Source organism: Oryctolagus cuniculus, chromosome 13 (assembly GCF_964237555.1).
Source record: "Oryctolagus cuniculus chromosome 13, mOryCun1.1, whole genome shotgun sequence".
NCBI classification, from domain to species: domain Eukaryota; kingdom Metazoa; phylum Chordata; class Mammalia; order Lagomorpha; family Leporidae; genus Oryctolagus; species Oryctolagus cuniculus.
The window spans coordinates 10,910-132,902 of record NC_091444.1 but is presented as its reverse complement, the minus strand read 5'-3'; the positions used below and the strand labels follow the sequence as shown (position 1 = coordinate 132,902).

Sequence of the window (121,993 nt, the reverse complement as noted above, 5' to 3'; positions counted from 1 at the left end):
CATCGCCGCAAAGCCTTATGTTCACTGGTGAGTGTTGGTCCGGCAGTGGAGACGCGGCCTGTGAGCCTGCGCCAGATCCGAGCACCAGGGTGTGATCCCAGCTCCACTTCCGAAGCCACCTCCGGCTAAGGCGCACCCTGGGAGGCGGAAGCGCGCAGCTTCCTGCCACCTGTGTGGGGGACTTGGCATGGACTCCACCCTCCTGGTTTTGGCTTAGCCCAGCCCCGACTGTTGTACACGGCTGAGAAGCCCTCTCTCCCTCTCTCAAATAGATACAGTTACTGTCAGAGCTGTAGCCAGTCACACCAAACTAGCAACTCATTCCCTGCAGTGAGCTGACCCCCGTCCTTGGCTCCACTGCTGGGGGCAGTGTCACAGCACCCATCGTTGGGATTTGTGTGCCCTAGGCAGGCGCTGGCTCTCAGCTTCAGGAAGCAGGCACTCTGAGTGACTCAGCAAATAATGCAGCCGTGGGAGTTTAGCTTAATATCAACATCTGTGGCAGGCCACTGACATGAATCGACAGTAGACAAACGGGGTGGCTTTAGTGAAAACACAGCGTGCATAATGCCACACGGAGAACTCAGTCATCCATTGTGACAGGGGAGTCTCTGAACCGTCCATCACAGGACCGTAAATGCTTCCTTTGTAGACTGACCTCAGGTGTTAGGCCTGCACTGGATCAGAACCACCGTTCCTCGTCAGGGACCCAGGGACCAGCAACTAATTCAGCTTTTTGAAAGCAGGGCCAGCATGGGAGACCAGGAGAAGCACCTGGCTCCTGGCTTCGGATCAGCACGGTGCACCGGCCATAGCACGCCGGCTGCAGCGGCCATTGGGGGGTGAACCAATGGAAGAGGAAGACCTTTCTCTTTGTCTCTCTCTCTCTCTGTCCACTCTGCCTGTCAAAAAAAAAAAAAAAAGAAAGAAAGCAGGGTGGGTGGTGGTGTATGGTGCTGTGGCACAGCAGTTTAAAGCCACAGCCTGCAGGGCTGGCATTCCCTATGGGCACCGGTTCAAGTCCCGGCTGCTCCACTTCCAACCCAGCTCTCCACTAATGCACCTGGGAAAGCAGCAGAAGATGGCCTAAGTCCTTGGTGCCCTGCACCCACGTGGGAGACCCAGAAGAAGCTCCCAGTTCCTGGCTTCAGGTCAGCTCAGCTTTGGCCATTGTGGCCATTTGGGGAGTGAACCAGTGGATGGAAGGTCTCTCTCTATATAACTCTTCAAATAAATAAAATAAATAATAAAAAAAAAAAGAAAGGAAGGTGGAAGGCTGCCAACGTGTCCTTTCCTCAGCCCTGTGGGGTCACCCTGACCAGGACACTTCCTGTCCTCAGCCCTGGGGGTCACCCTGACCTGGACACTCCCTGCCTTCAGCCCTAGTTGGGGGGGGTCACCATGGCCTGGACACTCCCTGCCTTCAGCCCTAGTTGGGGGGGGGGTCACCATGGCCTGGACACTCCCTGCCTTCAGCCCTAGTTGGAGGGGGTCACCCTGGCCTGGACACTCCCTGTCTTCAGCCCTGGGGGTCAACCTGACCTGGACACTCCCTGTCTTCAGCCCTAGTTGGGGGGGGGTCACCCTGGCCTGAGACTTCCTGTTCTTTGCCCTGGGGGGGTCACCCTGGCCTGAGAATTCCTGTCCTCAGCCCTGGGGTCACCCTGGCCTGAGACTTCCTGTCCTCAGCCCTGGGGTCACCCTGGCCTGAGACTTCCTGTCCTCAGCCCTGGGGGGGTCACCGTGGCCTGAGACTTCCTGTCCTCAGCCCTGGGGTCACCCTGGCCTGAGACTTCCTGTCCTCAGCCCTGGGGTCACCCTGGCCTGAGACTTCCTGTCCTCAGCCCTGGGGGGGTCACCGTGGCCTGAGACTTCCTGTCCTCTGCCCTGGGGTCACCCTGGCCTGAGACTTCCTGTCCTCAGCCCTGGGGGGGGGGTCACCCTGGCCTGAGACTTCCTGTCCTCAGCCCTGGGGGTCACCCTGGCCTGAGACTTCCTGTCCTCTGCCCTGGGGTCACCCTGGCCTGGACACTTCCTGTCCTCAGCCCTGGGGTCACCCTGGCCTGGACACTTCCTGTCCTCAGCCCTGGGGTCACCCTGGCCTGGACACTTCCTGTCCTCTGCCCTGGGGTCACCCTGGCCTGGACACTTCCTGTCCTCAGCCCTGGGGGGGGTCCGCTGGCCTGGACACTTCCTTTCCTCAGCCCTGGGGGTCACCCTGGGCTGGACACTTCCTGTCCTCTGCCCTGGGGTCACCCTGGCCTGGAGACTTCCTGTCCTCAGCCCTGGGGTCACCCTGGCCTGGACACTTCCTTTCCTCAGCCCTGGGGGTCACCCTGGCCTGGAGACTTCCTGTCCTCAGCCCTGGGGTCACCCTGGCCTGGAAGCGTCCCAGGGTGACCCCAGGGTGGATGCCAGCAGAGGCAGAAAGAGAGAGAGAGAGAGGTGTTCCATCCACTGGTTCACTCCCCAGTAGCCACAACAGCCAGGGCTGGGCCAGAAGGAAGCCAGGAGCCAGGAGCTTCTTCCAGGTCTCCCACGTGGGTGCAGGGGCCCAAGCACTTGGGCCATCTTCCATTGTTTTCCCAGGCCATAGCAGAAAGCTGGATTGGAAGTGGAGCAGCTGGGACTCAAATTGGAGCCCATATGGGATGCCGACACTGCAGGCGGTGGCTTTACCCGCTGCACCACAGCACCGGCCCCAGGGAGACAGCAGTGGCCCCAGCTGCAACATGTATTGACACAGTCTCCTCACAATGCGACTTTGATCATTTTCCCACCCATATTGAGGCCTATGTGTGTCCCTTCTCCTTGACCTGGGCGTGGTGTGTGGCTTCCTGGATCAACAGTGTGGCCAGGCGACACCACGTGAGTTTCAAGGCCTGGTCATGGAAAATGCAATGCTCTCCGCCTTGACCTCAGCCATGGCTGCTCTGAGGGCATCTGGACCACCCACCCAGAAGGGCCCGTGGACAGGGATGCCTGGCCACCCTACCCGCTTCCGCCTGCACCTTCTGACCTGCAGCTCTATGAGTGGCCACCACAGAATCACCTGCTCGCCAAGCCCGACCCAAGTTCCCGACCCATGGAGACTGCTGCTGTGTAAACCAGCAGGCATTGGGACGTGCTGCATGGCCTAAAGGGAGGAACAGCAGAGCGAAGGGGATGCTGGGAAAGGGAGCCCAGGGTTCGAGAGAGGCGGAGGTATCTAAGAACAGGAGGAAGATGTCCAGGGTCCTTCGCAGACGGGCAGTGGAGACTTGCCCTGTAAGCACTGCAGTGTGGCCCGGGGGCACCTGGGCCGGCAGCCCGCTGTGAGTGGCTCTGGGAAACCCCTTCTCCTTCTCAGGGAACACTGTGAGCTGAAACTCGGTGTGAAGAAGAGAGCGGCTGACACGCACCAGTTCTGACCGAGGCTCCTCCGGGGCCCAGGCCCTGACCTGCTGAGCCCAGCCCCCACCCTGGCAGTTGTCTATGGGACAGAAGTGAGGGACAGACCAGAGCTTAGAAACATGGAGCAAGGAAGAGGCAAAGCAACCAGGCCCCACGGGCAGAGGCTGAGGTGGACGGGTCCTGGGGTGGACAGGTCCTGGGGTGGATGAGGTCTGGGGTGGACAGGTCCTTGGGTGGATGAGGCCTGGGGTAGACAGGTCCTCGGGTGGATAAAGCCTGGAGTATATGAGGCCTGAGGTGGACGAGGCCTGGGGTGGACGGGTCCTGGGGTAGATGGGTCCTAGGGTGGACGAGGCCTGAAGTGGACGAGGCCTGGGGTGGATGGGTCCTGGGGTGGACAGGTCCTGGGGTGGACGGGTCCCAGAGTGGATGAGGCCTGAGGTGGACAGGTCCTGGGGTGGACAGGTCCTGGGGTGGACTGGTCCTGGGTAGATGAGGCCTTGGGTGTATGAGGCCTGGAGTGTGCGAGGCCTGGGGTGGACAGGTCCTGGGGTGGATGAGGCCTGGGGTGGATGAGGCGTGGGTGGATGAGGCCTGGGGTAGATGGGTCCTGGGGTGGATGTGTCCTGGGGTGGATGGGTCCTGGAGTGGATGAGGCCTGGAGTAGATGAGGCCTGGAGTAGACGAGGCCTGGAGTAGACGAGGCCTGGGGTGGATGGGTCCTGGGGTGGATGAGGCCTGGGGTGGATGGGTCCTGGGGTGGATGTGTCCTGGGGTGGATGGGTCCTGGGTGGATGGGTCCTAGAGTGGATGAGGCCTGGGGTGGACGGGTCCTGGGGTAGATGGGTCCTGGGGTAGATGGGTCCTGGGTGGATGGGTCCTGGGGTGGATGTGTCCTGGGGTGGATGGGTCCTGGGGTGGATGTGTCCTGGGGTGGACGGGTCCTGGGGTGGACTGGTCCTGGGTAGATGAGGCCTGAAGTGGACGAGGCCTGGAGTAGACGAGGCCTGGGGTGGATGGGTCCTGGGGTGGATGGGTCCTAGAGTGGATGAGGCCTGGGGTGGACGGGTCCTGGGGTGGATGGGTCCAGGGTAGATGGGTCCTGGGGTCGACGGGTCCTGGGGTGGATGGGTCCTGGGGTGGATGAGGCCTGGGGTGGATGTGTCCTGGGGTGGACAGGTCCTGGGGTGGACTGGTCCTGGGTAGATGAGGCCTGAAGTGGACGAGGCCTGGGGTGGACGGGTCCTGGGGTGCATGGGTCCTGGGGTGGACTTGTCCTGGGGTGGATGGGTCCTCGGGTGGACGATGCCTGTGGTGGACGGATCCTGGGGTGGATGGGTCCTGTGGTGGATGGGTCCTGGGGTGGATGAGGCCTGGGGTAGATGAGGCCTTGGGTAGGTGAATCCTGGGTGCACGAGTCCGGCCCAGAGAACAGTGGCCCCCCCACCTCCCTTGTACCCCTGCCACTTCAGCGCACCAATGCCTGTTCTCTATGTGCTAAAAAGACAACAGGTAACAAAGGTGGCAGAGCTGAAAAGAGCGAGAGAACTGATCAGGTTCCTCATCCACTGATCTTTATCCAAAACGTCCAATGGAGACAACTGGAAGCCAGAAGAGTTGTGGTGATGCACAGGGCTGCCTTCCCACCTCACAGGATGGTATCAGATTCTTATGAGGTTTCAGTTATTGGGCATCTGTAGCCAACAAACACGAAGGAATGAAGTCTTAGCAAGACCAAATTATGAAGAAATAGCACAATTGTGACCCACCTACAGTAAAGTGAAGATTGCAAAGTTTTGCATATTTTTAAAAGTCACTTATTTGTCTTCACAGCTCCTGTGTATCGTGAAATCCCCCTGGGGGAAACATCGGTACTCAGACGCCCACAGTACTCGTCCTGGAACACGGGTGCCTGCCCCTCCTCTTCCTTCTTCACCGGGAGCTTCGAGCAAGGCCCTGGGAGCAGACGAGGTGTGCAACCGTTCAAGAGGCATGCAACCATCCAAGAGGCGTGCAATCATCCAAGAGGCGTGCAACCATCCAAGAGGCGTGCAACTGTCCAAGAGGCGTGCAACCATCCAAGAGGCGTGCAACTGTCCAAGAGGTGTGCAACCATCCAAGAGGCGTGCAACCGTCCAAGAGGCGTGCAACCATCCAAGAGGCAGGCAACCGTCCAAGAGGTGTGCAACCATCCAAGAGGCGGGCAACCGTTCAAGAGGCATGCAACCATCCAAGAGGCGTGCAACCATCCAAGAGGCGGGCAACCGTTCAAGAGGCATGCAACCATCCAAGAGGCGTGCAACCACCCAAGAGGCGTGCAACTGTCCAAGAGGCATGCAACCATCCAAGAGGCGTGCAACTGTCCAAGAGGCATGCAATCATCCAAGAGGCGTGCAACCATCCAAGAGGCGTGCAACTGTCCAAGAGGTGTGCAACCATCCAAGAGGCGTGCAACCATCCAAGAGGCGTGCAACTGTCCAAGAGGTGTGCAACCATCCAAGAAGCGTGCAACCATCCAAGAGGCGTGCAACCATCCAAGAGGCGTGCAACCATCCAAGAGGCGTGCAACCATCCAAGAGGCGGGCAACCGTCCAAGAGGCATGCAACCACCCAAGAGGCGTGCAACCATCCAAGAGGCGTGCAACTGTCCAAGAGGTGTGCAACCGTCCAAGAGGCGTGCAACTGTCCAAGAGGTGTGCAACCATCCAAGAAGCGTGCAACCATCCAAGAGGTGTGCAACCATCCAAGAAGCGTGCAACCATCCAAGAGGTGTGCAACCATCCAAGAGGCGTGCAACCATCCAAGAGGCGTGCAACCATCCAAGAGGTGTGCAACCATCCAAGAGGCGTGCAATCATCCAAGAGGCGTGCAACCATCCAAGAGGCGTGCAACTGTCCAAGAGGCGTGCAACCATCCAAGAGGCATGCAACCGTCCAAGAGGTGTGCAACCATCCAAGAGGCGTGCAACCATCCAAGAGGTGTGCAACCATCCAAGAGGCATGCAACCATCCAAGAGGCGGGCAACCGTCCAAGAGGTGTGCAACCGTCCAAGAGGCATGCAACCATCCAAGAGGCAGGCAACCATCCAAGAGGCGTGCAACCATCCAAGAGGCATGCAATCATCCAAGAGGCGTGCAACCATCCAAGAGGCATGCAACCATCCAAGAGGCGTGCAATCATCCTGTCTGACAAGAACGCTGTGCAGGTGAAAGGCCAAGACATCACTAGTGCCACATCCTGACTCTCAGTGTAAGGAGAAACCATTCCAGAAATAGTCACATATTTCCACAGGGCTACACTGCTTAGATGACAATATGGACATTGCCTGTGGCCACGCTGAAAACAAACTAAACACAAGTGTGCAAGTCAGCAGGCACCAGGACAGAGAGGCCAAGGTGGGAGCTCCGTTCACAGGATCAGGTGGACCACAGCACAGGGAGCAGACGTGGCAGGCAGGTTCTCAGAGCTGTGGCACCTGGAGGATCTTCCTCTGTGGCTGTGAGGGTTAAGGTCAGAGTGCAAAGGGCACCACAAAGGCAAAGGAGGGCAGAAGCTGCAACTGAGACACACGTGTAGCTGGGACCCTGAGGTGTCACACGCCTGGGACAGGTGTTCAGGGCCAGTCCCGAGGCTGGGACCCTGAGCTGTCAGGGCTGCGATGTGCAGGCAGGGTCTTAGAGGGGGATGAGGGGAGGTGGCACTGATCACACTGGGCCCAGTGGCAGCGCAGCCCATGCAGGAGGCCAATGTGGTGAGGCCCATTTGGGACTGGGGACAGGAGGAAGCATCCAGAAGGTGTTAGTTCTCACACTGGGGCTTCTGCGTACTCTGGTGTGTACAAAGACAAGCATCTGTGTGACGTGAGTCAGGTACAGCTACACTAGGCCAGTGTGGGAAGACAGGAGTGACACACACACGCTACGCAGCTGTGTGCAGGCGTCTGCAGTTCCCCCAGAGGTGAACTTAAGTCTGATCATTGTTCTTCTTAACTTTCCATGAAAGAAGGCGAGATCTCATCCAATGATCAGACCACGTGTGCTCCCAAGATTCCAAGCTGCCAGGGATGGCTGCCCCAGGAAAAAGGCCCAGAAATGTCCTCAGGCCAGGAAGTGAGTAGGCCGGCCAGGTCTGCTCGGGCTCTCACAGGGGAGGGGCAAAGCCCTGTCTGTAGGATCACAGCACCCAGGATATTGAAGCTCTCGCACAACAAACGTTCTTCTCGAGAGAGAAGATGAATAGAAAGGCCGTGCAGCGAGGTGCCCTTGTGCGGTGGCCACGTGCAGGCTCGATGTTCAAGTCAAAGCATTGGAGAAGCCGCCTGCCTGGGTGACAAGGTTCTCTGACCTGTTAGTGAGTCCTTGTTGAGAAATGGGAGGTAGGGATGTGCCCTGTCCCCAGACAGCTGCCTTGGAGCCCACAGGAGGCAGAGTGGCGACCAAAACCTACAGAAGCTGATGGCTTTACCTCGCTTTGTCAAGATCCTCTTAGTACTTGACAGATTTTAACCCAAATTCACAAACTGTAAGATAAAAGCAGGAACTCACAGTCTGTGTCATTCCTGAAAGAAGTGAATATTATGAAATAATTAGTTTTTTACTTCAGCAGCTGTCATTCATTGTTGTACTTTCTAAAGAAAACATTAATGATGCTCTGGCTGCCTGAGTTTCTTCTCTTTTTTAAAGATGTATGTTTTGAAAGGCAGAGTGTGTCTAGAGAAGGAGAGACAGAGAGAGACATCTTCCATCCACTGATTCACTCTCCAAATGGCCACAACAGCCAAGGCTGAGCCAGGCCAAAGCCAGGAGCCAGGAGCTTCTTCCAGGTCTTCCACATGGGTGCAGGGGCCCAAGCACTTGGGTCATCTTCCATTGCTTTCCCAGTTGCATTAGCAGGGAGCTGGATCAGAAATGGAGCAGCAGGGACTCAAACCAGAGCCCATTAGGGATGCTGGCCATGGCTTAGACTGTGCTGGCCCCGCTGAATTATTTTCTGGTAGAGGTATTGATTTTACTTTGATCTGTGCACACACACACACACACACACACACACACAGAGTATTACCCATGCTGGACTGAAGTCTGTGGCTACAGAGCCAAGTCAAGCCTTCAGATCCCAGTAGGTCCCAGGACAAGGCCCAGGCTCATCATGTGCTGCCACGATCCCAGTGAATACCAGTGGAACGCGGGGCAGGAAGCCAGCACAAGGCTTCCATCAGCCACTGACCACAGAAGACGTGTCTCAGCGAACAGCTCAGAGCCTGGATCATGGTACATATTTAATTTAATATTTCCTGAATACGTTTGTTTTTCTCCTACAGTATCAAAAGCCTATAAATGTCTCATCTTTCCTTCCCCTTTCCTTGCCCTAGGTCCACCTATGGACATACATACATAGGTCCACTGACATACCTGAGAGTGTTAATTGCTGAGCTAACAAGAGTCACTGTGCACTAACTCCCCATGCAGGACCTCTGTCCTCCATGAGTTGTATTGAGAGTTAACTGTAAAACCAGTTCTCAAACAGTTGTGAGTGTGTGTGTGTGTGTGTGTGCAAACTGTTGAAATCTTCACTTAGTCTGGAGTTGATCTTCTGGGTAAAAGTTAATTGGAAATGAATCTTGATGGAGAATGGGACTGGCAAGGGGAGAGGGAGGAGGAGGAGGGTGGGAGTGTGGGAGGGAGGGCGGGTATGGGGGAAGAATCACCATATTCCTAAAGTGGTACTTATGAAATTTGCATTCCTTAAATAATAAATTTAAAGAAAAGAAGCAGTATCAAAAAAAGAGAAAAATTGTTGTCAAAATGAGAAAGCAGGTGGGCATTGTCATGCAACAGATTAAGCTGCCACTTGGGATGCTAGCATCGGACATCGGAGTGTCTGGGCTCAGTACCAGCTCCACTCCCAGTCAAGCTTCCCGCTCGCGAGTATCCAAGCAGGCAGAGGTAATGGCCCAAGTGCTTGGGTCCCTGAGTTGAATTCCTGGCTTCCAGCTTTGGCCTGGCCCAGCCCTGCTGCTCCTGGCATTTGAGGAGAGATCTCTGTCTCTTTCTCTCTTTGCTTCTCTGCCTTTCAAATGAATTAAGTAAATGGAAATTTTTTAAACGCAAAAATTTCCTCAGAATTCACTAGAAATTAATGATGAGGATGTGATTTGCAAAAAGACAAATCAAGGGCCGGCGCCGCGGCTCACTAGGCTAATCCTCCGCCTAGTGGCGCCGGCACACCGGGTTCTAGTCCCGGTTGGGGCGCCGGATTCTGTCCCGGTTGCCCCTCTTCCAGGCCAGCCCTTTGCTGTGGCCAGGGAGTGCAGTGGAGGATGGCCCAGGTGCTTGGGCCCTGCACCCCATGGGAGACCAGGAAAAGCACCTGGCTCCTGGCTCCTGCCATCGGATCAGCGCGGTGCGCCGGCCGCAGCGCGCCGGCCGCGGCGGCCATTGGAGGGTGAACCAACGGCAAAGGAAGACCTTTCTCTCTGTCTCTCTCTCTCACTGTCCACTCTGCCTGTCAAAAAAAAAAAAAAAAAAAAGACAAATCAAGATCACTGTAACTTCTGGGGGGCAGTTCCCTGCTCAAAAGCCGCGCTACCCGGGACAGCCCCTTCCCCACAGTATCCACGGTGCCCATTTGCTGTTTGTCAGGGAAGTTAGCTTATGGCTGAGCCCCGCCCTCTCAGTCTGAGCCCCGCCCTCTCAGTCTGAGCCCCGCCCCCCCAGTCTGAGCCCCACCCCCTCAGTCTGAGCCCCGCCCCTTTGAGCTCCGCCTCCTCAGTCTTAGCCCCACCCCCTCAGTCTGAGCCCCCCCCCCCCCAGTCTGAGCCCTTTGGGGGTGGGGAGTGAGTGAAGCTGATTCCTTTGGAAGGTGCAGCTGTGAGGACACAGCCGCTCAGTCTCAGCTGAGTCCTCACTGCCCTGCTTTCCTGCCCCCGAGGACTGCACAGAGATCAAGGCAGCCCAAGTCCCTGAGGGGCGAGCGGAACTCAAAGCCTGGCAGAGCGTCTGCTTCCGAGGCCTGTGCTTCGGCCCAGACACCTCAGCTGCCTCCCGCCGGAGCAGGCACATCGCATCTCGCAAGCTCTGCAGCGTGAGACGGTTGTGATGCATTTTTACTACAAGACCACATGCTAAACTGCAAGTAGACCAGTCGAATGCTATCTCCTGGGTATGCGGGAATATTTACGAGAGGATATGAAAACTTTGGTGAAGCAGTTTTCACACCCACTGGTGTCATGAGAGTCCTTGGTCGTAAACAGTGTGTAAGAATTTCCCCTCCTCCCAAGTGTTTCCCAACTCACCAAGGCAGGAAATGGAAGGAGTCCCAGACAGGAGCCAAAAGCCCCAGGCAGGGCAAGTCAGCAGCTGCTGCAGGCTGCCGCCATTAGCCCCCCCACCCCTGCCATCTCTGCGGGGTGTAGGTGATGGGGGAGGTGTTCACCTCCACAGCACTCACACCGCGTGACTGTGGTGTCTCTGCGCGTGCCTCAGTTCCACCTTGACAGCTGCTGCTCCTGTGCCAGGTGACACTCATGTGGTGACAGGGAGTGAGTCCAGAGACCCACCTGAAATAAACAGGGACACCATGGCCAGCACTCACAGGCCTGGGCGACCACGTCTCAGATCCCTGGAGGGGAGGCACAGGGAAGGGAGTCAGCCACAGACGGCCCCACCTGCGCACTGCCGGCCATTCCAGCCTCCTGTCAGTGCTCTGGTGCGCCTGCACCCCCTGCCCCCGGCCCTGCCACGATTTCCTCTCACGGAATCAGGGCTAAGAGGACCTTAGAGCTCGGGAGCCTTTCCCACTCTGGTCTGCACCGCGATCTCAAGCTGTAAGCAAATGTGTTCTTTGGGAAGGGCCCAAGACCACGTATTGGGCCCCGCAGGGGAGCTGTCCTTGAGGAAGTGAGGGTCTTAAAACCCTGACCACCAGCCGGCGCCGCGGCTCACTAGGCTAATCCTCCGCCTAGCGGCGCCGGCACACCGGGTTCTAGTCCCGGTTGGGGCGCCGGATTCTGTCCCGGTTGCCCCTCTTCCAGGCCAGCCCTCTGCTGTGGCCAGGGAGTGCAGTGGAGGATGGCCCAGGTGCTTGGGCCCTGCACCCCATGGGAGACCAGGAAAAGCACCTGGCTCCTGGCTCCTGCCATCGGATCAGCGCGGTGCGCCGGCCACAGCGCACTGGCCGCGGCGGCCATTGGAGGGTGAACCAACGGCAAAGGAAGACCTTTCTCTCTGTCTCTCTCTCTCACTGTCCACTCTGCCTGTCAAAAAAAAAAAAAAAAAAAAAAAACCCTGACCACCAAACTTGGGTCACCAACAAAGGCTGTGGGCAGATAAATGTGGACCCCACTGCAACTCTGTGTGTACGTGTGGGTAACACACATACAGGCCACACATAGACACACATAGAGACACATCACACACATGCCACACACAGAGATTCATACACAGACCTACATAAACCACACACAACACATACAGACTCAGACAGACACATCACACACACACAGACTACACACAGATATACATACAGACTTACCTAAACCACCTACAGACACATCACACACACACACACAGATACACATACAGACTTACATAAACCACACCCACAGACATACAGACTCACACAGAGACACATGCCACACCCACGTCAGAGTAGGACTGAGACCTAGTGCATGGGGTAGAATTTGGCGTGGTTACCCCACATCACAGAGTGGAGTGCCTGGGTTTGAGTCCTGGCTTCACTCTCACCCTGAGAGGCAGCAGTGATGGCTGGAGCCCTTGGGTCCCTGCTATGCAAGTGGGAGGCCCAGACTGGGTTCCAGGCTCCCGGTTTCAGACTGGCCCAGCCCTGGCTGTTGCAGGCATTTGGGAAGTGAACCAGCAAATGGAAGATCTCTCTCTCTTTCGAATAAATATTTTTTTAAAAATTTAAAGGCACAGTGATTTCCCTAGTAAGCCATCTCTGTTCGTTTTCGACGTTTTCTTTTTTCTGGTATCAACATGAGGATCGCCATCTACGCTGAGGGTAGAGCAAGCCAAGACGATCCTCAGAGAAAGGGTTTCAGTCCCGGGCCCACCACCGCAGCCCCGCTGCGCGCACCCTCGGCCTGATGGAGCCTCCCGCAGCGCCGCCCACCCTCTGGGGCAGGGGTCCGAGGGGTGCCAGTCCTCCGGCAGGGGCTCCGGCCTGCAGGTGGGTGGGGAGCAGATCCAGTGCGGGCCGCTGTAGCCAGGTGGGGGGAGCAGCCGAGGTCTGACCGCTCCTCGCGGACCACGCAGGCCGCTGACTGACAGATCCGGCCGAATCCCAGGACAGCACAGGTCTGTGATTGACACCCCAAACTGCTTTTGACTGATCCTCGAGGCTCTGTGGAGGCCCTTGACTGGCAGCTGCAGATGATTCGGTTTTCCACACACACACACACACACACATACACACACAGGGTTATGGTTTACACACGCACACACACACACAGGGTGCACACACCGCGCAGCGAATTCTCTTCCTTCCTGCGCAATGCCAAGCCCCGCCCACCGGAGAGCCCCGCCCCAGCAAACCCTGACCTCTCTGGCCGCTGTGACACGCCCCCCTGAAGGCCATGGCCCACTGCCGTCCAGCCCTGTCGGTCTCCGGACGCTGTGAACCGTCCCCTCTACCCTGAGTTTAGGTGATTGGAGTCAAATTCCCGGGCGTGCTTACTGCCGCGTGCCCCTGATGGCGTGAACACGTGGTTCTCGGTCGGATCCTCCCCTGGGAGTATCCCGCGGGCCTCAGTGGGGTGTGCACTGACCCGGGATTTAACTTGGTGGGGGGCTGTCGCCTGTTGCGGGTTCCCTTGGATTGGTGTTTTCCTTGCTTTCTGATTTTGTTCGTGCACAACTTGAGTTCTGCGCTTGCACTTTTGTTTTTGCTCTCCCACACATCTCTGGGTGCCGCTCTTCCACGTGCTTGGGGAAGGGCTTGCAGCTGCGCGGAGACCCCACACTGGTCCCACACAAAGTGGAGGGGAAACGAAACCCCCCCACCCGGCATCTGGGAGCAGGGCTCCCAGGGTACTGCGTGTCAGGACACCAAGGGTGGGTCACCCATGTCAGGGCTGTGGCAGGGTCTGTCACCCGTGTGAGAACTATGTGAGGACACCAGGTTCTGTCACCTGTGGGGAGCAAACCGGACTAGACTGAGTTACTGGAATTAAGACTTATTCTATGCATCTGCTCTCCCACAATATGGCGCTGGGAGAGAAGTAAACAGCTTCCGCACAGCTGCCTCCAGTTCAACCAATAAACTGTAGGACTTGCTCCTGATTGGAGAGCAGCGTACTCGGCGTGTGGGCAGCCGAGATGGGATTGGCGGAGGAGGACTATAAAGGAGGAGAGAGACGGCATGCACCAGGAACATCTAAGGGGAACATCTAGCTGAAGGAACACCCGTGCAGCCCCCGAGAGACCCGGCCGGCGGTGTGCCGCTCCCCTGCGGAAGTGGGGAATGTGGCCAGGGGGAACTGCCCTTCCACGGAGGTGGAAGGGATAGTAGCCAACCCGGGAAGAACCAGCAGAAAACCCGGGGAGGGCCGAGCAGACGAAAGAACAGCGCAGGGTCCTGTGTTGCTCCTCCACGAAGAGGGGGGGTGCCGTGACTCGGATATGAAGCCTAGGCAGGGCTTAGTGTCGTTCCTCCACGAAGAGGGGGAGCGACAGTCACCCGTGTCAGTACTGTGTGTGAGGACACCAGGTTCTGTCAGCCATGTCTGGGCTGTGTGAGGACACCAGGTTCTGTCCCACGTGTCAGGGTTGTATGAGGACACCAGGTTCTGTCATCCGTGTCAGGGCTGTGTGAGGACACCAGGTTCAGTCCCCCGTGTCAAGGCTGTATGTGAGGACACCAGGTTCTGTCCCCCGTGTCAGGGCTGTGTGAGGACACCAGGTTCTGTCACCCGTGTCAAGGCTGTGTGAGGACACCAGGTTCAGCCCCCCGTGTCTGGGCTGTGTGAGGACACCAGGTTCTGTCCCACGTGTCAGAGCTGTGTGTGAGGACACCAGGTTCTGTCCCCCGTGTCAGGGCTGTGTGTGAGGACACCAAGCTTTGTCCCCCGTGTCAGGGCTGTGTGAGGACACCAGGTTCTGTCCCCCATGTCAAGGCTGTGTGAGGACACCAGGTTCAGCCCCCCGTGTCTGGGCTGTGTGAGGACACCAGGTTCTGTCCCCCGTGTCAGGGCTGTGTGAGGACACCAGGTTCTGTCCCCCATGTCAAGGCTGTGTGAGGACACCAGGTTCAGCCCCCTGTGTCTGGGCTGTGTGAGGACACCAGGTTCTGTCCCCCGTGTCAGGGTTGTGTGAGGACACCAGGTTCAGTCCCCTGTGTCAAGGCTGTGTGAGGACACCAGGTTCTGTCCCCCGTGTCAGGGCTGTGTGAGGACACCAGGTTCTGTCACCTGTGTCAAGGCTGTGTGAGGACACCAGGTTCAGCCCCCTGTGTCTGGGCTGTGTGAGGACACCAGGTTCTGTCCCACGTGTCAGAGCTGTGTGTGAGGACACCAGGTTCTGTCCCCCGTGTCAGGGCTGTGTGTGAGGACACCAAGCTTTGTCCCCCGTGTCAGGGCTGTGTGAGGACACCAGGTTCTGTCCCCCATGTCAAGGCTGTGTGAGGACACCAGGTTCAGCCCCCCGTGTCTGGGCTGTGTGAGGACACCAGGTTCTGTCCCCCGTGTCAAGGCTGTATGTGAGGACACCAGGTTCTGTCACCCGTGTCAGGGGTGTGTGAGGACACCAGGTTCTGTCCCCCATGTCAGGGCTGTGTGAGGACACCAGGTTCTGTCACCCGTGTCAGGGCTGTGTGAGGACACCAGGTTCAGCCCCCCGTGTCTGGGCTGTGTGAGGACACCAGGTTCTGTCCCACGTGTCAGAGCTGTGTGTGAGGACACCAGGTTCTGTCCCCCGTGTCAGGGCTGTGTGTGAGGACACCAAGCTTTGTCCCCCGTGTCAGGGCTGTGTGAGGACACCAGGTTCTGTCCCCCATGTCAAGGCTGTGTGAGGACACCAGGTTCAGCCCCCCGTGTCTGGGCTGTGTGAGGACACCAGGTTCTGTCACCCGTGTCAGGGCTGTATGAGGACACCATGTTCTGTCACCCATGTTAGAGTTGTGTGATGACACCAGGTTCTGTCACCCGTGTCAGGGGTGTGTGAGGACACCAGGTTCTGTCAAAACCATGTCAGGGCTGTGTGAGGACACCAAGCTCTGTCCCCCATGTCAGGGCTGTGTGAGGACACCAGGTTCTGTCCCCCACGTCAGGGCCGTGTGTCCTCCCCCAGATTCTGTCCCCCTTGTTAGGGCTGTGTGACCCCCCCAGGTCTGTCCCCCGTGTCAGGGCTATGTGAGGACACCAGATTCTGTCCCCCATGTCAGGGCTGTTTGAGGACACCAGGTTCTGTCACCCATGTCAGGGCTGTGTGTCCTCCCCCAGATTCTGTCCCCCTTGTTAGGGCTGTGTGACCCCCCCAGGTCTGTCCCCCATGTCAGAGCTGTGTGAGGACACCAGATTCTGTCCCCCATGTCAGGGCTGTTTGAGGACACCAGGTTCTGTCACCCATGTCAGGGCTGTGTGTCCTCCCCCAGATTCTGTCCCCCTTGTTAGGGCTGTGTGACCCCCCCAGGTCTGTCCCCCGTGTCAAGGCTGTGTGAGTACATCAGGTTCTGTCCCCCATGTCAGGGCTGTTTGAGGACACCAGGTTCTGTCACCCCTGTCAGGGCTGTGCGAAGATACCCAAGTTCTATTGCCGGTGTCAGACCCCTGCTCCCAGCCTTATGTGACTTCCTGATATTCCTTTCTCCTTATCTATAACCAGAGAGCCTTTGAAAAAATCAGATTCAATGAGTGAGCCCTGGGTTGGCATCTGCCATTAAATCTGTCTTTACTTTTATTTCTCCATAGCTGCTTTGAAAGAATTGATAACATGAAATTTTTTTCGAGAACTGACCTGCCCAAGGCCAGGAGGGCCTTCTTAGCTCTGCCCTGTTAGGCCTCCAGGGGCATCTTTGGCTGATTGGACCACTTCTGTGAAACCAGTGTAGGCCCCTGATTCTGCTGTCCCTGGAAGTTAACGGTAATTGCCCCAGACCACAGGCCGCAGCGAGCAAGGCAGCAGCTGGTTCCCTAGGCTTGGACATCATGAGGCCCCCAGTGTGGAGGCCTCTGAGGTTGCTGCGAGTGTCTCCCCTACAAAAGTCCTGGTGCTCAATCAACAGGACCTGGTCTGTCACAGAGCCAGTGGCCCATTGTCCCACCCACTTCTGCACAATAAGGCACTTAGGAAGGGGACTTAGCTGTTTTCCTTTGTGTGCTTCTTGCACAAGGAGCTTGGCACACAGGAAGGCTTGAAAATACAGCAGAAACGATTTGTTTCCTCGCTTTGGGATAATGAGATATGCTGAAGACAATATTTCTATTTAACCTGAAACTTATACCTTAAAAAATATTTCTCACCGAAGGGAAGGAAGGCTGATGAAATCGGAGCACCTGAAATCCAATTTACATCCAACCTGGATTTTGCAAAAGGCGGCTGCTTTAATTTGCAGCTGGTCTTGAAATAATTCTCTCCACATTTGGCAAGTTTTGTGGCTCCCCTGAAGGCATGCAGCTACTTAACGATGGAGGCAGAAAGAGGACAAATTTGTACGATTGGCTTGTAGAATTAACAAACATGCACACTTCTAGTTCCCAAGCACACACCAAACAAAGCAGAGAGTCTGCCTCGCAGAGTCCAAGGATGCTGAGAGAAAGGGAGGAAGGCAGACGGCATAAATTAAGCAAAATGCATTTCTCTTTAAGTGCAGTGGGGGAAAATAAAGCTGCAAAGAGGAGTGGGCATCACAGTCACAGGCAGAAAGACCACTTAGGAGAGGCCTCCCTGAGGGTGACTTCTGAGCAGACAGTGTGCAGATGTCTGGGGACAGCAGGAGGGACCATGCAAATGTGCTGAAGAAGACCATCCTGAAGTGATGGAGTAGGAAGGGAGCTCACCACTCCAGTCTAGGAGAAGATAATTTTAAAAAATGGAGAGAGAGGCCGGCGCCATGGCTCACTTGGTTAATCCTCGGCCTGCGGCACCGGCATCCCTTGTGGGCGCTGGGTTCTAGTCCCAGTTGGGGTGGTGGTTCTGCCCCGGTTGCTCCTCTTCCAGTCCAGCTCTCTGCTGTGGCCCGCGAGGGCAGTGGAGGATGGCCCAAGTGCTTGGGCCCTGCACCCCATGGGAGACCAGGAGAAGCACCTGGCTCCTGGCTTCGGATCAGCACAGCGCCGGCCATAGTGGCCATTTGGGGAGTGAACCAATGGAAGGAAGACCTTTCTCTCTCTCTCTCTCTCTCTCTCTATATATATATATATATATATGTGTGTGTGTGTGTGTGTGTGTGTGTGTATCTACCTGTCAAATAAATAAAAAAATAGAGAGCAGTCTCAAGGAAGAGTTAGGGAGAAAGTGGCAGAGAAAACTCCACGCAAATTAGAGGGACACAGTGGACCTATGTGGAGGGTATGGGCACACAACTCAGGACGCTCCACCAGCTCTGGAGAGAGGTAGGAGCAGAATGCAGCAGCCCAAGCCACTGGCAATAAAGCTGCAGGAAAAGCCAGGAAGGAAGCCCTGTGGGAGACAGGGCACCTGCAGAACTACAGGAGGGAAGAGGCTGGGGCATTTCTCTTTCCCCAGTCACCCGGCAACAGTGTCTTGTAACATGCTGATACAGAGTGGGTGCCGTTTTGGACATGTGTAACAGCTGCGCCAACTCATGTCCTTGTCTGTGCATAGCAGAGACGTGTGCGTTTGGAGGGGAGAACTGACTGGGTGCTGGTGACTGTGGGAGGCTTGTGTGCTGGGACTGGAAGAACACTGAAGCTGCATGGGAGGACTCAGGGTGTGGCTGGGACTTCAGGCTGTCACTGTGGGAGGCTCCACACGCTCAGGGCACCATGGTTTCCTGGTGAGGGACACTGCTGGGGAACCTGCTTACACCAAGGACTGCACAGATCCTTTGTGTGGTGGTCCTTATGGAAGTAAGGACGAATATTATACCCACTGTGTCTAGTGCCCAGGCACTAGTGTCCTTTGAGGACAGGAAATAAGCTGAGTCTACACCAACAGAAGAAATCTCCCCACTGGATAAAAAAAAAAAAAAAAAGATTTACCACATCCAACCTGGGTGTCTCCTTGGACACTCCCCCTACCCTGCAGCACTGAACAGAGCTCCCTGGCCACACCCAGCACACACCTCTAGGCATTCCCTGAAAGCAGACACTCCACTAATCCACACATAGTCCAAGGATACAAGCCACCACAGCAAAGAAGAAGAAGAGGAAGAGGAAGAAGAAGAAAGCAATAAGTATCTCTGTTAGGTAGGAAGTCAGATATGAGCTTATATGTGTGTGACAAAGGCCTAAAGAGTTGACATCTATGCATCTCAAAGTCATCCTGATAATGTTTCAGGGGCAGTCCAGTATCTGCATCCTGCCCTACCCTCTTCTACCTGATAACCTGGAGGGGGGGGACTCCACCCCTTCTGCCTGATAATCTTCCAGATGCAGCCCAGTATCTGCATTTCAAATCCCAATCCTCCAGGGGGTCTTGCTCACCCTTCCTCTAAACCCAGGGCGGAGCCAGCTAGGCTTCCTCCTGTCTGATACCTTCAGGGGAAAACTCAGATAGGAGCTTCTTAGTATTTACATCCATAAAACCCTTTGTTTCAGGAGGAGACGTGTGAAGACAGAGACCCATCTCCTTAAAAACCCCTGGCCTCAACTGGACTGTGCGCTCAGCCTTCTGCCTCCATGCTGAGCTGCCCGCCTGGTCTGGCCAGGTGTACTCTCTCCACTCAACCATGTAACCACGCTCTCCCCTAGTCCGAGCGAGTGGGAACTCTCTCTCAGGTTCTGTCTGGAGGTGCCCATCTGTTTTTATGGATGTCCCTTCCCTAATAAACCTTGCTATTTTACTTTCCACTACTCTCTGTCTCACACCTGAATTCTTTCTTGTGCAAAGACAAGAACCCTGCCATTCACCGGTATCATTTCACAAATGCCAAATGACAAATGCACAAATTCAAGAAACAAGAATGATGCCCTCAAAACAAGCAACATGATGCTGCAAAAGAATACGACACTTCAATACTAGATTGTGAAGATGAAGAGTTTGAATAAATGCAAGAAATGGAATTTTAAAAATTGGTCATAAGATTATATAGAAGTAATCAGAAGCAAATGCATGAACTAATGAAATCTGTACATAACTTGAAAGAAAATTTCTCCCATGAAATTGAGACCTTAAAGAGAAAGCAACACATGCAGTAGAACAAATAAAAAATGCAGTGGAGATCCTTAACAACAGAATCAGTGAAGCAGAAGAAAAAAATATCCAACTTGGAAGACAAAGCACAGGAAATTATACAAAAAACAAGCAGAGAAAATTAGAAAACTAAAAAACTGTCACTCCCCCACTCGAGGAGGAACGACACCGTCCTGGGTTAGCTGCCGTCCCCCCCTCCACCGCCTCCGCGGAGGGGCGGCACCCCCGCCGCTTTCCCTGCTTCCGCGGAGGAGCGGCACACCACCGGCCAGCTCTCTCAGGGGTTGCTCAGATGTTCCTCAGATGTTCCCAGTGCATGTTGTTTCTTTCCTCCTTTGTAGTCCTCTTCCACCAATCTGTGCTCTGCTGCCCACACGCCGAGCACGCTGCTCTCCTCCAATCAGGAGCAGGATCAGCTCCTGCAGCTTATCAGTCGAATAGGTGAGGCAGCTGTGTAGAAGTTGTTTACTCCTTCTCAGCGCCATATGGTGGAGATCAGATGCATAGAATTAGTCTTAGTTCCAGTAATTTAGTCTAGTCTCAGTTGCTCCCCACAAAAAACACTGTTGGGAATCTACAGGATACTATCAAACAACCCAACATATGGGTTCTAAGAGTTCCTGGAGACATGGTAAGAGAGAAAGAATTAGAAGGCTTTTTTAGTGAAATAATAACAGAAAACTTCCATAATTTGGAGAAAGAAAGGGACATCCAAGTACAGGAAGCACGTAGAACTACTACTAGATATGACCAGAAAAGATCTGCACCACAACACATTGTAATCAAACTCACCACAGTAAAACATAAAGAAAACATTCTAAAAAGTGCACAAGAGAAAGGCCAGATTACCTTCAGAAGATGTCCGATTAGACTCACAGAGGACTTCATATCACAAACCCTACAGGCTAGGAGAGAATGGTGAGATATATTCCAAGGTTAAGAGAAAAAAACTGTCAAGCCAGAATACTGTACTCTGCAAAGCTCTCATTTATGAATGAAGGTGAAGTAAAGATCTTCCACAACAAACAGAAATTTAAAGAATTTGTCACCACCTGTCCAGCTTTCCAAAAGATGCTTAAAGGATGTGCTGCACACAGAAACAAGGTCATCACTACAAAAGAAGGTAAAGGAAGAAGATTATCCAGTAAAAATACAAAGGAAATCCAAAGTAAAAAATAGGAATATTTATGGAAAAATGACAGGGCAAAGTAGTTACTTATCAATAGTCACTTTGAATGTAAATGATCTCAACTCTCCAGTTAAAAGACACCATTTCATGATAAAACTCTAAGCAAACTGGGGACAGAGGGAACATTCTTCAACACACTCAAGTCAATTTATGACAAACCCATGGCCAGTGTTCTATTGAATGGGGAAAAGTTGAAAGCATTCCCACTAAATCCAGAACCAGACAAGGATGCTCACTCTCACCATTGCTATTGAATATAGTCCTGGAAGCTTTGGCCAGAGTCATTAGGCAACAAAAATAAACCAAAGGGATAAACTTGGGAAAGAGGAAGTCAAACTACCCCTATTTAAAGTTGACATTATTCTATATACAGGGTAGCCAAAAGACTCCACCGATAGATATTGGAACTCATAGAAGAGTTTGGTGAAGTCACAGGATATAAAATCAATACACAAAAATCAACAGCCTTTGTAAATTTGGACAATGCTATGGCTGAGAAAGAACTCCCACTTCTAATAGCTACAAAAAATGCCTTGGAATAAATCTAACCAAGGATGTCAAAGATCTTTATGATTAGAATTACAAAAAATAAAGAAAGAAATAGAAGAAGATACAAAAAATGGAAAATTTTTCCATGTTCATGGATTGGAAGAATCAATATCATCAAAATGTTCATACTTCCAACAGCAATTTACAGACTCAATGCAATACCAATCAAAATGCCAAAGACATTCTTCTTAGATATAGAAAAATGATGCTGAAATTCATATGGAATCACAGGAGATCCTGAATAGCTAAGGCAATGTTATACCACAAAAACAAAGCCAGAGGCATCACAATACCAGATTTCAAGACACACTACAAGGCAGTTTTAATCAAAACAGGCTGGTTCTTGTATAACAACACATGGATAGACCAATGGAACGGAACAGAAACACCAGAAATCAATCCACGCTTCTATAACCACCTTACCTTTGACAAAGGAGCTAAACCAGTCCCTGGAGCAAGGACAGTCTCTTCAAAATGGTGCTGGGAAAACTGGGCTTCCATGTGCTGAAGTATGAAGCAAGACCCCACCTTACACCTTACACAAAAATCCACTCAACATGGATCAAAGACCTAAATCTATGACCTGATAACATCAAATTCTTGGAGAACACTGGGGAAACTCTGCAAGGCACTGGCATAGGCAAAGAGTTCTTGGAAAAGACCCCAGAAGCACAGGCAGTCAAAGCCAAAATTGAGAAATGGGATTACATCAAATTGAAAAGCTTCTGCACTGCAAAAGAAACATTTAGCAAAGTGAAGATGCAAACAACAGAACGGGAGAAATTATCTGCAAACTATGCAACTGATAAAGGATTAATAACCAGAATATAGAAAGAGATCAAGAAACTCAGCAACAAGAAAACAAACAACCCAGTGGAGAAATGGGCAAAAGACTTCAACAGGCATTTTTCAAAAGAGGAAATCCAAATGGCCAACAGACACATGAAGAGATGCTCAGGATCACTAGCCATCAGGGAAATGCCAATCAAAACCACAATGAGGTTTCAGCTCACCCCAGTTAGAATGGCTTTCACACAGCAATCAACTAACAACAAATGCTGTGAGGATGTGGGGAGAAAGGTTCCCTAATCCACTGTTGGTGGGAATGTAAACTGGGAAGCCAGTGTGGAAGACAGTATGGAGACACCTCAGAAACCTGAATACAGACCTGCCATACGCCCCTGCCATCCCACTCCTGGGAATTTACCCGAGGGAAATGAAATCAGCATATGAAGAGTTATCTGCACCCCCATGTTTACTGCAGCTCAATTCACAGTAGCCAGGACATGGAATCAGCCCAAATGCCCATCAACTGAAGACTGGATAAAGAAATTATGGGATATGTACACCATGGAATACTACACAGCAATAAAAAAAAAGAAATTCTCTTATTTCCACAATTGGATAAAACTGGAAACCATCACACTTAGTGAAATAAGCCAGTCCCAAAGGGACAAATACCATATGTCCTCCCTGACCTGTGTTAACAGAGCACCTAAAAGGTGATCTGTAGAAGTGAAACTGACACTTTGAGAAGCAATGACTTGAACAGCCCTTGTCTTGACTGTTTGGGAACAGAATTTATTTATTTATTTATTTATTTATTTATTTATTTATTTGAAAGTCAGAGTTACACAGAGTGAGGAGAGGCAGAGAGAGAGAGAGAGAGAGAGAGAGAGAGAGAGAGAGATCTTCCATCTGCTGGTTTACTCCCCAATTGGCTGCAACAGCCGGAGCTGCACCGATCCAAAGCCAGGAGCCAGGAGTTTCCTCTGGGTCTCCCACGTGGGTGCAAGGACCCAAGGACTTGGGCCATCTTCTACTGCTTTCCCAGGCCACAGCAGAGAGCAGGATCAGAAGTGGAGCATCTTAGACTTGAACCAGTGCCCATATGGGATGCAAACACTACAGGTGGCAGCTTTACCCACTATGCTACAGGGCTGGCCCCAATGCTATCTTTTTAAAATGTTTATTTATTTGAAAGAGTTAGGAGAGAGAGAAAAGTCTTCCATCTGCTGGTTCATTCCCCAGATGGCCACAATGGCCAGGGCTGGGCCACGTTGAAGCCCTAACCCGCGTGGGAGACCAGGAGGAAGCACCTGGCTCTTGGCTTCGGATCGGCGTAGCTCCAGCTGTAGGAGCCATTTGGGGGGTGAACTAATGGAAGGAAGACCTTTCTCTCTGTCTCTCTTTCACTAACTCTGTCAAATAAATAAAAAAAAGAAAAAAGAAAAAGAAAACAACAGCAATAGGACATAATCAGTGTTGGCATGGATGTGGAGGAGTTGGAGCTCATGGCCTTGGCTGGTGAGCGGCTACCATGCGGGCCGGCTGGCCGGCCTTTGTTTGGAATGTGAGAAATGGCATTGCGGGGCCAGCACTGTGGTGCAATGGGTTAGGCTGCAGCTTACAATGCCGGCCTCCCAAGTGCCGGCTTCTCCGCTTCCAATCCAGCTCCTGTTGATGCGCCTGGGAAAACAGCAGAAGACGGCTGTTGTGTTCCGGATCGCCCAGATAGAAAGAACCAGCAAGACTCACTGAAATGCAAAGAACAAAAGGACCAGCATGCTGGGGCCCTGGCCTCCTGTGCAACGCAGCGCTGGGAGACCAAGACCCCTTCCTCTTTATTCCCTGGGTTTTTACAGTTGCTGGGCAAACAAGTATTACCTCCGCATTCCTTCTTTCCTCATGTGGCTGTACATCGAGCCCCCACCCCCCACCCTGCATTGGTTGCCCTCACCTGGTCCTGCAGGATCACGGACTGCCCGGGGCCAGGTTTCATATTCTGGTACCAGGCACATCCTGGGCCTAGCCAGTTTCTTTGTCTTGTGAGAAGCCTGTCACGGCGTGGCTCTGGCTTCTCACAATGGCCACGTATGTGGGTCCCTGCTACCCACATGGGAGGCCCAGATGGAGCTCCAGGCTTCTGGCTTCAATCTGGCCCAGTACCAGCTGTTGAAGCCATTTGAGGAGCTAACCAGTGGATGGATGATTCTCTCCTTTTCAAATAAATAAAAAGCCATTTCCTGAACTCACTTCCGGGACCCCAAGTTAGAGTGTTTGAGGTGTGGCTCAAGAAGTTGTCATTTAGAAAACTGGAGTTAGCACATGACCTGGCAGCCACAGCTCTGTGTTCGCAACCACAAGAACTGGCAGCAGACACTGGCACACTCACGCTTACAGCATATTATTCAAGGCAGCCATCGAGCGTCCACTGACTGCGCAGCCACCAAAATGCAACACCAGGGGAACTCTGCGAACACTATGCTAAGTGAAATGCACAGATCATAAAAAGACAGAGCCTACATGGGGTTCCTAGAGCAGCAATTCCTAGAGACAGAGAGCGTTGCTCCTGGGACTGGGGCAGGGTTGAGACAGCTGCAGGAGAGGAGTGGCCTAAACTCCACTGGGTTGTGCACTCACGACTGAAGCAGAGATCTTTCAGTTCTAAGGTGCTTAATGTGTTCCACAGCAGGCTTTCCCACACTTGATCCAGGTGATCCTCAGAGGGGCAGGCTGGCCGTGCTGTGTTCCTGGTGGAGTGGGGGCCGCTCCCTCGGTCCATCCTGGCACCTGCGGTGGGGCGAGGTTTCCTTGTGTCTGTGCGAGTCGCCTTGCAGGACCGAGGAGTCTCCTCCCACCACTGCTCTCCCGGCTGTGAGGCTCACTGGGTGCCTGAGGCGCTTTTGTAAGCACCTCAGGACTCCCAGGAAGGCTTGGAACCCCCAGAGAGGCTCAGAGGTGACAGCCTGGGGAGCTCCGTCATTCAGAGCACTCCCCATCCCTGCGCACTGTACCCCCAAGCACAGTGGACGGCAGCCAGGGGAGGCCGCCATCACCATGCCATCACCATGCCGGCTGACGCTCGCATCTTCTGCTGGTCGGCCCAAGCCTGGCTCAGGACAGGGCCCGCAGCACCTGTCAGACGCCCATCCTGCCCTGCGGATGCCCCAGTCCCCATGGCCTCGGGAGTGTCCAGGTACTTAGCATGGCCCCAGGCCGCCATCCTACTCCTGCTCCAGCCAGACTTGGGGGGCTCCACACCCCAGCCTGCTTCCCCTGTGCCTGCCCCTCCCGGCTTGCACACAGAGCCCCTGTGTCTATGGCAGCCGCCGCCTTCGCTTCGTGCCCTGTGTGCACCTGCCCTCTGCGGGCCTTGGGGGCAAGGAACCAGCCCCCTGCTCCCGTGCCCACGCCTGGTGGCTCTCAGCACTGCTCACACATGGACGGGATGCTTCTGAGAGCGTGGGGAAGGCAGGCGGTGACCACTTCACTACCCAGAACAGGACGGGGAGACAGCACGCTGCCCAAGACCGCACAGGTGAGAAGTGTGTGTGTGGGGGGGAGGGGCTCTGAACTCCACAGGGGAGTCCATCCACGACCACGCGGTTGCTGAACACGCGGACCCCTCCCAGGTCTCCTGCACAACTCCTGCAGCAGCTGTGCGCCGGCCGCACTCCCTGCCTCCTCGGGGTTCTGCGGTCTAACATGCATCTTGATTTACTGCTCAGAGCGGCTCGGAGCGAGAGGCCAAGTGCACAAGTGACCCTGGGCAGGTCACTTGGGGGTGCCAGGGTGACCGCTGCGCGACCCCGGAGAAGCCCATCGGCTGCCCACCCCACTGCTGCCCACGCCGGGGGTCCAGCCCCGAGGAGCGCCGCGCGCCAGGGCAGCTGCGGGGCCGGCGCAGGCCGATGGCAGGTACGAGCAGCTGTACAGCAGGTCTCCGACGAGCACTGAGGCACAGGGAAAGTGAGACGGCTGTACGGAGCACGCAGCCCGCGGAGCCCGAACCAGTGATCTTCCCCCAGGCGCGGACTGCCTGGCCGCAGAGGCCCGCCCCCACCACGCCGAGCCCCGCCCATCACGCCGGGCCTCGCCCATACAGGGCCCCGTCCCCACCACGCCGGGCCCCGCCCATACAGGGCCCCGCCCCACCACGCCGGGCCCCGCCCACGTCTGGGCTCTGCCGCCGGGCCCCGGGGCGCAGTGCGCAGGCCCCGACGGTGAGAGGCGGGACGTGGCCTGTCACGTGGGAGCGGTTGCGGACGCGATTGGCTGCGGCCGAGGGCCCGTGGGCGGAGTCAGGCCGGTGGCTGAGTCGGGTTCTGCCGGTGGCGCCGCCGAGAGCTGGGCCCGCGGCGTCCGGCGCACCCCACGCGCCCCCGGCCTCGCCTGCACCCAGCTCGGGTGCCCTCGCCCCGGCCTCCGCTCGGGCCACAGGCCGGGCACGGCCGCTGCAGGAGCCGGTGGGCGCGCAGGGGCGAGGCGGCCGGGCGGACGCCATGTCCATGGAGGACCCCTTCTTTGTGGTGAAAGGGTGAGTGTGGTCGGCGCTGTGGCCAAGGCGCGGCGGGTGGGCGCCGCCGGGCTGCGGGAGGGAGCGGCGCGCGAGTGCGGCCGGCGGGGTGCTCGGCGGGGGCTCGACGCGGTCCCGGCCAGCCCCTCGCTCGCCTCCCGCGGGGTGACAGGTGTCGGTCGCGGCTGCTGCCTGGCTCGGACGCCACGCCGTGTGCAGGTGGACACTCCGGACGCACGGCGTATCACACCGAAGCAAGGTGGTTCTGAGCCGCAGCTTTTAAAAATCTGGGTTTATTTGAAAGGCGCAGCATCAGAGCGAGCGTCCATCGCCGGCTGGCCCCTCGGATGCCCCCAGAGCAGAGGCCGGGCCGGGCTGCAGCCAGGAGCCCAGCGGGTCTCTGCCGTGAGGGGCGGCCCTCCGCGTCCCGGCTGCGTGGGCAGGAAGCTCCGTGGGGACACCCGCGCCCCGGCTCCTAGTGAGCCGTTTTTAAAAGATTTATTTATGTATGTGAGAGGTAGAGTTACAGAGAGAGGGAGACACACACACACACACACACAGGGAGAGGGAGAGAGAGAGAGAGGGAGGGAGGGAGGGAGACAGACAGACACACACACACACACACACACGGGGGGGGGGGAGACAGACAGACAGACAGACAGACATTCACTCCCCAGATGGCCACAACAGCTGGGCTGTGCCAGGCCAAAGCCAGGAGCTTCTTCCGGGTCTCCCACGCGGGTGCAGGGTTCCAGGCACTTGGTTCATCTACGGCTCTCCCAGGCCACAGCAGGGAGCTGGGTCGGAAGTGGAACAGCCGGGATAGAAGTGGCGCCCCTGTGGGATGCCAGCGTTGCAGGTGGCTTTTACTGGAGTTTAGGAAAACCCTAGATTGCCATGCCGCGTTGACATTTCCTGGATGGGGGTCAGCACAGTCCGTCAGGGCCGTGGGCTTGTCTGACTTTTCCCAGGCGTAGCTCATGTCCTCTAGGTGCTGCCGGAAGAGGACTCAGCGCCTCACCAGCCACGTGGTGTCGGTGTTGGTGGCACCTATTAGGTGCTGATGTGGAAATCAGGGATGCCTAAATTATTGCCTCAGCTCAGGACCTTCTGGTCTAACCTGGGCAACAAATCACCCCCTAAACTAAGTACAGATAACAGGTGGAAGGCCAGAGAAAGGCAACTCCTTAGCAATTCTTAGGATGGAAAAGCTTCTAGGAGTAGAAGTGAGGTTCTTAAAATATTTATTTCCATTTTATTGGATAGACAGCAAGATCTTCCATCCACTGACTCACTCCCCAAATGCCCCCCTACCGCCAAGGCTGAGCTGGGTGCCTGGAACTCCGCCTGAGTCTCCCTGGGCGGCAGGGACCCAGGTGCTGCCTCCTGGTGTGTGCATCTGTGGGACGTGGAGGAGCTGGGCCCAGAGGCAGGCACTCCAGGGATTGCAGGTGTCCCGGGGCAGCTTACCCACTGTGGCAAACACCCACCCTAGCAGTAAGTAGATCTTGACTTAGGTGTTTGCTGGTTTTGATTTGTTTTAAGACGTATTTAGAGACAGAGGTCTTACATCCACTGGTTCACTCACCAGTGGCTGTAACAGCTGGAGCTGAAGCCAGAAGCTTCTTCGGGGTCTCCCACGTGGGTGCAGGGTCCCAAGCACTCGGGCCATCTTCTGTTGCTTTCCCAGGCCCTCAGCAGGGAGCAAGATCAGAAGTGGAGCCCATTTGGTGTGATAGCAGCTTAACCTGATACACCACAGCACCAAACCCTTTAATTAGGTTTTAAAGATGGGCAAAATGTAAATAATTTGGGCCCCTGGATTTTTTTTTGAGTCTCTTTAGTCCATCTTCCTGCTCCAGTCCCTTTGCTCTTCTGTGCTCCGGGGTCTGCTGAGTCTAATGCAGGCCACGTTTATCACTGTTCATTTTCCAGCAGCCACAGAAATGGGCGAAGGAATTTTAATGTCTTTAGTATGTTCAAAGATATGAGGTATTTTAGTTTTCTTTGTGCTAACTCTTTGAAATCTCATGTATATTTTATGCTTACAGCACATTACAATTTGGATGTTAAATTTTCATCAGAGATACTAGACTTGCAGTTAGTTTGTTAAAGTGTTAGTTGGGAAGTAAATCTGCATACCTTAATTGCTCCAAACGTACATAAAAGTTTCCTGGTAACTGAATTGCATCTCAGTTTTTAAATTTAGGTTACTTAGAATCTGACTCTCCAGTTGTGGCTTCTGCGCTGACTCCACTGCCCAACTCCCGCTCCAGCCCCGCTCCAGCCCCACTCCTGCCCCCTGCCCAGCTCCTGCCCCCTGCCCAGCTCTCAGCTCCACCCCCTGCCCAGCTCCTGCCCCCTGCCCAGCTCCCAGCTCCACCCCCTGCCCAGCTCCTGCCCCCTGCCCAGCTCCCAGCTCCACCCCCTGCCCAGCTCCTGCCCCCTGCCCAGCTCCCGCTCCAGCCCCTGCCCAGCTCCTGCCCCCTGCCCAGCTCCCAGCTCCACCCCCTGCCCAGCTCCTGCCCCCTGCCCAGCTCCCGCTCCAGCCCCTGCCCAGCTCCCGCCCCCTGCCCAGCTCCCAGCTCCACCCCCTGCCCAGCTCCTGCCCCCTGCCCAGCTCCCGCTCCAGCCCCTGCCCAGCTCCTGCCCCCTGCCCAGCTCCCAGCTCCACCCCCTGCCCAGCTCCTGCCCCCTGCCCAGCTCCCAGCTCCACCCCCTCCACAGCTCCACCCCCTGCACAGCTCCTGCCCCCTGCCCAGCTCCCAGCTCCACCCCCTGCCCAGCTTCTGCCCCTGCCCAGCTCCTGCTCCAGCCCCTGCACAGCTCCCCCACTCCTGCTCCAGCCCCTGCACGGCTCCCCCACTCCTGCTCCAGCCCCCTGCACGGCTCCCCCACTCCTGCTCCAGCCCCTGCACGGCTCCCCCACTCCTGCTCCAGCCCCTGCACGGCTCCCCCACTCCTGCTCCAGCCCCTGCACAGCTCCCCCACTCCAGCTCCCGGCCCTGCACAGCTCCCCCACTCCGGCTCCGGGCCCAGCAGCAGCAGCCTCAGTGCCTGTCGATGCCTGCAGCCCTGGCGGCCTTGCTGCTCATGCACCGCCCTCCTCAGCTCTCGGGGCTCGGCCCCGGCGTCTCCTCTGCCTCCGGGGATGCTTCCCCTGGCACCGTCATGGTTCCTCTTGCTCTGGCTGCCATCGTGAAGCCGTGCCCTGTGCTGATGGTGGGGGCGTCCTGGGGCGGCAGTAATTGCAGCTGATAGTGAGTGCTGCCGGGTGTCCTGCGCTAAGTCAGCACTTATGGAGTTCCGTGTCATAAGTGCTTCAGCCTCATCGTCAAGATGAGGAGCTGAGCAAGCAGAGAGGTCAGCCTGCTTGCCCAGGGTCATGGGGCTGCCAAGCGGTGGACCCAGGATTCACATCTGAACTTAATCCCACTCCTTCTGTTGCTTCTCCGTTGCGCAGGTACCATAGGGCCAAGTGGCTTTGGCCTGAGGCCAGTAGAGACTTGTAGACCTGGGAAATCCCATGAGGTGGAGTTTGGAATAATAGTGTGTGGTGGCAGTGTGGAGCCCAGTTAGGCTGTGCCTGCAGCAGGCACCCACGTGCCCTGGCACTGGAAGCTCTTTTGTGAGGTGTGATACGGTCAGAAACCCAGAACTGTAGGTGCCTTTTTAATCCTTAGGAGGTAGACACCATTATCATCCCGGTAGAAAGAGGAAGACACAGCTTAGTGAAACACTTCTGGTTCATAACCTTGGAAATGGGAAGGCAGGATTTATATAAACGTGCGTTACTACTTATTTTAGAAATTGAAATTATGTATTGTTTTGTGATCTTTTCATCTGTATTTCCTTATATCCTTTAGCTGTGTTGGTGGGGGAGGGATTTGAAGGCGTAGTGTTGTACCTGGACACTGTGCAGACAAGTTCAAGAAAGATACAGTGTATGGGGGAGTCCGGCCCGTGGTGCCTCCTTCTCCTTATTCTGCATTTTCTTTGTGGAGTGGGGGGGGGGTCCCTGGGACCAGGGAGCAGCAGAGCAGTTTCAGAAAGGGGGTGGGGAGGCTGAAACAGTGCTTGTTTCAGGGAGGAGTTGGTTGGGTTTAAGTTGATTTGTTTGGGATGGGAGGAGGCATAGGAAGTTTACATTTAATCTGGTAAATTCTCAATTTAAAGCCAGCAGGTGTATTCCCTTGCTTTTAGTCACCTATTAAGGACTCAGGCCCGCGTCTCCAGATTCCACAAAGAAAGCAGATTTGTCGGGAGGCTCCGCAGAAGTGGGGTTCAGTAGATCCTGGTGGCAGAAGGTGTATGGCTGACGGCAGATCGGAAGTGCTCCAGGGAGGCAGGGAGGAGGTCTCGGTGCTCAGTGAGCTCAGGTCACGGCCGTCCGAGGGTCCCATGCAGACGGTGTGCAGGCAGAGTCAAGGAGGGCTCTCATTTATTTATTTATTTATTTGACAGGCAGAGTAGACAGTGAGAGAAGAGACAGAGAGAAAGGTCTTCCTTTGCCGTTGGTTCACCCTCCAATGGCCGCCGCGGCCGGCGCGCTGTGGCCCGCGCTCCGTGTTGATCCGATGGCAGGAGCCAGGTACTTATCCTGGTCTCCCATGGGGTGCAGGGCCCAAGCACTTGGGCCATCCTCCACTGCACTCCCTGGGCACAGCAGAGAGCTGGCCTGGAAGAGGGGCAACCGGGACAGAATCTGGCGCCCCGACCGGGACTAGAACTTGGTGTGCCGGTGCCGCTAGGCGGAGGATTAGCCTATTGAGCCACGGCGCTGGCTGTTTATTTATTTATTTATTTATTTTTGACCGGCAGAGTTAGACAGTGAGAGAGAGAGACAGAGAGAAAGCTCTTCCTTTGCCATTGGTTCATCCCCTAAATGGCTGCTATGGCCAGCGCGTTGCACCGATCCGAAGCCAGGAGCCAGGTGCTTCCTCCTGGTCTCCCATGCAAGTGCAAGGCCCACGCACTTGGGCCATCCTCCACTGCCTTCCTGGGCCACAGCAGAGAGCTGGACTGGAAGAGGAGCAACCGGGACAGAATCCAGAGCCCCAACCGGGGCTAGAACCCGGGGTGCCGGCACCGCAGGCCGAGGACTCTTATTTAGTCTTGACGTTGGGAAATGGTGAGTGGCACTGCTAGCTAAAATGAGGAAGTTAGGGGGGCAGATTTTCCTTTTTTATTTTATTTTTGTTTCTTTGAATGCTAAAGTGGCCATGACAGCTTAGATGACATAACTGTTGTCTTGTGTGTCATAGCGAAGGTATGGTTATAAATTTGGGGAAATGGAATGGTCTCGTAGCAGTTACATGTACAGGAACTGATCCTGAGAGAGTTGGTCGGCAGGGGAGAGGCGTCAGCCCGGGGCTCACTTTGAGTGGAGAGGGAAAAGGAGACCGGTGGGAAACAGAACACCGTGAGGTCACAGAACCAGAGGACGTGGGCGCTGTGCGAGGTCGACGGGGCGGGCTGCAGCACCCCTCCGCCAGCAGGGAGCATGGGCGGCATCCACGCTGGGTAGCTGTGTATGCGGGAAACTAAGACTGTTTGCTCAACGGCGAAAGAGACCGTGGTGTACTTCAGCTTGGAAATGGCAGCAAGGCCACACGAAGGCAGCCGAGCAGTGAACAGAGCCCTGTCTTACCTGAGGGGTGGGAGGTGGAATGTTTGTGGGGTTCAGGGAGCATGAGGAGGGGGAAGGTGACGCAGCTGCAGGAGCTTGCACAGCCTGGTGTTTCCAGTCACTGACCTAGGGGTGAGACACAGCCCCCTTCCCCCACGCCAAGGACACCTGCAGAGCAGACACTGTCCTGGATACAGGTGTGTTGGCACCTGTGTTCTTCCAGAGGTGGACGCATGGACACACACCCTGTCCATTTGCTCTGCTCAAATGTGAACCAGTCGTTTGACCACTGAGCTGACCACATTCCCTTCCTTTGAACCTGGGTGTTATCTTAGAAACGGCCTTGACCTTGCATGGGGCAGAAGTGGCTTCCTGCAGTCTCCCTGGGGTTACAGCCCAGGGTGCTGGTGAGCAGGAAGCTGTCCAGGGACACTGAGGCCACTCTGCTGGGCAGGACGTGCACGGGGCCGCGTGAGGAACCCCCACCCGGCTCCTGACACGTGGATCCAAGCCACAGATTCCGTGGACAGAGTGCATGCATGATTGTTTCATGCTATGCTTTGGAGCTAGTTGTTACCCAGCTGTGGCGCTGAGGCAGACGCCTGGTCCAGGAAAGGCGGGAAGCCGGTGCAGCTGCAGCCCACACCCTTGGTCGGCACTGGCAGGTCCTGGGAAGCAGCGTCCCCGATGGCACTCTGCTCCCCTGTTGCTTCCAGACCGAGTTAGAGAATGTTGTGGTTTCCATCACCTGTAGCCTGGAAGCTGGGCAGGATGCTGCGCTTCCACGTGGAATAGGTTAAAAGTTGTCTATAAGATACTCAACTGGGGATCAGCGTCGAACTGACTTCAAAAAAACAAAGTGTGTAGTCCTGCCAGCGGCATTTTACTTATAAGGAATGGGGGGCTGTGGTTTTGAAAGTTTGGATGACTGTGTTTTTTTCCCCAAAGATGTGGGCTGTGTTCTCATTTCCTGTGGACCCTGGAGGATGCGGGGCAGTGCAAGAACACCGTGGGCCCCGTCACTCTGAGGGGCTGTGGAGTGGACGGCCGGGAACACCTCACCTCCGGCCTTAACCAGCTCCGTGCTCTTGCCGCCGGAGGTCTGCTCGTGTGGGACAAGACTAACTTTGGAAGCACACGGGGCAGGCACCAGAGCACCCGCTTGATTCTCGCCAGAGTGACCGTCTGTCCAGCAAGGGCCTGAAAAAGGCCAGTGTGGCTCCTGGGGAGGTGACTGGCGAGTTTTCGGTGAGGTGGTGCCTACCAGGGTTCCCAGAACCGCTGGTGTGCAGGCTGTTGTTTGCCAAGAAACTTGCTGAGCTGGAGAGCTGCGAGAATTTATACCTGCTGGCTCACGGAGCACCCTGAGAGTCAGACTCAGGCATTCCTGTCACGTCAGTAGGGAGAAAACCCAGAAAGAGCTAAACCGAGCTCTGCAGAATAAAGAGGCAGTGTCTTGGGATTTAAAAACCTTTTTGGAGATGACAGACAAAAGGGATCTCTGTTGGTTCAGGAGTCCCAGCTGCAGCTGCCGTGTGAGGAGGCGCTTGCAGGGCCGGCTGTGTTGTGTGTGTCTGCGGCAGTGCCCAGCCAGGCAACACTGGAGATGGCCACTTGTGTTAGAGCCCACTCAGATCTTCACAGCCCACGCTGGAGACGGCCACTTGTGTTAGAGCCCACTCGGGTCTCCGCAGCGCACGCTGGAGACGGCCACTTGCGTTAGAACCCACTCGGGTCTCCGCAGCCCACGCTGGAGACGGCCACTTGCGTTAGAGCCCACTCGGGTCTCCGCAGCCCACGCTGGAGACGGCCACTTGCGTTAGAGCCCACTCGGGTCTCCGCAGCGCACGCTGGAGACGGCCGCTTGCGTTAGAGCCCACTCGGGTCTCCGCAGCCCACGCTGGAGACGGCCGCTTGCGTTAGAGCCCACTCGGGTCTCCGCAGCCCACGCTGGAGACGGCCGCTTGCGTTAGAGCCCACTCGGGTCTCCGCAGCCCACGCTGGAGACGGCCGCTTGCGTTAGAGCCCACTCGGGTCTCCGCAGCCCACGCTGGAGACGGCCGCTTGCGTTAGAGCCCACTCGGGTCTCCGCAGCCCACGCTGGAGACGGCCGCTTGCGTTAGAGCCCACTCGGGTCTCCGCAGCCCACGCTGGAGACGGCCGCTTGCGTTAGAGCCCACTCGGGTCTCCGCAGCCCACGCTGGAGACGGCCGCTTGCGTTAGAGCCCACTCGGGTCTCCGCAGCCCACGCTGGAGACGGCCGCTTGCGTTAGAGCCCACTCGGGTCTCCGCAGCCCACGCTGGAGACGGCCGCTTGCGTTAGAGCCCACTCGGGTCTCCGCAGCCCACGCTGGAGACGGCCGCTTGCGTTAGAGCCCACTCGGGTCTCCGCAGCCCACGCTGGAGACGGCCGCTTGCGTTAGAGCCCACTCGGGTCTCCGCAGCCCACGCTGGAGACGGCCGCTTGCGTTAGAGCCCACTCGGGTCTCCGCAGCCCACGCTGGAGACGGCCGCTTGCGTTAGAGCCCACTCGGGTCTCCGCAGCCCACGCTGGAGACGGCCGCTTGCGTTAGAGCCCACTCGGGTCTCCGCAGCCCACGCTGGAGACGGCCGCTTGCGTTAGAGCCCACTCGGGTCTCCGCAGCCCACGCTGGAGACGGCCGCTTGCGTTAGAGCCCACTCGGGTCTCCGCAGCCCACGCTGGAGACGGCCGCTTGCGTTAGAGCCCACTCGGGTCTCCGCAGCCCACGCTGGAGACGGCCACTTGTGTTAGAACCCACTCAGGTCTCCACAGCCGACACAGCTTACATGGCTCTGTTTCATGGAATGATTGACCTGGAACGCCAAGCTGTCCCAGCTCTTAGTTCCAGATGCTTCCAAGTGCTTCTGGACTGAGAGGGTTGTCTTACTGGTTAGTCCTCTATATTATTGGATATGTCGTGTGTGTGTGTGTGTGTGTATTTTAAGATTTATTTATTTATTTGAAAGGCAGAGGCAGAGAGAGAGGTCTTCCATCCACTGGTTCACTCCCCAGATTGCCACAACGGCCAGAGCCGAGCTGATCCGAAGCCAGGAGCCAGGAGCTTCTTCTGGGTCTCCCAAGGGGGTGCAGGGGCCCAAGAACTTGGGTCATCTGTTTCCCAGGCCATAGCAGAGAGCTGGATCAGAAGTGGAGCAGCCAGGACTCAAACCGGCGCCCATATGGGATGCTGGCACCGCAGGCAGTGGTTTTACCCATTAAGCCACAGCGCCGGCCCCGTGGTTCTTAAAACTACTGTGAAATCCAGGTTTGCAGGAAATTCTGATTGCCTGTCTGTGACTGATGTTGTTTTCTGCTCCCCAAGGCCATGCTCAGCTGAAGTGGTATCGGAAAGTCCACTAAGGGTCTGAGTGCTGCTCAGACGGGTTCTCTGGTGGTGGCTGGTCTGAGCCTCTCTGGCAGTCCCACCGCTGGGACTCCTGGAGACACCTGTGTGTCTGTGCTGCTCAAGGAGAACCGGAAGGGAGGCCTTGGGTGGAGCAGGCGCAGTGCTGCTGCATGGGCCCGTGGCATTTTTCTGACTCCTGCCATTTCTTTCACTTCTTCAGGCTTGTGCTTCCGCACGTGGGAGAGCCGCCTGCACGCACTTCCTCGCCCCATCCGGTGCCAGTGTCCTCGACCTTGCTGCTCTAGTGTGTCTGCGATCCTGACTTCCATGGTGGTGCTGAGGCTACGATTGCCTGGCTCCCCATGTTCGTGTCTGCGCTGCTGGTGGGGTGGCTGAGGTCCTAGGCCACGGCAGAATCGTAGAGCGCCGTCCTGTAGGCACAGTGAGGGAGAAAGCAGTTGGGTCCTGGAAGAATATCTTCCATCAAACAGCAGTGTTTTAGAGCTGTAACTTACACTAAAGTGCACCCTTCTGAGTGTGTGAGGGGGAATGAGCAGCGTGTGTGGTCAGCACCTACAGAGAAGACACAGGACAGACTCAGGCCCCTCGGGGTCCCCCGTCCCTTCTGGCTCACCCCGCCTGCCCAGCATCTGCCACCCAGCGATCTGTGTTCTGTTCCTGTGTTTTGCCTTTTCCAGACCATTGCAGTGCACAGCCCCCGGCGTCTGGCTTCTGTCCCCTCCCGTAATGCAGCTGGGGTGCCCTGTGCCCCTTTCTGCTGCTGCACGGTGTCCTATTGCAGGGACTTCTGGGAGCTCGGTTGCGCCTTTTGTCCAGTGCTGTGAAGAAGGAGGTCCGAGCTGCTTTCTGCATGAACAGCGCGTGCAGGTTTTGTGGGCGAGGTTTCCACGACGTCTCATCCTGGGAGTGTTGGCCTGACGCTCCATACGTTTGACTCGGAGCAGCAGCATGCCTTCCCGTGTGGCTGCCCTGTTCTGTGTCCCCACCAGTGATGCGCAGTTTTCTGCACACTGCGCTGTCGTGTGTGAAGGGTGTAGTGCCAGCCCCTGAGGGTCCGGCTTGCGTTTCCTGGTGGCTGGTGGTGTTGGGCATCTTTTCAGGTGCATGTTGGTCACGTGACTCTCTGGTGAAGTGACTTCAAAGCTTTTGCCCATTTTTTTAATGGGTATATTTTCTTACTAAATTGTGAGCTGTTTGCTTTTTAATATTCTAAGTGCAAGTTGTTAATCAGGTATGTAGTTTGTGATTGTTTTCTCTTAGTGTGAGAAAGTGAGAAGGTGCGCAGGGCATTTCTTCTGTGTTGTGGAATGAGATCGTTGTCAAAAGCACTCCTGCTCCTGAGTTGTGAGCTGAAACAGGATCTCATTTTTAAAGAATAACTAACAACCTAGATGCTTAGACTTGCCTCTCTCAAATCTCAAAGTCATCTAAAAAATACCTTGAGGGAGCCGGCACTGTGGTGTAGTGGGTAAAGCCATCGCCTGCAGTGCCAGCATCCCATATGGGCGCTGGTTTGAGTCCTGGCTGCTCCATTTCTGATCCAGCTCTCTGCTATGGCCTGGAAAGCGATAGAGGATGGCCCAAGGGCTTGGGCCTCTAAACCCATGTGGGAGACCTAGAGGAAGCTCCTGGCTCCTGGCTTCGGATCAGCGCAGCTCCGGCCGTTGTGGCCATTTGGGGAGTGAACCAGCAGATGGAAGACCTCTCTCTCTCTCTCTCTCTCTGCCCCTGCCCCTGCCTCTCTGTAACTTTACCTTTCAAATAAATAAATTAATCTTAAGATAAGCTTTTAAAAAGAAATCTTGGCGTGAACCCATCATGCCAGGAGAAACACCTCACCGTACTTTCACTGATGATAAAATCGGAGCTTTTTCTTTCAAGGGGAGATTTTGGAAAGCCTACACGAGCTACTGTGGTCTCACAGATCCCAGCACTTCAGCTTTTCTGATGAGATTGGGGGTGATGATGAGAATGATTTTGGTTATTGTGTAATGACATTGGCACTTGGAAGATCTGCTCTCAGGAAGCTGATACTGGCCTCCTGACAGTAAAAGGGTGTTATAGAGTCGTCCTTGGGTGAAGGACCCGTTCAACCTAGAAGACACCCCAGCAGATTGTAATGTGTGTGAATTCGAAAACTTCTTTGATGGTTTCAGGTTCCTCGTTGCAACTGAACTGAAGAAACTGGGCTTGTCTTGTGCTGGTATACTATAAAAAAAGAATGTGCACAGTTACCCACAGAGACAAAGTCCTCTTCCTTTACCCCTCTGCATGCGGGTTTGCGGCTGGATTCTTAGGTATTTCAGTCCAGCTGTGTGGCCGCCAGTTTCTAAGGAGAGTCACAGACTGTGAAGCATTGCTACTCTCCTCACTAATTTTTTTGTGTTTTGGAAATCTTTTTTATTAAAACATTATGGTTATGTGTAAGTTCTTTTTAATTTAATTGACAAACATTATTATTTTATTTTTAATTAATTGACAGTTAGCTTGAATTTCCAGTACGGTAAAAGGAGTCTGTGTAGCCCACTTCAGTGTGCTTCTGAGGGTGTCTGCGGTAATCCTGGACCAAGGACGCTCCCAGGCTGCCGCGTGGGATTTGGCTCAGGTGTCGCTGGGCGCCAATGGCCGAGGACGCCTGGCCTGGGCTTCAGTTTCTTTACAGAATCCAGCAGCTCTGCATTCTTTACACCAAGCTGTCATTGCAGGCGCCTCCTCAACTCTGCCCTCTGTTACCATAGGTGATACTTAATGGGAAGATGTGTAACTCTTCCCGAAACTGACCAGGTTTGGGATTTAAAAACATCTCAGATTAACATACTTGACCTGTGGAGCCCAAGCTGTGTGAGAGTTTCTCCCTCTACTCCTCCCACCCCCCGCTCCAAGAAAAGAAAGCTGTGGGGGCCTCTCACCCACCGGAGCCACTCGCACCAGATGGAAGGTGTGGGAATCAGCGGCTCCTTAGTTAATTTGGAAGATCACGTCTCAGAGGAAAGTTAATTTTGTCCACTTGATATTATAGCTGTTTAAATGATGGTTTTATGCTGGAATCGGCTGACAACACAACAGTGTACTTAGTTTTGACTGGTGTTTGAGGAGCCTCTGGGCAGGTGGCTGTGACGGGATTCGCGGTAGCTGGTTCACGGAGCACCACTTGTGACATCTCTGCTTCCCCTGCCCCTGCTACAGGGAGGTCCAGAAAGCAGTCAACACTGCCCAGGGCTTGTTTCAGAGATGGACGGAGCTCCTGCAGGACCCCTCCATAGCCACGAGGGAAGAGATCGACTGGACCACCAACGAGCTGAGGAACAACCTGCGCAGCATCGAGTGGGATCTGGAGGACCTGGACGAGACAATCAATATCCTTCTCTGTGGTCTGTGCCCTGGGCGGACGGCAGGTGTCTGCTCATGTTTGTGGGGCGTGGGTGTGACTGTGGACCAGAGTCGCGCTGGTGTTCAGGTCCCGACTCCACCGGGGGAAAGGGCACTACGATACTGGGAATGCAGTGTCAATGCCACAGGTGTGTGGGCTCTTCCTGCACACACCAAGCGGTTCTCCGGAAGATGACGCTGGCTGTCCGTGTTCAGCATCAGATCACACAGAGGGAGGGCTCAGCCCCATGAGACTGCCCCCTTCACTCGCAAGTCTTCCTTAAGTTGATCTGCTGGAGCTCTCAGAGAGCTTGGGGAACACTTTGCCTGCATTTACCCACTTGTTAGAAAGGGTGCAGGACAGCCAGGTGGAAGAGACACGCAGGGTGAGGTGCTTCTGTGCCCTGCCCTGCTGCACTGCCCTGTGGGACTGTGTGCCCAGCTCTCTGAACCCTGTCCTTTCAGGTTGTTATGGGAGCTTCACCAGACAGGCATAAGTGATGACATCATTGGCCATTGGTGACCTGTGATCAGCTCCCAGAGGCCAGGGAGGGGCGGGGCTAGAAATTCCAACTCTACACTCTACAACTCTTCCCTGGACGAGCAGCCTTATCCTGGGGCTGTCTGGAAGCTCTCAGCCTTCAGTCCTCTCATTAGCACAAAAGACTGACGTCCATGGGAGTGTCCCTTCCCTGGGTTTTAGGGGCCGTGTGGCTCTGGGCACAGTGGCCGACCTGTGTCTTCAATACAAAGTGGACATGGAGAGCTTAGATTGATGCTGTGTGCACAGTGAGCACCTAGCTATACAGACACTGGAATACACAGACCACTGTTGGTGATACTTAGGGGTCGAGAGAGGCTTCTGTAGCCTGTCTTGTGTAGTCGTGACAGCAGTGTCACTGAATGCTGAATTTAGGGAATGCAGATCTGTTTTGCTAATCCGTGTGTGGATGTGCAGCTGATCTGACTGACAGAGCTGTGAAAGCTGAATTATAAATGGCCTTTTTTTTCCAACTGGAAATTCCGTTTATCCAGAACTTTAGATGGGAGATAAGCCAGCTGGGTGCTCTCGGATCCGATTTGTCTCCTTTTGTCAGGACCACTCCGTGTGAGCACAGGTTCACGGGCAGCTGCTGTGTGCAGTGTGTGATGCAGTGACCTTGGGTGCCTGTTACATGGCTGAGTGTGCTCCTGAAAAGTAGTGATGCAGTGCATGAGGAAGTGAGACAGGGTTGGGGAAGATAAAGAAGTTAGGAGGAAGGGGGCAGGAGTTCCAGTGATAGCTCCCTGTTCATTCCGCAGGTGCCGGGTGCGGCATCTTGTCTGCTACTGAGATTAGACTAATAAAGCAGTGAATTCGAGGTGAGGGGGGACGGATATTAACTACTAATAGCAAGAAATGCAGAGAACCAGAGTGATGGAGTAGGACCAGGCCAGGGGCGAAGGGCAGGGCTGCTCTGGAGAGGCCTAGAGCTTTTGAGGCTGGGGAGTTGGGTTGACATCTTGGTTTGGAATGGCAGTTGAAACATGCTTCAAAGGCTGTTGTGGGAAAAGTGAGAAGTCCAAAAAGGACGGGTAGAAGTGTCGGCCAGCATCAGGAGAGCCCGTCTGCGGAAGGGCGGCCTCGGGCTGTGCCGCGTCCAGGCATAGGCTGCTTCTCCGTGGCATCACCTCTGGGGCAGAGGAGGTTTGACCACACCTGTCTCGAGAACATTAGACCACAGTTAGCTTGCATGGGAGAGGTTCTGGGGTTTAGCGGGATGCTGTCCGACAGGCTTTGCAGAGGAAATTTCTTTGCCTTGACTTTTTGACCTACGCATAGTTGAAGCAAATCCTAGAAAATTCAACCTTGATGCTACTGAACTGAGTGTAAGAAAAGCCTTCATCACAAGCACTCGGCAAGTTGTCAGGGTAAGAAGTACAACCCTGCCGCGTCCCCTTGTGAGCTGGGAGCAATCTTCCCCCATGCAGTTCCTCTGGGTGAACGAGAAGATCCTTATTTTTTGTATGCTGGGCTCATTTCTTAGTGCAAGCAGCAAGGCAGCAAAATACCAGCTCCGGCGGCTACTGAGTGTTGCCCTGCTTGTCCCTGGCCCTGGCTCCCCCGGAGCAGCTGTCTGGCTGCCTTGTTTCTTAGTGCCCTGTTTCTGGACAAAAGGAGGAATTACCACTGTAGAAGCTGTGCCTTTCCTTAACTGATTTGGGAATCGCTTTGCGTTTTGAAGGCTTTGCTGGGTGTGGGTGCAGCCTCCTCAGCCCGTGCTGTTGACATTTCACGTGCAACCCTGTGGCAGCCCGTAGAGGACTGCCCAGATAAGCATCTATCGGAGTACAAAAAATGGTGCCAGTGAGCAGATCTGTAGTCCCCAGATGTTCACAGTGTGCATTATTTAGAAATCTAAGAGCACGTATCTCGTAAGTAACTTCTGTGTCTCTCAGATGTGCTCTGTATTTTGAAACTGTGCGGCTGAGCTCTGAGATTAGCATAACTAGGTGGAAAGGCGCCAGCTGCCTAACACACGAACTAGAAAGCAGCTTCCTCGAATGAGAGCCTCGGCTGGTGTTTGCCAAAGGCTTTATTTTTAAAATTTAATGTATTTTTATTTGAGAGAGACAGAGACAGGCAGACCAAGAGAGGTCTCCCACCTGCTGGTCCACTCCCCAGATGCTGCAACACCTGGGGCTGGGCCAGGCCGGAGCCAGGAGCCCAGAACTCAGTCCTGGTCTCCCATGTGGGTGATGGGACACGGGTATTGGGGCTGTCCCTGAAGCTGACCAGTGCACACCACAGGAAGCTGGCACTGGGAGCAGCGCCCCTTCTCGAACCCAGGCACTGTGGGATGGGACGCAGTCTCCCCGAGAGGCATCTTCACTGGTGCACCCTACCTTGCCCTGCCAGAGTTTCCATCAGGTGATCTCCTTCTGAAGCTGTTTCAAATTCGGATTATCACTGAACTTCATACAGTCTTGTTCTGTCGGTAGCTGCCTGTCTAAACAACCAACCTCAGGTTGCACTGGTGCAGAGTTGAATGTTGGCTTTGAGCCCGTCCAAAATGCTGCTCTTATAGGAAGCTCCCCCAGCTATTTTTGTATAAATATTGTTGACTTTTTTCCTTTTTTGTAATAGGTTTTTAAGGACTCTAAATATTTAAGTGGTGCCTTGCAGTACAGTGTCTAGATTTGCAGTGGTGCTTATGGATGATGCAAAGTGAAACTCAGGAGTCAGTGTGTTGGTTGGTATAATTGGAAGTGAAATCAAAATTCTTTTTTGTTTTATTTGAAAGGAAGATATACAGAGAGAGGAGGAGAGAGAGATCTTTCATCTGCTGGTTCACTCCCTAAGTGCTGCAATGGCTGGGTCTGGGCCAGCCCAAAGCCAGGAGCAGCTTCTGGGTCTCCCATGTGGGTGCAGGGACCCAAGAACTTACACCATCTTCTGCTGCTTTCCCAGGCCATAGACAAGAGCTGGATTGGAAGTGGAGCAGCCAGGACTCGAACCTGTGCCTATAAGGGACACTGGTGCTGCAGATGGTGACTTAACCTTCTGTGCCACAGCGCTGGCCTCAAAGTACACTTTGTAATAGCTGAAAAGCTTTGCAAAGTATGTTCTTAGAAAGAAGTGTTACAAATATCTTTCTGGGGTTCAGATGTGAGCCATACTCAGCTGGTGATGTAACTGAATTTTTAGTCATTCTTGTTATAATTTGTCACTGTTTGGGGAAGCTGTTAGTATTTGCCAGTGGTGGACTAGCCCTAACCAAGCTAGTTAATCTTAATAAAAGCTCATTGAAAGCCTTATAAAACAGAAGGATGGTGCTGGCGCTGTGGTGTAGTGGGTAAAGCCACCACCTGCAGTGCTGGCATCCCATATAGGCTTTGGTTCAAGTCCCAGCTGCTCCACTTCTGATCCAGCTCTCTGCAATGGCCTGGAAAAGCAGTAGAAGATGGCCCAAGTACTTGGGCCCCTGCACCTGCGTGGGAGACCCAGAAGAAGCTCCTGACTCCTGGCTTCAGATCGACACAGTTCCGACCCTTGCGGCCAACTGGAGAGTGAACCAGTGGATGGAGGACCTCTCCCTCCCCCTCCTCCCCTCTCCCTCTCCTCCTCCCCCCCTCCTCCCCCTCCCCCTCCCCCTCCCCCTCCCCCTTCCCCTTCCCCCTCCCTCCTCCCTCTCTCTCCCTCTCTCCCTCCCCATCTGCCTCTCTGTGGCTCTGCCTTTCAAATAAATAAATAAATCTTAAAAAAAAAATAAAGAGTAGGAAATTGTAATGATACTAACCTGACAACAGATTAAAATAAGTCCCACTGTGTTTTACTTCACTATTACCACATTCAAGTAGAAAGTCACGTACAGGATATCTGCGTTCTGGGTTCAGGAAGCTGGCAGACGGGACCTTGTTGAGGTGAGGAGTTTGTGCATCAGAGTTGATGTAGTCCTGTGTTACCATAAGCGGCTGCCTCAACTTCGTGTGCCCCAGAATTGCGAGTTACCCTGGTGTCAGAGGAGCAGCCTGGGCCCGTCACCCCTTCTCGCAGGCGGAGAGAGAGACAGCAGTGTTTTCTGGCTGAGAAGCTCTTTGCTCTGTTGTCCTGGGTGCCCTTCTTCAGCCTGTGTGCTGTGCGTTGCCCTCGACCTTTGATGTGTGCAGCTCTTAACGTTGTGCTCAAGTTCTTTCCTAGAACAGCAGAGACTCCAGTGTTTGTGTAAAACTCTTGATAATTTTGGGGTTCCACATCTGGACGTCTATGAGATTCACAATGAAGTTGTGACTGTAGGAGCGTCCCAGCAGTGGGTGCTGTGGGAACGTCCCAGCAGTGGGTGCTATGGGAGGGTCCCAGCAGTGGGTGTGCTGTGGGAGTGTCCCAGCAGTGGGTGTTGTGGGAGGGTCCCAGCAGTGGGTGCTGTGGGAGCGTCCCAGCAGTGGGTGTGCTGTGGGAGGGTCCCAGCAGTGGGTGTTGTGGGAGGGTCCCAGTAGTGGGTGTGCTGTGGGAGCGTCCCAGCAGTGGGTGTACTGTGGGAGCGTCCCAGGAGTGGGTGTTGTGGGAGGGTCCCAGCAGTGGGTGTTGTGGGAGGATCCCAGCAGTGGGTGTTGTGGGAACGTCCCAGCAGTGGGTGTTGTGGGAGGGTCCCAGCAGTGGGTGTTGTGGGAGGGTCCCAGCAGTGGGTGTTGTGGGAGGGTCCCAGCAGTGGGTGTGTTGTGGGAGGGTCCCAGCAGTGGGTGTGCTGTGGGAGGGTCCCAGCAGTGGGTGCTGTGGGAGGGTCCCAGCAGTGGGTGCTGTGGGAACGTCCCAGCAGTGGGTGCTGTGGGAGGGTCCCAGCAGTGGGTGTGCTGTGGGAGTGTCCCAGCAGTGGGTGTTGTGGGAGGGTCCCAGCAGTGGGTGTTGTGGGAGGGTCCCAGCAGTGGGTGTGCTGTGGGAGGGTCCCAGCAGTGGGTGTGCTGTGGGAGCGTCCCAGCAGTGGGTGTGCTGTGGGAGCGTCCCAGGAGTGGGTGTTGTGGGAGGGTCCCAGCAGTGGGTGTGCTGTGGGAGGGTCCCAGCAGTGGGTGTTGTGGGAGGGTCCCAGCAGTGGGTGTGCTGTAGGAGCATCCCAGCAGTGGGTGTTGTGGGAGCGTCCCAGCAGTGGGTGTGTTGTGGGAGCGTCCCAGCAGTGGGTGTGCTGTGGGAGCGTCCCAGCAGTGGGTGTGCTGTGGGAGGGTCCCAGCAGTGGGTGTGCTGTGGGAGGGTCCCAGCAGTGGGTGTGCTGTGGGAGCGTCCCAGCAGTGGGTGTACTGTGGGAGCGTCCCAGGAGTGGGTGTGCTGTGGGAGGGTCCCAGCAGTGGGTGTTGTGGGAGGGTCCCAGCAGTGGGTGCTGTGGGAGTGTCCCAGCAGTGGGTGTGTTGTGGGAGCGTCCCAGCAGTGGGTGTGCTGTGGGAGGGTCCCAGCAGTGGGTGTTGTGGGAGGGTCCCAGCAGTGGGTGTGCTGTGGGAAGGTCCCAGCAGTGGGTGTTGTGGGAGCGTCCCAGCAGTGGGTGCTGTGGGAGCGTCCCAGCAGTGGGTGTGCTGTAGGAGCATCCCAGCAGTGGGTGTTGTGGGAGGGTCCCAGCAGTGGGTGTGTTGTGGGAGCGTCCCAGCAGTGGGTGTGCTGTGGGAGCGTCCCAGCAGTGGGTGTGCTGTGGGAGCGTCCCAGCAGTGGGTGTTGTGGGAGGGTCCCAGCAGTGGGTGTTGTGGGAACGTCCCAGCAGTGGGTGTTGTGGGAGGGTCCCAGCAGTGGGTGTGCTGTGGGAGTGTCCCAGCAGTGGGTGCTGTGGGAGGGTCCCAGCAGTGGGTGTTGTGGGAGGGTCCCAGCAGTGGGTGCTGTGGGAGTGTCCCAGCAGTGGGTGTGTTGTGGGAGCGTCCCAGCAGTGGGTGTGCTGTGGGAGCGTCCCAGCAGTGGGTGTTGTGGGAGGGTCCCAGCAGTGGGTGTGCTGTGGGAGGGTCCCAGCAGTGGGTGTTGTGGGAGCGTTCCAGCAGTGGGTGTGCTGTGGGAGGGTACCAGCAGTGGGTGTTGTGGGAGCGTCCCAGGAGTGGGTGTGCTGTGGGAGCGTCCCAGCAGTGGGTGTGCTGTGGGAGCGTCCCAGCAGTGGGTGTGCTGTGGGAGCGTCCCAGCAGTGGGTGTTGTGGGAGCGTCCCAGCAGTGGGTGTGTTGTGGGAACGTCCCAGCAGTGGGTGCTGTGGGAGTGTCCCAGCAGTGGGTGTGCTGTAGGAGCATCCCAGCAGTGGGTGTTGTGGGATGGTCCCAGCAGTGGGTGTGTTGTGGGAGGGTCCCAGGAGTGGGTGTTGTGGGAGGGTCCCAGCAGTGGGTGTTGTGGGAGGGTCCCAGCAGTGGGTGTTGTGGGAATGTCCCAGCAGTGGGTGTTGTGGGAGGGTCCCAGCAGTGGGTGTGCTGTGGGAGTGTCCCAGCAGTGGGTGTGCTGTGGGAATGTCCCAGCAGTGGGTGTTGTGGGAGCGTCCCAGCAGTGGGTGTTGTGGGAGGGTCCCAGCAGTGGGTGTGCTGTGGGAGCGTCCCAGCAGTGGGTGTGCTGTGGGAGCATCCCAGCAGTGGGTGTTGTGGGAGCGTCCCAGGAGTGGGTGTGTTGTGGGAGGGTCCCAGGAGTGGGTGTTGTGGGAACGTCCCAGCAGTGGGTGTGCTGTGGGAGGGTCCCAGGAGTGGGTGTTGTGGGAACGTCCCAGCAGTGGGTGTTGTGGGAGGGTCCCAGCAGTGGGTGCTGTGGGAGGGTCCCAGCAGTGGGTGTTGTGGGAGGGTCCCAGCAGTGGGTGTTGTGGGAGCGTCCCAGCAGTGGGTGTGCTGTGGGAGCGTCCCAGCAGTGGGTGTGCTGTGGGAGCGTCCCAGCAGTGGGTGCTGTGGGAGTGTCCCAGCAGTGGGTGTGCTGTGGGAGCATCCCAGCAGTGGGTGCTGTGGGAGTGTCCCAGCAGTGGGTGTGCTGTGGGAGCATCCCAGCAGTGGGTGCTGTGGGAACGTCCCAGCAGTGGGTGCTGTGGGAGGGTCCCAGCAGTGGGTGTTGTGGGAGCGTCCCAGCAGTGGGTGTTGTGGGAGGGTCCCAGCAGTGGGTGTGCTGTAGGAGCATCCCAGCAGTGGGTGTTGTGGGAGCGTCCCAGCAGTGGGTGTGTTGTGGGAGCGTCCCAGCAGTGGGTGTGCTGTGGGAGCGTCCCAGCAGTGGGTGTGCTGTGGGAGGGTCCCAGCAGTGGGTGTGCTGTGGGAGGGTCCCAGCAGTGGGTGTGCTGTGGGAGCGTCCCAGCAGTGGGTGTACTGTGGGAGCGTCCCAGGAGTGGGTGTGCTGTGGGAGGGTCCCAGCAGTGGGTGTTGTGGGAGGGTCCCAGCAGTGGGTGCTGTGGGAGTGTCCCAGCAGTGGGTGTGTTGTGGGAGCGTCCCAGCAGTGGGTGTGCTGTGGGAGGGTCCCAGCAGTGGGTGTTGTGGGAGGGTCCCAGCAGTGGGTGTGCTGTGGGAAGGTCCCAGCAGTGGGTGTTGTGGGAGCGTCCCAGCAGTGGGTGCTGTGGGAGCGTCCCAGCAGTGGGTGTGCTGTAGGAGCATCCCAGCAGTGGGTGTTGTGGGAGGGTCCCAGCAGTGGGTGTGTTGTGGGAGCGTCCCAGCAGTGGGTGTGCTGTGGGAGCGTCCCAGCAGTGGGTGTGCTGTGGGAGCGTCCCAGCAGTGGGTGTTGTGGGAGGGTCCCAGCAGTGGGTGTTGTGGGAACGTCCCAGCAGTGGGTGTTGTGGGAGGGTCCCAGCAGTGGGTGTGCTGTGGGAGTGTCCCAGCAGTGGGTGCTGTGGGAGGGTCCCAGCAGTGGGTGTTGTGGGAGGGTCCCAGCAGTGGGTGCTGTGGGAGTGTCCCAGCAGTGGGTGTGTTGTGGGAGCGTCCCAGCAGTGGGTGTGCTGTGGGAGCGTCCCAGCAGTGGGTGTTGTGGGAGGGTCCCAGCAGTGGGTGTGCTGTGGGAGGGTCCCAGCAGTGGGTGTTGTGGGAGCGTTCCAGCAGTGGGTGTGCTGTGGGAGGGTACCAGCAGTGGGTGTTGTGGGAGCGTCCCAGGAGTGGGTGTGCTGTGGGAGCGTCCCAGCAGTGGGTGTGCTGTGGGAGCGTCCCAGCAGTGGGTGTGCTGTGGGAGCGTCCCAGCAGTGGGTGTTGTGGGAGCGTCCCAGCAGTGGGTGTGTTGTGGGAACGTCCCAGCAGTGGGTGCTGTGGGAGTGTCCCAGCAGTGGGTGTGCTGTAGGAGCATCCCAGCAGTGGGTGTTGTGGGATGGTCCCAGCAGTGGGTGTGTTGTGGGAGGGTCCCAGGAGTGGGTGTTGTGGGAGGGTCCCAGCAGTGGGTGTTGTGGGAGGGTCCCAGCAGTGGGTGTTGTGGGAATGTCCCAGCAGTGGGTGTTGTGGGAGGGTCCCAGCAGTGGGTGTGCTGTGGGAGTGTCCCAGCAGTGGGTGTGCTGTGGGAATGTCCCAGCAGTGGGTGTTGTGGGAGCGTCCCAGCAGTGGGTGTTGTGGGAGGGTCCCAGCAGTGGGTGTGCTGTGGGAGCGTCCCAGCAGTGGGTGTGCTGTGGGAGCATCCCAGCAGTGGGTGTTGTGGGAGCGTCCCAGGAGTGGGTGTGTTGTGGGAGGGTCCCAGGAGTGGGTGTTGTGGGAACGTCCCAGCAGTGGGTGTGCTGTGGGAGGGTCCCAGGAGTGGGTGTTGTGGGAACGTCCCAGCAGTGGGTGTTGTGGGAGGGTCCCAGCAGTGGGTGCTGTGGGAGGGTCCCAGCAGTGGGTGTTGTGGGAGGGTCCCAGCAGTGGGTGTTGTGGGAGCGTCCCAGCAGTGGGTGTGCTGTGGGAGCGTCCCAGCAGTGGGTGTGCTGTGGGAGCGTCCCAGCAGTGGGTGCTGTGGGAGTGTCCCAGCAGTGGGTGTGCTGTGGGAGCATCCCAGCAGTGGGTGCTGTGGGAGTGTCCCAGCAGTGGGTGTGCTGTGGGAGCATCCCAGCAGTGGGTGCTGTGGGAACGTCCCAGCAGTGGGTGCTGTGGGAGGGTCCCAGCAGTGGGTGTTGTGGGAGCGTCCCAGCAGTGGGTGTGCTGTGGGAGCGTCCCAGCAGTGGGTGTGCTGTGGGAGCGTCCCAGCAGTGGGTGTGCTGTGGGAGCGTCCCAGCAGTGGGTGTGCTGTGGGAGCGTCCCAGCAGTGGGTGTGCTGTGGGAGCGTCCCAGCAGTGGGTGTGTTGTGGGAGCGTCCCAGCAGTGGGTGTGCTGTGGGAGCATCCCAGCAGTGGGTGCTGTGGGAGTGTCCCAGCAGTGGGTGTTGTGGGAGGGTCCCAGCAGTGGGTGTGCTGCGGGAGTTTCCCAGCATGGCTGTGCCTCCTGCTTCCTGCGGGTGTGGACTCAGAATGCCTGGGTCAGTGCCTTGCTCTGAGGATTTGGGGAATGATCCCGTAGATGGGAGTTTGCTTTCTCTTCCTGTGGGTCTGTCTCTCTCGATCTCTCTGCCTTTCTAATTAAAAAAAGAAAGAATTAGAAAAGAACTAAGTGTGGGAAGCAGGGCCCGGCTCCCACAACATGGCGCTGAGGGGGAGTAAGCAAGTTCTACACAGCCGCTTCGGCTGCTTCATCAGTTTGACTAACGAGCTGCAGGGGCTGACCCAACCTCTGATTGGAGGAAAGCGGCATGCTCAGCACAGGCAGCAGAGCACGGATTGGTGGAAGAGGACTATAAAAGGGGACTCAGCTGCACTTACTACTGTCTCCCGGCTGGTGCAGAGTTCGGGGGGTGGTTGGTTGGAGAGTCGGTTGGAGAGTTCGCTGGGGAGCTCGTTATTTCGTTCTTCTTTCCCTGTTCTTGCGTTGCTGTAGAAGAAACCTACAGCAAGGGAAAAACAGCGTCCGGCCCGGTGCTGCTCCGACAACTAAGAGTTTAAACAGTAGATTCAGAAACAGTTTTTTTCAACATTTAAAAAATTTTGTAATTGCATTTAAGGTTTAGTCTATGAGAATGGAATTAGTGCTGTCCCTGAGTTGCACTGGCCTGTGCAGGGCTCACAGGACAACCCATGGGGCCGTGGTGTTTGCTGTGTGAGTTCTCACTGGCTGCTGTTAGCCAAGCTTTTGTGCCATCTCAGTCCCCATGGCGACCCCCGTGTACAGAAGAAAGGACACTTCCACACGTGGAGTAATTTTCCCAATCTTGCATATCTTCTGAAAGGCACGGCCAAGTCTTTTTTTTTTTTTTTTTTTTTGAGAATGGGAAATGGGATTTCCATCCTGTTTCTTTGTTTCTTTCTTTTTTCTTCTTTTTTTTTTTTTTAAAGATTTTATTTATTTGAGAGTTAGAGTTACAGACAGTGAGAGGTAGAGACAGAGAGAAAGGTCTTCCATCTGCTGGTTCACTCCCCAAATGGCCACAATGGCCAGAGTTGTGCCGATCCGAAGCCAGGAGCCAGGAGCTTCTTCCCAGTCTCCTACACAGGTGCAGGGGCCCAAGTACTTGGGCCATCTTCTACTGCTTTCCCAGGCCACAGCAGAGAGCTGGATCAGAAGTGGAGCAGCTTGTACTAGAACCAGCACCCATATTGGATGCTGGCCCGCATGTGGAGGATTAACCTACTGCGTCAGGCCCCGTAATTAAGTCTTTTTTTTTTTTTATTTTTTATTTTTTATTTTTTTTATTTTTGACAGGCAGAGTGGACAGTGAGAGAGAGAGACAGAGAGAGAAAGGTCTTCCTTTTGCCGTTGGATCACCCTCCAATGGCCGCCGCTGCAGCCGGCGCACCGCGCTGATCCGATGGCAGGAGCCAGGATCCAGGTGCTTTTCCTGGTCTCCCATGGGGTGCAGGGCCCAAGCACCTGGGCCATCCTCCACTGCACTCCCTGGCCATAGCAGAGAGCTGGCCTGGAAGAAGGGCAACCGGGACAGAATCCGGCGCCCCGACCGGGACTAGAACCCGGTGTGCCAGCGCCGCAAGGTGGAGGATTAGCCTATTGAGCCACGGCGCCGGCCTTGTAATTAAGTCTTGAACCAAGATCTTTAAAAAGAAAAAAAAATTCTATTCAAATACTACTCCAAATCATTGACTTTCATTAATTTTTTGTTGTTGTTATTTGAAAGGCAGAGAGAGGGGATGAGAGAGAGCTCCCATCCTCTGGCTTACTCCCCAGTGCCCACTACGGCCAGATCTGGGCCAAGCCAAAGCCAGCAGCCTGGCACTCAATCCAGGTCTCTCTTGGGGGTAGCTGGGACCCAGCTCCTTGAACGATGATCTGCTGCCTCCCAGGGTGCACATTCTAGCAGGAAGCTGGAATCAGAGGCAGAGCTGGGACAAACCCCGGCACCTTGACATGGGACGCAGGCGTCCTAGCCAGCACTGCGCCGAAGACCTGGGTTATCTGACAGGCGTTACGATTTATTTAATCATTGTCCTACCAGGAGATATTTTGGTTACTTTTACTTTTTGATCATTCCAGGGACTGTCGGCACAGCCTAGATACTGGTGTGATTACAAAGAGTTCAGTGAGAACACACATCTTAAATACTGGTTATTGTTTTCACAGTGTCCTGAGAAAAGACCTCATCAGTTAGTTTCTGGTGCATCTCTGAGTACCTTCACTGCCACACCGAGTGCTCACTGTCGCTCACGTTTCTGGTCTGAGCGGGAAAGTGTCTGTTGGCTGCACTTCTCTGATTATCAGTGAGCTGCCAGTGTTTCGTCGTTGGTGCTTAGTGTGTGGTGAATTGTCTGGCTTCGTCATACGCACCTGTGCCAGTCACCTGTTTAGATATGCCAGCGGCTGGCGCCTTGGCTCACTAGGCTAATCCTCCGCCTTGTGGCGCCGGCACACCGGGTTCTAGTCCTGGTCGGGGCGCTGGATTCTGTCCCGGTTGCCCCTCTTCCAGGCCAGCTCTCTGCTGTGGCCAGGGAGTGCAGTGAAGGATGGCCCAAGTGCTTGGGCCCTGCACCCCATGGGAGACCAGGAGAAGCACCTGGCTCCTGCCATCGGATCAGCGTGGTGCGCCGGCTGCAGTGCGCCAGCCGCGGTGACCATTGGAGGGTGAACCAACGGCAAAGAAGACCTTTCTCTCTGTCTCTCTCACTGTCCACTCTGCCTGTCAATTAAAAAAAAAAAATATGCCAGCATCTCTCTTCGTGTCGGTAATAACGCTGGGATCGTACACCTTTGCATGTCTGTTTTAGTGTTTGTTTTCTACTGTTCCCTTGAAATAAAGGCCTATCAGTGGAATAACTGGGTCCAGACAGTGAAAGTCTTGCGGCATGTACTATGGGAATTTATTTTCAAAGGCTTGGTTCAGTTTGCCACCCACTGGTATGAAACAGCAGCAGCGCAGAGAAAGGCGCTGGCCGTGGCGTGCGGCTCGGTGACCCCGCAGGCGCTGCCAGCACTGGAGCCCCTTGCTCTCCCTCAGGTTGCAGCCTGCACCCTCGCTAACCCTAACCCTGACTGCCGAGAGACACGTTCTCTAGAGGCCAGAACGTCGATACGGGTACTCTGCAGGTAGTGGCCTTCAAAAGGAGAACACTGAGCAGTGCGTCCTGTGTGCCTTAGGAAGCGCGGCTCCCCGGGGCCTGGCTCAGGCACTGCCGTGCACGGTATCGCGGGTGACAGCGGCGTCGTTTTAACCTTGGTGGTCAGGAAGGCTCCTGCAGCCTAGAGAGCAGCCGCACACGGCATCACCAGAGCCTCTTGGCGCACCGCAGGGCGTGCGTTTGCCCCCAGGGGCCTGGCTTGTGTCACTCGCTGCTAGGTCTGGCGCCTCTGCTCAGCAGGTGCATGTGTGCCTCCCGTGAGAACCCGAGGTGGCCGGCACTCAGCTGCCACAGTAGCAAGCATGAAGGCCCTGACGCTGTCTGCCCCACACTGTCATGGTCAGGGTCTTAGAAGCAGCTTCTGAAAGTCTGAATTCCTTAGTGTTGGGCTGTGTAAGTTGGTCTGTGGCCAACAGGAAATCCTGAGGTATTTCGACAGGCCTCTCCCTTCAGTCGTGTTGTAGCCGCATTGTACTTGGGTATGTTGGGTTGTGGGTAATACAGCGCTACCTTCACCTTGCGTAGTGGACCCATCCTTCCTCTTTCCATACAAGGTGGTTCGGTGCGCTCTGGAAATCCCTTCTGCTGTTGGCAGTAGTCTCAGTGCAGGAATCCGATGCGGGAGCAGGGTCAGGGTGGCTGGTGGGGAATGTGCTCTGCACGGGGTGCCTGGCTGCACCGTGTGTGGTGCGGACAGCCTGGGCCTGGGCACAGCGTCTGCACCATCCTGAGAGCCTACTGGGGTCTCCGCAGCCTGAAGGCAGACCTTGCGAGAATGCAGGGGTGCCGTGTGAGTGCTCGGCCGCCTTAAAGGCTGATCCTTCTCTCTGCCTCCTCTCAGAAGGTTTTTTGCTTTAAGAGACAAAAGTAGACCATGTGTGTTTGGGTAGCCCGTGGGATGGTAGTCCCCGTTGTCTAAGGTGTTTCCGCTTGTTCTGTCGTAGGACATGAAGGATCAGATGTCGGCTTCTTCTGTGCAGGCGTTGGCTGAAAGAAGGAACAGACAGGTGAGGGAACAGCGGGCACACGTCCGTCAGCACACACACCGACACTGGGCTCCACAGTGCTGACCGCAGGCCCGTGTGGGCTGGAGGAACGGGCTCTGCGGTCACGGTGGGTTCTGCCCAGGCGGCACTTACCTGACGGGGGCAGGGATTGGACAGCTGAGGATTTAAATTGCAGTAAAGACATTGGAGAAACCTTCAGTGTGTGTGAAATTCACTGTCTCTTCATTTTAAGTATTTTTTTTAAGTTACACACTTGAGTGTTTGTTAGTAATTCCTTTTTAATTATTAAACTAGTCCTTTGAAAAAACATATATTCAAGTTTATACTTGAATTTAGACTGTGATTTGATTTAGATACATTTTGTGGGGTAGAATTTGTTTTTGCTTGTCGTGAAACTATTAAGTGATTTTTGTTCAGAGATGGTTTTCATGAATTCTTTGGATAACTGTTGCAAAGAATAAGAAAAACTATATGAAAAGTATTATTGTCTTCAAATGACTTCGCTTAACTTCATGCTATCCTAATTCTAGAAAGCTACTAAGAGTTCATTTAGTAGCCACTTAACTTGAGAAGTCAGCTCACTAGTTTTATAACTAACAGTCACTAGGTTTTTTTTTTTTTTTTAAGATTGATTTATTTATTTGAAAGGCAGAGTTACAGAGTGAGAAGGAGAGACATAGAGAAAGATCTTCCATCTACTGGTTCACTCCCCAAATGGCCACAACAACTTCATCCAGGTCTCCCACACGGGTTCCGGGGCCCAAGCACTTGGGCCATCTTCCAGTGCTTTCCCAGGCCATAGCAGAGAGCTGGGTTGGAAGTGGAGCAGCCGGGACTCAAACTGGCACCCACATGGCATGCTGGCATCACAGGCGGCGGCTTAATCATACCAGTGGCCCCCAGGAACCAAGGGTTTTTAAGATAAAAGCTTGCTTTACACCTGTGGATGTTTATTGAGCCACTTAATTTGGAAACAAGTGTTGTAAAAGCTTGAAGAAGGGAAGAATTCTACAAATGTCACCTAAGTTCATTTTCCAGTTTCCTTTCCCTGAACTTCATTGTCCAAGTCTTTGCTGTTCTCCTTACCTATCTCCCTTGCTCTCCTTCTGAACAGTGCAGCTAGGAAAAGCCGCTAGCTAGGCCAAGCCCGTTCCACCCGGCTCCCACTCTTGCAAGGAGCTGTGGACGGCCACAGCTGTCTGGGTCTGGAGTTAGAGTTCCATTTGCACTTGAGCTTGTAAGTGCCTGTGGTCATTTGCAGTGAGGTCGAGACACTCTTCTCTGAATGCGAGGGCCTGTTCTCTAGGTAGCAGAGCTGAGCCCACAGACACAAAGAGCTGCTTGTATATTGTGTCCCTCCCAAGTGTGCTTTAGGCCATGAGGGAAGTGTTGCAGTCTCATTTCCAGGGAGTAGCAGGGCCAGCCTCGCTCTGGTGCCCACGCAGGCATCACTGTGCAGACCTTTCTCTGACTCCTGCTGTCAGCTGATGAACATGGAGCAAGCTGCTTCAGAGTAAAGTGTATGTGAGTGTTCATTCAGAGGCAGACAGACAGAGACAGAGCTGCTACCCACTGGGTCACTTCCCAGACACCCACAGCAGCAGGGCCCGGCCAAGCCAGTAGCTGAGAGCTCAGTTCAGTTTCCTCCACGGGTCTGCCGCCTCCTGCTGCCTCCTGTGGCCTGCACTGGCAGGAAGCTGGCGTAGGAGCCAGGGCAGGTGTGGGGCGGGGCATCTTAATAGGGTGATGTCCTCACAGGTCCCATCCACATAGACCATGGGAGACTTGGAAAAAAGTAGCTGCTGGTGGAGTCCAGCCCTCTGTCCATGGCCTAATGATGCCCATAGCCTTTTTCTTCTCTTCTCTTTTCTTTTTTATTTTCTTTCTTCTTCTTTTTTAAAAATCTTTTATTTATTTGCAAGGCAGAGTTACAGAGAGGGAGGGAGGGAGAGAGAGGGGGAGAGAGAGAGAGAGAGGTCTTCCACCCTCTGGTTTGCGCCACAAATGACTGCAACAGCCAGGGCTGGGCCAGGCTGAAGCCAGAAGCCAGGAGCTTCGTCCTGGCTCCCACGTGGGTACAGGGGCCCAAGCACTTGGGCCATCTTCCAACACTTTCCCAGGCCATAGCAGAGATCTGGATTGGAAGAGGAGCAGCCAGGACTTGAACCGGCACCCACATGGGACAGTGGCACCACAGGCAGAGGCTTAGCCTACTGTGCCATAGCGCCGGCCCCCATAGCCTTTCTCTGAAAAGTTATAAGGCACAGTGACCTGTGTGGAGGTCATCAGAGTCTTGGGGGCAGAATGAGCAGGATCTTTCCCATCTTGGCCGCCTGCGGCCAGATCAGGGCAAAGCCACCCACAAACCCTGGGGTTAATCACATCTAGCTTTGCCTGGACTGGTGCCCTAGGCCGTGGAAAGCTCTCCAGAGAAGAACTTCAGGGGCAGGAATTTTGCCTGGCAGTTCAGAGAGTGCTTGGGCTGCCTGGGCTCAAGTCCTAGCTCTGCTCCGAAGTCCACCTTTCTGCTCATGCACACCCTGGGAGGCAGCAGGTGATGGCCCAAGTACTTGGGTCCCTGCCACCCATGTGGGAGACCCAGGTGGCGTTCTTGCTCCTGGCTTCAGCCTGGCCCAGCCCCAGCTGTTGTGGGTCTTGGGAGAGTGAACCAGCAGATGGAAGATCGCCCTGTCTCTCACTCCATCTCACTGCCTTTCAAATTAAATAAATAAATGAGTAATCTGGTGAAGAGCTAATGACACTGTCTCAGGGACTCATAACCCTTGGAGCTTAGTGCTCTGCTCCTTGCCCAACCACTTGACGGGGTTCCCCTGGGAGCCTGCTGTGGGCCCCTCGGTGGGGAACAGTGCCGAGCTCAAGGACCCCAGGCAGGAGGTTGCTGCCAGCGTGCTGTGGTTCTCGTGCAGGGCAGTGACTGACAGTCAGAAAGGCTGTGGGGATCAGCAGAGACTGCCAGCCGAGCAGGGATTCCTGCCAGGCCCCTGTGTGAAGACGTTCCCAAGCTAACCCATTTCTGGCTACAGACTTCCTCCAGTTCATGCGTGGGAAACTCGACCCTGGCACCTGGGATCTCTTGGCTTTCAGGACCCCTAGTGGAAGTCTCCGGCTTTGGGTCCAGCAGTTGCCTGGGCTGCCAGTCAACCCTTGTGGCCCACCTGCCTGGTGCCATCTGGGCAGCCTGCAGCCTTTGGTGCCAAGCGAGGATTGCTGGATTAAATTTGGCAGTCATTGGTGGATCTTGTGCCCTCTGCACGTGAGGGCAGGGACTCCCCACTCCTTCCCCCAGAACAGAACTTCTCTGGGTCCTACTTTCACGGAGAGGGTTCCCGATCTCTGGAGCCCGTTGGAGTAGAGCCTGTGAGTCCCCGTTGGACCTCAGGCATCCTGGGGGCAGCTGAGGCAGCGTTGCAGGTCCTGTGCATTGCGAGGGGACATTTCGTTGGCGAGGCCCACTGGGTGGACTGGAGGCCATGTTTTAAACAGTGCCACACACACACCACCCTCTGCGGCACCACGCAAACACTTGACCCAGGGAAACCAGATGGTGAGAAATGCGGGACCTCTGTCTGTCACTTGCTCTGTGCTGTCAGCTGTTGGTGACTCCTGACTCCAAGTGTCCCCACTTCCACAGGCACTGCTGGGAGACAGTGGTGGCCAGAGCTGGAGCAGCAGAGCCCCAGATAAATACGGGCGCCTGGACCGAGAGCTGCAGGTGGCCAACTCCCATTTCATCGAGGAGCAGCAGGCACAGCAGCAGGTACTGCAGGGACACAGAGGTTGTGGGGCGGGGGTGCATCTGCTGCTTGTCCCGTGCTCGGCTTTGTCATGTGTGGTGAGTGCATCCACATGGGATTTTTTTTTTTTTTTAACAGATTGATTTGTTTATTTGAAAGTCAGAGTTAACAGAGAAAGAGAGAGAGCGAACTTCCATCCACTGGCGCACTCCACAAATGGTGGCAACAGCCTGGGGCTGGGCCAGGCTGAAACCAGGAGTCTGGAGCTTCTTCGGGGTCTCCCACGTGGGTGCAGGGGCCCAAGGACTTGGGCCATCTGCTGCTGCTTTTCCAGGCTATAGCAGGGAGCTGGATCGGAAGTGGAGCAGCTGGGACTTGAACCAGTGCTAGTGTGGGATGCTGGCACTGCAGGTGGCAGCTCTACCCACTGTTACAGTGCTGGCCCCGGCCCCCACATGGAATTCTAAAACTTTATTCTTTTTTTGCCCTAGAAATCTTCTATTTAAGGTGTACATATTTCATGCGTTTCATATATACAACTTTAGAAACAGTGAATCTTCCCACCATACTCATCTTCCCACACCTCTTCCTCCTCCCTCTCCTATTCCCATTCTTAATTTTTACTAAGCTCTATTTTAAATTAGCTTTATACACATACTGTTAATTCTATACTAAGTAAATAGTTCAGCAAATAGTATGGAAAACTGTTCCTCAACAGTTCAGACAAGAGCTATTCAAAGTCATCCCACCTCAAAGTGTGAATTTCACTTCCACAGAATGCCTTTTGGGTGGTCTGTTATCACAGGTCAGGGAGAACATATGGTATTTGTCCCTTTGGGACTGGCTTATTTCACTAAGTATGATGGTTTCCAGTTTCACCCATTTTCTTCTAAATGACCGAATTTCATTTTTTACTGCTGTGTAGTATTCCATGGTGTACATATCCCATAATTTCTTTATCCAGTCTTCAGTTGATGGGCATTTGGGCTGATTCCATGTCCTGGCTACTGTGAATTGAGCTGCAGTAAACATGGGGGTGCAGATAACTCTTCATATGCTGATTTCATTTCCCTCGGGTAAATTCCCAGGAGTGGGATGGCAGGGGCGTATGGCAGGTCTGTATTCAGGTTTCTGAGGTGTCTCCATACTGTCTTCCACACTGGCTTCCCAGTTTACATTCCCACCAACAGTGGATTAGGGAACCTTTCTCCCCACATCCTCACCAGCATTTGTTGTTTGTTGATTGCTGTATGAAAGCCGTTCTAACTGGGGTGAGCTGAAACCTCATTGTGGTTTTGATTGGCATTTCCCTGATGGCTAGTGATCCTGAGCATCTCTTCATGTGTCTGTTGGCCATTTGGATTTCCTCTTTTGAAAAATGCCTGTTGAAGTCTTTTGCCCATTTCTCCACTGGGTTGTTTGTTTTCTTGTTGCTGAGTTTCTTGATCTCTTTCTATATTCTGGTTATTAATCCTTTATCAGTTGCATAGATTGCAGATAATTTCTCCTGTTCTGTTGTTTGCGTCTTCGCTTTGCTAAATGTTTCTTTTGCAGTGCAGAAGCTTTTCAATTTGATGTAATCCCATTTCTCAATTTTGGCTTTGACTGCCTGTGCTTCTGGGGTCTTTTCCAAGAACTCTTTGCCTATGCCAGTGCCTTGCAGAGTTTCCCCAGTGTTCTCCAAGAATTTGATGTTATCAGGTCATAGATTTAGGTCTTTGATCCATGTTGAGTGGATTTTTGTGTAAGGTGTAAGGTGGGGTCTTGCTTCATACTTCAGCACATGGAAGCCCAGTTTTCCCAGCACCATTTTGAAGAGACTGTCCTTGCTCCAGGGACTGGTTTAGCTCCTTTGTCAAAGGTAAGGTGGTTATAGAAGCGTGGATTGATTTCTGGTGTTTCTGTTCCGTTCCATTGGTCTATCCATGTGTTGTTATACAAGAACCAGCCTGTTTTGATTAAAACTGCCTTGTAGTGTGTCTTGAAATCTGGTATTGTGATGCCTCTGGCTTTGTTTGTGGTATAACTTTGCTTTAGCTCTTCAGGATCTCCTGTGATTCCATATGAATTTCAGCATCATTTTTCTATAGACAAATATATATACTTCTATGGATATATAGTTTTTCTATAGATGTATTCTCAGATATATCTGAAAAAAAATTTGTTGGTATTTTGATTGTATCACATTCAATCTGTAAATTGCTTTTGGAGGAATGGACATTTTGATGATATTGATTCTTCCAATCCATGAACATGGAATTTTTTTCCATTTTTTTTTATATCTTCATCTGTTTCCTTTAAAGTTTTCTAATTTTCATCATAGAGATGTTAGACATCTTTGGTAAAATTTACTCTAAGGTATTTGATTTTTTGTAGCTATTGTGAATGGGATTGAACTCAGAAGCTCTTTCTCAGCCGTGGCATTGGCTGTGTATACCAAAGCTGTTGATTTTTGTGTATTGATTTTATATCCTGCTACTTTGTCAAACTCTTCTATGAGTTACAATAGTTCTCTTAGTGGAGTCTTTTGGATCCTGTACTTATAGAATCATGACATCTGCAAATAGGGATAGTTTGACTTCCTTCTCTCAGTTTTTATCCCTTTGATTTCTTTTTCTTGCCTAATGGCTCTGGTTAAAACTTCCAGGACTATATTGAATAGCAGTGGTGAGAGTTGGCATCCCTGTCTGGTACCAGATCTCAGTGGGAATGCTTCCAACTTTTTCCCATTCAATAGGATGCTGGCTGTGGGTTTTTCATAAATTGCCTTGATTGTGTTGAAGAATGTTCCTTCTATACCCAATTTGCTTAGAGTTTTCATGACGAAAGTGTGTTGTATTTTATCAAATGCTTTCTCGGCGTCTATTGAGATAATCATATTGTTTTTCTTCTGCAGTCTGTTAATGTGGTGTATCACATTAATTGATGTGCATATGTGGAACCATCCCTGCATACCAGGGATAAATCCTACTTGATCTGGGTGGATGATTTTTCTGATGTGTTGTTATATTCTATTGGCCAGAATTTTATTGAGGATTTTTGTGTCTATGTTCATCAGGGAAATTCTCTTTCTCTGTGCATCTTTTTCAGGTTTAGGAATTAAGGTGATGCTGGCTTCATAGAAAAAATATGGGAGGATTCCCTCTCTTTTGATTGTTCTGAATAGTTTGAGAAGAATTGGAGTGAGTTCTTCTCTAAATGTCTGGTAGAATTCAGCAGTGAATCCGTCTGGTCCTGGGCTTTTCTTTGTTGGGAGGGCCTCTATTACTGATTCAGTTTCCATCTCGGTTAAGGGTCTGTTTAGGTTTTCTGTCTTCATGGTTCAATTTAGGTAGGTTGCGTGTGTCCAGGAATCTCTCCGTTTCTGATAGATTTCCCAGTTTGCTGGCAAACTCCTTGTAGTAATTTCTGGGATTCTTCTATTTCTGTGGTGTCTGTTGTTGCATTCCCTTTTTCATCTCTAGCTATTGATTTGGGTCTTCTCCCTCCTTTTTTTTGGTTAGTTGGGCCAATGGTGTGTCAGTTTTGTTTTGTTTTGTTTTGTTTTTTCAAAAAACCAGCTCTTTATTTCACTGATCTTTTGTGTAGGTTTTTTGGTTTCAATTTTGTTGATTTCTTTTCTAATCTTAATTATGCCTTTTTTCCTACTAGCTTTGGGTTTGGTTTGCTGTTGTTTTTCTAGGTCCTTGAGATGCATTCATAGCTCATTTATTTGCTGCCTTTCTAATTTCTTGATGTAGGCACCAACTGCTATAAACTTTCCTCTTAACACTGCTTTGCTGTATCCCGTAAGTTTTGATGTGTTGTGTTGTCATCTTCATTTGCTTCCAGAAAGTTTTTTATTTCTCTTTTGGTTTCTTCTGTGACCCAGTCTTCATTCAGGAGCGTGTTGTTCAGTCTCAATGTGTTTGCTGTGCTCTAGGGATTCCTGAGTTGCTAATTTCCAGCTTCATTCCATCGTGGTCCGAGAAGATGCATGGTATGTTTTTGATTTTTTGAATTTGCTGAGACTTGCTTTATGGCCTAGCATGTGGTCAATCCTAGAGGAAGTTCCATGCACTGCTGAGAAGAATGTGTGTTCTGCAACTGTGGATGATAAGTTCTATAGGTATCTGTCAGATCCGTTTGGTCTGTAGTGTCGATTGAGTCTGCTGTTTCCTTGTTGATCTTCTGTCTGGTTGATCTGTCCATTGCTGCAAGTGGGGTACTGAAGTCCCCCAGTACTATTGTATTTTAGTCTGTGTGTCCCTTTAGATCCACTAACATTTCTTTTAATTAGCCAGGTGCCCTGTGATTAGGTGCATATGCATTTCTAGTAGTTACATCTTCCTGTTGAATGGATCCCTTAATCATTATATAGTGCCCCGCTTTGTCTCTTTTAACAGTTTCTGTGTTGAAGTCTATTTTGTCTGATAGTAAGATGGCCACACCAGCTCCTTTCTGGTTTCTTTTGGCATGGAATATCTCTGACCTTTCACTTTCAGTCTGTGTGCATCTTTGTTGGAAAGATGTGTTTCTTGCAGGCAGCAAATAGAAAGGTTTTATTTTTTGATCCACTAGGCAGTCTGTGTCTTTTAACTGAGAGTTGAGGCCCTCTTTTTCTCTCTACTTTGGCAGGTCCACTGTTCCCCACAGGGCTCCATGCCAGGCCCACACCAGGCTCTCGAGCTCTTCCCACAGCTTTACCGCCAGCGGCTTGGGCTGCTGCAATCTGGTCTCCGCTCACTCCAGAGCTGGTGCTGAGGATCTGGGCTCCTGGGGTCCTGAGCCTTGTGTGTGCAAACCCTTCCCTGGGTTTGCACACTATGTGAGTCTGTGTGGCTGTTCTGTCCCGGGGTTTGCACACTGTGTGAGTCCGTGTGGCTGTGCCGTCCCTGGGTTTGCACACTGTGTGAGTCTGTGTGTTGTGCCATCCCTGGGTTTCACATTGGGTGAGTCTCCGTGTGGCTGTGCCGTCCCGGGGTTTGCACACTGTGTGAGTCCATGTGGCTGTGCCGTCCCGGGGTTTGCACACTGTGTGAGTCTCTGTGTGGCTGTGTCGTCCCTGGGTTTGTGCACTGTGTGAGTCTGTGTGGCTGTGCCGTCCCTGGGTTTGCACACTGTGTGAGTGTATGTGGCTGTGCCATCCCTGGTTTGCACACTGTGTGAGTCTGTGTGTTGTGCCGTCCCTGGGTTTGCACATTGGGTGAGTCTCTGTGTGGCTGTTCCATCCCGGGGTTTGCACACTGTGTGAGTCCGTGTGGCTGTGCTGTCCCTGGGTTTGCACACTGTGTGAGTCTGTGTGGCTGTGCCGTCCCTGGGTTTGCACACTGTGTGAGTCCGTGTGGCTGTGCTGTCCCTGGGTTTGCACACTGTGTGAGTCTCTGTGTGGCTGTGTCGTCCCTGGGTTTGTACACTGTGTGAGTCCGTGTGGCTGTGCTGTCCCTGGGTTTGCACACTGAGTGTGTGTGGCTGTGCCGTCCCTGGGTTTGCACACTGTGTGAGTGTATGTGGCTGTGCCATCCCTGGTTTGCACATTGGGTGAGTCTCCGTGTGGCTGTGCCGTCCCGGGGTTTGCACATTGGGTGAGTCTCCGTGTGGCTGTGCCGTCCCGGGGTTTGCACACTGGGTGAGTCTCCGTGTGGCTGTGCCGTCCCGGGGTTTTGTGTGCTCTGCGTCAAGACCTTGCTTTTCCCAGCCGATAGCCACATGCTCACCTTGGCTCAGCCTTGGTCTTCCCCCTTTGGACTTCAGCTGACCAGAGAGCATCTCTGGGTGGTCTAGAGTGTCCCTGGTCTCAGGTTGGACCAGCAGGCTCTGGCTCCACTGGCCGGCCTTGTGCGCTGTGTGCTGTTGGAGGCGGTGGTCTGGTCCTTGTGTTCTGGGCTGGCCACTAAATGCACATCTGTCCAGCTGGCCGGGAGGCAGCAGCTGCTCAGGGCCGGGCGTGGGACCAGGGAGGTGGATTTTAACGGCTGATTCCCCTCTGTGCAGCTGATTGTGGAGCAGCAGGATGAGCAGTTGGAGCTGGTCTCCGGCAGCATCGGGGTGCTGAAGAGCATGTCCCAGCGCATCGGAGGGGAGCTGGAGGAGCAGGCAGTGTGAGTACTGGGCGCCCTCTCGCCGGGCGGCGCTGGAGACCCCAAGAGCCAGCACTCACCTGGTGCTTTGTTCGTGGCTGTTTTCTGCTCCATGTTACCCACTGGCCCTCCCAGGAAAGGAAATCTGAGAAAATTTACAACAGGTGGTTCAGGCAGCTCTGGACACAGGTACCCGTCCCCCTGAGAGCATGCCTGGCCAGTGTCTGTGAGTGGGAGAGTGGACCAGACGGGACCTGAAGCCGTGGGTGAGACCAGCGCGGCAGGAGAGTGAGGTGGGTTAGGAGCTGATCTGTCTCCCCAGGACTTTCCTGCTACGTGGACTAAAGCTGTGCTTGGTATCTGAAGTTGTAGCTTTATGCAAATCTTATGGATTTACTTCTAATTAACAAGAAAGGCTTCCCTCTCATAAAATAAAAACCAGAAAACATACTTTGTCCTTAAGAACAGTCTCTTTTACACTGGAAGATGACAGCAAAAAGAGCATTTTTAAGTGATGCTACATAATACCTTGACCATTTTACACACTTTTTCCTGGGGAAAGACAGCCTGCCAGGATAGTTCAGAAACTCCTGTCTTGGCCGGCGCTGTAGCTCAATAGGCTAATCCTCCGCCTAGCGGCGCCGGCACACTGGGTTCTAGTCCCAGTTGGGGTGCCGGATTCTGCCCCGGTTGCCCCTCTTCCAGGCCAGCTCTCTGCTGTGGCCAGGGAGTGCAGTGGAGGATGGCCCAAGTGCTTGGGCCCTGCACCCCATGGGAGACCAGGATAAGCACCTGGCTCCCACCTTCGGATCAGTGCAGTGCGCCGGCCACAGCGCGCCGGCCGCGGCGGCCATTGGAGGGTGAACCAACGGCAAAGGAAGACCTTTCTCTCTGTCTCTCTCTCTCACTGTCCACTCTGCCTGTCAAAAAAAAAAAAAAAAAAAAAAAAAAAGGAACTCCTGTCTCACGGTCATTCTGTGGCTACAGTCGTTGTGTGTTCTCACTGGAAAGCCCTAGAACATAGCACAGAGCAGACAGCGACAGCTTCCTGTGCGACGTCATTGCCTGGTGATGTCAGGGGGCAGATGAAGGTGCCGTGATGAGGCCAGAGCTGCTGCCCAGAGCCCCCACCAGGGTCCTGAGAAAGGGGGTTTTTGTGGCTACCTGCAGGCCCTGCGGGAGCGTGGGGCAGGGGCGCTGTGGGAGCAGTCCCGCAGAGGCCCTGTCAGCAGGCTGACAGGGAAGGTGAGGCGGGAAGGCCGCCTGTAGTCTGGTGAGGTCCTGCACTGGGACAGTCGCACGTTTGAGTTCTGACTCTGGAGTTCAGGGGCCTCGGGGATAGGTGCTGAGAGGCTGCAGCTGGAGACGTGAGTTGAGAACGCCCCTCAGCTCTGCGGTCTCTCCAGCACAGAAGGGTGTTTTATAAAGGCCTGAAACCTGCGGAGGCGTAGTGCATGGGCTGGGAAACGTCTGGATCCCAGAAGGCGGACGAGTGCCTGGCTGTGACCTGCAGACCAAACAGCAGAACCCCAGGCAGCCCTGGGCCGCCAGGAAGCCATGAGGTTGTGGCCACAGAAGCCCTAGTGTGGCCCTCCTGCTCTCTGGGGCAGGGTCCGTCAGTGTTGGAAGCCCCTCAGGAAGAGTGAGGTGCTGGCAGCCCAGCTTGTGTCTTTGGAGAACAGGGATCGCTGAGGAAAAGTAGACTGAAAGGAGAGCAGGAGGGCCAGGGCTGGACCTGTGCTGGCTGGGCGCGGCTGGGAGTGGACAGTGGAGTGTGCAGGCTCAGGATAACTTATTAATACTTTTCATTTAATACTTGAGGGCCTGTTGAAGTGGGGATGTTTTTGTATGTTAGAGTGAATATAATTATTAAAATTAATTTCACCTGTTCCTTTTCTTTTTTTTAAGATTTATTTATTTATTTGCGAGGCGGCATTACAGAGAGAGGGAGAGGCAGAAAGATCTTCCATCTGCTGGTTCACTCCCCAAATGTCCGTAATGGCTGGAGCTGGGCTGATCCAAAGCCAGGAGCCAGGAGCCTCTTCCCAGTCTCCCACGCAGCTGCAGGGGCCCGAGAACTTGGGCCATCCTCCACTGCCTTCCCAGGCCAGAAGCAGGCAGCTGGATCAAAAGTGGAGCAGCCAGGACTTGAATCGGTGTCCATATGAGATGCCGGCACTGCAGGCGGAGACTTCACCTGCTGTGCCACAGCTCCGGCCCCTCTTTCTGTTTGTCTCACGTGGCTCCTAGAAGTGCAACGTGGCGTGTGTGGCCTGTGCTGTTTCTGTTGGACAGCGTGGAGTTAGACCGACTGGAAACCTGGTTGTGAGCATCCGTGGGCTGACGGTTCAGTGAGTGCCTGTTTCGTCTGTGGTCAGAAGTCGCAGCCCGCACACGGAGGTGGCTCTTTCCTCTCAGGTGGCCTGCCTGGCCGGCCAGCCTGCCAGAATCTAGGATGAGCTGGAAGCGTTTGCATCTGAAAACACAGGGAAGGGACACTCAGTTGCCAGCGTGGAGTGACGTCGGCTGCCGCAGGGTGTCCTGTGTGGCTGCTGGCGCCTGCGCGCTGGCGGAGTGTGTGGAGCCGCGCGGCAAGGCCCCGGTGCTCACTGCTCTGTGCTGGTCCAGCCGGAGGCCGCTCAGACATCAGTCAGACCCTGAAGTAAATGCGCTGGAACGGGAGCTCAGGACGTGGGTGTTCCCTTTGCTGCTCGGCGGACAGAGACGCTGTGAGCCTCCTGGAGCCGGGTCTCCTCGTGGAGACGCTGACCCGGTGTGCGCACATCCACGTGCCGCCAAGGACAGCGCACAGACGTAACGGACACTGCTTGGGTGACGTGTGTCCTTGCCTCGGCTGACGCAGGCTGCTTCTGCGTATGATGGGGTCTGCACGAGCCTCCCCTGGGGGACGCTGGGCTGATCCTCCGCCCTGTTCTGCAGTGAGGAGACTTGGTCTTTAGTGCAGGGATCTCTGATAAAAAGCAGATAAAAAGGAAGCCACAGAGCCATGGGGCCTGTGCCTGACCGAGGTGCCTGCTTCGCAGCCTGCTGCGTGCTGCTGGGCTTGCCGTGTCTGCAGATCTGAAGTCTGGAAAGCTCTGAAACACCCAGAGTGTGTGTGGGTTTTAATGTACAGCGAGCTCTCATGATAGGAAAGCTGCACCTGAATTGACTGCAACTCTGATTCCCTTGCACTTCCATGCAGAAACGTTAGCCTGTTTGATGATAGGACTGTCCCAGACTGCTGCAGGCTACACTCAAAACACAGACAGAGCTGGCGCCGTAGCTCACTCGGCTAATTCTCCGCCTTGCGGCGCTGGCACACCGGGTTCTAGTCCCGGTTGGGGCGCCGGATTCTGTCCCGGTTGCCCCTCTTCCAGGCCAGCTCTCTGCTGTGGCCAGGGAGTGCAGTGGAGGATGGCCCAAGTGCTTGGGCCCTGCATCCCATGGGAGACCAGGAGAAGCACGTGGCTCCTGCCATTGGATCAGCGCGGTGCACTGGCTGCAGCGCGCTGGCCGCGGCGGCCATTGGAGGGTGAACCAACGGCAAAAGGAAGACCTTTCTCTCTGTCTCTCTCTCTCACTGTCCACTCTGCCTGTCAAAAAAACAAAAAACAAAAAACAAAACAAAACAAAAACACACAGACAGACAAAAACCCAAAACACCCTCAAAGTCGAAGCTGTCCTCCGGTGCCAGGGATTCTGTGTGGTGGGCGAGGGCCGCAAGTCGTGTGTGTGACAGAGTGGGACCCCCGGCTCTGTGTTTATCTGCACCTGCCCTCTGTGTCTGTGTCTGTCTCTCTAGAATGTTGGACGGTTTCTCCCACGAGCTGGAGAGCACTCAGTCTCGGCTGGACAACGTGATGAAGAAACTCGCCAAGGTGTCTCACATGACCAGCGGTAGGTATGGCGTCTACACAGAGAACTGGCATTGGTCCTGGACCTTGGTCTGTGGGGCTGTCTCCCAGGTGTGCCCCAGCGCCTCCTGCCGCCCAGGGCTGGGGCTGTCTCCCAGGTGTGCCCCAGCGCCTCCTGCCGCCCAGGGCTGGGGCTGTCTCCCAGGTGTGCCCCAGCCCTTCCTGCCGCCCAGTGCTGGGGAGGTCTCCCAGGTGTGCCCCAGCGCCTCCTGCCGCCCAGGGCTGGGGCTGTCTCCCAGGTGTGCCCCAGCGCCTCCTGCCGCCCAGTGCTGGGGCTGTCTCCCAGGTGTGCCCCAGCCCTTCCTGCCGCCCAGTGCTGGGGAGGTCTCCCAGGTGTGCCCCAGCGCCTCCTGCCGCCCAGGGCTGGGGCTGTCTCCCAGGTGTGCCCCAGCCCCTCTTGCCACCTAGTGCTGGGGGTGTTCCAGGGCCCACATGCACAGGCCTGGTATTGAGCTTGTCACTGTCGCTTGGGAAATGGTCTTTGGGCTCCTACATGCTTCCTCCAAGACAGCAGTATCTTTGCAACTAGAAAATGCTTTTTTATATTTCCTTCCCAAAATAGGGAACTTACTTAAGGTAATAATTAATTAAGAAGCCAGAACTGTCTCTTATTGATAGAGAAATGCCTACAATTTCAGATGGTCTTGTGGATCTAATTTAAACAGTTGCGTTTAATTTGTTGTAGAATAGTCCAGGGAATTTGTATCATGATGGGGATGAAGAAGTAATCATTTTCAAGTTAGTTATTACATATCTAGATATACTACAAATCTTTTTGTTTTTGACAGGCAGAGTTAGAGACAGAGAGAAAGGTCTTCCTTTTTTCCATTGGTTCACCCCCCAAATGGCTGCTACAGCTGGCGCGCTGCACTGATCCGAAGCCAGGAGCCAGGTGCTTCCTCCTGGTCTCCCATGGGGTGCAGGGCCCAAGCACTTGGGCCATCCTCCACTGTCTTCCCGGGCCACAGCAGAGAGCTGGCCTGGAAGAGGAGCAATCAGGACAGAATCCGGCGCCCCAACTGGGACTAGAAACCGGGTGCCGTGCCGCAGGCGGAGGATTAGACAAGTGAGCCACAGCACTGGCCACAAATCTTTATTTATCTGAGAGAAGAACATTCCTGTTTATTCCCTCTCCAAGTGCCAACAATGGCCAGGTGGGGCCAGGCCAACGCTGGGAGCCAGGAGCTCCACTCAGGTCTCTGTGTGGGTGGCAGGGACCCAAGCACTGGAACCACCACCTCTGCCTCCCGGGGTGCCCGTGAGCAGTCAGGAGCTGGGTCTGGGAATTGAGCCCAGGGACTTGGATGTGAGACAGAGGTGCTCTAACCCCTGACCAGACTCCAACCCCCAACCAGACCCCAGCCCCAGCCAGACCCCAACCCCCAGCCAGACCCCAACATCAACTCCTGACCAGACCCCAATCCCCAACCAGACCCCAACCCCAGGCCAGACCCCAACCCCAGGCCTGCCCCCAGCCCCCAGCCAGACCCCAACCCCAGGCCAGACCCCAACATCAACCCCTGACCAGACACCAATCCCCAACCAGACCCAAACCCCAGGCCAGACACCAACACCAACCCCTGACCAAACCCTAACCCCAGGCCAGACCCCAACCCTAGGCCAGACCTCAACTCCTGGCCAGACCCCAACCCCTGACCACCCAACCCCAGACCAGACACCAATCCCCAACCAGACCCCATCCCCGGCCCAGACATTCCTCCCTTTATTTTTTTTATTACAATTCATCTCCCCTAGTACATACGAAATAATATGTCTTAAATCAAAGAATATTCAGCATCTCTTGTTCAGTTGCTGGGTTTGGACTAAGGAGGAACCAGGTGTTCTTAGACCAGGAACCGTTCCCCCATTAGAAGGTCCCATGTCTTGGTTCCTCATTCTTCCATGGTTCCTGCTGTCAAGTGCATGTTACAGGGTCACGTAGATGAGCCTTTGCACGAGGCTAGATTAGATACACGTGTGCGGGGTGGGGGTCCCTGCATGTTGGAGTGTCTGGTTCCAGTGCTGACCCGGCTTCCTGCTGGTGCACCCCACCCTCACGGGAGACAGACAGAGTTCCTGACTCCTGTCTGTGGACTGGAGCTGCTGCAGGCATCTGGGGAATGAACCAGCAGATGGGAGCTCCATCTCTCTCTCTCTCTCTCTCTCTCTCTCTCTCTGTCACTCCGTTTCAAATACATAAGTCTTTGAAAAATAAGTACATGTGCATCTTTACTCTTCAGCAGTTTAACTCAAGTTACAAAACAACTTTCTGGGACTTGATTGCTTATCTGTAAAAATAGATTGATTCCTGAGAATTAAATGAAATAACAATAACATAAGAGTTTGACAGAATCTGCCATTTATTAGTTTGTAAGAACAACTGGCCCTGGCGACAAAGGCTCTGTAGCCAAACCAGGGGCTGCTCCCTACATTGCCTGAAGCCATGTGTGTGGGCAGGCAGGTGCCTGCTGGCTTCACCGTCCACACAGGCAGAGAAAGGTTTGCAAGTCTGCCTTTCTGACTCCCCTGTTCTGTCCTCTCCACCCCCACCTGTCCACTTAAAGTGGGAAGACGTCAGTGAAGTCTCAGAGCAGCGGCGTGGACGCGCCCCTCACCAAGGCAGGCAGCCAGGGCTGTGCTGAGCTGCTGCGTGCCACGTGTGTGGCTCTCTCAGGCGTGCTTATGCCTCCCTCTACTTTGCCACCAGAGAAGAGTTTGGGAACCAAAGTGAGGCTTCAGTGGTGTTTGTATCAGGAGGAGCCAGGAAACAGGGCAGGTAGCCTGAAAGCCTTCATTTTTGACAGGTTCCCTGTGTTTCCATTTCAGTCTTCACTTGGCTCCCAGAAGAAATCTGAGGGTGGGAGTGCCCCTCCATGTGGGCTTCCATGGTGGCCGGGCAGTGGGCACACGTCACGCGAAAGGGTGGGAGTGCCCCTCAGCGTGCGCAGTAGGCACACGTCCCCCATGAGAGTGGGAGTGCCCCTCAGTGTGGGCTCCAGTGGTGGCCAGACAGTGGGCACACGTCCCCTGTGAGGGTGGGAGTGCCCCTCTGTGTGGGCTTCCATGGTGGCCGGGCAGTGGGCACACGTCCCCTGTGAGGGTGGGAGTGCCCCTCCATGTGGGCCTCAGTGACCAGGCAGTGGGCACACACCCCCCGTAAGGGTGGGAGCGCCCCTCTGTGTGGACCTCAGTGGTGACCAGGCAGTGGGCACACGTCCCCCACACAAGGCAACGCCTCTCCTCTTTGCAAACCAGCTCCACACTTAACTATTTTTGTTTTTTTAAGAGTACTCAGAAAAGTTTTGTTTCACTAATGAAGAAAAATTTATCCTGGATTGAGTGCTCCTCTGTGCTCCCAAGGCAGTGCCCAGGCAGCTTGACCGTATTCCAGAGCAAAGCTCAAAAATACCTAAAGGGCATAAATGCGTGCAGCACCCGGCGAAGTGCAGCTCCCAGCGTGCGGGGCTGAGTCCCAGGAAAGCGCTGGTGGGGACGTGCTCCTTCAGAATATTTTACTTGGCTTTCTGGTACACTGCATCCACATGTAGGCTTCCGAATGGTCCAGGAAAGACGTTAGCTCTGCACCCACTCAGACGCACACTGGACTCGGAGTGGACTCTGCGACCCCTGCTCCCTCGCTGTCATTCTGTTCATCTTCTCTTCAGTGGAGGGAACTGTTGAGACACCCTCGTTCCCTGCCCTCGTTCCCCTAGCTTTCCGAGTCGGGTCCTGAGCTCTCCAGTGGGTAAAATTGTTTGCCCAAGTCCGCAGAAGTCCCTCTGCACAGGAATCCTTGGCAGAGGTGCTAGGGAGACGCCTGCTGGTGGCGTCCCAGCACTGGCCTTGGAGGGCAGCCGCGCGGGTGGCACGTGCTTCTCTGAGCGCAGCTGTAGGCAGGGAAGTGTCGGGGCGATGGAAAGCCCAGAGGTGGAGATTCACCCCTCCGCTGGCCAGGGCTCAGCACAGGAGGCTTATGGGGTTCGGAGGCAGTGGGAAGGAAGCAGTTACCTTCTCTGTATTTTTTGTAGATGAGTTTCATCTGCTCACCTTTCCTTTTTTTTTTTAATTTGAAAGTGTTAAGGAGACAGACATCTTCCACTTGCTGGTTCACTCCCCAAATGGCCGCAGTGGCGGGAAGGGGCCAGGAGGAAGCCAGGAGCTTCTTCCAGGTCTCCTAAGTCGGTGCAGGGGCCCAAGCACTTCACCATCCTCTGCTGCTTTCCCAGGCCATTAGCAGGGAGTTGGATCGGAAGTGGAGCAGACAGGACTTGAGCTGGTGCCCATATGGGATGCTGGCACTGCAGGTGGCAGCTTTACCTGCTACGCCATGGCGCCAGCCCCTCAATTACTCATCTTGATGAAGATAGTTTTAAATTATTGTAAATGTCTTTCTTCTTTTTTAAAATAACTATTTCTTTTTTTTTTAGAGCAGTTTAGGTTCACAGCAAAACTGGAAGAAAAGTACAGGGTTTCATGGACGCCTTTTCCCTGATCACTGCGTCCACTAGCAACATCCGTCACCACAGTGCTGACCCTGCCCGTCATCCTCAGAGCCGGGGGGTGGGGGGGTTACACCAGGTTCATCCCTCACCACAGTGCTGACCCTGCCCGTCAGCCTCAGAGCTGGGGGGTGGGGGGGTTACACCAGGTTCATCCCGCACCACAGTGCTGACCCTGCCTGTCAGCCTCAGAGCCGGGGGGTGGGGGTTACACCAGGTTCATCCCGCACCACAGTGCTGACCCCTGCCCGTCATCCTCAGAGCCGGGGGGTGGGGGTTACACCAGGTTCATCCCGCACCACAGTGCTGACCCTGCCCGTCATCCTCAGAGCCGGGGGGTGGGGGTTACACCAGGTTCATCCCGCACCACAGTGCTGACCCTGCCCGTCATCCTCAGAGCCGGGGGGTGGGGGTTACACCAGGTTCATCCCGCGCCACAGTGCTGACCCTGCCCGTCATCCTCAGAGCCGGGGGGTGGGGGTTACACCAGGTTCATCCCGCGCCACAGTGCTGACCCTGCCCGTCATCCTCAGAGCCGGGGGGTGGGGGTTACACCAGGTTCATCCCGCGCCACAGTGCTGACCCTGCCCGTCATCCTCAGAGCCGGGGGGTGGGGGTTATACCAGGTTCATCCCGCGCCACAGTGCTGACCCTGCCCGTCATCCTCAGAGCCGGGGGGTGGGGGTTACACCAGGTTCATCCCGCGCCACAGTGCTGACCCTGCCCGTCATCCTCAGAGCCGGGGGGTGGGGGTTACACCAGGTTCATCCCTCGCCACAGTGCTGACCCTGCCCGTCATCCTCAGAGCCGGGGGGTGGGGGTTACACCAGGTTCATCCTGCACCACAGTGCTGACCCCTGCCCGTCTGCAGGCTCACTTTGCTGGTGTACGTTCTGTGGCTTTGCTGTGGGGGGGCCGGCGTCCCCATCACAGTGTCCTCCAGATCTTCCCTGTTCTGTAAGTCCCCTGTGCCCCGCCCACTCATCCTCCCTCCTCCCCAGCCCTGCGGCTGCTCCGTGGTTGTCCACTTGAACGAGGCACAGTGGGAACCTTTTCCCAGTGGCTTCCCTCACTTAGGAATGCGCAGTTCCATTTCCCACACGTGTGGAGCAGCACTCCCTGTCTGGATGTGCTGTAGCGTGCAGTCATCCCCCGCAGGGAGGATTGGTGCAGACCCCCCGTGGATGCCTCACACCTTGGCTGGTACCAGAGCCTGTCCATATTTGCCTGTGAGAAGATCGGGTTTGTGAGTTAGATGCAAGGTGGTGTTAGTAGTAACGCATAGAGCGAGTCTGGCAGTGCCCTATAATGAAAGTTCTGTGGTGTGGTCTCCCTCTCTCTCCCAGAATTCCCCCCTGCACTGTACTCTCCTGTGATGGGAGGCGAGGCACTGAGTGGATGCCATCAGTGCTGGGCTGCTGGGTAAAGAACACGGTAACACAGTCCCCTAGTACCGGGACAGCCCATGTGGTGACCCGATACGCTGCACAGAGGGGTGACTCATGCCCTGGACAGCAGATTTCTTCATGCTAGTCAGGATGGTGCAGGATTTAAGACTTGGGAGTTTATTTCTGGAATGTTGTGTGTAGTATTTGTGGCCTGTGTTGCCCATGTGTAACTAAAGCCACAGGGGTGAGGTACTGCTGTGCTTGGTTGTCTCCCAGCGTTGGCTGCTGCAAACGTCCATCCATGTGCAGTTGTGTGTGAGCTTGCAAGCTTGGAACTCCCTTGGGTGCAGGTAATGGTGCGTGGTTGCAGGTGGAGGTGAGGATGTTCAGTTTTGCAGGAATCTTCCGAGCTGCCTTGCCTACCGCTCCACACCCTGGCAGCACGTGGCTTTGGTCGTGTTTCCCACGGGTGGTGGGGGCATCCCTGGAACACCCTCCCGTGGGCCCAGGGCTGCCCATCAACCTTGGTGTTCATTCAGGTCTTTGTGTACTTGTCGGTCAGGTTGCTTTGTTATTACTGGGTTTGTGGGTTTCTTGTACACTTTGGGAGTGCCTGTTACCAGATGTGTCTTCTGCCAGTGTTTTCCCAGCCTGGGGCCTGTCTTAAACTCTTCACAGTGTCTGTGTGAGCAGTTTGTACGGCTCCTTCCTTTGCTGTGGCATCGCCAAGCCAAGGTCCCCGAGGACTTCTCTGTGCGTGTCATCTAGCATTCCCACACCAGTTTCGTGATTCTGCACTTTGCATTTAGGTCTGGGTCCATTTGGTGTAGAGGCTGCCTGTGGCTGTCGGGTGTCTCGATGTCAGACCCTGCTCTGTATGGCCCTGGCTCCTCCGTCGGAGCCTGGTTTCTGCGTGCCCTTGGCTGGCTGGCTGGCTGCCAGCAGCACGCTGTCTCAGGTGCGTGCGGTGGTACGAGCGCAGCCTCGTCGTCGTCCCACAGTCCTGGAGCTTCTGGTCAGTCTTCTCTCGCTTGCTCCCTAGCGTGGGTTTCAGATGTCAGATCCTCAAGCTGAGCCAGGTGTTGTCGCCTTTCTTTTTGATTCTTCGCCAGAATTCCCGTCTCTGCTTCCACTGTCCATCTGTTCCTGCAAGCTGTCGGCATTTTCCGTGAGCCCCTCATACGAATCACGGCTTCTGAAACTCCTGGTCTGAGCACTCCGTCACCTCTGCCAAATCTGACATTGGCCCTGATGCTTGCTGGTTGTGCCGTGTGACTTCTGGGTGAAAGATGTGGTGGTGCACGGTCTGGCGGTGCCTCCGGTGGGTGTGGCAGTGACCGCAGCAACTCAGCCCTGGGCTGAGCCTGGGCTGCGACTGGGAGTCCCACTGCTGCTGCTCAGTGTTTGCCGGGAATCTTCTGCAGGGGGTGGGTTTGGTCATTTCGCCCCTCCCAGGCTAGTGGGCTGTGGTGAAGCAGCTTCTGTAGGCAGGCCCTGGCCACAGCACAGTCCCTGCACACCTCCAAGGTGGTCACGCCCCCTCCCCCGTGCTCCCTGTATACCTGGGTCAGCTGCTAGGGGTGAACCTGTCCATGTGGGACCCCCGTGCCTGCTCGCCTGGCACTGCAGCTCTCGGACTCGTCCCCACTGTTCCTCCAGCCTCAGTCACGGGGCTGTGGCACTGAGAGGTGGCTGCAGGTGGCTTTCTGCCCACCAAGTTGTGGCTTCCTATGTTCACCAGACGTCTCCTCCTCTGACAGATCTGAGAAGAGTTGTTGCTTTCTCATGAGTGTGTTCAGTTTTTACTGTCTGGACAGAGTGGTGGCCTCTTGTATGCTGGATTGGAGACCCAGGGTTGGTAGACCGGTCGTGGTGTTGTCTGTAGGGGCGGTGCTGTCCCCAGTAACCGTGTTGTCTGTAGGAGCATTGAGCCAGTCGTGGTGTTGTCTGTACGCGTGGTGCTGTCCCCAGTTGTGTTGTCTGTAGGGGTGGTGCTGTCCCCAGTCACTGTGTTGTCTGTAGGAGCACTGAGCCAGTCGTGGTGTTGTCTGTATGTGTGGTGCTGTCCCCAGTTGTGGTGTTGTCTGTAGGGGTGGTGCTGTCCCCAGTCGCGGTGTTGTCTGTAGGTACAGTGCTGTCCCCAGTCGCCGTGTTGTCTGTAGGAGTGTTGAGCTGGTCGCAGTGTTGTCTGTATGAGCAGTGCTACCCCGTGCCCGGCTCAGTCCTGGTTCAGGAAGGTGCTGAGTGCACAGGTCCGTGTGCTCGCCCCAACATTAGCACAGGAGCTCCTGGTGGGTCCAGGTGCAGTGAGGTGTGGCTACCCTCAGAGGCACTTGTTCTGCTCTCGCTGGTTGGGTGACCCTTGGCCAGTTGAAGGCTCTGTGTGGTATCCGTGACGTCACAATATTGCTAAGCACTGGTTGTGCTTTCTGGGCAGTTTCACGTCTCTTTCTCAGATTCCCAGTAGCTGTGATGCACCGAATCTGAGCACTCATAAGGCTGTGCCCCTTTCCTCTTGGTGGCCTGCACTTGTGTAGGCAGCGGAAGTCCCTCCTTTGAGCCCTGCTTGTTCTGTGCATGGGCCCCCAGCATGCAGAGTGCACCCTGGTGCCGAGGGCGTGCTCTGGGGCCCCTGTCCCACGCGGTGTTCAGTCTCCACTCAGATGAAGTTGGGGACGCAGTCAGTGGGGGTCAGGGCTCTGCCGCCCCCCGGGCGTCTCCGCCCTCGGCCGCCTGGCTGCGGTCTGTTCCCTGTGCTTTGCTGCTGCAGGTTGCGGGTCTGGCAGACGTGCCTGCTCTCACTGCTGGGCGAGGGTTGGGCACCGACCCTCTTCCCTGGATGTCGTGTGAGCTCAGCCATGCCCCTCCCGAGCTGCCCTGTTGTGGGGAGCAATCCGGACTAGACTGAGTTACTGGAATTAAGACTTATTCTATGCATCTGCTCTCCCACTGTGGGGAGCAAACCGGACTAGACTGAGTTACTGGAATTAAGACTTATTCTATGCATCTGCTCTCCCACAATATGGCGCTGGGAGAGAAGTAAACAGCTTCCGCACAGCTGCCTCCAGTTCAACCAATAAACTGTAGGACTTGCTCCTGATTGGAGGAGAGCAGCGTACTCGGCGTGTGGGCAGCCGAGTTAGGATTGGCGGAGGAGGACTATAAAGGAGGAGAGAGACGGCATGCACCAGGAACATCTATGGGGAACATCTAAGGGAACCCGTGCAGCCCCCGAGAGAACCGGCCGGCGGTGTGCCGCTCCCCTGTGGAAGTGGGGAATGTGGCCAGGGGGAACTGCCCTTCCACGGAGGTGGAAGGGATAGTAGCCAATCCGGGAAGAACCAGCAGCAAACCCGGGGAGGGCCGAGCAGACGAAAGAACAGTGCAGGGTCCTGTGTTGCTCCTCCACGAAGAGGGGGAGCGACATAATGGTGCCGTGACTCGGATATGAAGCCTAGGCAGGACTTAGTGTCGTTCCTCCACGAAGAGGGGGAGCGACACCCTGTCAGCTGCTGCTTCCTGAGCCGCTGGCAGTGTCTCACCTCCCTGTACCCTCGTGTGGCACTCACAGGGAGAATGTGGTTCCTGCTGAGTCGGGAGACCTGGCATTGCTGGGATCTGCGACACCAGGGCCAGCATCTTTTCAGGGATGCTGAGACCCCGGCACAGACGGGGTCCACACACCTAGGCAGGCTCACAGTCAGGCCCCGTCACTTGCACACCAGTCCCTTTGCTGCTTGCCTGAGCCCCATGCGCCTGCATCTCGGGGAAGCAGAGGCTGTGGAGCGCTCACACGTATCCTGCCTTCTAGATCGGCGCCAGTGGTGTGCCATCGCCGTGCTCTTTGCAGTCCTGCTGGTCGTGCTGATCCTGTTCCTCGTGCTGTGACGGACGCCTCCGCCAGGAGCCCTCGCTGCACACGACCTCGGGGAGAGGGAGAAGCCAGCCCAGCCGCCTGCCCCCAGTCCTCTCCAGGAGACGGCCGCCACGCCAGCTCCACGACTGGGAAGGGAAGAGGGGTCAGGAGCCCCCGCCCACCCCAAGGCCAACAGCCGCTGCTTTGCCTCTCCAGACCGCCTTCCCCAGGGGCCTGTGAGCGGCCCCTCCCCTGTCGTCGCCCCTCCGCCGCACCTGTGGGGAGGGCTGGCCGCTGGCTGCCTCTTGCTTCCCGTCGCTGAAGCCTTTCTCAGCCCCTGAGCGTGCGCTGCTGACGAGATCTGGAGGCTCGGGAGAGTTTGTGACAGAGACTTCGGCTCCCGTTCCAGGGATGAGTGCTGAGATGAAGTCCTTCCTCCCGGGCACTTGCTCGTGGCGGGAGCAGCAGGTGGGAAATAGTGAGGCGCCTAGGGTTTGGGCTTCCTGGAAGAGCAGCACAGCCTGCGGCGGGCTGGCCATGTCGCTGACTGATGCCCTCGCACGGGGTGGGGTGGGGCCGCTACTGCGCAGAGAGGGCGGTGAGGAGGAAGCGTAGCTCGGGACCAGGCCTCTCCGGCCGTGAGTGACAGGGAGGCTGGGCAGATGCACTCGGCTCACTCTTGCCCCAAAGACAACAGCTTGATTTTATGCATTGAGATAACTGAGCCAGTCCAGATTCACGTGGTAGATGCTGAATTGAGTTTAATTGGAAACCGCTGAGACACTGAACGCCAGGCTTCTGAAGACTTTGTAACTGCCGCAGGTGCACACACTGTGTGTGGGGTATTTTTGTAGCTTCCCTGAGGTTGAGCAGCCGCGGGGCCTGGAGCCAGGGCTCGGCGGTGGAGGCTGCGGGTCTGTCTCCTGTCCTCCTTTGTCCCGGGAACAGCAGCCTCTGGACCGCGCTTCCGTCTGGACCTCATTTCCTGTCCTTTCTGGGTTATTCCTCAGCACACTGACTTTTTTCTCTTTTACCTTTTTCTCGTTTTGTTTCTTGTGGTTTTGTTCTGGGATTTTCTTTCCTCCATGTTTATGATTTGCTATGATGTGCTTGACCAGCTAACTTTTGAATCGCACTTTTAAATAAATGTTTGTGACAGTTTTTTAAGAAGGATATTTTATCTTGTTGAGGGCAGCTGAACTCAAGCCAGCGCTGTTTCTTTCCAGATTAGGAAACAGGTGACTATCACAAAGGGCTTTAAGTGGGGCACTGGTTATTTGTGTTTACACAGTTCTAAGACTTACTCAGCCTTCTGTAAATTGACAACAGGAACGGTCTTGAATTTGCACTGAGCTGTGGAAGACTTGTTAACAGATGAACGTGGCCCTTGTCTCAGTGCCGGGCCCCACACCCCGTGGTGAAGGACCGTAGGTCTTCACGGTGCCCCACTCAGAAGCCGGGCCACTGCCCTGCTGGTACCACGTTCTGTGACCTGGATCAGTGGTGTCTGGCAGGTTCCAATCGGCACGTCTGCCTCCCTGATGGAAGTTGTTGTGGGCCCAGTGAGGCTGGTGCAGAAGACGGAAGTCAGCGGGAGACAGCATCTCCCCCAGGGCCGCCAGGTGTCACCTTGGCACTGGGCTGCTCTCTGGCTCCAGGGGATTCCTCCCCAGTGACCTGCATGCCACTAGGCTTGAGCGCACCTGAGTGGGCAGAGGGAGGGCATAGGGACACTCCCACTGCCCGTGAGTACCTGCTGGCGGGGGGTGGGGGCTTCTCTGTCAGCTCCCGGCTCCTGTCCTGTGTTCATCAGTCTCGACGAACAGGCCGACGTGAGGGACAGGAGACAAGGGGCTCAGGGTATGTTTCCTGAAAGGACACTTTCCAGGAGCAGCCCTCGGGGACCAGTCCCCATTTGTGGTCTGATCTTCGTGGACCGTGGAAAACCGCCGAGCTGTGCATCCTTGGGCCCTGTGGCGACTGGCAGTCACACCGTGTGTGTTGCCTGAGAGCCTTGCACAATTCCAGAATTCACAGCAGGGCTGAGGGGGAGCTTGGCGGCTTGCCCGTCACTCTCTGCCTGTAGCCGGCGTTAGGCAGCCTGGTGGGTCTGGTAGCAGCAACATGGCAATGTCCACATCTTGCAGCATGAGAGCACTGTGAGAAGAAATCCAGGTGAACGCCAAGCGGACTCCGCGTTCAGTGTCTCGCCGTCGTTTCCCCAGCTGCAGCGTGCCACGAGAAGACATCTCTTCCTTGCCGCCTCTAATTTCTTTCTTTTCGTTTTAAAGATGTCTTGATTGATGGATTGATTTGGAAGGCAGAGCAGTAGAAAGGGAGGCCGGGAGAGATATTGTCCATCTGCTGGTTCACACCTCTGCCCACCCCCCCACATGCACACAACAGCTCAGTCTGGACCAGGCTGAAACCAGAACCCAGGAGCTCCATGCGGGTCTCCTGCATGGGCGTCGGGGCCCCGAGCACTTGGGCCATCGCCAGCTGCTTTCCCAGGAGCATTAGCAGGGAGCGTGGTCAGAAGCAGAGCAGCCGGGACTCAGGCCGACACTTGCCGTACGATGCCGGCATCAGAAGTGGTGGCTTAACCGCAGTGCCACGGCGCGGCTCCTCCCTGTCGGGGTTTTGAAGGATTCCTAGCACTTGCTAAGAGTGAAGCCGTGAACACCTCATCCTGTGGGTTCTGTGCTCCTTGATCCCACAGTTTGTGGACAGAACAGGAAGTGTGCGGAAAGCTCAGGTCTCAAATGCGGAGTACCCCACCCTCGCTGGCACGTCTCTCCCTCCCAGTTTTCTCTTAAAATTTACTTAAAAAAATCTTTGAAAGAGCAGACATGGAAATGGTTCTTGGGGTTGCAGCCCACGCCCTGGTCCGCGCTGGGCACTGGCGGTGCTGAAGACAGCACCAGGTGACAGGCTTCAGGGCATGTGCTGCGGCCGCCTGGTGGGCCTGGTGAGAGGAGGTGGCTTTTCTTCAGTGTCCAGCTGCCCCTAACCCGCCTCCAGCTTTCAGGAAATAAGCTTTTGCTTAGATGCCTTGCTCCTGTTGGTCTGCTGCATGTCAGCCCTGTACCTGGTTACATCCACCGGGAAGCTGCCCTCTGGAGTCCAGTCTGAAAAACCGAGAGCTCTGAGTAGTGTGGAGCCACCTAGAGCAGCACTGGCCTGAGTCGCATGGCCAGAGCCTGGTGCTTGGCAGCCGGAGTGAGCAGGGACGACTCCGTGCAGCCGTCTAGTGGAGTCATCTTTTTGATGTGGTCTCGGGGACTGAGGCACAAAGCTCAAGAGGACAGTCACAGCGCACCCTACAGCCATGGGAGTTGCTGGGTGCATTTCATTCTGGACTTGGCTGTGGGGAACCAGCATGCTTTCTGGGGCAAAATAAAGGCACTGGAAGCTAACCTTAGCCCAGTTCATACCTGGTACTAACAACATGCTTACACACCTGGACATCGGTGCTTTTACCTTTAGAACAGTGCTGAGTCAGTGCTGCGCAGGTGTGTGGAGTTCCTAGTCTCAGGTGTAGGTGCAGGTGTGCAGTGCTGAGTCAGGTGTGTCTGTGCAGGTGTCTGGAGTTCTTAGTGACAGGTGTAGGTGCAGGTGTGCAGTGCTGAGTCAGGTGTGTCTGTGCAGGTGTCTGGAGTTCTTAGTCTCAGGTGTAGGTGCAGGTGTGCAGTGCTGAGTCAGGTGTGTCTGTGTGCAGGTGTCTGGAGTTTAGTCTCAGGTGTAGGTGCAGGTGTGCATGCTGAGTCAGGTGTGTCTGTGTGCAGGTGTCTGGAGTTTAGTCTCAGGTGTAGGTGCAGGTGTGCAGTGCTGAGTCAGGTGTGTCTGTGCAGGTGTCTGGAGTTCCTAGTCTCAGGTGTAGGTGCAGGTGTGCAGTGCTGAGTCAGGTGTGTCTGTGTGCAGGTGTCTGGAGTTTAGTCTCAGGTGTAGGTGCAGGTGTGCAGTGCTGAGTCAGGTGTGTCTGTGCAGGTGTCTGGAGTTCCTAGTCTCAGGTGTAGGTGCAGGTGTGCAGTGCTGAGTCAGGTGTGTCTGTGTGCAGGTGTGTGGAGTTCTTAGTGACAGGTGTAGGTGCAGGTGTGCATGCTGAGTCAGGTGTGTCTGTGTGCAGGTGTGTGGAGTTCTTAGTGACAGGTGTAGGTGCAGGTGTGCATGCTGAGTCAGGTGTGTCTGTGTGCAGGTGTGTGGAGTTCCTAGTCTCAGGTGTAGGTGCAGGTGTGCAGTGCTGAGTCAGGTGTGTCTGTGCAGGTGTCTGGAGTTCTTAGTGACAGGTGTAGGTGCAGGTGTGCATGCTGAGTCAGGTGTGTCTGTGTACAGGTGTCTGGAGTTCCTAGTCTCAGGTGTAGGTGCAGGTGTGCATGCTGAGTCAGGTGTGTCTGTGCAGGTGTCTGGAGTTCTTAGTGACAGGTGTAGGTGCAGGTGTGCATGCTGAGTCAGGTGTGTCTGTGTGCAGGTGTCTGGAGTTTAGTCTCAGGTGTAGGTGCAGGTGTGCATGCTGAGTCAGGTGTGTCTGTGTGCAGGTGTCTGGAGTTCTTAGTCTCAGGTGTAGGTGCAGGTGTGCAGTGCTGAGTCAGGTGTGTCTGCGTGCAGGTGTCGAATTCTTAGTGACAGGTGTAGGTGCAGGTGTGCAGTGCTGAGTCAGGTATGTCTGTACAGGTGTCTGGAGTTTCTAGTCTCAGGTGTAGGTGCAGGTGTGCATGCTGAGTCAGGTGTGTCTGTGCAGGTGTCTGGAGTTCTTAGTCTCAGGTGTAGGTGCAGGTGTGCAGTGCTGAGTCAGGTATGTCTGTACAGGTGTCTGGAGTTTCTAGTCTCAGGTGTAGGTGCAGGTGTGCATGCTGAGTCAGGTGTGTCTGTGCAGGTGTCTGGAGTTCTTAGTCTCAGGTGTAGGTGCAGGTGTGCAGTGCTGAGTCAGGTGTGTCTGTGTGCAGGTGTCTGGAGTTTAGTCTCAGGTGTTGGTGCAGGTGTGCATGCTGAGTCAGGTGTGTCTGTGTGCAGGTGTCAGGAGTTCTTAGTGACAGGTGTTGGTGCAGGTGTCCATAGAGGAGTGAGGAGAGAAAGGACTTGGTGTCCCTTTCTGCCTTCAGTGACCCTTGCCCTGCAGTGCCCTCTGCTGCCTGGCTGGCATTGGCCTTCTGCCCTGCTGCTGGGCTTCCCCCTCCCATGGGCCAGCCCCACCTTCGTGAGAGTGTTTTGTCAGTGTCATCAAGCAAGCTCCCAGGTGTCAGAGGTGAGAACCCCAGCTTCCTGTATTCTCCCGGCCTTGTCGGCAGCCCAGCCCTCCGCTCTGGCCAGCACCTGGCAGCCGTGGGCTACGACCAACCTCAGGGCGGCTCTTTGCAGCATCACAGGAAGCAGATGTTAGGCCCTGCTGCTCCCCCCATCCATGTGATAAGAAGCAGCCTGAGCCCTGGTGCCAGCCGCTCACAGCCCGCAGCCACTGGAGGGTCGTCTCCCCCATTCCCTGGGTGAGGGGCCGGCAGAAGCCACAGAGTCTCTGGGAAAGCTGAGGACAGGCAGACTCGGGTGAGGCTGGCAGTGCTTTCCCAAGCCCGTGGGGCTCCAGTGCCATCCTGTTTGAGAACTGCTATAGTGTCATGGGCTTGGAAAGGAAAACACCCTTGCAGAGTCGACGTCCATCCTGGCTTTGCTCTATCCTTGATGTGAAATAAAACTCGACGACTCTGCACACCAGAAAGCTTTTAAAAATATTATGAAACGAAGCGGCTCCACTGCCCAGCCCGAAATGTGGTGCTTACTCCCTGAAGCGCATCGGCGACATTCACGCTCGACGAGGAGTGACACAGGCTGTGAGCTCTGTGCCGCGTGGTTTTGCTGTGGCCTGGTTGCTCCTTGGTTGTTTTCCTACCGAAGCTCAGCTCCCTCTGCTCCTGCTGCCCCCAGGTAGAAGCACAGCTATGTGTGGCTGCCTGGGTGGGAATGGTAAGCTGAGTGACTTACAGGTATTCCTAGCCCAGTGTAAGCACCCCGGGGGACCAGAGAGTGGAACAGGTAGGAGCCGAGTCCCTTACTGTGGGGAGCAAACCGGACTAGACTGAGTTACTGGACTTATTCTATGCATCTGCTCTCCCACAATATGGCGCTGGGAGAGAAGTAAACAGCTTCCGCACAGCTGCCTCCAGTTCAACCAATAAACTGTAGGACTTGCTCCTGATTGGAGAGCAGTGTACTCGGCGTGTGGGCAGCCGAGTTGGGATTGGCGGAGGAGGACTATAAAGGAGGAGAGAGACGGCATGCACCAGGGAACATCTAAGGGGAACATCTAGCTGAAGGAACACCTGTGCAGCCGCCGGCCGGCGGTGTGCCGCTCCCCTGCGGAAGTGGGGAATGTGGCCAGGGGGAACTGCCCTTCCACGGAGGTGGAAGGGATAGTAGCCAACCCGGGAAGAACCAGCAGCAAACCCGGGGAGGGCCGAGCAGACGAAAGAACAGTGCAGGGTCCTGTGTCGTTCCTCCACGAAGAGGGGGAGCGACACCTTACTCCTGGTGTGCTGGCCGGCTGAGGCTGCTGGGCCCTGCGTCCAGGGCGGGTAAGGAGGGCAGGGGCTTGGCTGCTGCACCCTCCCTGTTGCTAGCTGGGGGCCACTCTACGCTCATTGCTGTGAGCGCCTTGTATCAACTCTGACACCATGACGTCGCCTCAGATCTGGCAGGAAGCAGGCGGCCGCCCTCCCCGGGTCTCAGCAGTGCTCCATGGGCTGGGTGTCTTGATGCAGTGGTGGGTGGGCGGGAAGGGCCCCAGGGCAAAGGGCTGAGCTTGAGAGTTGTGGGGCAGGTGCAGCCAGCACCTGCAAGGCTGAGTGTCCAGTTCTACCCCTGGCCTTAATACCACTGAGGTTGAAAATGTGAAAAGACAGGGCAGGCACTGTGGCCAGTGCTAGCAGTGCCAGCATCCCATATGGGCGCGGTTCGAGTCCAAGTCCTTGGGCCCCTGCACCCATGTGGGAGACCCAGAAGAAGCTACTGGCTTCGAATTGGCCCAGCTCTGGCCATGGCAGCCATCTGGGGAGAGAACCAGCAGCTGGAAAATTCTAACTCTGCCTTTCAAATAAATAAACAGAAAAAGAAAGTGAAAAGGCAGAAAAGGAAGGCTTGGTGCTGCCACAGTCCCCGTCAGAGCTTTGGCCGTGACTGTCCCAGGCACTCTCCCTCGTCTGGGATCAGGCGCCCAGAGCTTTGACAGTGCGTCAGCAGGGCTGCCCTGTGGCAGGTGCAGGCTGAGGCTCCACACACCTGCCTCAGGGCTGACGGTCACCAGATGCCCCCAAACATGCGTGTGTGTGGATTGGACTGCTCTGAGATGGTGTCCCCAGCACGTGCCAGTCAGCACTTCCCAGGAGCAGGTGTCAGTTCTGTCCCTGAGTAGCCCCTGCTGTGCCCAGCCCTGCTGAGAATCCACTGGGCCCAGTGGGGGGCAGGGCATTGACGGATGACGCCTGTAAACTGAGGCATGGAGAGTATAGGGCACTGGTCTCAGGGACCATCCTCATGGCAGTGGTAGGAGTTGGGCGTCTGGCCCTTGCAGGTGCCCAAACTGACAGGTCTCAGACCTGCTGTGGAGCTGGAGAGATCCACGGCCCAGCGTCTCAGGCAGTGGTCCCGGCTGACAAAATCTGTGGAGTTGTGCTTGCTTGAAGTACAGAGCCCGACCCGTCCTAGAAACCCGGAAGTCTGAGCAGCCCGTGGGGAGACCCAGAATGTGGCACCTGGGCCCTGCGGGAGCTCCCGTGGCCGTCCGCGGCCCTGGTTCCTGATTTGATACCAGAGGCAGCAAGGCTGGTGAGCTTGGCCGCAGGACCTCGCGGCTTCAGCTGTGGCCCTGAGCACCCCAATTTGTGCATTTTCACAGCAGAACCTGGGCCCATCCAGGAGATGTGGGCACCCCAAGGGCTGGCCGTGCCTCTCGCCAGTGCCTGGCACCTGGCCAGACTCCCTGAGGCAGCTCCACACTGAGTAGGACCCTGAGCCCAGACTGCAGAAGGACAAGACAAAGGCAGGCGTGGCGGGCGGCCCAGCGTCCACAGGGGAGCCCCGGACACCCTCCAGGGATGGCAGGGCAGCTGCTCAGTCCTGGCACCGTGAGCAGGGTGTCAGAGCCAGCACCAGCAGCTTGCTTCCTCGGGCCCAAACACGGCCTGAGAGCTGGGCACAGCCTGCCAAGCGAGGCCGCTGCCTTTTCTGAGCAGGTGCTCTGGCTCTGCAGGAGACAGGAAAACTTCACAGAGGATGGAAGCTGGGAGGAGGATCTGGTGATGCCAGGGCCTTCCCACAACTCCCCAATTAGCCTGGAGCCTGGTGAGTTCCGTGGGACAGGCAGAGTCAAAGAGCCTTTGAAACAAGATTCGAGTGGCGCTGGGGAGAGGAGGCTGAAGCTGGCACGTGCGTGGGCTCCCAAGACGTCGGTTGGACAAAGGGAAGGGCATTCCAGCTGTGAGGACTGGCGAGGGGATGGGTGGTGGGCGAACAAATGTGTGAAGTGGAGACCAACTCCCCTGCCAGTAGTCCCCACCAGGCCAGAAGTCAGTGGAGCCCCAAGACCCTGGGTCCCAGCCGCCTCGATGACAGGGACCTGGGATGGAAGGTGGCTCCTAGGACAGCCAGGCATCCCCATGGCACAAGCCCAAGATGGGCAGAGGGGCCTAGACTGCAGTGGCAGAAGTGGGTTAGGTCCGAGCACCACGGTCAGTTTTACCCTTGGGTGATTTAGCCTGGTTGTAACATGGACGCAAGCAGGCTGTCCTTGAAGAGACAGGGTCAGTGTCAGGGCTGTGTCCTCAGTGCTCTAGGACATGTGCAGAGCAGGCAGGGCAGGGCCCATCTGAGTCCCTGGGTCCCGGCCTCCGGGAGCCCGTCACACGCACGGGCAGGCCCTGGCCCCACCTCCCACCTCCCACCTCCCAGCGGCTCTAGCCTGTGCTGCAAGCCTGGCTGCTCGCCCTCCCACTGCCGTGTCTGAGGCTCGCTTCCCCCGGCCTCCTCCAAAAGCCAGCCTCGTCCAGCATCAGCCTGGCAGCTTCAACCCACCCAGGGGCTCTGGATGCGGCCTTGGCCCATGGGCTACCAGCAGGAAGGTGGCACCTCTCCGCCTACACTGCTGCCGTCTATGTCCCCAAGGAGACGGACTATCTGAAGCCAGAGTTGGTGCCACTTTTTGTTCTATTTAGAAAGTCGCAATGTTGGGTGCCTTCTGCAAATCACAGGAGGCTGTTGAACGGCTAAACCCCACCCCCACCTGCCAATCAGGAGTGGTCTTCCCTCGGGCTCCCCACACTAGGCACCAACCCTGTGCTCTGCCCCAGGCTGCAGTGTGCTGTGCTGATGCTTTGTGGGGTGGACCTTTGTCATCTCCAAAAGCTGGTTAGTGGCCTAGTGATTCTGTGTGCAGGGATGGAGTGTGTGTTTGAGCTCAGCAGCTGCCCATGCAAAACAGGGGCTGAGGCCAAGCAAGGCTCCCGTGCATACCAGCCAGGACCTCATGGGGAGCTGGGAGTCCCAAGGGACACCTCTGGCCCTGGCAGTTTGATTCCGGTCCAGAGGGCAGGGTCTGCACCACCCTGTGCCACCTACCCTCTTCCCTTGTAGCAGCTGTCTTCTGACCTGGGGGAGAGCAGGGTCTGGGTGCCCCCCCTTGCCGTGAGCAGACGTCACTGGTGTGATCTGTAAAGACCAGAGACGTCTAGAGCCTGGCCCAGCACTGGTAGGCGGGGTGCAGACGCTCAGTGCTCCGGGATTTAGCCTGGTTTCCATTCTCCCCAGCTCCTACTCCCATTCTTCCCAGCTGGGAGGGCAGGTCTTCATCATACAGAGAAAACAAGGTCCCTCTTGTCTCATTGTGAAATTTCTCCAGTTTTGTGATGTCAAGGCCAGGCGTTGGGGTTCAGGAGCTGCCAGGGATCCCACACACTTGTGGTTTCCTGGTCAGAGAGGCTGCTCTGTGCCTTGTGGGGGCAGGCGGGTGTTCAGGGTGCCTGGTGGTGAGACCCTCCTGACGACATCTTCCCCCACCCCTTCCTGTGGGTGGTGGGGCTCTGAGAGCCCTTCCCTCTCACCCCTGGCCTCCAGGAGTGTCAGAGAGAGGAGGGGGCTCAAGGGGCTCCTGCTACAAAGGCCTGTGGAAGCTACTGGCGACCCCTCAACCCTGTTCTGCCGAAGTGGCACCGCAACCTGAGGGCCTCGGCCGGTCCTCGGTTGTGGCCAGCTAGAGGGACACCATAAGGCATGGCAGGAGCTGCAGCTTCGCTTTGTAATGGTTTAAGGTTGGCACGTGGGGTCCGCTCCCAACAGTCCTGACTCCCTGCTGCCCACGTGCCCACTCAGAGCTGCTACCAAGAGGTGCAGCTGGGGACAGGGAAGCAGCTCCAGCCCCGCATGGCAATGGCAGAGGCAGAGTGCGGGGTGGGGCAGCCGGCCTGGCTGGGTCTGCAGACGAGACCCCAGCTGCTACATCTCTGCTTCCCTGAAATTGGTCTCTCGCATTCAAATGTCCTAGAAATGCTGAGCAGTCTGGCAGCCAGGTAACACTGCTAGCTGCTGCCGCACCCAGCAGGGCTGGGGGACTGGAGGCCAGGCCTCCAGGATTCTGCTCACCTGGGGATAAGGAGCCAAGGCATGCGGTGGACTCGAGCCCATTTGTCCCCACACTCCATGTTTCTGTAGGGCTGGGGGAGCCCCTGTCAGGGACTGGGCCTGATGTGAGACTTGGGAGCCAGTGAGTACCCCTGACTCCTCTGCAGGGAAGGGTCAAGAACTCACACAAGTTGACACCGCTTTGGCACGGGAGGAGACCCATATTTTTTACCCAGTGCTACATAAACTCATGGCCTTAGGTCTTCAATGCAGTCTCCTTGCCTCTCCCTAAGGTGATCAATCAAATGCCCTGCCACAGCCCCGGGAGCCGGTGCCGCTGTGACCTGTTTTGTTGATAGATCAGCTCTGGGCAGCAGCGCTTCTGTGTCACCGTGGGCTGGGCCTCTGCCGCAAGACACGCATGGACAAGCTCTCTGCGTGGGCCAGCAGCTCCTCCACAAGAGCCAAGCCCAGCCCCGCAACCTTGGCCCCGTTCACCTCCAGGATCTCGTCGCCCACCCCCAGAAGCCCTGAGTACAGCTTGGCCGTGTTCAGATCAGCCATCGCCTGCACGTAGAACCCTGGAAAGGAAGAAAGGAGACGCTGGCAAATGAACCCCAGTGAAGACTTGCACTGCTGGGCAGGGATGGGGATAGGGTGGTTAAAATCCTAAGGCAAATTGAAATTCTGCACTACTGAAGAGCCACGTGGCTCACCCTCATCTTCGCACGCACCCTGCCCGGCCAGGGCCATTCCCAGGATGCTCGGCTGCATCCAGGAGCGTCTCCCCTCTCCTGCCTCCTGCTCCCCGTGCCTCCCGTGAGACCTCAGCAGGGCAGGCAGGCAGCCAACACCAGAGGAGGTGAAGGGCAGGCTGAGAGAAGCAGCCTTGTGCAGCCACGGCCATGCAGAGAAGGCTCACGGGGGCCAGGGGGTAACACAAGGCAGGGGGCTGTGCACGGAGATGGGGTGCGCAAACTCTCGGGTCCCGTGGAGAGGGGAGGATGCAGCAGCCGTGCACGCGCAAGGCCGATTTCAGAGGGTTGGGGCCCAGACACCTGGCTTCTGACCCCTGCCGGGGCAGTTCTTAGCGGTGCGTAACCAGCAATGAGCGGTTTCAGCTGGAGACCGAGGGACCAAACTGTCCCCTTTAGGGACCCTGCTGAGGAACAGACTGCGAGGAAACGGGAGTGAGACGGTGAACCAGGGCAGCAGCTTCCTGTCTGGCAGGGACTCGCGGAGCCTGCGGGCAGCAGCGAGGCGACTGTCCGCACTGCACTGCAGCCCAGTGAATTCGTCCATGCTGTCAGCTGCACGGAATAACCAGTCCCTCAGCAAACTGGCTCAGAGCTGCCTGCGAATTGGCCAGGACCAGCCCCTCACCATTCCCGTGTGCACTGCTGTCCTGCCTGACCATCCCGTCTCCTGGACCACGCACAGTGGTTGCCAGGGGCAGCCTGCGGCCCTGCAGGGTGCAAACTGGACGTCAGGTCTCTACTTGGCCTCCAGCGGCTCCCTTAGCGCGAAGCCAAAGCCCTCACCACAGCACGGACCCTGCCGCCTTTTGAGCTCCCCGCTGCACCTCATGTGCTCGGCAACGTCCAGCAGCTCCCCACCAGGCAGAGCCCACCGCCCCTCAGGATGCCTGCACTGGCTGTTCCCTGTGCCCCAAGCTCCGCCCTGCATTCAGGTACGGCTTGGCTCAAGAACATCTAGGCACAGCACCGCACCCACCACCCTGGCTTCCAGGGTTTTCACTGTAACACACAGCACGTGATGGGCAAGAGGGTGACGTGGCTGTCGCCTGCCTCCCGGGACGTGCGCTCCTAGGGACAGGGCCTGGTCTGCTGTCCCCAGAGTCTGGAGCACACAGTGGGGATGCTGAGACAGTGCACGGTGGGGCGGATGCTCCTCCAGAATGGACAGCGCTGACCCAGGAGGTGCCGCACAGCACCCACAGCCCCTCACGGAGCCCAGCAGCAGGCTTCTGAGCACATCTCCCGTGTCAGTCTCTTCCCTGCTCTCTTCCCACCCCTCCCTCCCCACCTCAGCCTTCTTCCCTGCTCATCCTATCTGAGAACTAGTTTCCAGGTTCTCCTGCCTGAGGTGCACCCTGGACCACAGACTGGGTAAAGGCCTGGGCAAGCCTCAGAGTGAACCGAGCAGTGGCCGCAGTGCAGAATGCATCCAGTGCCCCTCGCAGTCTCTGCCAGTATGAGTCGGGCTGACTGGGCAGTGGCCAGGGGCCTGGAGCCCAGACGCATCTGTCCAGGCCCCTCCTGTGTGCCCAGATGTGGCTGCAGCCACGACAGGGGAAGCGCTGAGAACCGGTCCCTCTTCAAGAGCCTGATTTCCAGGTGCATCACAGCACCCTGCCTCTCCAGCACCCACCAGCTCCTCGAAGCTCAGCTGCCCAGGTGGGGGTCCTCCAGGGACAGAGCCCTGGGTGCCTCTGCAGCTCAGGAGGAGCTCTGGGCTGAGGGTGGGCTGCGAGTTCACACAGTGCCTCACCCAGCTCCGGCCCCAGCCAGTGGTCTACCGAGGCCCCTGGGACGGGGAGGTGGGGAGGGTGGCTGGAAAGGGAAGGGGCCTACCTGAGTCCCGGCGCCCATTCCCAGAGGCCACACAGAAGCCGAAAGTGCCGTCCGGGGAGCGCTGCAGCTGTAGCTGGCTCGTGCCGTCCGGGAACACCTCCACCACGCGGCCCACGGTGCGAGCCAGGCTGGGGGTGCCCACGTCCTCCACGCTGAGGGCACGCCGGGGCGGGGCCCTGGCTGTGCTGTGCAGGGCATGGAACACGTGAGGCAAGGCCACTGCTTCTGAGGCCTCTCAGACCTCAGAGGCTGGTGCCAGTGATGTCCAGCAGCAGAAAGCTGACCGGGCCAAGGCGGGCGGCTCCCCTGGCTGCCAGGGCCCAGTGCCTGCTGCGGAGCTGGAGAGGCGCCCTCACCCCACCCCAGCCCCGCTCCACGCAACCTCTACGAAAGTCTGGCAGAGCTCTAACCACACGTAGTAGGGCAGCTCACCTATAGCCTCTCAGAGAGGTCACAGGTCAAGGACACACTCTGCTCCCCTGCAGCAACCCCAGGCCGCCCTGGGCTCAGCCGCAGGCCAGGGCACATGCACCCCCCGCCCCGCCCCACTGTCCTCCCCCGGCGCGGGGCCCTGACTGAGGCAGGAAGAGGCCATTCCCTGAGCTCATTCTCCGACCACACGGCCCTCTCTCACCTGCCAGCCACTCCGTGGCCCCCCGGCTCTGCCACCAGGTAGAGGCTGGACCGGTCCCCCTTGCCGCTCAGCAGGGCATGGAGGCTGTGGAAGGAGGCAGCTCCGTGATGCTGGTGCCAAGGTGAGCCCTGTGGGAGAAGCCCGCATCGCAGCTGAGAACCCGCACCTGGGACCCGGCCAGCCCACAGCTGAGGGCCGCAGCGGGCGTGGTCACTGCAGGCGTATAGCAGGAGGCGCTGTCAGATGCCTGGAGTCCCTGACACAGTGTTTTGCTTTTATTAAATGTTAGCTGAAATGACTTCGTGCAGAACCTGGTTTCTAGTTGATCAGCACACAAGTGAAAGCAGAGGTGGCTGTTTGTCTCAGTGGTTAAGATGCCCCTTGAGACACCTGCAACCTACACCACAGTGCCTGGGGTCGAGTCCTCACTCTGCTTCCGATCCAGCCTCCTGCTGATGCCCCTGGGAGGCAGCAGTGATGGCTCGAGTGCCTGAGCCCCTGCACCCACATGGAGCTCCTAGAGACCCTGGTGGAGCTCCTGGCACCTGGCTTTGGCCTGGCCCAGCCCCTTCTGTTGCAGGCAACTGGGGAGTGAACCAGTAGATGGAGAGCTCTGTCTCTCTGCCTTTGAAATAAATGTTTAAAAAGAAAAAGGAAAAGCAACTTAATTAAGGAATAGTGCGTACAATTTTAGAGTTGAAAGTCTTAAATATCTTGTGATCCCTTAGTTTCCCTCTTAGGATTTCTTTCATCCAAGATTTGTACTAACAAAAGCCCTAAATGCATGTTGTGACTGCTGGACTTAAGACACCAGGGATGGGTGTGCAGGGAAGTAGAGTCAGGCTTAGGAGGCCGGGGGCAAGGGAGGAGCTGACGTTGAGCAGAGCCATCCAGGTGAAGTAGAATGGCAGCACGTATGATGGTGTGGTGCCTGGAGCTGTGGGAGCTGTGGGAACGGGTTGGGTCCTGGGGGCCAGACCAGGGGGCCAGACATGGCGCCTGGGGCTGTGGGAGCTGTGGGGACGGGCTGGGTCCTGGGGGCCAGACGTGGCGCCTGGGGCTGTGGGAGCTGTGGGGGACAGGTTGGTCCAGCCCTGCTGTGGGCTGCTGGATGGTGTTGGTAAGAACCACAAGATAAGAGGAGGCACCTCTCCAGGGGGTGAGCAGTGCTGCACATGGTACTTGGTGGCCCAGGGAGTCCCTTCAAAGTGGACGCTGCAGCCTCATCCCCAAGGAAGGAGGCCTCTAGGGGTGGCTGGGTCGTGAGGCTGGGACTCCCCTGCTGCCACACAGGCCGTCTGTGAGGAAGTGACCCTCACTAGACCCCAAGGCTGCCAGTGCCTTGATCTCGGGCTTCCAGCGGCCAGAATTTCTGCCGTCGGAGCGAGCACGTGGCCTGTGCCCTAGCAGCTTCAGCCCTGTGTCCCAGCTCAGCCTCCTGGGGGAAGCCACGCTGAACCCCGACCTGAGGAGCCGGCTGGGACGGGGAGGGGAGAGGCAGGTCACGGGCGCAGGCTCCCTCCAGGCTGCACGGCCTGCCGGCCTGTCAGGTATCTCTGGGGGACACCTTTCGCCTTTATCTGAACATTTCTGCAGCACCACCCTGCCTGCTCCCCTTCCTGCCCTCCCTCTGAACTCTGTGACAGCATGGCAGTGTCCTTTCCTGTGAGAATTTGCAGAGGGGGTGGCTCTGATGGCAGTGACCCCGCATGCCTCGTGCTGGGCAAATCTAACTTCACAAGAAAAGGGAATTTGGGGGGCACAAGGTCGCTGCGGCTGCCTTGTTCCCCAGCTCGCAATCTGCTTCTGTTTCTGCGACTTCCATGCACTTAGCCATCCAACAGCCAAGCACAGACCACGTCCCAGGCACCATCCTTGGTGAGAGAGAGCAGTGGAACCTGCATCGGGCCTCACTCTCGTCCCTTGTGCAGCCTGAGAAAGGAAAGCCCCCACGCCCCATCGTCCCCGCTCTGTTGCAGGGAATGGAAGGGACGCGATGCCTGGGATTACCTGGAACCAGGCAGGGTTTCCAGAGGCCTCCTGAGAGCTGAGGGCTGCTGCAGGTTTCTGACATGCCTGGGGAGGGGGCCTACAGCCTACCCAGTGTGTACTGAGTGCGTATCTGGAACTCACTGACATTACACATGCTGGGAGAATAAATATGGCATGGTCTTCCCTCAAGGAATTCTAAACTCAGTAAAATGCTGTGCAAGGAGTTCCAGGAAGGGGCCCAGGGGAGCCCTTGGAGCTGATGGATGAGCAGATGCCAGGGCTGAAGATGCACTCAGCTGAAAGCCTGGGGGAGCTCAGATGCAACAGTGTTGAGTGCTGAGGGAGATTAGGGGTGGAGATCCCAGGTCTGCACCTCAGACCTGGCTGGGAGGCTGTTAGGATCTCCGGGTGTGCCAAGATTTGTGCCTGGACTATGTAGCCTTGCACAAGGCTCTGGAATGACCAGGCCACTGGCTCTGCAGGGTTTGGTGGGGGGCGGGGCAAAATTGGGAGCGAGCAGGAGGCAGGAAAATGGTGGGGCCTGGGTGTGGGCAGCAGGGGAGGGGGCGTTGCCTGCCCTGTGTCCTGAGGGGCCACAGTGGGGAAACAGCAGCTTCCCTTGCCGAAGGCCTCTTGCAGAACACTCCGCACCTGTTTTCTCCTTTCACTGCATTCCCTGGGGGCTACACCTGCTCCAGCCAGGGCGCCAGGACTCACCAGGTGCAGGGCCTGCAGCGATGGGGCTCTCCTTGCTCCAGGGGTGCTGGAGTGCGGTGCTGTGGCCGGCACAGCGGGGTGCAGCTGCTCCACGCTGCGGCTGCGGGACGTGGCCAGCTTGGGCCGAGCGCTCTGACCCAGGGTGGAGAAGAACTTTCTCAGTCCCAGGCTGGACACAAGGCTGCTGCCCCTTTTCCTGCTCCTGCTAGAAGCCGTGGCTGAGGCTGGGTCAGGTGCTGCACTGGCCTCTGGTGATGCCCTGGAACACACCGGGGCACGACAGGTGGCTGAAGATGGCTGAGGGGTGATGATGGATGCTGTGCCCTAGGGCCCCATGGGCTCCAGAGCCTTTGGCCCTCTTGGGGCCAGGAACTCCCACACGGCCGGAGACAGAAAGGCCGGCCGAGGTTCTCCGCCTGGTCACTGTTAGGCAGAACAGTGTGGGTGAGCCCCTGCCGTGGCACTCAGCACTCCGTGTGGGGCTCCCCACGCACTCACTGACCCGCTCAGTGGTTCTTAACCTTTCTTGGGCCTGGGCAATGGTCCACCAGCAAAGCAAGCCCAGCAGAGTCAAGGAGTCCTCTCGGCCTCAGGGAGCAGCACCTTCAGCCATGCGACCACCCCACCCGGCACCCCGTCCCCACCCCCTGCTGCTCTCACTCACTGGGGCAGCACACATCCTGTGGAATGCAACCGTGTCGTCTGCAGGGCCCCCTCTGGTTCCTGGCTGGATTCTGGCTCCGAGGCCAACGAGATGGTGATGCCAGTGGCGTGGACGGTGGCGACGTCTGCTGGAACAAGCACAGCATCCTGCATCAGCCAGATCTGGCCCACAGAGGCAGGGGAGCAGCAGAAGCTGGGAAGAGGTGGCCACTCGGTGGGCGATGAAGGCAACAGTGAGACCCCCAGGAGTGGCACGCGAAGGTGGGGTACCCTCCCAGGTGGTCAGGGCTGAGGGCCCCTCCTCAGTGTCCCTGGACTAGAGACCAAGGGCCAGGTGTCAGCACAGCATCTGCACATGGGGGTGAGCAGTGAGTGAGGCTGGCAATGCTGCATCACCGCCCTGCTCTGTCTGGCACACAGGGGGAGCAGGAGCGAGTTCTGCGTTCCTGGAAGGCGAAGCTTCTGTCGCTCTTTCTAACAGCCCTCGCAATCGCTAGCACCTCTGCAGCACCTACAGCCTGCTCTGTAGCAGTGACTTCAAGGGCTCCACGAGACAGGAACCATTACTGCCCTCACTGTGCTGAGGAGGTGAGGCCTGCTGCCCGGAAGTTCTTAGAGCAGAAATCCTGCAGGAAGGGTCAGGGGCAAGCCGGCAGCCAACCTCAGAACCTACGGCCAAGCCTGGGCGGCAGGGGCACTCAGGGGAGCCTTGCTCCTCAGGGTGCACGTGAGCAGGAAGTGCAAGGCCCTCGTGGTCTTTCCTGTCTGACCTCTCCTCCATCCTGGATCCTCCCCAAGCAATCCCAGCCCCAAGCACATCAGAACCACAAGCACAGCACCCTGTGAGCTCTGTCTAAAGCCAGCAGATACAGTGGGATCAGAGCCCAGGCCCCGGATTCACCAAGATGAGGGCCCAACCAAAGGGCAGAGAGGAGCCGCCTGCACCCTGCAGAGCCTCACTGCCAAGCCTGTCAGGCTGCCTGGCAGGACAGGATGCGGGTGGGGGCCAGTGCCAGAGAGGAGCTCCAGCTCACGACAGCAGGGCTATGCCCGCTGGGTGCTGTGTCCTGCAGAGACCACATCTGCCTGTCCGCGGAGAGAGCCTCCAGGGCAGAACCCCAGAGTCGCCTCTGCATCCCACTCAGGGCCTCACTCAGGGCCGGGCCCAGCACAGGCTCCGCCAAGGTCAACACTGAGTGTGTGAAGGCATGGAATGCAGTGGAGAATTTGAAAGGTCAGGGCCTGAGCCATGTGACTGCAGGGTGTCTACTGCTCTAGGAAAGCAGCAAACCCTGCAGCTGCTGCCCATCCTGCTTCCCCCTAAAGCCCAGGCCCCCAGGAGCCACTGAGCTCATCGCTTCCGTGTGGGACTCAATGTTCCCCCCACTGCCTTCTGCACCAACCTGCCTCTCCCAGGGGAGCTGGTTAACTCACCCCAGACACATCCAGCCCTACTAATCCACTGGCATTCCCAACACCTGTGGCTCCAGGGGCTGCGGCAGTGGTGTGTGGCTGTCACCAGACATGGATACCAAATGCTGGGAGTGTCACAGACCTGGCCTGGGCCTCTGCTGCACAACCACCCAGGGCGTGAACCAGTGGCAACCCCTTACCGTGTCCATCGCTGTCCGGGGCTGGCTCTGGCTCCCAGCCGCAAGGGCGTTCCTCCAGTCTGCCCTCGCAAGGTTCCTGTGGCCCCCCAGACGGGCCACTGCCACAGTTGTTGGGGGCTGGGGCCAGCAGAGGGTACTGGCCCAGGGGGCTGCAAGGCTGGGCCTGTGGTGGTGGGCTCGGCTCACAGGTCCTGACAGCCTCTCTTCTGGAAGGAGCTGGAGGCAGGTGCACAGCTGGTACTGTCCTCCTGCGAGACGGAGGGGTGGGGGTTCTCCTTGATGAGGGAGGGGCTGGCCGCAGGGCGTGGTGAGGGGCACAGGGCTCTGTGCAGCTCTGGGGCGGGGACAAACAGGGCACGATTTCCAGAGAGTTGTGGTTTGTTTGGGCTTGGCTGCTGGACTCACAGCCTGTCCTCCATGGAGCCCTGGAGGCCGCAGAGTGGGCCTGGTGACTTCCCAGCCCTGGCCCAGGCTGTCTGTGGGACCCCAAGGAAGCCCCCTCAGATGCCAGGGCAGGCTCAGGGACAGCATCTTCTCTCAGGAACGAGGTCCCCTCAGGCAAGCATCCTCCGCCTCCTTCCTCCTGCCCCACGTCCATATCTGCAGCCCCACTCAGGTGAGGCCGGGCCTGGAAGCCCAGGGGCAGTTCCACCTCAGCCCTCCCGGGCCCCTCCAGGCCACCGTGGTGCCGTTCACAGGTGCTGCTGGGCCAGAGCGTCCCCACCTCCTCTTTTCTGAGCTGACAGCTGTCCAGGGCAGGGTCCTCGCCTTCGGGGTCCGGGATGCTTCCAATGTGTGTTTCTCGGATCCAGCCCCCATGGAACCCTGGCTCAGCAGACAGGAACAGAGGGGTGCTCAGGCCCCACTGACTGTCAGCGTGGAGCTCCTGGGGGACTCCCCTGTTGGGAAGGGCCTTCCCCTCAGCAGGGCATGGGTGCCCCGCGTAGGAACCCCAGGCTGAGCACTTCCTCCGGCTGCCCACAGACCTCGCGTCCTGGAGCCGGAGGCCCCCCGCAATGTAGTCAGTGAGGTCTGGCTTCGAGCGCAGGGCACCCTGGTCCATGGCCTGTAGCACTGTGCTCAATACTTGGCGCTGGCGCTCCTGTAACCGCTCCAGGTAGCGGAACTCGGCCTCACAGGCAGACTCGTCCTCAAAGCGCACGTGAGCCGCGAAGGGGCCCCACCTGGGCCGGGGAACACTCGCATGGCTGAGGCTGTGGCTGCAGGAGGAGGTCGTCCTGGGCTCCAGGGTGGGGCTGCCCTGGCCATCTCTGAGCAAGAGACAGGAGGAGAGAGGTCACAGGCAGGACTGGGTGCCGTCTCCCACGGTGCTCTATGCCACAATCCCCAGCTCACCCCAAACCACATTCCTGGGGGGGTCAGTGTAGCTTACAAGCCCAGACTGACCCTGAGCCAGGGCACCAGGGAAAATCTCATGCATGCCCCCAAATCACACACCTGCAACCTGCGTTCAGCTCTGCCCTCAGCTCTGGCTCTGGGAGACACCCACACAGCCTGCACCACAGCCCCCCCCCCCCCCCCCGCGAGTTACAGGCCACTGCGCAGAGGGACTGAGACCCATAGACAATGTCTCTTCTGAGCCACTAGGTCAGAACCATGTTCCCCATGTCCTCATGCTTGGACTAGCCCCCCAAGCCACCCCTACCCCCGCCAGGCATCTGCTAAGTGCATGGGATTCACAGGGTCTCTCGTGACTGCTTCCACATCGCAGGCACAGTGTCACGCAGTGCCCTTCACCCAGCCTCACTAACTCATTCCAGGCACGGGACGAAGTCCGTGGTCACTGGGGTGCAGACAGGCCCTCCATGAACCTTCCTCCCCAGCTCTGGCCCTACCACCCACACGTGGGCCCTGCAGGCTTCTCGCCCCGCCCACCTACCCAGCCCTCTGCATCTTCCTAGATGGCCTGCGTTTAGCCCGGTCATTAAGTCACCATGAGTGATGGTTAATGTTGAGGTCAACCTGGCTGTGCCCTGTGCCAGTCTTCTCAATGTTTCTGTGCATGTGGTCTCTGGATGAGATTAACATTTAAATCGGTGGACTGTGGATAAAGAAGACTCCTCCATGGTGAAGGTAATTCGCTGAATCAGCTGAAGGCTCAGAGAACAAACAGACCTCCCCTGAGCAAGAAGGGGCTGTGCTCTCCCCTGGGGCCTGGGCTGCAGGTTTGGGCTCACCGAGTCCACACGAGCGTGTGTGCATGCCCTGCTGGCTCTGCGTGTCTGGAGAAGCCAGACCAACACGTCACGGTAATCTGCCACTCACTGGCCATCACAGACAAGGAAGAGATGAGAGCCAGAAAGGACCTGAGAACACAAGATGCTGGCCCCTCGGCAGCTGGAAAAGGCAAGTTGTGGGACTTCTTTCTCCCTCGGGAGAAGGGAGAGCCAGACCCTGACCAAGGCAGGGCCTGGACGTGGGAAAGCAGCCACCCCCTTGCGATTACCCAGGATGGACACACACAGAGGCTGTCACTGCTTGCATACTTTATGTGTTAGGTCACTGCTGTCAGTCCCCAGGACACCTAGGAAGCCCTTCCTCCCCCACCATCTCCACAAGCAGTGAAACTGCTCCGGTGCAGTGTGCATGCCGCAGTCTGCCCAGGCTTGCCCAGACTCTCAACGTGGTCTTATGAAGAACTGTGTGAGAGGAATCTGAGGGCCACCTCCCGGTCCTGTACCTGGGTGCATCAGGAACTCTGGAGGGAGCTGCAGTGTGGCTAACGGCTGCCCTACTGCTTCTCGGCCTTTTGGCTAAGATCAAGTGTAATGGCTGCCCTAATGGAGCTCCTCTCCTAACTTCACTGCCACCCAGCAACTGAGAAGAGAGGAGTTCAGATGACGGCAGGAAGAAATCATTCATGCTAATGATGACTGTTTCCAAGCTGTTGGCTTCTGGAACCACCCGTGTGCCCACTGGACTGGACGGTGTGCCCTGCAGGTGTCCTTTACGTGTGAATGAATGACCCTGCCTGGCTGGCTCAGGACCGAGGGTACCACTGACCATTCCCAGCCATCTGCTCACTCACCCTCATAGCCCTGAGGGTCTGGGCTCTCCTGAGACATGTGTGGAGCACAGGGTGAGGTACAAAGGGCTCTCTTGGGGGTCAAGAGTGGGCTTGAGAGGTGAGAGTTAAAACTGCCCAAGACCAACTCCCTGAAAAGCTCCAGAGAACTAGCTAAGGCTGAGAGCTCCGGGCACTGCACCTCATGGGACCCCAGGCCTCCACTCCCACTGTGAGCTGAGCTGGCTGAGGGACGCTGAGCAAGGTCCTGCCATGGCCTGCTGCTCCACACCCAACCCTGATTCAGGAGTGGTTCTGACATCACCAGGTGCGATGCTTACATCACCAGGTACCACTTAGAGGTGCTACAGCCCCTTCTTCAGGGCCTCTCCTAGGCCTGATGCCAGATGCCCACACTGTCCAGGAATGCAAGGGATTGTGGGCAGTGGGCAGCGGGCAGCCCCCAACTCCTGCTACTACCCCTGACCCCAGTAAGCACTGACTGCTTCAGGAGGAAAAAAAATTTTTTTAAGAAAAAAACTACTGTTAAGCAAATACCTTTGCCCATTTTGAGATTTGAGCAGATCTTGCATTAAGAGGACAGCTTGCTTGGGGCTGGTGTTGTGCTATAGCGGGTAAAACCACCGTCTGCAATGCCAGCATCCCATATGAGCACAGGTTCAAGCCCCAGCTGCTCCACTTCCTATTCGGCTCTCTGCTGTGGCCTGGGAGAACAGTGGAGGATGGCCCAAGTCTTTGGGCCCCTGCACCCACATGGGAGACCTGGAAGAAGCTCCTGGCTCCTGGCTCCGGATTGGTGCAGCTCCGGCCATTGCAGCCATTTGCAGAGTGAACCACTGGATGGAAGTGCGCGCGCTCTCTCTCTCTCTCTCTCTCTCTCCCTCAGAAAATGAAAAAGGACTGCTTTTAAGTAACACACTGCATGTTGTCAGCTCCTCTGTGTCCTGGAGCTCACACAAAGACACAGCACAGTGCCCAGGGCCCATAATGCACAGGCACTTCAAAAGTTCCTGGAAAACAGAATTAAAAAGCAAACTTATTTTGCAGCAAAATTTTTGAGATGCATGCATACAGAGGGGCTTCAAACATCCGTGGACAATCTCTATCAGGGAAGCAGTGCACATGTATTTCAAAACTGATTGCAGCAAAATAAACTTTTCTTTTAATTCTATTTCTCCACAATTTTTTAAAGTACTCATATTTTTAGACTGTCCCATGAACATGTTTTATTTTATTTTATTTTTTAAATATTTATGTATTTACTTAAGAGACAGAGTTGCAGACAGAGGGAGAGACAGAGAGAGGTCTTCCATCCACTGGTTCACTCCCCAAATGGCTGAAATGCCTGGAGCTGGACTGATCCAAAGCCAGGATCCAGGAGCTTCTTCACCGTGTGGGGCTGGTGGTCAGCTCTCTAGAGAACATGCGTGTGGAGTCTGTGCTCACTCGGCTGTGGGGTCACTCTGAGGCTGGTTGTCGGCTCTCTAGAGAACACATGTGTAGCGTCTGGGCCTCACCTGTGCTCGCTCAGCTGTGGGGTCACCGTGTGGGGCTGGTGGTCGGCTCTCTACAGGCACTCTTGCCTGTCTAGTAGCCCAGGAAAGGAAGGCTCCAGCAGCAGCAACAGGCTCAGCACCCCTGACCCAGGAACAGGAGGTACCCTACTGAGCACCAGCTCCGTCCTCGCCAGCCAGGTGGCCAGCAGGAGACTGCCCGTGCTCAGACACAGCAGCTCCTACACAGGCCCCAGGCCCATGGCCTGCTCTACTGGTGACTGGAATTTCTGGGGAGGAAAAGGAAATCCCAGCTTTCCAGGCAGCACAGAAATGTAACAGGAGGAGTCCAGGTCTCATGAGCCCTCTCAGCGGCCTCAGCTTTTACATACAGGTGGTGAGCTGAGCCCTCCTGGAATTTACTCCAAAGGTAAAAATACAGCATTTGTGTTCTAAAGGGAAAAATGTGGGCAAGGGCAATCCCTTAAGTTGTCTTCAATCCAATCATTCAAATCCACAGGCAACCAGCAATGTTGGCAACAGTGCGTTAGAGTGGGCTGAGGTTTGAGACAGGAGCAGAGAGAAGGTGGCAGTTGGGCAGTAAGCAGGTCCCACACCTGCCACCTCTCCAGGTGGGGCCCAGCAGGTGTGACACCTGCCACCCTCTAGGAGAGGACCCTGGTCAGAGCCAGGCCTGTCACCCTGGAGCCGAGTGGCCTCTGGAGGAGCCTGCTTTGCCCACTGGTGCTGTCCGCTTGCACTGTGAATGTGTTGTGCACAGGCTCCAGAGTCTGCACACGCCGCTGTGTGACCCGCCTGCGGGTCCCCCTCCCAGGCCCTGGGTTCGCTGTGTCCTGCCTCCTGCTAGCTGTACCCATCCTCACAAAGAGTCAGAGCTTATGCTTCTGGGGGCTGCCCAATGTCTACACTGAATTCCTAAAACATTTTATTTTGGGGGGAAGTGGAGACAGACAGCTTCTAATCACCGATTTATGCCCAAAATGCCTACAGTAGTCAGGGTTGGACCAGGCTGAAGCCAAAAGCCAGGAACTCCAGCCAAGTCTCCCATGTGGGTGGCAGGGACCCAAGTACTTGATCCATCACCACTGCCTCCCACGATTGCAGCAGCTGGAAGCTGCGGTCAGGAACTGGGGCAGGCATCAGACCCAGGCACTCTGATGTGGGACACAGGTGTCTTCCCTGGTGTCAACCACTACGCCAATGCCTGCTCCTCCACATCCGTCTGCTCCCAGAAAATGCTCTCCACTGCCTGGAAAAGCCCTCTCGTCAGGCTCACCCCAGTCGCCCAGACCTAGGGTGAACGCCTCCTGAAGACTGCCCCGGCCCTCCTCCCACCACCTCTCCCAGGCTGCTCTCTGGGAGGAGTGACACACCTGGGCTGCACCTAACCAAGGCCTGGGGCTGTGGCACTGCTGCGCCAACGCAGCCTGCCCCTGCCGCGTGGTGTGATGGACCACGACCTTTAGAAGCATCTGCAGCAAGCCAGCCATCTGGTGTCGACATTTCAGCTCTACCCTCGGGATTCACCAGCACTGCCAAGTCAGAGCAGTTCCTTTCTGGGCACAATAGCTGCTCAAGTGGGTCATGCTGCCTTTCAGTAGCTTCTACGACCAGGGCGCAGCCTAGCCAAGGGAACCTCCTGCAGAGCTGGTGACGGGGCTGCCGGGAGCTGCTGGAGTGACCTGGGGAAGAGGAAGGCCCACGACGGCCTCTCCCGGCCGTGGGCGCTGTGTGGCCTCATGCTCCTGCCTGGCTGCATCCCTGAGCACAGGGCTCTGGTCACCCTGCCCACGGCTACTGCTGCGTCCACAAAGCCTGCTCCCCTCGCGAGCCTCACTGTGCCTCCCAGGCCGGTCCAGGGGTTCCCCGCCCAGGCCACAGTCCACAGCAGGGCGTCTGCTTCCTGCCTTTCTGGCTGCGACCTCAGTGCCCACCCTCCAGAGCCCAAGTCAGCACCTGTCATTCATCTGCGTCTCGGTGTCATCCCACCACCCCCTGCGGCCGACCCTTCCTTGGCACAGCCCTCCCAGCCCCACTTACCGGCTGCCCTGAGCGTTGGTGAGCACAATATCATGGCTGGCACGCAGGGGCTGGGTCCTGGCCTTCATCCGGGTGCCCTGCAGCACACGCTTGGCTTCCTCATGCCAGGGGCTCAGCGCGGGCTCCAGCCTGAGACCAAAGGCCCTGAGGGCGGCAGACAGGCAGGGCAGGCGGCAAAGGATTAGGAGAGGATAACACGGATTAGGACTTTACCAGCGTCATGTCCCAGCACGGCCAGGAAGGCCCGGCTTGGGCCACTTTCCCCTGAGGACAGCACACACCTGGGCCCGGCGAATGGCCCTGGATGGCTGGGGCTGGGCTGGGGAACCATCAGCCTGGTGGATTTGCTCAGCGACTGCAGGCTGAGACCTCAGCAGGCTCCAGGAGAGGGCAGGGGGATGCAGACCTCTCCTCTGTCCGTTCCCTGGCAGACAGCAGGAGCTACGTGGGAGAGGGGAGTGGGGAGGGAAGGGCCCGTGCCCCGGCAGGCAGACGTTTCATGCAGCAGCTTCCTGTCTCTGCACCAGGCACCCTCACTGCAGCACACAGCAAGGCTGGCCCCCGCCCTGGGAGGGGTTCAGGCATTTGGGGGAATGACATTGTTATAAATCCTGGTGTTTTCATTCTCCTGGTCCCAATCCAAACTTGTCAGGCACCAACTCAGAACCCATAGGCCCTGAGCTGACAGCAATTAAGCAGGACTCAAACCAAGTCAGCAAGTGGCTCAACTGTCGTAAAAGGCAGGGTCACCCATCAGCCCTCACCACCCCCAGAGCTGCCCCCTTCCAAGACAGCATGGCCTGAGCGTGGCAACACCAGCAGCCACGACCCCCCAACACAACTGTGTCCCCTCCCCCCAGCCTGACTGCAGGCAGGTGTTTTCTCCGCCTGCCCCACAAGGGTGCTTGGAGCAGAGAGGGATGCTGGCACATGCTCCAGGTCAAGCACCAGCTGGGAGCAGAGTGGACGACAGCCATCCCCAGTCCACAGATGCAGGCATCTCCATGCACCCCTCCTCTGTCTTCTTAGGCCCCAGGCCAACCCCAGGATGTCCGTGGCTGGGTTCAGACACATTCCCTGACCTGGCCTCCGTGTCCCCAGGTCACAGGTGGGGCTGTCCTCACAGCAAGGCTCCCCAGAAAGCACAGCTGACTCAGATCTCAGATCTCCAGCCCCTGCCCCATCCCACCCCTCTCTCCTCTGATGGGAAGGTGCCAGGGGGCTTCCTGGATCACAGAGGCGTGCGTGGAAAATGACACAGCTCTGAGGCCTCCAGGAGGGGCCCCCTTGGACAAGCTCTGGGCAGATAATGCTTTCCTTTCTCTCTTTTTCTCCTTGTTACTTGCATCTAACCCCGCACTGGGGCTGAGGGCCAAGTGTGGGGGGGAGGCACCATCTGTGCCTGTGGACCCTGGCTGGGCACAGGCACAGCTTTGGAACACAGAGGGCGTCACGGGAGGGTGTGAAAGTGAAGTCTAGGCCTGCTGCCCCGGGAAGCCCTCCCCGTGCACAGCTCCCAGGGCAGGCAGCTGAGAGCAGCTGCACTCCCCAGGGCTCCGGCTCCATCTGCAGAGATAATGAGGGCACCATCCCGGAGAGGTGCCCTGCAGCAGCAGGCCCCTGGCTGCCCACCCACACGTGTGGAGCCTTCTGCCGACAGCTGTGGCTCCCTGGCTGCCAGAGGGCGTCTGTCACGAGACCTGGCAGGCAGGCAGGAAGACCTCCGGGCAGCTGGCCAGATGCTGCCAGGATCAGCCTTGCCCCGGGTCCTAAGCTGCTTTCCAGTGAGGCTGTTTCCCTGCTGCTCCCTCCACTGGGAGCGGTTGCTGTCTTTTCTTTAGCTGCCCTGCTTTGGTTCCTGGCAGACAAAGCTGGCTTCTCTGCTTTTCAAGGCTTGGAGACATCCATGCAGTCACACATAGCAGGTGGCAGAGGGGAAGCTGCCTTTACTGTCTGTGGCCAAGGCCAGCAGAGCCATGGCAGAGTCGTCTTGTGCCTTGGAGAAGGGAGGCCCCACCTGCCATGGTGGGACGGTGGTCATTTCCTACTCTCCCACCTCTGCCCCCAGAGGCAGGAGCATCAGGTGCAGTACCGGGGGTGCTGAGCCTGTGCTGGTCTAACTGCCCACTCACCCTGGCCACACCACAGCTGTCCAGCCTCAGGGTGTCCAGCCCTGCAGGCAGAAAGGTACAGACCCTCCCTTCCAGAAAGACTTTTCAGTCTAATCCGACCCAGGATGCCCCTCCCACCTTGAATGTACTCTTCTCCTTCTGCCATGGCTCAGGACACTGCCCATGAAGAACAAGGAACCCCACTTCCCCCCGGGGCACCCCAGGGAGTCCAGCTTCCCCAGAACACTGGTGAGGAGCTGCAGCAAAGTCTACAGAATACCATGGTGAGGGGGAGACAGCACATCCCCTGGTTAGGAAAGCAGGAGGTAGGGTAACACCTTTGCCCTTGTAACTTTTCCCAAATTTTCGTATCCATTATCTCGCTTCAGCCTCACAATAAACCTGAGAAGTCAGCCAGACAAAAGTGATTTCCCTCACTTTAAAGGTAAAGACACCGAAGCCTTGGCCAGGAAGTGGTCTCCAAGGACACAGAGCATGGAGCTGGCAGTGTTCTCTGCCCAGTGGCTTTGCTCAAGTAGAAGCCAGGCACCCCCGGGGGCACCTTCCACAGGCTCTCAGGGAGGATGATCCTGGGGTCCCAGCAGCGCAGGAGTTTGCCTGGCCCTTGCCTCTGTGAGGTCTCCACTGTCCTGATGCCAAGCAAATGGCAGAGAAGGGAGAGAGAATGTGGGCTGTGACTCACCCGTTCTTGTCTGAGTCCTGCAGGGAGAAGCCAGGGTCCCCATCCTCGTCCCCCGCTGGTCGCTCTGTCCCCAGAACAGAAGCAGACATCAGGGCAGAGCCAGAAACAGGGCTCTCAGCTGCCACTTAATGAACCTGGAGGAGAAAGGAGTCTCCAGCGCACTTACTCCCCAGAGCGCTCCACACCCTTCCTGCATCCTGGTCTGGGCCGTGGAGGCACAGCGACTGCAGGTGGGCATGGCCACGGCGGCGGCTGAGCCAGTGGGACAGGACTGCTTGCCCGGCCCAGCAGATGGCAAGGGGGTCCCCAGGGAGTGGAGGGTATGGCACTGGAAGGGCACAGAGGAAGCACTCTGCAGTAGGCTTCAAGCTAAAGGGGGAAAGCCATCATGAGCTCAGCCCCCGAGCCCAGAGGGTGGCCTCCCCTGCTCTGAGGCTTACGGGTCGCTGTCTGTGAGGGGTAAAGAATCTACGTCAGAGCCAACGATGAGAGGTGCCTGATGATTGTGGTGAAGGACAGCTGTCCCCTCCCTCTTTTCCTACCCCCTCATGGGTAACCCCTTCCTGCTGGCCCAGCACCCACAGCTGCAGACTGAGCCTCACCTGGTGCAGCTCTGCCCCGGGACAGCGTCCAGGCTGCAGCTCCCGCCTGCAGGGGGCGCAGCCCTGAGGCATTCAGTGTCTCCTGCAGCAGCAGGCGGTTCCTCTCCACCTGGCCAGACAAGGACAAGGCATGGCCCCCTGTGCTCAGAGCCCCTGGGTCTCCGGCTCTCCAGAGCCCCTCCAGCAGGGTTGCCCTGGGGACAAAGCCTTCCTCTGACGTCAGGGATGCGCTGTCCAGGGGTGCCCCTGCGACCAGGGGACACGACTTCCCTTTCTTCAGGTGGGGCACGTGGGTGGCTTTCCTGGAAGGACCAACAGCCCCAGGCCGGCCAGGGCTGACTCCATGCAAAGGGCTCTCTTGCAACGCGCCAGGCCCTGTTGGAAGACCCCCCACACGGTCAGACTCTGTCCATTCTGCTTCCGAAAACCATGGGCTCCCTCTGTTCTGGCACTCGAGCTCAGGGTCAGGAGGCCTGGGAGGCACGGGTTCCCCATTCCTGGCAAGCTCCGCCTCACCGACACCGCTGTCTGGCTGTACGTCGGTCAGGTTCCGAGCCTGGAGGGTCGCCATAGCATCTGGCAGAGCAGACCCCTCTGAGGGGGCTCCTCCTCCGCCCGCCTGCACCTGTCTGCAGGACGGTTTCTTGGGTGATGACTGCTCACGGGGGGCAGGGCAAGGGTTTGCCCCCCGCTGACCTCCTGCCATCTTCTCCTTCAAAGCCCTCACCTTGGACTCCAGCACAGAGGGGCCTTGGCGTTGCACCCTCCATGCCCCAGGAAGCTGAGAGGCCACCAGGCTGCCTGCTCTGTCTCCCCGAGGGCAAGGCCAAGGTCTCAGGAGGCGTCTGACGTCTGGCTGTGGCTCAGAGCCGCTTCTCTCCGTGGCCGAGGTCCCCTCCATGGAGCTGGCTGTGCTGCTCCCTGGCCTGGGCCCTCTGGGTGGGAACAGACAGAGCTCCTGACACCCAGCACTGGGCCAACTCCAGTCACCTGCTGGGTCCCCAAAGTGCACACATCGAGCCCTGTCCAGATGGTAGTGACACAGCAAGGATAACGTGGAAGCTTCTGCACAAGTTCAAGTCATTGGATAATAGAAATGTGACTGTTTCGGTTTTACAGACCGGCCAGATGAAACCTCTGACAGCCACTCTCCGTCTGCCGAGTGTGGACCAGCGTGGAGCCCAGTGGCGTGCATCTGCTGCGAGCTGATGAACTCTTCCTTTACCACAGGGACCTCAGGAGACTCCTTGCACCAAGCAGGATCTGAGCCCCAGTGCACGGCCTGGGGCCAAGCTCAGAGGACTGGGGTTACCAGGCAGGGCTGCCGCTGTGTTCAAACACACGCTCCAATAATCCCGACACAGCTCTGCCCAAACCGTACATCATGCTCTCCTTTAAAGACGGAGAAAGTAAGGCAGAGAGGGAGGGAGGGAGGCAGGGAGAGAGAGAGAAACATCACACAGGTGCTAAGGGAGGTGCGGTTTGGAACCCTTCTTCCCAAAGGCCTCACGGTCACTCAACCCCACCCTCTTACTGGGCAGTCCCAGTGACTTGCCAGCATTACCCAGTTTAGGGCCCGGGCCATGCTCAGGGCTTCACAGGGAAGGTGGGGTGTTCATGTGCACACATTCTTGCCACAGTGTCCTAGTACCTGACGGCTATGGCCATCTGGGGTGCGAACCAGCCTACAGAAGTTCACTCTAGTGCACGCTCTCTCTCTCTCTCCTCTTTCAAATAAATAAATCTTTTTAAAGATGTTTATTCTGCTGAGAAACTCCGACTTCAACGTCATCACCCAGACATGCCCCACTATAAGTAAACGTGGCGTCTGAAGTCCCCGCGTGCGCAATCTGCACCCCAGGAGCTGCTCCCGGCACACACTAGGGGTCACCAAGCCCCTCTGCTCTTGTTGTCACAGTTCGTTCACGCACGTTTCAGGTATTCGCACGCTTCCCGCAGGCCGGGAAGTTCCGGGCCGCCTACGGGGCAGTCCTGGCCGCGGGGACTCCAGAAAGAGCCAAGCCCTGCCCTGCTCCGCCCTGCCGAGGTCCGGCCCAGAGCGCGGCTCCGCCACGTAACGGAGCAGCTTCTGAGCACTGGTGGGCAAGGTGTGGAGGAGCGAGACGCGGCCTGCCAGGCCCAGCGAGCGCAAGCACCCGGCCCGGCCCCAGCGCCAGCTTCGCCCCGAGTCAGGGGAGCCGGGCTCCAGGGCCTGCGGGGCGGGCCTCCGCGACCCTCTCCGCCGAGCCTGAGCCCCCACCCCCGCGCCGGCGTCGGCGCCCCGCACTTACTGTGCCGCCGCCGCGGTGGCCTCCGTCCCGGAGAAGCGAGGCCGCCCCCGCCTCTCGCTCCCGGGCGCCGCGGAGCTCGGGGCCCGCCCCCGGACGGGCGCGGCGGATGGGAGGCCTGGGGCGGGCCGGAGCCTGCGGATCTCGGGCGGCGCGGGCTGTGGGCGCGCTGCAGGCGATGTCGCCGTGAGGCCATCCTGGCAGGACGAGGCCGTGGCTTCGGATTTCGGGGAGGACGCGGGCAGACCCCGCTCTCGGGCCCGGGCCTCCCGCACACCCTGGCCCCTGCCCCAGCAGAATCTGTGGCGGTGACCCGGACCCTCGGGGCTGGCTTCGTATTTCCTCTCGGTCTCCCTTAATTCCAAAGCTACTTCTGCTCAGGAGACAGGCAGCCGCGGGGCGCCGGGAGCGGGCGCCGTGGACGGGGAGCGCAAGCTGAGAGGGCCGCCTCCCGAGGGTCAGCCTTAGCCTGCAGGGGGCACCTGGGCAGGGCCAGCACCGGGCCTGGGGCCTGGGGGCCTCTGCTGGGAGCTGCGGGTCTGGAGCAGGCGACATCACTGGAGGGAACCCTGGTCAACAGCAGGCCCCGGGCGGGAGCATAGAGGACAGCCGGTCTCCAGAGCCCAGGCCCTGCTGTGTCCAGGCGGGCATTCACGGCTCTTTGCTTGTGGGTTCCCGTCTCAGGCAATACAGAGAGCTGTTGTAGGCCTGGGCACGCTGGGCTAAGCACTCAATCCCCATCTCATGTTACAGCCTTGCTGCAGATAGGGACCCCGAATCCAGGCCAAAGACGGAGAGCCGCTGAGTGACAGTCTTCCAGACCCCAGACCCTGGCTCAGCACACTGTGCAGTGCTGTCGCCAGCATCTGTGTGTTCAACATGGGAAGATCTAGTTGAAAAATGTCAAAAGAATTGGTGAAAAATCACAAAGTGCTATGGTGCTCAGAACGTGGTCAGACCTGTGTGGAGCCTTCCTGTGAACTCCTGACAGCCATGCGAAACCGCTCCCGGCAGCGTCAGCCCTAACAGTGCCAGGACCCATTGCTGGAGCCCCTGGCGGGTGGAGGTGCCCCGCACAGGGTCTCAACAAGCCTGCAAAGCCCTGTGTCTCCACTTCAGGCAAACGGCAGTCAGTGGCTTGCTGAAGCCCACAGCGGGTCTCACTAGGCCCTGAGCTCGGGTCTGGCTGGCTCCGAAGTAGGGCCTCGCTCCCTCCTTTCAGAGGCTACTCTGAACTCAGATCCCAAAAGCTGATTTCCACGGCTGCTGCTCCCTCTCTCCCCCAAGAAGTTAATGATCTGTAAGGTCCAGCAAAAGTTTAACCTTTAAAAGAACCTGCTCCCAACCCTCTGAGAGGAAAATTACCAGCCTCAGTTTATTCCTTACATTTATTACTTTGCAAGGAAGAGGATGGGGTGTCATTCCTATAGAGGATTTAAAAAGTGTCTGTCCTGGGCCGGCACGGTGGCATGGTGGGTTGGGCCACCACCTGTGGCCGCTGGTGTCCCGTGTGGGCTCTGGTTCCAGTCCCAGCTGCTCCGCTTCTGATCCAGCTCCCTGCTGGTGGCCTAGGAAAGCAGCAGAAGATGGCCCAAGTACTTGGACCCCTGAGCTCAAAAGAGGCTCCTGGCTCCTGGCTTCGAATTGCCCCAGCTCTGGTCATTGCGGCCATCTGGGGAGTGAGCCAGCAGAAGAGCTCTCTCGCACTCTCTCTCCCTCTGTCTCTGTGACTCTCTCTGCCTCTCAGTAAATGGCTAAATCTTTTTTAAAAATTGTCCTAAATATATCAATTAGCCAGTACTTAAAATGCTATTTAGTTATCAAGGCATTCATATGTCAGAGGGAATTTCTTGTTCATCTGGATTCTGTTTGGTTTCACAGATATTTGTTGAAGTCTTTTTATGTGTCAGTGACCAAGGAGATAACATCTAACACAGTAGACCCTGCCCCTGGAAGAAATTCTAGCCTAGCTGAGCAGGATGACGTCTCTGGGTGAGTGCCCCTGTCCAGAGTGGTGCCGGTGGCTCCCAGGAACAGCTGGGATGAGCTGTGTGTCGTGTCGGAAGGGTGTCACCGAGACTTGGCTCTCAGAGAATGAACAGGAATCGGCCAGACAGAGGGCAGGAGTGGAGAAGGCATCTCAGGGAAGAACCTTGCGTAAGCACAGGCTTGGAGGCGCTAACTGCCAGGTTCAGTGACACTGAGTGTGAAAGTTAAGGCTGGAGCCGGCATTGTGACGTAGCTGGTAAAGCTGCCCTCTGCGACAACGGCATCCCGTATGGGCACCGGTTCAAGTCCTAGCTGCTCCACTTCCAATCCAGCTCCCTGCTAATAGCCTGGGAAAGCAGCAGAAGATGGCCCAAGTGCTTGACCCCCTGTCCCCACACAGGAGACCAGGATGGAGTTCCAGGTTCAGTCTGGCCCAGCCATTTGGTGAGGGAACCAGCGGATGGAAGGCCTCTTTCTCTCTCTAACTGTGCCTTTCAAATAAATAAATAAATAAATAAACCTTTAAAAATTTAAAGCAGCTTAGACAAGAGAAGGGGCCTGGTGGGGGCCCTCAGGGGCTTGGATTCCTGGGAAGTGGCAGCACCTCAGCTCTCCCATCTGGGCGGGTGACACTGTATTTTCTTACAGATCAGAATCTTCAAATACCATCTTCAGGAAATCAATCTAGAGAGGGGAAAAGCATGCCAAATGGCAGTCACACAGCCCTCTTCCTCCACTTGAACGTGCACCGTCCACGATGCCTCTTGCACTCACCCTGGGTGGAAACACAAGCCTCACCACCTCCCCAACTTCCCTCTCCGAACACTCAGCTGGAGCGAGGAGCCCTGCAGGTTGTAGAAACCACGTGTCACCGGGATTTTAGGACAGAGGGAAAGGCAGGGGAGACAGTCCTCCGAGGGGGTGGAAATGAGGTGAGACACTGCTGTCATGCCTCCACTGTGCAGCCCAATGCAGCCTGTCAGCTGGGCGCCCGGGCGTCCGGTTGCTTCTGTCTGGGTCGTAGGCGCAGAATCCAAGGAGCGTCAGGAGCAACTGAGCAGCGGCGGCAGTGTGTGATGCTCGCAGCCCCAGGGCCGTCACTCAGGCCCTCACACCTCTTCCTAGCAAGGAGCACGAGATTTCCAGGACTGGTCGACCTGTGCCTGCTTCTTCCCTGCCTGGGCTCCCCTGTGGTTTCTGACCAGTGCCTGGGCAGACTATTCCAGGACGCAGGTGAAAAGGTGGATTCTGAGCTCTCACCCAAGGACATCATGATTCCTTGGTTGGAGGAAGGCTCAAGAACCTAGTTCCTGGGGCCAGCACTGTGGTGCAGCAGGTTAAGCCACTGCCAACAGTGCCGGCATCCCATATGGGCACCAGTTAGGGTCCCGGCAGTTCCACGTCTGATCAGGCTCCCTGCTGATGGCCTGGGAAAGCAGCGGAAGTTGGCCCAAGTGCTTGGGCTCCTGCACCCACGCAGGAGACCCAGAGGAAACTCCTGGCCCCTGGCTTTGGGCTGGCTCAGCCCTGGCTGATGAGGCCATATGGGGAGTGAACCAGCAGATGGAAGATCTTTCTCTCTCTCAGTCTCTGTCTCTCCCTCTCTGTAACTCTGCCTTTAAAATAAAATAAATAAACCTTTTTTTAAAAGAAGAACTGATTTCCTAATAAGCTTGCTGAATCGGGCCTCCTGACTTTTGACCAGATTCTCCCTACTTCACTGTGCACACATCCACCCTCCTATGGACTGGATTATATGCCCCCTAACGCATGTCCCCAGTATGACGGTATCAGGAGATGGGCATTGGGAGGTTAGGCGGGAGGGCCCCCACAGTCCTGATAAAGAGGGATAGAGAGAGAAACCACAACTGAGCCTGTGGCTAGCTCATAGCATGGAGGCCATTACTAATTAACAGCCACACGGACAACTGTGCACCAATATGCAAATGAGAAAGTCTGGGTCAAGAATTTTTCCCTCCAAGGCTGACATCTGGAAGCTAAGACAACACACTTCCCTTCAAGTTGACATCTGGGACATAGCTCACTACGAGTCCACTCTGCAAGAATTCAGTCTGAGAAGGTGTTGGCCCCTGGAGGCTCTGCTGGAGTGACCGCCCTGTACTTCCCTGCTGATGGCTCCACAGCTCCCAGAACCACCAGCGCCACCTGGAAAGAGTGTACTTTCTATGGCCATTTGGAAATCTCCTCTGTGGACACGTGATGTTCAGGGCATTACTAGCACTCCGCTCAAGCAATTTTTTTACCTCTCTTTTCATATATTCCTATTGTCTATTTTTGCTTTGCATTACAATAAACTAATTTATTCAGGAAATATCTCTGCCTCTGTTGGCTTGTCATTTGGTTAAAATGCAAAAAGACTCACCCCATCCTAGAGAAACTATAATCTTAGGAGTTGAAACTGTCACCAGATAGTGGAAAAACTAAGACACTGTGACAATTCCACCACACAGATCCCCTGAGGGAGCCCTGCACAGTTCTTCCCATCTGCCCGTGGGGAGGAGAGACAGTGTGCTTTTGTAAAACTATCTAGGGAGACCAATTAAGAAGAAATGGGGGTCACTGTAGTGGTATAAACTGTATGAATAAAACTGTTGTGTGTCTTTTTTGTTCTGTGTGTTCAAGATTCACAAATCAATACACGTGATGCATCACATTAACAAACTGAAGAACAAAAACCGTATGGTTATCTCATTAGATGCAGAGAAAACATTTGTATTCTGTCCACCAGGACAGTGGTGGACGTGGGGTGAGGAGCTGGCAGGGCAGTGGTGGACACGGGGTGAGTATTGGCTAGGATGGCAGTGGTGGACGTGGGATGAGTATTGGCTAGGATGGCAGTGGTGGACATGGGGTGAGTATTGGCTAGGATGGCAGTGGTGGACGTGGGGTGAGGAGCTGGCAGGACAGTGGTGGACGTGGGGTGAGTATTGGCTAGGATGGCAGTGGTGGACGTGGGGTGAGTATTGGCTAGGATGGCAGTGGTGGACGTGGGGTAAGTATTGGCTAGAATGGTAGTGGTGGATGTGGGGTGAGTATTGGCTAAGATGGCAGTGGTGGACGTGGGGTGAGTATTGGCTAGGATGGCAGTGGTGGACGTGGGGTAAGTATTGGCTAGAATGGTAGTGGTGGATGTGGGGTGAGTATTGGCTAGGATGGCAGTGGTGGACGTGGGGTGAGTATTGGCTAGGATGGCAGTGGTGGATGTGGGGTGAGGAGCTGGCAGGACAGTGGTGGACGTGGGGTGAGTATTGGCTAAGATGGCAGTGGTGGACGTGGGGTGAGTATTGGCTAGGATGGCAGTGGTGGACGTGGGGTGAGGAGCTGGCAGGACAGTGGTGGACGTGGGGTGAGTATTGGCTAAGATGGCAGTGGTGGACGTGGGGTGAGTATTGGCTAGGATGGCAGTGGTGGACGTGGGGTAAGTATTGGCTAGAATGGTAGTGGTGGATGTGGGGTGAGTATTGGCTAGGATGGCAGTGGTGGACATGGGGTGAGTATTGGCTAGGATGGCAGTGGTGGACGTGGGGTGAGGAGCTGGCAGGACAGTGGTGGACGTGGGGTGAGTATTGGCTAAGATGGCAGTGGTGGACGTGGGGTGAGTATTGGCTAGGATGGCAGTGGTGGACGTGGGGTAAGTATTGGCTAGAATGGTAGTGGTGGATGTGGGGTGAGTATTGGCTAAGATGGCAGTGGTGGACGTGGGGTGAGTATTGGCTAGGATGGCAGTGGTGGACGTGGGGTAAGTATTGGCTAGAATGGTAGTGGTGGATGTGGGGTGAGTATTGGCTAGGATGGCAGTGGTGGACGTGGGGTAAGTATTGGCTAGAATGGTGGTGGTGGATGTGGGGTGAGTATTGGCTAAGATGGCAGTGGTGGATGTGGGGTGAGTATTGGCTAGGATGGCAGTGGTGGACGTGGGGTGAGTATTGGCTAGAATGGTAGTGGTGGATGTGGGGTGAGTATTGGCTAGGATGGCAGTGGTGGACGTGGGGTGAGTATTGGCTAGGATGGCAGTGGTGGATGTGGGGTGAGGAGCTGGCAGGACAGTGGTGGATGTGGGGTGAGTATTGGCTAGGATGGCAGTGGTGGACGTGGGGTGAGTATTGGCTAGGATGGCAGTGGTGGACGTGGGGTGAGGTGCTGCTTGGAGCAGTGTGTGATGTGCATCTTAGTCTTTGGTGGCCTGTGTGGGAATTCTGGGATGGTTATAGCCAGGCTCCTGATGACTGTCAGTAGGTGCCTTCTTTCAGACTTGTGTCCTGTGGACATAGGAGTGTAGTAGGGAGGTGTGACATCTCCATGAAGCTGTCTGCTCTGTGCCATGCATGTGCTGTGACCGTGTCCCTGTTCTGTGTTTCACAGAAAGGGGATGCGTGAGGAGGTCGAGCCCGGAGGGGAACCCCGAACTCTGCGCTAACATGACCCCAGCCCCTCTCCCAACCCCGCAGGGCTCGGGCTGGCACTTGGGCACCACCTAGTGGCCACTTTTACTGAGCACTGGGACAGTGGGAACGTGGGAGCTGGAGTGAGCTCTCTCAAGGCTACAGGGTTGGGGTAGACTGACTACTTAAAAGGACTCACAGAACTCCATGAAGCTGCCCCTCCAAGGTCAAGTGGACAGCTCAGGCCCGACTGTGACCTTAGATTAAACTGCCTAAGGCCTCCGCAAGCACCAGGAAGACACATCCTAGGCAGGATATTCTGGGGCTCAGGGTTTGCTCCCAGGAGACAGGGAGGCCAGCCCCACCTTTGGAGCGCACAGCGGGTTCTGAGCCTTCTGCACCTGCTGGGTCCGCCCTGTACCGCATAATCAGTGTGGGTATCTTTGGGAGAAACGTCAGGGGATTTGACTTGCTGGGTTGTAAGATTTTTGTAGCAACAGGAAAGTGGGAGGTGTTTTTTCATTTGCTTGTGGTTCTTTGGAAAAGGCCTTGCTGTTTTCCAGAGCGGCTACATCACTGTATGTGAGAGAGACTAGTTTCCAGCGACATCACTGCTTGGGATACCAGCCACACGGTCTTTTGTGGAGGTGTTTCTGATGGATGTCAGGCAATTTCAAGCCCTGTCCCTGGACCCTGTCCCAGCCCCACCTTCGGCAGCAATCATCTGATGCTGAAACAAGTCTTACCCTCCCATTTGCACTGGCAGGTGTGCTCCCCAAGCCAGCCGGAGATGAAATCCGAGGGGGTCGCGGCAGCTGGGCGGGTGCTGGAATGGCTCACCTGGTCGTCCTGACCCAGCCACACCCACACACCATGTCCTGGTGGGCTAGTTCTGACTGCCCAGTCATCCACATACTTGGGGGGTTGTCAGGGCCCTTCCCTGGGTGGTTGGCGCTGGTTGTCGGGCTCCACCTTGCGGCCACTTTGATACAGCTGTCACGTTCTCCCTAGCGGGCAGGGTAGCCTGGGCAGGAGGCAGCAGGAGTCCCATGGGGTCCCCAGTGCTGGCAGGGCCAGTGCGGTGCATGGCCAGTGCGGTGCATGGCGTGGCACCTCACATCTGCCAGAGATGAGGAGTGTGAGGTGGGTAGGAGGCCAGCACCGCACTTGCCCCGTGCGAGTCCCCACGATGGCCGCCCTAACCGAGGGTGTGAGGTTGGGCCAGACAGGGAGCTCAGATAGCTCTCCTGCTTGAGCCAGTTTTTCAGAGGCTGCTCCAGGAAAGCTCACCCTGCCACACTACCCAGAGGGGCCCCCAGACCGATGGCCGAGTGCTGCAGGCAGGGCAGGGGCCGCCGCCTGCACCTGGACGCTCCCTGAGCCCTGGCTGAACACACACCCCAAACTGCTCCTCAGAGACAGCGTCCTTGCTACAGGGGAACAAGCTTTCCTGAGTCGGCGCCAGTTGAGGCTGACTCTGAGGCAACGTTGGAGCAGATGGGGGACATCAACTTCTCCTTTCCACTGTTCTGATCCTTTCTAGGGAGATGGGGACTGGCCTGGACCACACAGAGCAGCACAGTGTAAGGCCTGCTGGCCTGCCTGGGGCCTGGTCGTGGTCATTAACGCACTGGGATATTTCCCACGTCTGGATCTGGAGCCATGACAACCCTCAAGTATGTAGCTGACTGGGCAGTCAGAACCAGCCCACCAGGACCTGGTTCCTGGTGTGTAGGTGTGGCAGGCGTGCCCCCCAGTGTGGCCGTCAGAACCAGCCCACCAGGCCCTGGTCCCTGGTGTGTGGGTGTGGCAGGCGTGCCCGCAGTGTGGCCGTCAGAACCAGCCCACCAGGCCCTGGTTCCTGGTGTGTGGGTGTGGCAGGCGTGCCCCCCAGTGTGGCCGTCAGAACCAGCCCACCAGGCCCTGGTTCCTGGTGTGTGGGTGTGGCAGGCGTGCCCCCCAGTGTGGCCGTCAGAACCAGCCCACCAGGCCCTGGTTCCTGGTGTGTGGGTGTGGCAGGCGTGCCCCCCAGTGTGGCCGTCAGAACCAGCCCACCAGGCCCTGGTTCCTGGTGTGTAGGTGTGGCAGGCGTGCTCCCCAGTGTGGCCGTCAGACCCAGCCCACCAGGCCCTGGTCCCTGGTGTGTGGGTGTGGCAGGCGTGCCCGCAGTGTGGCCGTCAGAACCAGCCCACCAGGCCCTGGTTCCTGGTGTGTGGGTGTGGCAGGCGTGCCCCCCAGTGTGGCCGTCAGAACCAGCCCACCAGGCCCTGGTTCCTGGTGTGTGGGTGTGGCAGGCGTGCCCCCCAGTGTGGCCGTCAGAACCAGCCCACCAGGCCCTGGTTCCTGGTGTGTGGGTGTGGCAGGCGTGCCCCCCAGTGTGGCCGTCAGAACCAGCCCACCAGGCCCTGGTTCCTGGTGTGTAGGTGTGGCAGGCGTGCTCCCCAGTGTGGCCGTCAGACCCAGCCCACCAGGCCCTGGTCCCTGGTGTGTGGGTGTGGCAGGCGTGCCCGCAGTGTGGCCGTCAGAACCAGCCCACCAGGCCCTGGTTCCTGGTGTGTGGGTGTGGCAGGCGTGCCCCCCAGTGTGGCCGTCAGAACCAGCCCACCAGGCCCTGGTTCCTGGTGTGTGGGTGTGGCAGGCGTGCCCCCCAGTGTGGCCGTCAGAACCAGCCCACCAGGCCCTGGTTCCTGGTGTGTGGGTGTGGCAGGCGTGCCCCCCAGTGTGGCCGTCAGAACCAGCCCACCAGGCCCTGGTTCCTGGTGTGTAGGTGTGGCAGGCGTGCTCCCCAGTGTGGCCGTCAGACCCAGCCCACCAGGCCCTGGTTCCTGGTGTGTGGGTGTGGCAGGCGTGCCCGCAGTGTGGCCGTCAGAACCAGCCCACCAGGCCCTGGTCCCTGGTGTGTAGGTGTGGCAGGCGTGCCCCCCAGAGTGGCCGTCAGAACCAGCCCACCAGGCCCTGGTCCCTGGTGTGTGGGTGTGGCAGGCGTGCCCGCAGTGTGGCCGTCAGAACCAGCCCACCAGGCCCTGGTTCCTGGTGTGTAGGTGTGGCAGGCGTGCCCCCCAGTGTGGCCGTCAGAACCAGCCCACCAGGCCCTGGTCCCTGGTGTGTGGGTGTGGCAGGCGTGCCCCCCAGTGTGGCCGTCAGAACCAGCCCACCAGGCCCTGGTCCCTGGTGTGTGGGTGTGGCAGGCGTGCCCCCCAGTGTGGCCGTCAGAACCAGCCCACCAGGCCCTGGTTCCTGGTGTGTAGGTGTGGCAGGCGTGCCCCCCAGTGTGGCCGTCAGACCCAGCCCACCAGGCCCTGGTCCCTGGTGTGTGGGTGTGGCAGGCGTGCCCGCAGTGTGGCCGTCAGAACCAGCCCACCAGGCCCTGGTCCCTGGTGTGTAGGTGTGGCAGGCGTGCCCCCCAGTGTGGCCGTCAGAACCAGCCCACCAGGCCCTGGTCCCTGGTGTGTGGGTGTGGCAGGCGTGCCCGCAGTGTGGCCGTCAGAACCAGCCCACCAGGCCCTGGTTCCTGGTGTGTAGGTGTGGCAGGCGTGCCCCCCAGTGTGGCCGTCAGAACCAGCCCACCAGGCCCTGGTCCCTGGTGTGTGGGTGTGGCAGGCGTGCCCCCCAGTGTGGCCGTCAGAACCAGCCCACCAGGCCCTGGTCCCTGGTGTGTGGGTGTGGCAGGCGTGCCCCCCAGTGTGGCCGTCAGAACCAGCCCACCAGGCCCTGGTTCCTGGTGTGTAGGTGTGGCAGGCGTGCCCCCCAGTGTGGCCGTCAGAACCAGCCAACCAGGCCCTGGTCCCTGATGTGTGGGTGTGGCAAGCGTGCCCGCAGTGTGGCCGTCAGAACCAGCCCACCAGGCCCTGGTTCCTGGTGTGTAGGTGTGGCAGGCTTGCCCCCCAGTGTGGCCGTCAGAACCAGCCCACCAGGCCCTGGTTCCTGGTGTGTGGGTGTGGCAGCCGTGCCCGCAGTGTGGCCGTTAGAACCAGCCCACCAGGCCCTGGTTCCTGGTGTCTGGGTGTGGCAGGCATGCCCCCCAGTGTGGCCGTCAGAACCAGCCCACCAGGCCCTGGTTCCTGGTGTGTGGGTTCGGCAGGCGTGCCCCCCAGTGTGGCCGTCAGAACCAGCCCACCAGGCCCTGGTTCCTGGTGTGTGGGTGTGGCAGGTGTGCCCCCCAGTGTGGCCGTCAGAACCAGCCCACCAGGCCCTGGTCCCTGGTGTGTGGGTGTGGCAGGCGTGCCCCCCAGCGTGGCCGTCAGAACCAGCCCACCAGGCCCTGGTCCCTGGTGTGTGGGTGTGGCAGGCGTGCCCCCCAGTGTGGCCGTCAGAACCAGCCCACCAGGCCCTGGTTCCTGGTGTGTGGGTGTGGCAGGCGTGCCCCCCAGTGTGGCCGTCAGAACCAGCCCACCAGGCCCTGGTTCCTGGTGTGTGGGTGTGGCAGGCGTGCCCCCCAGTGTGGCCGTCAGAACCAGCCCACCAGGCCCTGGTTCCTGGTGTGTGGGTGTGGCAGGCGTGCCCCCCAGTGTGGCCGTCAGAACCAGCCCACCAGGCCCTGGTTCCTGGTGTGTAGGTGTGGCAGGCGTGCCCCCCAGTGTGGCCGTCAGAACCAGCCCACCAGGCCCTGGTCCCTGGTGTGTGGGTGTGGCAGGCGTGCCCGCAGTGTGGCCGTCAGAACCAGCCCACCAGGCCCTGGTCCCTGGTGTGTGGGTGTGGCAGGCGTGCCCGCAGTGTGGCCGTCAGAACCAGCCCACCAGGCCCTGGTCCCTGGTGTGTGGGTGTGGCAGGCGTGCCCGCAGTGTGGCCGTCAGAACCAGCCCACCAGGCCCTGGTTCCTGGTGTGTGGGTGTGGCAGGCGTGCCCCCCAGTGTGGCCGTCAGAACCAGCCCACCAGGCCCTGGTTCCTGGTGTGTGGGTGTGGCAGGCGTGCCCCCCAGTGTGGCCGTCAGAACCAGCCCACCAGGCCCTGGTTCCTGGTGTGTAGGTGTGGCAGGCGTGCCCCCCAGTGTGGCCGTCAGAACCAGCCCACCAGGCCCTGGTCCCTGGTGTGTGGGTGTGGCAGGCGTGCCCCCCAGTGTGGCCGTCAGAACCAGCCCACCAGGCCCTGGTTCCTGGTGTGTAGGTGTGGCAGGCGTGCCCGCAGTGTGTCCGTCAGAACCAGCCCACCAGGCCCTGGTTCCTGGTGTGTGGGTGTGGCAGGCGTGCCCCCCAGTGTGGCCGTCAGAACCAGCCCACCAGGCCCTGGTCCCTGGTGTGTAGGTGTGGCAGGCGTGCCCGCAGTGTGGCCGTCAGAACCAGCCCACCAGGCCCTGGTTCCTGGTGTGTAGGTGTGGCAGGCGTGCCCGCAGTGTGTCCGTCAGAACCAGCCCACCAGGCCCTGGTTCCTGGTGTGTGGGTGTGGCAGGCGTGCCCCCCAGTGTGGCCGTCAGAACCAGCCCACCAGGCCCTGGTCCCTGGTGTGTAGGTGTGGCAGGCGTGCCCCCCAGCGTGGCCGTCAGAACCAGCCCACCAGGCCCTGGTTCCTGGTGTGTGGGTGTGGCAGGCGTGCCCCCCAGTGTGGCCGTCAGAACCAGCCCACCAGGCCCTGGTTCCTGGTGTGTGGGTGTGGCAGGCGTGCCCGCAGTGTGGCCGTCAGAACCAGCCCACCAGGCCCTGGTTCCTGGTGTGTGGGTGTGGCAGGCGTGCCCCCCAGTGTGGCCGTCAGAACCAGCCCACCAGGCCCTGGTCCCTGGTGTGTAGGTGTGGCAGGCGTGCCCCCCAGCGTGGCCGTCAGAACCAGCCCACCAGGCCCTGGTTCCTGGTGTGTGGGTGTGGCAGGCGTGCCCCCCAGTGTGGCCGTCAGAACCAGCCCACCAGGCCCTGGTTCCTGGTGTGTGGGTGTGGCAGGCGTGCCCGCAGTGTGGCCGTCAGAACCAGCCCACCAGGCCCTGGTCCCTGGTGTGTGGGTGTGGCAGGCGTGCCCGCAGTGTGGCCGTCAGAACCAGCCCACCAGGCCCTGGTTCCTGGTGTGTAGGTGTGGCAGGCGTGCCCGCAGTGTGGCCGTCAGAACCAGCCCACCAGGCCCTGGTTCCTGGTGTGTGGGTGTGGCAGGCATGCCCCCCAGTGTGGCCGTCAGAACCAGCCCACCAGGCCCTGGTTCCTGGTGTGTGGGTGTGGCAGGCGTGCCCCCCAGTGTGGCCGTCAGAACCAGCCCACCAGGCCCTGGTCCCTGGTGTGTGGGTGTGGCAGGCGTGCCCCCCAGCGTGGCCGTCAGAACCAGCCCACCAGGCCCTGGTTCCTGGTGTGTAGGTGTGGCAGGCGTGCCCGCAGTGTGTCCGTCAGAACCAGCCCACCTGGCCCTGGTTCCTGGTGTGTGGGTGTGGCAGGCGTGCCCCCCAGTGTGGCCGTCAGAACCAGCCCACCAGGCCCTGGTCCCTGGTGTGTAGGTGTGGCAGGCGTGCCCCCCAGCGTGGCCGTCAGAACCAGCCCACCAGGCCCTGGTTCCTGGTGTGTAGGTGTGGCAGGCGTGCCCGCAGTGTGGCCGTCAGAACCAGCCCACCAGGCCCTGGTTCCTGGTGTGTGGGTGTGGCAGGCGTGCCCCCCAGTGTGGCCGTCAGAACCAGCCCACCAGGCCCTGGTCCCTGGTGTGTGGGTGTGGCAGGCGTTGCCGCAGTGTGGCTGTCAGAACCAGCCCACCTGGCCCTGGTTCCTGGTGTGTAGGTGTGGCAGGCATGCCCGCAGTGTGGCCGTCAGAACCAGCCCACCAGGCCCTGGTTCCTGATGTGTAGGTGTGGCAGGCGTGCCCCCCAGCGTGGCCGTCAGAACCAGCCCACCAGGCCCTGGTTCCTGGTGTGTAGGTGTGGCAGGCGTGCCCGCAGTGTGGCCTTTAGAACCAGCCCACCAGGCCCTGGTTCCTGGTGTGTGGGTGTGGCAGGCGTGCCCCCCAGTGTGGCCGTCAGAACCAGCCCACCAGGCCCTGGTTCCTGGTGTGTGGGTGTGGCAGGCGTGCCCCCCAGTGTGGCCGTCAGAACCAGCCCACCAGGCCCTGGTCCCTGGTGTGTGGGTGTGGCAGGTGTGCCCCCCAGTGTGGCCGTCAGAACCAGCCCACCAGGCCCTGGTCCCTGGTGTGTGGGTGTGGCAGGCGTGCCCCCCAGTGTGGCCGTCAGAACCAGCCCACCAGGCCCTGGTCCCTGGTGTGTGGGTGTGGCAGGCGTGCCCCCCAGTGTGGCCGTCAGAACCAGCCCACCAGGCCCTGGTTCCTGGTGTGTGGGTGTGGCAGGCGTGCCCCCCAGTGTGGCCGTCAGAACCAGCCCACCAGGCCCTGGTTCCTGGTGTGTGGGTGTGGCAGGCGTGCCCCCCAGTGTGGCCGTCAGAACCAGCCCACCAGGCCCTGGTTCCTGGTGTGTGGGTGTGGCAGGCGTGCCCCCCAGTGTGGCCGTCAGAACCAGCCCACCAGGCCCTGGTTCCTGGTGTGTAGGTGTGGCAGGCGTGCCCCCCAGTGTGGCCGTCAGAACCAGCCCACCAGGCCCTGGTCCCTGGTGTGTGGGTGTGGCAGGCGTGCCCGCAGTGTGGCGGTCAGAACCAGCCCACCAGGCCCTGGTTCCTGGTGTGTGGGTGTGGCAGGCGTGCCCGCAGTGTGGCCGTCAGAACCAGCCCACCAGGCCCTGGTCCCTGGTGTGTGGGTGTGGCAGGCGTGCCCCCCAGTGTGGCCGTCAGAACCAGCCCACCAGGCCCTGGTTCCTGGTGTGTGGGTGTGGCAGGCGTGCCCCCCAGTGTGGCCGTCAGAACCAGCCCACCAGGCCCTGGTTCCTGGTGTGTGGGTGTGGCAGGCGTGCCCCCCAGTGTGGCCGTCAGAACCAGCCCACCAGGCCCTGGTTCCTGGTGTGTAGGTGTGGCAGGCGT

The 121,993-nt window shown here is 57.1% G+C and overlaps 3 protein-coding genes across 12 annotated transcripts; 1 reads left to right on the top strand and 2 right to left on the bottom strand.

Moving 5' to 3' along the window:
* Positions 1-26,525: 26,525 nt before the first annotated feature.
* Positions 26,526-87,702, top strand: STX6 (syntaxin 6). Of its 4 annotated transcripts, none has more exons than XR_011381803.1 (8): positions 26,526-26,779; positions 38,963-39,132; positions 40,962-41,056; positions 53,086-53,148; positions 56,801-56,926; positions 62,877-62,983; positions 63,098-63,255; positions 66,768-66,862. XR_011381803.1 is itself a non-coding variant. In XM_051841021.2 (8 exons), the coding sequence occupies exons 1-8, from the start codon at positions 26,745-26,747 to the stop codon at positions 87,562-87,564; spliced, it is 741 nt and encodes a 246-aa protein (XP_051696981.1). In that variant the 5' UTR covers positions 26,527-26,744; the 3' UTR covers positions 87,565-87,702. The 4 variants fall into 4 exon arrangements, 3 of the variants coding, with proteins under 3 accessions (XP_051696981.1, XP_051696979.1, XP_051696980.1); XM_051841021.2 differs by lacking the exon at positions 63,098-63,255 and adding an exon at positions 87,515-87,702 and having other exon boundaries at positions 26,527-26,779; XM_051841020.2 differs by lacking the exon at positions 63,098-63,255 and adding an exon at positions 76,578-77,783 and having other exon boundaries at positions 26,530-26,779.
* Positions 87,422-107,868, bottom strand: KIAA1614 (KIAA1614 ortholog). 7 transcript variants are annotated; one of them, XM_051841015.2, is made up of 11 exons: positions 107,742-107,868; positions 106,178-106,842; positions 105,451-105,559; positions 104,849-104,912; positions 102,035-102,178; positions 95,435-96,705; positions 93,823-93,949; positions 93,159-93,417; positions 90,450-90,577; positions 89,816-90,000; positions 87,422-87,802 (listed from the first exon to the last, which is right to left on the bottom strand). In XM_051841015.2, exons 2-11 carry the CDS (start codon positions 106,349-106,351, stop codon positions 87,609-87,611), a joined length of 2,655 nt encoding a protein of 884 aa, XP_051696975.1. In that variant the 5' UTR covers positions 106,352-106,842; positions 107,742-107,868; the 3' UTR covers positions 87,422-87,608. The 7 variants fall into 7 exon arrangements, with proteins under 7 accessions (XP_051696975.1, XP_069912319.1, XP_069912322.1 ...); XM_070056218.1 differs by having other exon boundaries at positions 105,451-106,842; XM_070056221.1 differs by having other exon boundaries at positions 89,816-89,995; positions 105,451-106,842.
* A 4,563-nt stretch (positions 107,869-112,431) lies between these two features.
* On the bottom strand, positions 112,432-114,556 carry LOC138845086 (uncharacterized). The gene is made up of 2 exons (XM_070056212.1): positions 114,496-114,556; positions 112,432-113,783 (listed from the first exon to the last, which is right to left on the bottom strand). Exons 1-2 carry the CDS (start codon positions 114,554-114,556, stop codon positions 112,432-112,434), a joined length of 1,413 nt encoding a protein of 470 aa, XP_069912313.1.
* Positions 114,557-121,993: the final 7,437 nt, after the last annotated feature.

Coding starts and splice junctions, on each gene's coding strand:
- STX6 (XM_051841019.2), top strand. CDS start 26,745: ATGTCCATGGAGGACCCCTTCTTTGTGGTGAAAGG. Junction 26,780..38,962: donor CCCTTCTTTGTGGTGAAAGG/GTGAGTGTGGTC, acceptor CCCCTGCTACAG/GGAGGTCCAGAAAGCAGTCA. Junction 41,057..53,085: donor GCACTCGGCAAGTTGTCAGG/GTAAGAAGTACA, acceptor GTTCTGTCGTAG/GACATGAAGGATCAGATGTC.
- KIAA1614 (XM_070056218.1), bottom strand. CDS start 106,351: ATGGAGGGGACCTCGGCCACGGAGAGAAGCGGCTCTGAGCCACAGCCA. Junction 96,706..102,034: donor ACCAACGCTCAGGGCAGCCG/GTAAGTGGGGCT, acceptor TCTCTTGCTCAG/AGATGGCCAGGGCAGCCCCA. Junction 90,578..93,158: donor CGCTGCAGGCCCTGCACCTG/GTGAGTCCTGGC, acceptor CTTCTCCCACAG/GGCTCACCTTGGCACCAGCA.
- LOC138845086 (XM_070056212.1), bottom strand. CDS start 114,556: ATGCGGTACAGGGCGGACCCAGCAGGTGCAGAAGGCTCAGAACCCGCT. Junction 113,784..114,495: donor ACCCGCTGTGCGCTCCAAAG/GTGGGGCTGGCC, acceptor CTGTCCTGCCAG/CTCCTCACCCCACATCCACC.